General features: G+C 43.1%; 1 protein-coding gene and 1 pseudogene across 1 annotated transcript; one reads left to right on the top strand and one right to left on the bottom strand.

Annotated features, from left to right (window-relative positions):
• Positions 1-28,193: 28,193 nt before the first annotated feature.
• LOC124551224 (CARD- and ANK-domain containing inflammasome adapter protein-like) lies at positions 28,194-94,720 on the bottom strand. Its single transcript, XM_047126216.1, has 5 exons — positions 94,699-94,720; positions 78,517-78,668; positions 61,890-62,466; positions 51,857-51,994; positions 28,194-28,845 (listed from the first exon to the last, which is right to left on the bottom strand). The coding sequence occupies exons 2-5, from the start codon at positions 78,602-78,604 to the stop codon at positions 28,266-28,268; spliced, it is 1,383 nt and encodes a 460-aa protein (XP_046982172.1). The 5' UTR covers positions 78,605-78,668; positions 94,699-94,720; the 3' UTR covers positions 28,194-28,265.
• Positions 94,721-122,509: 27,789 nt separating this feature from the next.
• On the top strand, positions 122,510-122,627 carry LOC124551625 (annotated as a pseudogene).
• The last annotated feature ends 21,552 nt before the right edge of the window (positions 122,628-144,179 follow it).

The raw sequence follows: 144,179 nt of genomic DNA on the forward strand, positions 1-144,179 counted from the left end.
CTATGAGGGTTGATCCTGAAGTAACGTTCCCAAAGATCTCAAGCTGCACTGAAAGGTGCTAGAAAAAACTGTCAACACTGCTGTGTGCAGCTGTATTGGCTCAGGAGCTGTCAGCACAGGAGGTGCCCACCATAGATTCCTGCAAGTGTGATATTCATTCATAACTTGCTTTTGCACATGTAAGGGGCCATGCATGGATATTCATCGTCAGTTGACACAAGTGTATGGTGACAAGTGTATTTCCGTTCAATGCATCTAAAAATAGAGCATAGAGTTTAGTGCCCGTCAGAAGGAGATCCACAATGAAGAACAAAGTGAAAGAGGTTCAGCTACTGAGGCAATTATCAAAATGGTCTATGTAAAAATGCTTCAAAGCAGGTGGTTTGCCATCCGTGAACAATTTGCTCGGATTCCTGGGAGTTCTTACAGTGCAGTTGAAAGAGCTTTGATGGAAAAATTGGGGTATCACAATTGTTGCCCTCAATGGGCACCATGTATTCTGACAGCAGAACTCAAGGATATATGACTTTGCCGTGCTGGCCAGTTTCTTCAACAGTTTCAAGAAGATAAGGACGGATTGTTGGACTCCATAGTCATGGAATACTAAATGTGGGTGCTTATTTCACTCCCAAAGAAAAATATAAACAGTGGTGTAACTCAGGGTCAACAGTCACAAAGAAGTTCAAACAAACCCCTTCTGCTGGCAAATTTATGATGACTCTCTTTTGGGATTGTAAGGGGATACTGGTGATGGATTTCAAGGAACCTGGGACAACAATCACTCATACAGTTACATTGAAACAGTAGGGAAACTCAGGCAAGCTATGCAGAACCACCAGAGAGGACAACTGGCAGAGGGTGTAATGCTGCTTCACGATAATGCCCGACCTCATGTCTCCCACCAAACTCAGGAACTTTCGACAAACTTTGGTTGGACTTTCATGCCCCACCCATTTTACAGTGCAGACCATGTGCCTTGTGATTAACACTTATTCCCCAAGTTAAAGGATCATGAGGATGGCCACTGCTTCTGGAGCGACAATGAAGCAAAAGAAGAGGTGAAATGCCTCAGCGGGTTGGTGGCGGAGTTCTACGGCAAGGGGAATCAGAAATTGCAGCACCATCTACAAAACTGCATGGAAAAAGTGACAATTATGTGGAAAAATAGTGCTAAAAAGTTTCTTCTTTCTAACAGTGTAAATTTCTATGAAAATAATCAGTGTTGTCTGTTTGTAAAAATGAAGGGAACCTTACATCGCGATCAACCCTCATACTTCAAGGGAGTGATTGTTAAGTACATTGCCTCTCTGGCTATCTTGTATTAATGGACTACTTTCTTTGTTATTGAAGTCATCACACTGCTTAACTGATTTCTCCTTCAGCTATAGCTCATATAGATTTAATTTTACTATCTCAGATGTTGATTTCAGTCAGTACACAGAGATTTTTGATCACTTTCTTGAGTACAGTACACTGTTTCTCGCAATACAAAGTCAGTCCTACTTTATCATTTCAAACAGTTTCCTTTTTCTTGCTAATATTTTGATTCTTTTTGTAATCCAGGGCTTTTTTATGTCTTATTTGAACCATACTCTGTCATTTCATTGGGAAAGCAGCTGCTAGAGCTTGATGGAAACCAGCGCATAAATACATTCACCTCACTGGAATTTGTGTCTTTCACATTATATACATCCTTCTAATCAATCTTTTGTAAGGCTGCATTGAAAGTTTGTGTTGTTTGTTCATTTATTCAAATGTTTTGTATGATACAATTTAGTATGGCTAGTTGTGCATGATTTTCGGCTGTTAGCATTTTTCATTATCCTCACAGTCTTTATTTGTTTCCGGAATGTTGTTATGCTATGATGAGAATTTCCCCAGAATATGATGCCATATCACAATAGGGATTGTATGCAAGTGTAATGCACCACTCTAACTGTTTCAGGACTTTTGTTATTCCATATAATCCTCATCGCATAAGTCGTTTTTGATAGTTTAGAATTAAATGATGTGATAAATAGATGCCAAGAAATTTTGTTTCAGTGACACTGCTAATTCTTTTCTTTTCCATGGACATATTTGGTTTTAATGGGTTTTTATTTTGTTGTGTATGGAAGTGTAAGACGACTGTTTTTTGAGGGTTTATCAGTAATTTATTCCTCATAGACCACTCTGTGACATTTTCATTTGTGACGTTAGCATTTAAACTTAGAGCCAATTTGTTTTCACCTTCAATTAATATGCTTGTGTCATCTGTAAATAGCAATGGTTCGTGTGTTGAACATGTAGGGGGAAGTCGTTTATGAAAATTAAAAAAAGAAAGGGACCTAAATTGAGCCTTTTGGTACACTGTGGGCTAATGTGGATGGATTCGGTTGATAAGCTTCGAGTTCATTTTTCCCATGTGTCTTACCTCTATTATCTGAGAACGATTTTCTAGGTAGGATTTCAGCCACTTGTGTGGCATACCTCTTACACCATACCACACTAAGTTTCTTAGGAGAATTTCATGGTCTATGAAATAAAATGCTTTTGTTAAATCCAGGAAAATCCCCGAAACATTTTTGTGATTATCCACTGAATTTAAAATACGATTTATGAGGCTAAAAGTGGCTGTTTCAGTACTACACTGAGGCATGAAGCCATGCTGACATCCTGAGATCATATTTTTTTTTTTTTTTGTTAAATCAGTTAACTGTGGCAGAACTAGTTTTTCAATCATTTTTGAAAAACCTGAGAGGAGTGACACAAGCCTCTAGTTGACCATCTGCTGCTGATCGCCCTTTTTGTATAGGGGTACAACTTTTGCAGTTTTTAACTGTTGTGGGAAAATACCACTTGATAGTGAAAAACTGTATATATCTAAGAGTGGTGCGAGTATCTGTTCAGCTGATATTTTTATAATATAGTCTGGCACATCGTCAACTCCAACTGAATATAAATTTTTTAATGATTTTGTGGTGTTTATCAGTTCTTCCCTACTTATTGGTCGAAGGAACATGGATGTATTGTTACACTATTTCCAGAAATTTCCTGTAATATTTTGTCTGATGTTTTTCCCATTTGTTCCTTCGCTAGCTCACCAGCAATATTGGTGTAGTAAGTATTGAAATGGTTAGCAATTAGTTTTGGATCAGTGATCTTGTTGCCCGCCTGTGACAATACAATATTTTTGTTTGTTTCCACACTTCCAATAAGTCTCTGTACCGTGTTCCACATTGTCTTAGCTTTGTTTGATGATTCCATAATAAGTTTGTCTTTTTCCTTTAATTTTGCTTCCCTTATTACACGACTCAGAGTTAACTTGTATTTTCTGAAGTAGTGAGCAAATTCAGGGCTGCTATCTGTTTTTGATAGTGCAAAAAGTTCTCATTTTCTTCTACATGATACTTTGATCCCTGACGTAATCCAAGTTTTGGGTTTGCTGGGGCCTTTACAAATTATTTTCTTTTTGGGAAATGCAATTTCAAAACAATGCGTGTAAATTTCATGAAATTATCCAGCTTTTCATCTGTGTTGTAACTGTTGTAGATTTTATTCCACGGGTGGGTACTTAGCATATGTTTGAAGTGCTCAATATTTTGCATGCTGATTTTTCTCTTGCAGATACCACTTCCATTCCTAGACAAATCAATGCTTCTGCATATGGCAAGTAGCTGTGCATTGTGGTCACTGTAGCCAGTATTAAAGTTTTCTGAGGTGTTCATGTCTGTGTTTACAAAGATCTGATCAATAAGCGTACCACTAGTTTGTGTTATGAGTGTAGGGGAGTTTATTTTAGTGCACAGGTTACATTCTTGAATAATATTAAGGAATTTTTCTTTTTGGGAGCTGTGTGTTAAAAGCTTAATATTAAAATTGCCAGACAGAACTATAGTTTTGCAAGTATTTTTAAGTTTCCCTAGTGCAAGTTCAAGTTTTTTTAAAGAAAATGTTTACATTGCTGTTGGATGATCTGTAAACACACATTATTATTGCTTTTTCTGATGTTATTTCAATAGCTGAGCCTTCAAAGTGTTTTTCACTTTCTAAGTGATTTACACAGTCTATTATCTTATAGTCTATGTTTTTTTTTACATAAATGTAGCTTCCTCCAAGCTTTGATATTGATCTGCAAAAGTAGTTTGCCATTGTGAAGCCGGTTATGTTTGAATTCTATAAATGGTCTTTGTCTAGCCAGTGCTCACAAAAACATAAAACTGATACCTCCTTCCACTTATTGCTAAGAAGCACATTTATTTCATCAAGTTTGTTTAGTAGGTACTGTACATTTTGGTGAACGACTTTCAAAGTGTATGTATAAGTTTGTTTTGTAACACATTCTGCTGTGGCCCCCTCAACTACTCTAAAAAACATCTACCTGTCCCTTGATGTGTGTTTCTTCCCAGCCATTTATCCAACGTGTTTTGGACCATTTTTGTGTTATTCGTTCTTTCTTTGGGTTTTATCCTTTCTGGTGACTCAATTTGGACCCCTTTAACATGTTCTGCTTTGTTTTTTGGGCTTTCATTGCCTGTTATGAGTCAGTTATCCAATGTACTGGCAAGTTTTCTAGTGTAATGCTTTACAAAATTATATATTTTCTCCATTAGGTATTGTTTACCAGCATAGTTCGATGAAGTCCATGTCTGGTGAGCACAGATTTTTCAAGAGTGCTTACGTCTATTACATTTGCATAATCAAATTTTCCACAAACATCCTTTATGTCAGAGATTATCTTAATCACTAATTTAGTCACACATGACCTGGTAGGTAGGTCATGCCTGTGTGGTTGGTTCATAACTAACACATTCCAAGTGGTAAGCAATATTCTCAAATCATTCCTTTTATCTGAATGAACCAGAAAAGTTGTATTACTGTAATATACAAAGAGTGTCATTACAACACTGTATGAGCCTGAGTTATTTTAATTTTGAGGCCAGTGTCATTATGTTATATTTATGTTGGAATAACATGCCTGATTTCATTTTGGAAAATGTGGTAATGCAATTTCAAGAGTAAGGCTTCTTTTGCTTATATGTCTCTCTTGTGAAGTCTCCCTCTGTGGTTTCTTGAGCATTTCTGTGACACTCAAATGCTGCCCAAGCAAACACGAGACAGTCACAACAACTCTTCTCTGAATTTTTTTGTCTCTACAGTTAATTAACTTAGAAAAGTTCCCATAACAAGAAACAATATTCAAGTGATGGTTGAATGATGGATTTATACATAACATCTTATTCTTCCCTCTGCCATTTTCACGTACATTATCATTGAAATAACAATACCTGTGACATGGTCTCTGTTGTAACATTTAGAGAGAATAACCTGTACAAGACTGTAGAACTCAGGAAAATGTGGCTGGCTGACAGTTAAGAAGAATCCACAAATTACAGGATAAATGTAACCAAACTACTGCAGTTACCACGGGAATACATGTAAATCAACATTGAATACATGAACAAAATTTCCTCCTACTTTAATTCAAGATTGTACATAAATTTGTTCAGATGTGGCAACATGTCTGCCCATTTCAACTTAGCTTTTCCTGGGTGAAAAACCTGTTGTGATTTATGCTTAGCTGCTTAAATCCATGGCTTTCAAGATGTAATGTGAGTAAAGCTTAAGTCAGATTTTGAACAACTGATGATTTCGAAAATGGTGTTAGTTGGCACATAGAAGGCCATTGTACCTCATTATGTTTGTATCCAAAATATATTCCAAGACTGGTATTCACCTTTACTGTTTCATTCCTATGGTAGTTTTGATGTGGTATGTGTGGGATACAGTAACTGTAAAGCTTACAAATTTATTTCAGAGTTAATTACATATATGTGACTAACATTATTTAAAGTTAAGACTAGTTGACGGATTTTTTGTACATTCTGTAAATCAATTGACATCAATTTTCTAGCAGTTTTTTGGGACTTCTGTGAACTCTTTTTGTAGACACACTACACATGAGAATAACTCTACCAGGTATCTCCTGGATGTTTGTATTGCTCTTCGATATGGGGAGATAGATGGAGACTTGCTTTAAATTACCTACTGTATGTTGCAATAAAATGGATGGTAAAGTTTGTAAACTTAGAAAGACTCTGTAAGGTTTAATGCACTCCCTCAAATTATGAATGTTAAATTTGACAAAATAATAGCTGACTTAGGATCTGTGAGCAGTGATTATGGGGATTGCTTGTATTTAAGTCTGAAAAGAGCAATGAAATGTACTTGTTTACATTGATGATCTGCTGGTAGCTTCAACTTCCCAAAGTGGAATAGATGACTTAAAGACGTTAAAAAGTGATAACTTCAAAATTAAGGATTAAGGTCTGATTAAGAACTATCTGGAAATGAAAATTTTTAAGATTTAATGAAGGGTACTGTTACTTATTGTAAAGGTTCCTGTCTTTGAAAAGTATTAAAAGTTTTTGATGTATATTAATGTAATTCTGTTTCAATTCCCATGTAGTAAAGTGTGTTGAAAAGAGATTAATATGAAAATGAAGACACTGAGAACTGATGTAAAAAATTAATGGGATCATTGATGTATGTCACATGAGGTTCCATACCAGATATTCATGTAGCAATAAGTATTGTGACCAGGTACCAAACATAATATAGTCTGTGTTTATGGAATGTTTTAAAATTTGTACTGCAGTAAATTAAGTGAACCATAAAATGAGCTTGTTTTATGCTAAGGAAAAAAACTGTACTGATACCATAATTGGTTATGTTTACTCTGACTGGGCTGGTCACAGAGGACATAGAAGTCCACAAGTGGTTATCTTTTCAAAGTTTTGGGTTGCAGAGTTTCTTGGCCATCTAAGAAACAACCTACAGTGTCCATGTCATCAAGAGAATTAGAATTTTTAGCCTTAAGTATGGCGAATAGTGAAAGCTGTCAGCACAGTAGTAGGTAACATAATGTCTCTGGCAGTCAAAGAGCTGTTGTACTGCATGAAGATAATATGCCCGTAGCAAGCTTTTGCAAGAACCCACAGCTCCATAAAACTTAAGCATATTTATCTCAAAATTTTGCTTGTGAGGGGGGAAAGTTTTTGTGAAGAAGTTGTGTTAATGTATGTTAGCACAAATGAGCAACAAGCTGATGTTCTGACACTGCCAGTAGGTGATAAAAAATTTTAGAACTTTACAGCCTTGCTAGGACTTACAAAAGTCTTATAATTTTTGTAACACCAGTAATTAACATTGAGGGAGGGCATTACCATTACAATGTTGATATTCTTTTAAAAAACTCGGTACAGACATACTCATCAGTGGGCTTTACTGCATCTGATTACAAAAGACCTAGACCTGCTATGATTCACTATTCACTAAAAGTACTGGATACCCAGCATATTCATATCTGAAACAGATCAGTCAGTTTGTCCTATGCATATCATCTTCGAAGGCCTAAGATCAGAGCAGATTTCTCCATTTATGTCCCAACAAATCAAACTACATTTCTTGTGTTTTCAGATTCATTAGATTCATTCCATGTTCACAATCCATTACTGTTTTAACTCTTGTCTGGTACTGCATGTAAAAAACACCACTCTGTGTACAATTACTTAAAAGTGCGGTAAGAAATGTAAAACTAAAAGCATGTTTTTTATTGTGTGGGGTACACGTGCTGATAAAATTTATAATTTATAGATCTGAAACAAAAAACTGGAACATTACACTATAATACTGAATTGCATTTTATTTAGTAGTTTTTGAGGAGCTGGCAATCGAGGAAACTATGTTCGTAAACTTATCATAAGATACTGGCATGTTACATATTTCATTATTCGCATTTTAATTTACGTCGGTATAATGGAAAGCTCTCAAATGTCTGTACAAATCCTTCCTGATTTTAAAACTGAAACCATATTTTCCGCACAGTGCCTTCCACAAATACATATTTCGTCTATAATCTGAAATAAAATGCAGAAGACCAAAATTGTTAAGAGGTCTTGTATATGTGTCAGTTAATTCTTATTAGAAAAACTACACAGTTAACTGTTAATTATATCATAGTTCTTTCCAGAGAACTTATAATCTGCGATTCTCATAGCATTCTCATTTCTTAGCAACGTTTTTGCGAATTTGGCAGTCTAAATAAAGAACTCTCTCCACAGAGCGCAAGGGTCATCACATGACCGATTTCAGATGAACTTACATTTCATGCTATCATATCACACTCATGCCAGATTGTATTTAAGAAATTTGTCAGTGGCCTCTATGGTGCTTCTCTCTCGACTACAGCCGTGTTGGTCGTTGTTGATCTTTCGAGAAAAGAAAATGCACAATTTTCTTTTGTTATATCTGCTGCGACGGGGTATCTAGATGTGTACTATGTGGGTATGCTGTTGTTAATTTTGCGTGTGGAATGTTACTGTGGCCCAATATTACAAATAAAGATAAGAATTCTTTAGAAGCGATCAACATTAATGTGGATTCCATAACTGGCTGTGCGCCATCACACTGTATTATCCATGATAACGATGTCGTTGCAGTGGATTACAATACTCATGGTTGGAGAAACTGTGCCAACTTCCTGCATGTGAATTATGGTGATTTTTCTCTTTGCTGTGCCTTCACACTGACCTAGAAGTATAACAAATAGTCGAAAAAATGTCATCAGGTTGCTGATCGCATAAGTGTGCAGGCACTTCGCTTCCATTCTGGATGGGATGTCCGAATTTCAGAGGGAACACTGAAACCAACCCATGCTGAGCTCAACCCACCCCATCCCAGCTGAGCCGAGGCCAGCCCAGCCCAGCCCAGCCTAGCCCATCCCAACCCAGCCAAGCCGTGCTGAGCCCAGCCCAGCCCGGCTGAGCCCATCCCAGCCCAGCCCAGCCAAGCTGTGCCGAGCTCAGCCCAGCCCAGCCCAGCTCAACCCAGCCGAGTCAAGCTGAACCCAGCCCAGCCAAGCCATGCTGAGCCCAGCCCAGCCCATCCCAGCTGAGCCGATCCGAGCCCAGCCCAGCCCATCCAAGCTGTGCTGAACCCAGCCCAGCCCAGCTGAGCCGAGCCCAGCCCAGCCCAGCCCAGCCAAGCTGTGTCGAGCTCAGCCCAGCCCAGCCCAGCCCAGCCCAACCCAGCCGAGTCAAGCTGAACCCAGCCCAGCCAAGCAATGCTGAGCCCAGCCCAGCCCATCACAGATGAGCCGAGCCCAGCCCAGCCCAGCCCAGCCAAGCCGTGCTGCACCCAGCCCAGCCCAGCTGAGCCAAGCCCAGCCCAGCCCAGTCAAGCTGTGCCGAGCTCAGCCCATCCCAGCCCAGCCCAACCCAGCCGAGTCAAGCTGAACTCAGCCCAGCCAAGCCATGCTGAGCCCAGCCCAGCCCATCCCAGCTGAGCCAAACCAAGCCCAGCCCAGCCCAGCCAAGCCATGCTGAACCCAGCCCAGCCCAGCTGAGCCGAGCTCAGCCAAGCCAAGCTGTGCCAAGCCCAGCCCAGCCGAGCCCAGCCCAGCTGAGGTGAGCCCAGCCCAGCCCAGCCGAGCCAAGGCGTGCTGAGCCCAGCCCAGCACAGCCCAGCCGAGCTGTGCCTAACCGAGCTGATCTGAGCCAAGCTGAGCCGAGCCGAGCTAATCTGAGCCAAGCCAAGCTTAGCTAGCCTCCACCTGGCAGTGATGTGGTCTCTCAGCAGCTGGTGGTGGGAACCAGTTGATGTTTATTTCAGTTTTACTGAGGAGTTTTGAAAAAGCAAAACCACACTGCTGTCTTACCTAATACTCCATACTAAAGGCACTGTATTCTGTTTTGTGTAAAGATTTTAGTATTATGTCATCTCACCTGCAAACAACAACATTTAAAGATGTAAGTTAAAATTGTGCTACATGATGGCAGCACCAGAGTAATTCTGGATGTGGGAGAAAGTTAGGTAGCCTGAGACAATGTAATCCTTTATAGTTCTATATTTCCTGTACAGGGTGACCCACCTAAAACTTGGACCAGAGTTATTACGAAAATGCAAAGTGCTATGGACGTGCAGTTTTCACAGAATGTACTGGTAGTCAGGGGCTCATATTGTTAGCCAGTCAACAGATTGTAATAATACTTACAAGGGCAGGCCCTGACATTGGGATAACAGATCTACTGCAGACTTTGTAAACCTTTAGTAGACTACTAAAACAGCATAATGTACATGTAGTAAGGTGCACTACTCTTGCAGTTCTGTGAAAATCGCAAGAGAAATTTTCGTGTCTGTCACCTAACTGATGTATATGTGCAAAGACAGAGAAAAAATTTGTTTGCAGCTTAATAATAAGCTTAAGATTATTTTGCCAATAGGTATTGCAAATTAATTACTAATTGGCATTTTCAATTATTTGAAAACGAATAGATGAAAATGAAATATAAAAGAATGAAGGAACTTAAAAATAGAAATAATGAATTTCATGGTACTGAATTCATAATGTGAAAATTTTGATAATTAATTAATTTTTTACTTACTTTTTACACTAAACATAATTCATTTGATTTGTTTTCTTAAGTTCACCTTTTATAAAAAAAATATTAAATTTTATTTTCTAACATTCGCCTTTTGTATGAAAAAATAATTATTCTGAAAATTTGTGAACTTGATACGAAAAAATATTCACTTTTATTAATTTTTCTGAGTAATTTAAACGAAATATGTGAGGTAAACCATGAAAAAGTGGATTACAGTTGGATATTTCAGTAGGTTCTAGGTAAATTCTACTGAGCTAGCTCAGGAGGTACGAGTGAGTTAGCTAGAACTGAGCTAGAACCTACTAAAATATCCTACTCACTGCTTTTCACAATCGCCACAATAAAATATTTGACCTAATACAGAAACAGACTACATCCAAAATCATGAAATTATTTACAATACTCTTTGCATCTCTCTCTTTCATACTGATTCTTTCAAAATTTAGTCACATTAAGTCACCATACTACTCAGTTTATTTCAAAAGCCATACTCAGTAATTTTCCATATTACTATGTCACATTTCATTATATATTTTTCATATCAACAACGCATCTTCCTACAATTAGGTACCTTTTTCCTCATTAGTTCCTATACAGCAATTAGCTCCTTTCATTAGTACAAAAAGTTTTACATTATTATTCTTAAATCTTTCAATCAGTTTTCAAGGCAACAACATATGCTTCTGCTACTAATCACCCTATTGAATTAGTAGTTTCCATATACTAGTTATTTTACTAATTGGTCACATAAGGTAATCTTTGCCTCACTACTCCCATTTTTCAACACAACAGTACAGAGTGCTAAACATCAAATCCCTTTATTACCCATTAATTACTTTGTGCATCAATCGCATCCATTACATGTAGTCTCCGAAATCCATTAACTCTTCTCTCGAAATTTCTTCACCCACTCCATGGACAACTTCAACATTTCAAAATCTCTGATACCTCTACATTTCACTCGATAGCTAAGGAGATAAAAGATGACAATTCCTTCAGAATGATAGAAGAGGAATATTGACAATATGAAAGGAAAACTAAACATTATTGCCAGTAACTCAAGTACTTGATGATTGTCAGTAGCCTAGCATTCTAAATAGTGCAATGACTTCTGAGGTCTTTATCCTCAGATCATATCTAGCTCATGTAAAATGTCCACCAATATTTCTATTTCAGTATAAATCCATTCTAATCCCTTAGGATCCAACCCCACTTCATCACCATATTCACTATATTCTCCTAGTTCTTCCTGTTTCCTACAATACCTTACAGGAATTACAGTCCCTTTCCTCAGTTATCAGCTTCTTTTTCCTGTAAAATATATTTGGTGTAAGGAACATAGAGAGATCTGTGTACATAAATTATGCATAACATTTTGACTGTGAAATATTTTTTTTAATATTATGCCAGAGATATGCTTACATACAGAATCATCTTTTACATTCACAAAAATAATTAAATTTGACACCATAATAAATTTTCGTAGAGATCTGTAATTATGATTATAGTGATCAACGATGGTCACTGATCACTGACGGTCACTGATCACAGATGGTCACTGATCAATGGTGGTCAGTAGTTCAGTGATCAATGATGGCCAGTAATTTATAGATATTATGAATTGCGTAAGGCCTTTACCATTTGGCTTTTAGCATACCCTCTTTAGCATTTATTGTTAAGTAATTAGTGTTTAACTTACAGCATTTGCCATTTACTGTTTACCATTTACTGATAACTGTTTAATGTTTACTGTCAATCCTATAGCATTTACTGTTTAGGATTAGGCATTTGTTATTCAGCCCTAACTGTTTAACATTTATCATTCTATGTTTACCTTTCAATGTTTAGTTATTAGCACTTACCATTTAGTGTTTGCCATTTGGCATGTACCATTTACCATCTAACTAAACTAATACTTCATCCAAACAGTCCTCAGAAGGTCCAATGGTTACCAACCACTCACTGTGTCAATCTTAGCTGAGAGGCATCACTGCATGCGAATATGGAGGGGCAAATGGTCAGAGGGGCAAATGGTCAGGACATTGCTCTCCTGGTGGTTGTCAGTTTTCGTTACAGGAGCTGCTACTTAATTGACTCCTCAATTGGCCTCACAATGCTGAGTGCACCCCACTGGTCAGCAGTGCTCAGCAGACCTGAATGATCACCCATGCAAGTACTTTCCAAGCCCATAGTTTGATGTGAGCCCATGTTACCAGTGTGGCTTCTACTGTATAGCATTTAGCATCTACTGTTTGCCATTATCTGTTTAGTGTTAAGTGTTTACCATCCTGTGTTTACTGTTCATCATTTACCATTTAATGTTTACCATTTACCATTAGCATTTAGTAGAATGGGGTGTGTGGGGTACGAAATACAAAGTTAGTTTATTTTCATCATCTTGGTTTTCTAATACTGTGCTGAGTAGATGAGGGGCTGGGATTAAAAAGCACACAGCTGGTCTGTATACAAATACTATGACTCGGAACCATTTTACGCTGGAGAGAATGAATACCTTTGACTTTCAAGGAAATAATAAAAATTGCAGGTAAAATAGTTTTTTTATTTTCAAAAAAATAATGAATGTCTTTGACTTTTAAATGGAGGTTATGTAATTTTTAATAAGTATCTGGCACAGCATTTAAATACTTTGCTCTAATTGGATGGGAAAAGAGGAAATGGAGCGGTCAATTGCTTTGTTTCCATGCAAGGAGGTAAGGGATTTCCATTAACACAGTTGCAATATTTTCACCATCTTGTGTTTGTAATACTGTACTATGATTTTCTGGAGGTAAGTGGGAGGGGGAGGGGGTGTGACTTGGTGTGTCTATGAAAAGTAGTGTAATTCGTCGCCAGTTTTACATACTATCCTGTGATTGGTAGGAAAAAGGTGAGGGGAGCTGGTGTATAAAGTTCACAACTGGTATCCTGTGATTGGTAGGAAAAAGGTGAGGGGAGCTGGTGTATAAAGTTCACAACTGGTCCATGATCCCTTATATGGAGAAGAGAAATTTTTAAATCTTCCATTACCACAGTTGTGATATTTCTACCATCTTTGATTTTTATCATGTAGTATAGCTGGCTGAGAATAAGGTGCAGTGCACTGTGCGATTGTTAGGAAACATGTAGAGAGGAGGGATTTTTAAATTTTTGAATTGGTTGGAGATAAGAATTGTTAATCCAGAGCGTGATTACGTTCAGTTGGCAGGGGGGATAGATTTGCCTTCCTTTCAATTGCGTCACTCCTTAATAGGTCATTTGTTGTTTAGTAAAAATTTATGCTTATTGTGATTTCATTGCATTTTCTATTGTTCTCAGGTGACCGCTGTTTGACATGGTCTTGAAGGGGTGTCCAGGAATTGGTTATCTCAAGAAGGAGTTCTTGCAGTATGAATTGAGGATTCATGAACAACCTTTAATGGGCAGCGTTCCAGAGTTCGCAGCTTGGTTGTGCGGGGTCTCGGATATACGGATATCCTTTACGGCGGGTATGATTGTTGAGGTAGGTGATGCCTTGCAATTTATTTTGAGCGCTGTTGATAAGATAGACTAGAGCCTTGCCTTTTTAGAGGATAGCCAGCCAACACATAGGCAGATATCTTGTATACAGTCCCAGTTAGTTGGCTGGCTCTGAGCACTATGCGACTGGTCATCAGTCGCCTAGAACTTAGAACTAATGAAACCTAACTAACCTAAGGACATCACAAACATCCATGCCCTCCCCCCCCCCCCCCCCACCCCCCAGTTAGTTCATTTGGGGAACCACTTAAGAGATTTTGATTGCATGGAAGTTAAAGACGCCGAGAGGCAGCAAATAAAACAAGTTACGAGTCATGTGCACGGTTTGCAAAGCAGGACCGCAGCCCTTAGTTAAAGACGCCGAGAGGCAGCAAATAAAACAAGTTACGAGTCATGTGCACGGTTTGCAAAGCAGAACCGCAGCCCTAAGTTTAAATATGGAAGGCGCTAGTTCGGAACAAGGGGACGTTGGTAGTCAGGGGCCTAGCGACACTCAGAATTGTGACGTAAAGGTTCGCAGTCAGGTAGCCTTCGACTGGTTTGCTAAGCTGCCCAATCCAATTATGTGTTTATTTACTGGATTATCGGAATTATCTGTCGATAATTTGAGTCAGGTTCAAGAGCTTTTGTGGTTATTAGCCAAGTTGGAGATTCAGGCAGATACCTTCCGTGTCCTGCACAAGGTAATGCTCCCGCTACTGTATCCCTTAACTAAAGGAGTGTTAAATGTATTAGTTTCGGAAGTTTTGGCGAGTCAGCAGTCTATTAAATATCTGAGGACTTTAATTATAGCTAGGTAATTGTCAGCTCGAATGCGAATCGAACTTGAGCGCAAGTTTCTTTGGCAAGTGCAGGGCTCTGCTGAAACATTAGAACAATACGTGGAGAGAGTCCGTAACGCAATGTTGGCTCTGGATATGTCTAAGTCTGAGTCTGATGTCATATCTAACATTCTTGAGGGGATGCGCCCTGATGATTGGTCACGGCTAGATTTTGCTAGCCGGCCGGCTGACCTTTCGGAGCTGGACCAAGTAGTGGAGTAAATTCAGGCCCTCGCGTTCGCTGATTCCCAGCGTAGTACCTATTATGGCGCAGGGACACTATCTTTAGTTCCAGTGAATTGCAGGTTACGCGCTGAGCCTGTTGTGCAGACTAGGAAGCATTGTTTTCACTGTGGCGACACTAATCACTTAATGCGCGATTGCTCTATTCCTAAGGGATCGCAGGCAAAGCTACACGCCCTAGAAAGAGAGGGGGTAGGGATCGTAAGCTACCCTTCTGATGTGCACACATCTGTGCTCCCGGTAGGCCCCCTCTCCCATAAGTTTGTCCTCGCGAGGCAACAGAGCCCCTTCGTGGAGTGCTTGATTCCAGAAGTTCGGTGTCCTTGATCGATTTGGAGTTTCGTCGATTGAATAGGTTATCTGTTGTGAGGTCTACCTGGCAGAATTGTCGATCTGTGACTAGGGAAGAGTTGCCTGTGGTGGGGGATGTGTAGCGTAGCCTATCAATCTGTGATTTTACATTGCCAGTTACCATATTGGTGGTTGAGGGATTAGCCGTACCCTTACTCCTGAGCTGTGATTTCATTCAGCGTACCGGGTTGGTATTAGACTATGCTAGTCGCACATCAAGCCTTAAGTTCAGACCGGAGGAAAAGATAGCGCTGTGTGCATGTGATCATTCTAACTTGGTCAGGATGGTGGCCAGCAAAGCCAACAGGTTTGGGGTTAGTCGCCTTCCTGATGATCTCGTGGCCCAGTTAATAGAATTGTTAGATGGGTTTCCCGACGTCCTTCCTGACAAACTTGGTGTAACTAGCCTGATTGAATATCACATTCATTTGTATGATGGGCTACCGGTTAGGCAGTCGCCGTATAGACTTTCTCCATCCAAAATGAGAATCCTAAAGGAAAAATTGGACACTATGTTGCAGGAGGGCGTTATCAGACCGTCGACCTTGTTTTACGCTTCACCGTCATTTCTTGTTCCTAAAGCCGGTGGTAAGGATTATAGTCCTGTAATTGATTATCGGTTATTGGATAAGAAGGTTATGTTGGAATCCGTTCCCTTACCCGATATTCATAACTGTTTTACGTGGTTTTCAGGGGCGAGATGGTTCACTGTTCTTGATCTTAATCAAGCTTATCACCAGATTCCCCTTAGTGAGGAATCAAAACATGTTACCGCATTCTGCAAAGACTGGAATCTCTTTGAATTTAACAGAGTTCCCTTTGGTTTAGCTACTGGGGCCGCAGTATTGTCACGTTGGATCGTTGTTTGGGAGATTTAAAACTTAAGTGTGTGTGCAACTATCTGGATGATGTTGTGGTGTATAGCCGAACCTTCGAAGAACACCTTTCTCATCTTGAACAGGTGCTGCGTAGATTTCGTTCCGCTGGATTGACCTTTAAGCCGGTCAAGATTACTCCTGCTAGACAGCAAGTTTCATTTTTAGGCCATCTTGTCTCAGGCGACGGAGTTAGAATTTATCAATAACGGACCAGTGGGATTAAGAAATTTCCGACCCCAAGGACAAAGAAGCAGGTCGAGCGTTTTATCGGCATGGCGAATTATTTTCGCAGCTTAGTTCCTAATTTCGCACAGTTGGCTGCCCCTCTCAATGACCTGTGAAAGAAAGGCCAAGAGTTTACCTGGGGAGACAGCCAACAAAATGCTTTCGAGGCGATTAAGACCGCAATTGCGAACCCTCCCGTTTTGGTAGTTCCCGATTTCCAGAAACGTTTTGTAGTCCAAACCGATGCTTCCAAACTCGGGATAGCAGCCGTCTTTCTTCAAGAGGATCAGGGCGTGAAGCGCCCCCTTGCCTTTGCTTCAAGGAAGCTCACCGCTACAGAGTTAAACTACTCTGTTTATGGGTGTGAGGCTCTTGCAGTGCTCTTCGCCTTGGAGACATTTCGATTTTATTTGGAACATAGGGAGTTCTAACTCTAAACCCACAATCAAGCATAGAGTTTGGTGGGTCCTAGCTCGACCTTGAAAAACCGGGAGAATTGCTAGGTGGGCGGTCCGTATTTCCGCCTTTTCTTTTAAGTTGCGTCGTATTAGAGGCTCCGACAATCAGATAGCTGACGCCCTTAGCAGGATGTTTAGTGAAGACCTCGAATCTCAGCTAGGGGGAGAGCATGACTCTGGTAGCCAAGTAGTGAATAGTGTCCTCACAGAGATCCCTCAATTATTCATTGACCTTAAAATCAAGCAGAATGAGGATCTGTATTTGGGTCCGATCAAGCGGAAGGTGACTGCTGGCGAAGGCCTGCCCTGTTACTCTTTAAGGAATGGAATACTCTGTAAAGAGGTTCGTAAGTCTGGAGACGATAGGATTTGCTTACCACTTGATTTAGTTTCACCTCTCTTTCAGTATTTCCATAATTCTGTACTAGGAGGGCACCTTGGCTTCTATAAACCCTTGGCCAAGGTGTGGGCCCATGTGACGAGGCCATCTCTGTACCGCGATGTGCGGCGTCGCGTCAGTCAGTGTGACAACTGTAGAAGGAGCAAGGCCATTTCTCACACCCCTTTGGGTCTACTTCAATCTCAAAGAGAGAAGCGACCGATGGATAATATATTTATCGACTTTGTAGGACCTGTGCCTAGGACTAAGGGAGGGTATCGTTACATCTTCGTCGCCGTAGATGACTTTTCGCGATTTGTATGGTTGCTGCCCAATACCTGGGTCACTACAAGTATAACCGTACGTCATCTGACCCATATTTTTTTATGGTTTGGCCCCCATGAAACAACTTGTTAGCGATAATGCGCCTGCCTTTGAGTCAAGAGAGTTTAAACAGTTTTGCATCCGTAGTGGAATCGGGCATATTACTACTACCCCTTATTATCCCCAAGCATCCTTGGCAGAAAGGGTGAACTGTAACCTAAAGGCAGCGCTTGTAATTTATCACACCAAATCCCCCAGTAGGTGGGATACTACACACCCGTGGTTAAATTCCGGTTTCAACACGGCCCAGCATGAAACTTCTAGGGTAGTTCCAGCTGAGTTAATGTTGGCATATCCACCCAATTCGCCACTATCCAATCTTTAGCAGATCAATAACTTGTTGCCATTTTCCATTACTCTGGATACCCTTAGGTAAAATTGGCAACGTGCTCAAAACAACATGGAGTTAGCCCATCGACGGCAAGCCGAATGTTATAACCAAGGCAGGAGAGTTTTTCAGGATAAGACCGGGGATAAGGTGTTTATAAAGAACGTCGCTGGTCGGAAAGCTCATGGTATGGGAACTCGTAAGTTTGTGCAGCGTTACTTGGGACCGTGCGTTGTCACTAGAGTCGTAGGTCCTGTTAATTTGTTAGTTAAGGAGCTTCAATGGGGAAGAGGTTCAGAGTGCACCTTAGTCAAATCAAGCCTGTTACATAAGTCTCTTTTCCTTCTTTTTGTGGTGGTAAGACAAAGGGGGAGGAGGCTGGTCATGTTTGAGCGGGGGAGGTTGAGCCATGGTGCGCCTTTTCTGGGACACTAGGTCTTTGGCACGACTATCCATTAGGCCGATATTACACTATCAAATTTCTATGTCAAATATCTTTGTCCAATATCTTTGTCAAAGATATTTGATGGTGTGATAGGGAACTTTGTCAAATGTCGTCCTCGCTGTAGATTTGATCAAATAAGTCGCTTGTCTTCTGTTCACTGCAATGTGACATGTTACCACATGGAGCGCTAGCATCGCTGCATTCTGTCATCTGTAGTATTTTTATAAACATTGCAGGTAAATGCAATTGATGTGTGCTGACAACTACAAAATTAATAGAGATGTATGAAGCTGATGAGGCACTTTACAAAGTGAGGCACGCTGAATACAAAAATAGATTACGAAGATTGGAGACCTGATGTAACCTAACCTAACCCTATCCTGTAGCAAGGAATCAGAGTCTTCTGCAGATGTAGCAGTTCTTAAGTGTATATTGTGCTTTGTGATATGAGGATACACTTCATTGAGCACGTACAGAAATGTATGCTCATCCATTCTTGAGTAATTGATGTATGACTTGACGTCCTTCACTATAAGCTCACGTAACAAGTTTTGTTGAATGTTTTTATCACGTCCTCGTAAAACCCACGGCTTCACCCAGGTATGTTTCCTTTTCTTTCCCCTGCTTCTTTTCCGCGTATGCACACAGTGCAATTGCGGTACATGCAACTGCTGCGGTTAATAACAAGTTGTTGTTGTCAGCCATCTTGAACTTCGACGAAAAATATGATGACAGTGTAATACCCCTTCTAGCGCTACGTCAAAGATCTTGGTCAAATATATTTGACGAAATATTTGATCACATCCTTGATCAAATCTTTGACAAAGAAATTTGATAGTGTAATACCGGCCTTACCCGGGTGTACTACGATCTTTGCCGCTGTTGTGATTTGGTGGTGGGTATCTGCGGTCAGAGAGTTGGTCGTCGGACTCGCTATGAGGTGCTAGGACGTGCTTGAGGGGACGAAGGATTAAAACACAGGGGGCCAGCAGCAGTCTACCTTGCAGGACGGTCTGGAATTTGTGGGGCCCTTGCCTGATGTCAACTCCGGGAGTTGCTCGTCGCATTGCATTGGTGCCTGTTTTCTCAGACAGACCCATTCCTCGAGACTATCTCGAACAACGCTTCTCCATTGAAGGTGGAAGTGGTTTTGGTGCCTTTGCATTGTAGCGACTATCACTTGTTGGTTGCTCTAATGTATGTGCTGTTGAAGTAAGAGCAAGGTGTGTGATCGCATGGAGACCAGCTGTCACTACCTCCTTTAAGGAAACCAGCGTCCCCAAAATATGTAGTAACTGTAAGGTATTGAAGATACTAGCTCATAGTCTAGTTCTGATTTTATGCATACGAAGCTTACACAATTGCCAGTTACATTACAGACCTATGCAACCAAATTAAAGTGCACAAACCTAGTTTTGTTGTGCAGTTGTGCATTTGAATAATGTAATATTATCTTTAAATTATTTCCGTGTCCTATTTGTACACATTGTCGGCCTTAATCATATGTGTAAATATTGTTGGGTAAACTATGAGTGTAAAGGTCTCATATTATTTTACAGCATTGCATTTGTGTACAAGTCTTAGTTTAAATGTTTTACAGCATTGATATTGCTGCAAAATTTAAGTAGTTTCTATTGAAAGCACTTACCGGTTTTTTAACTTATATTTTTAGGTTCGCCGATGACATTGTGATTCTGTCAGACAGAGCAAAGGATTTGGAAGAGCAGTTGAACGGAATGGACAGTGTCTTGAAAGGAGAGTATAAGATGAACATCAACAAAAGCAAAACGAGGATCATGAAATGCAGTCGAAATAAGTTAGGTGATACTGAGGGAATTAGAATAGGAAATGAGACACTTAAAGTAATAAAGGAGTTTTGCTATTTGGGGAGAAAAATAACTGATGATGGTCGAAGTAGAGAGGATATAAAATGTAGACTGGCAATGGCAAGGAAAACGTTTCTGAAGAAGAGAAATTTGTGAACATCGAGTATAGATTTAAGTGTCAGGAAGTCGTTTCTGAAAATATTTGTATGGAGTGTAGCCACGTATGGAAGTGAAACATGGACGATAAATAGTTTAGACAAGAAGAGAATATAAGCTTTCGAAATGTGGTGCTACAGAAGAATGCTGAAGATTAGATGGGTAGATCACATAACTAATGAGGAGGTATTGAATAGAATTGGGGAGAAGAGGAGTTTGTGGCACAACTTGACTAGAAGAAGGGGTCGGTTGGTAGGACATGTTCTGAGGCGTGAAGGGATCACCAATTTAGTATTGGAGGGAAGTGTGGAGGGTAAAAATCGTAGACGGAGACCAAGAGATGAATACACTAAGCAGATTCAGAAGGATGTAGGCTGCAGTAGGTACTGGGAGATGAAGAAGCTTGCACAGGATAGAGTAGCATGGAGAGCTGCATCAAACCAGTCTCAGGACTGAAGACCACAACAACAACAACAACATTGTTTATTGATCTCTTAACTTATATTAATTGATGTTTGCTTGGTGTTTGCCGTGTTTTCTGCGAGTTGGGGTGCGTGGGAGCGGCGCCACATTCCGCTTCGGTGCACAGAAGTTGTGACGTGCCGTCTAATGGGCCCCGGCGTTTAGGTGTTGTTTTGGACGGCTGGTATTTTAAGTTAAGTCACCTTTTGCCCAGGGCACCCTCGCGTCACTGCCCATTTGACAAACATTTAACATCTCTCATGTACTTAACAAAATAATTTTAATTTTGTTTACCAATGAATTATATTACGTGTAACTTATTGTGCTGGTTGCGTTATTGCTCAGAGAAAATTTTTGTCTGATCCACCTTTTTAAATTACTTCAGATTTATTGTTCATTAAGTAATTCTAATTTTCTGCTTTCTTGAGAAGGAAACTATTGGTCATTTTGGATATAGTTTTTAAGACAGCCACGTGTTGATTGTATGTTAGCTGTTTTATAAATGTGGTCTTGAATAAATTGTTAATTTATTTATTTATTAGTTGTGTTTAAGGATGAAATTATTGGGGCTTGACATTTCAAAGTCAGAGTGGCGCAGTGGGAGCGTGCTGGGCCCATAACCCAGAGGTGGCTGAGCACCTGAAGGATAATTTGGAAAATATTTCGAGTAGACTTCCCCACCATGTTATAGTTCTGGGTGGACATCTTAATTTGGCAGATATAGACTGGGAGACTCAAACGTTTATAACGGGTGGCAGGGACAAAGAATCCAGTGAATTTTTTTTAAGTGCTTCATCTGAAAACTACCTTGAGCAGTTAAACAGAGAACCGACTCGTGGCGATAACATATTAGACCTTCTGGTGACAAGCAACCCCGACCTATTTGAAACAGTTAACACAGAACAGGGAATCAGCCATTATAAAGCGGTTAATGCATCGATGATTTCAGCCGTAAATAGAAATATTAAAAAAGGTAGGAAGATTCTTCTGTTTAGCAAAAGTGACAAAGAGCAGATTTCAGAGTACCTGACGGCTGAACACAAAAGTTTTATCTCAAGTACAGATAGTGTTGAGGATCAGTGGACAAAGTTCAAAACCATTGTACAATATGCGTTAGATGAGTACGTACCAAGCAAGATCGTAAGAGATGGAAAAGAGCCACTGTGGCACAACAACCGAGTTAGAAAACTGCTGCGGAAGCAAAGGGAACTTCACAGCAAACATAAACATAGCCAAAGCCTTGCAGGCAAACAAAAATTACGCGATGCGAAATGTAGTGTGAGGAGGGCTATGCTAGAGGTGTTCAATGAATTCGAAAGTAAAGTTCTATGTACTGACTTGGCAGAAAATCCTAAGAAATTTTGGTCTTATGTCAAAGCGGTAGGTGGATCGAAAGAAAATGTCCAGACACTCTGTGACCAAAATGGTACTGAGAGAGAGGATGATAGACTAAAGGACGAAATACTAAATGTCTTTTTCCAAAGCTGTTTCACAGAGGAAGACTGCACTGTAGTTCCTTCTTTGGATTGTCACACTGATGATAAAATGGTAGATATCGAAATAGATGACAGAGGAATAGAGAAACAATTAAAATCGCTCCAAAGAGGAAAGGCTGCTGGACCTGATGGGATACCAGTTCGATTTTACACAGAGTACGCGAAGGAACTTGCCCCCCTTCTTGCAGCGGTTTACCGTAGGTCTCTAGAAGAGCGTAGCGTTCCAAAGGATTGGAAAAGAACACAGGTCATAGGTCATCCCCGTTTTCAAGAAGGGACGTCGAACAGATGTGCAGAACTATAGACCTATATCTCTAACGTCGATCAGTTGTAGAATTTTGGAACACGTATTATGTTGGAGTATAATGACTTTGATGGAGACTAGAAATCTACTCTGTAGGAATCAGCATGGGTTTCGAAAAAGACGATCGTGTGAAACCCAGCTCGCGCTATTCGTCCACGAGACTCAGAGGGCCGTAGACGCGGGTTCCCAGGTAGATGCCGTGTTTCTTGACTTCCGCAAGCCGTTCGATACAGTTCCCCACAGTCGTTTAATGAACAAAGTAAGAGCATATGGACTATCAGACCAATTGTGTGATTAGATTGAAGAGTTCCTAGATAACAGAACGCAGAATGTCATTCTCAATGGAGAGAAGTCTTCGAAAGTAAGAGTGATTTCAGGTGTGCTGCAGGGGAGTGTTGTAGGACCGTTGCTGTTCACAATATACATAAATGACCTTGTGGATGACATCGGAAGTTCACTGAGGCTTTTTTCGGATGATGCTGTGGTGTATCGAGAGGTTGTAACAATCTGCAGCGAATTGACGCATAGTGCAGGGAATGGCAATTGAATCTCAATGTAGACAAGTGCAATGTGCTGCGAATACATAGAAAGAAAGATCGCTTATCATTCAGCTACAATATAGCAGGTCAGCAACTAGAAGCAGTTAATTCCATAAATTATCTGGGAGTACGCATTAGGAGGGATTTAAAATGGAATGATCATATAAAGTTGATCGTCGGTAAAGCAGATGCCAGACTGAGATTCATTGGAAGAATCCTAAGGAAATGCAATCCGAAAACCAAGGAAGTAGGTTACAGGACGCTTGTTCGCCCACTGCTTGAATACTGCTCAGCATTGTGGGATCCGTACCAGATAGGGTTGATAGAAGAGATAGAGAAGATCCAACGGCGAGCAGTGCGCTTCGTTACAGGATCATTTGGTAATCGCAAAAGCGTTACGGAGATGATAGTGGAAGACTCTGCAGGAGAGACGCTCAGTAGCTCGGTATGGGCTTTTGTTGAAGTTTTGAGAACATACGTTCACCGAGGAGTCAAGCAGTATATTGCTCCCTCCTACGTATATCTCGCGAAGAGACCATGAGGATAAGATCAGAGAGATTAGAGCCCACACAGAGGCATACCGACAATCCTTCTTTCCACGAACAATACGAGACTGGAATAGAAGTGAGAACCGATAGAGGTACTCAAGGTACCCTCCGCCACACACCGTCAGGTGGCTTGCGGAGTATGGATGTAGATGTCCGTGGATCGATACCATGCTCTGCTACTAATTGTGACTTAGAAAGTCGTAACGAGTCCGACTACCAACTCCCCAACCGCAAATACCCGCCACCAGATCACAAAACAGAGGCAAAGGTCGTAGTACACCCGGGTACTCGATAGTCGTGCCAAAGATCTGGTGTACCAGAAAAGGCGCACCATGGCTGAGGAGGGGGCAGAGGTTGTGGTCTCCCACTGATATGGACGATAATAGATCTTATAACGCCATCCATCTGAGGTCATTAGTAGTAACATGTATGAACTTGAAAAAAGCTCCATGACTGAGTTCAAGATTGTGTCTGTACGGATTCTAGCTGTGCTAGAATGCCCACACCTATACTTCTACAGTAGTCTGACATGGCACCAAACAAGCTATTGGCAACTAGTTTTCAGTAATCAAGTTTTGTACGTAGAAAACCAGTGTTTGTTAGTAATTGAGTACTCACACATTTTTGATGTTTTCAAAACATGAAGCCTGGCTGTTTTTACATTAATTCTTATAAATCCGTGCTTGGTTCTGAAAGGGCCAATGTCAATATTCGTCAAAACTGGTTTTATTGGTGTACGCTATATAGTTTCACATGCCCTTCATATTGTTAAAACGGCCAATGTCTAAACCCCATAGGATGAGAGATACTAGGGGTTTTAAGTTGTAATCCCCAAAGTGTTTTATTAAGTTTCCAATCGGCATAAAAGGGCCAATCTTGCCCTTGGCCTTTTTTGCTGACGGATGGTTTCAACAACTGAAACAGTGCTGTGGCATTGGACTTAAATCTGGCGGGAATACACAATAATAAGAGTTGTTCCTTCAGCAATTCCCCTTACCATTCGGCACATTGTTAGTGAGGAGTCTAGACAGTCATGGTGGACACAGACATGTTTCACAGAGGCGATAAGGAAGAACTTGAGGAACAAACTACATCTGAAACATCACCGCTGATGTCATCACTTTGCCTTGAAGGTAAGTTTACTAAAATAAACTAGTATCAGGAGCATTTATCCCTAATTTTTCCAAAACAAGACCATGAATTGACTGGTATCTCTATTTAATGCCAATCTAAAATATTATCAACCGCCTTTTAAATTTATTTCATTTTTATTTTCTTTAAGGTCATCCCAGTACCAGTACAGAAGGAAATTCATGGTCATCATTATTGGCAGACGTGATTTCAAGTTCTGATGAAGATGTTTTTGAAGATTCTGATGAATATGATCCAAGTGGTGGCGAAAGTAGTGATGAAAGTAATGATTGAGGGAATATAGCCGTACAAAAGACAGTTAAAAAATCTTATCTAATTCAACCGCAGCCTGGCAATGAAATAACAAAATTCAGTGGAAGGGGGAGGAAGAAATGTGATCCAGAGGATCAGGCAGAAAAAGAAAGCGAAACGAAAAATTATGGGAGAAAAATTGGAGTAAAGAATTTTAAACAGCAGGAAATGAATATGTGACGTCGAAATGAAAAGTTATACCTGCTAAAGTTCTGAAACCATCGTGCAAGTACAGGAAAAATTGTGGAGGAAAAGTAAATGACGATGAGAGAGAGAAAATGTTCATAGAATATTACGAATTGTCCTCAGAAGCTCAAAATCATTTCATAGCTAATATGTGTCTGAGGAAAAGAAACATGTGGAGCGTTTAAGGAACAAACCTGAAGGAACTGCAAGCAGGCGAAAATATTCCAGGAAGTACTTTCTTTACAGTCCTTCTTTGCAGACTAAGATAGAAGTATGTCAGGATATGTTCCTTAGTACATTTTCTTTAACACAACAGAAGGTAAGAATAATCGAGGAGAAAAGACGCGGCTCTGGAGGAGGAGTGTGTTCTGAAGATGGACGTGGTAAACATTCTAATCATCCGGAAGTTCCATCTGACGACATTGATTTCATAAAGGAACACATTAACATGTTTCCTTCCTACGAAAGCCATTATTCTCGATCTCATTCTTCTAAAAAGTATTTATCTCCAGACTTGAATATTTCAGCAATGTACCGGCTCTGTCAAGAATTTTTCAAAACAAAAGGTATGAAGCCAAGAAGTGAAGCGTGTTACCGAAGAGTTTTATTGACCTGGTTCAATCTTAGCTTCCACAAACCGAAGACTGACACTTGTGCAAAATGTGACAAACACGTTATGATGCTCAAGAATTGTACTGATGATGCTGAAAGTTGTAAGGTTGAAATGGAACAGCAACGTTTGGATTTATCCTAGGCTGCTTACTATCAGAAAGACAGTAATAAAGAGAAAGCTGAGCAGAATTCTAATATAGTAACCCTGGCCTTTGATTTGCAGAAATGTCTACCCACTCCTATTCTACGTTGTGGAGTGGCATTTTACAAAAGACAACTTTGGACCTTCAGCTTGACCATCTAAGTAAAGAGACATAAAGAATGTTCTCCAGTATGTTACATTTGGAATGAAACAGTGGCAGGAAGAAGTTACCAAGAAATAGCTTCTTGTCTATATGATTATTTGATGAAACTGGCCAACGAAAGGTACACCTGTACAGCGATTCGTGGACCACACAAAACAGTAATATTTTTATTGCCATCATGTTTCTGAGAGTAGTGGAAGAGTTAATGATTCAGGGAAGACGTTTGGAAATCAACCACAAGTTTCTTGAATTTGGACATACTGACTTGGAAGTCGACTCAGTTCAAGCAGCCATTGAGAAGATAAAGAAAACAACAACTGTTGAAGTAGAACTGCCAAGAGACTGGGCCAAATTAATATGCATGGTTCCCCGAAAGCCACCCATAACTGCAATAGACCTGGAACAAAAGGATCTCTACAAATTTAAAGACCTGATGAGAAGTCATTATCTGCAAAAAAATTAACACAGAAGGAATCCTATTGTTTGAAACAAGATAAAATAGATGAACTATCACTCAGGTATGCCAGGAATTGTCTCCTACAAACACAGTTACTCCTCAGAAGAACCATTCAGGATTATAAATCTGAACAGAAAGAAAACTCGATGCTTGTTTATGCCAAAACTTGCACCTATTTCTGAAGACATCATACCCATTTCAAAAAAGAAATTATAGGACTTAAGGAATCTCATTCCGTACATCAATGTAAGCAGTCGTCCATTCTACATGCAGTTCATCAATCAAATGAGAGCCAATACACAGTCAGATGAAAGAGATAAACAGATATCTTACGAGTGATATGATTTTTCTGTCTCCCCTTCTATAGTGTCAACCATAGTGTATCCAAATTATTTGAATGATATTAAGAATTTTGAATAAAGTTTCCCCGCTGCTTACGAGACCGAACAGTGTTTTCATGATGTACGGAGATAAAATGTGACTTTTGGAACATGTAACAGTTGCTATCAGTTATTAAATTGCAGAGGAATGAATAAAATGATTTAATTAATCTTAAAATTACCTGTTTCTGGTTATTCAGTGTACCTGACCCTGATGTCCAAATGGGCAATGTCAAATGATTTAAGAGAGTTCATGATTTTAAAGCAGGCCAATATCCTCGTAAGTCCTTTAATTCTGAAGTTGAATATTCTAGAAATTTATTATTTAAAAATAAGCTTTACTTAAGATGATTTACTATAATGATGGTAAGAAATAGATGGCCGTAGTGGCCGTGCGGTTCTAGGCGCTGCAGTCTGGAGCCGAGCGACCGCTACGGTCGCAGGTTCGAATCCTGCCTCGGGCATGGATGTGTGTGATGTCCTTACGTTAGTTAGGTTTAATTAGTTCTAAGTTCTAGCCGACTGATGACCTCAGAAGTTAAGTCGCAGAGTGCTCAGAGCCATTTGAACCATTTTTGAACCAGCCCCAAATATACTGTTAATAGAATCAGATTTTCACTCTGCAGCGGAGTGTGCGCTGATATGAAACTTCCTGGCAGATTAAACTGTGTGCCCGACCGAGACTCGAACTCGGGACCTTTGCCTTTCGCGGGCAACTGCTCTACCATCTGAGCTACCGAAGCAAGACTCACGCCCGGTCGGTAGCTCAGATGGTGGAGCACTTGCCCGCGAAAGGCAAAGGTACCGAGTTCGAGTCTCGGTTGGGCACACAGTTTTAATCTGCCAGGAAGTTTCATACTGTTAATAGTTGTCTAAAATTGACAGAAAATATTCAGAAACAAACTAAGATTCTTCACATTGGCCCTTTTAGAACCAAGAAATAGAAATCTCCTACGTCCCTTTTGTTGCCATCTTGTTACACACATGTACTATGTAAATGTGGGTGCAAATATTGAGAACAGGTTAATATTTTTGTATAATTTATTTTAAAAAAACGCAGCTGTTTATACACAACAGACATTTTTCTGGAGTGCTGGATTCAGCTAAGCATGTTTATCAGCTGCCGGTCGTTCCATTTCCTGGCCTCATCCTGAGGGGTGCGTCCAAATCTATTCCTGGCCCCCTTGTCGGCGCCTGCCTCCAACAGTGCAGCTGCTGCATCTGCGTGCCCATTGTACGCTGCCCAGTGCAGCGGAGTCGTCGCATTCTCCTCCGTGGCGTTGGGGTCGGCACAGGACGCCACCAGAAAGCGCACGGCAGCCGTGTGTCCAGTCATTGCAGCCAGGAACAGGGGCGTGTTCTGCCAGATGTCCCTCGCCTCCAGGTCAGCCCCTGCGGAAAGCAAAGCCTTCGCCACCTCCACCTGCCCCTGTCGTGCTGCCCAGAACAGGGCGGTCCATTTCCACTGCCCCCTGGCCTCGACGTCTGCCCCTGCAGCCAGTAGACACTTGGCCATCTCCACCTGTCCGTTTCTTGCCACCCAGTGCAGGGCGGTCCAACCGTCGCTGTCCGTCGCCCCCACGTCCGCACCTGCAGCCAGCACGGCTCGCATTTCTGACATTCGTGACTGCTGAGCTGCTTCCAGCAGCCTCCTGCCCTTCTCTCTTCCCGAAAGTCTCCTGCACCAAACAAAGACATTCTCACACGTTGCCATACACACATCTGATCACGGAATCACATCTACACTATTGGCCATTAAAAGTGCTACACCACGAAGATGACGTGCTACAGACGCGAAATTTAACCGACAGGAAGAAGCAGCTGTGATATACAAATGATTAGCTTTTCAGAGCATTTACACAAGGTTGGCACCGGTGGCGACACCTACAACGTGAAGGAAGTTTCCAACCGATTTCTCATACACAAACAACAGTTGACCGCCATTTCCTGGTGACACGTTGTTGTGATGCCTCGTGTAAGGAGGAGAAATGCGTACCATCACGTTTCCGACTTTGATAAAGGTCGGATTGTAGCATATCGCGATTGCGGTTTATCGTATCGCGACATTGCTGCTCGCGTTGGTCCAGATCCAATGTCTGTTAGCAGAATATGGAATCGGTGGGTTCAAGAGGGTAATACGGAATGCCGTGCTGGATCCCAACGGCCTCGTATCACTAGCACTCGAGATGACAGCCATCTTATCCGCATGGCGGTAAAGGATCGTGCAGCCACATCTCGATCCCTGAGTCAACAGATAGGGACGTTTGCAAGACAATAACCATCTGCACGAACAGTTCGACGACGTTTGCAGCAGCACGGACTATCAGCTCGGAGACCGTGGCTGCGGTTACCCTTGACGTTGCATCACAGACAGGAGCGCCTGCGATGGTGTACTCGACGACGAACCTGGATGCGCGAATGGCAAAACGTAATTTTTTCGGATGAATCCAAATTTTGTTTACAGCATCACGATGGTCGCATCCGTGTTTGGCGACATCGCGTTGAACGCTCATTGGAAGCGTGTATTCGTCATAGCTATACTGGCTTATCACCCGGCGTGATGATATGGGGTGCCATTGTTTACACGTCTCGGTCACGTCTTGTTCGCATTAACGGCATTTTGAACAGTGGACGTTACATTTCAGATGTGTTACGACCCGTGGGTCTACCCTTAATTCGATCCCTGCGAAACCCTACATTTCAGCAGGATAATGCACGACCGCATGTTGCAGGTCCTGTACGGGCCTTTCTGGATACAGAAAATGTTCGACTGCTGCCCTGGCCAGCACATTCTCCACATCTCTCACCATCTGAAAACGTCTGGTCAATGTTCGCTTGTCACAATACACCAGTCACTACTCTTGATGAACTGTGGTATCGTGTTGAAGCTGCATGGGCAGCTGTACCTGTACACACCATCCAAGCTCTGTTTGACTCAATGCCCAGGCATATCAAGGCCGTTATTACGGCCAGAGGTGGTTGTTCTGGGTACTGATTTCTCAGGGTCTATGAACGCAAATTTCGTGAAAATGTAATCACATGTCAGTTCTAGTATAATATATTTGTCCAATCAATACCCGTTTATCATCTGCATTTCTTCTTGGTGTAGCAATTATAATGGCCAGTAGTGCAAAAGCTAGGTGTCGCAGAGGTTAGCACGCTTCACTCGCATTTGGGAGGACGGCGGTTCAAACACTGACCCGGCCATTCTGATTTAGGTCTTCCGTGATTTCCCTAAGTAGCTTAAGGAAAATGCACGGACAGTGCCTTCGAAAGGGCATGGCCGACTTCCTACCCCATCCTTCCCTAATCCGTAGAGATTGATGACCTCGCTGTTTAGTACCCTCCCCCGAATCAACCAATCAACCAACACATCTGCAGTGACAAACGTCGAATCTACAATTCTCTCCCTTCAGTGATGCAGAGCACTGGGACTGCCTCTGTATATTAAGGTACAAATGTATCTCCCTCACAAAATCTTCATCCACTCTACGCTGAAAAGTCCTACATTCCATCTAATTCAGTTGTCCCACTTTTGTCATACTGATTGCTGCCACTATGTTCCTTTGCCCTCTGGATGTCACTGTTAAGCAGTCGTTGGCCCCAGTGAAAGAGCACGCAGTCAATACTGCCTGTAGCAATCCTTTCTGACACTTGGAAATGTGACGAAGCTTATCACATTTCCAGGTTTTTACAAAAACTATTCTGTCGTGGTAGAAAAAAATTCAGCTCCTTTATTCGCAAATATCTTAACACACCATCATCAGGGATACAAGAAACCATTTAGCCAAAAGGATTCACATTTAGCAACAATACTAACTCGTCTCTACTATCCCTCCGCAAACACACATGTTGGCGAATGCACGCATGCACTTTGCACAGATAAAAGCGTCTGCACAATAATAGGACACACACACAGACAGACTTGCAGCCTTAATTCTTGTGATGGAAATGCCTCTCAAGGTAACAGCAAAACATGTAGGTCATAAGAGTAAATGCACATTCCATGCATTTGTCTAATTTACGATATGAAAATTTGCTCGAAGTGAATCTGAGCTTCCTGAACACCTCGGAGATCTCTCACGCCGCTGTAGATACTGAGAAAAGATGGACGTCATGTCATCAGTATGTGAAGCCCCCTGTACAACGACCGTAACAGCTGAGTGTTGCTTTTCCTCAGATGTAAAATGTAACAAATTCTTTATAAGTGAATGAAGTTAACAGCAAATTTATTTTGTTACTCTGCCGAGTGAAGTGTTGCACATGAGAAACCCACGCTCTGTCAACCAATCAAATGGTCACTTTTTACTGGTATAAAATATAATGCCCAAATGTAAGTGCTGATGCCGCTGTTTCAAGTGAAAATAGTACACTGCATATACTTAAAATGGATCTTAGTGTTCTCACAGCTGTTCGTTTCTCGATTCTTCATCTTTCCTATTCACAGACGAAGAAAAAAATGTAAATTCAGGATGCCTCTACAGAGGCCAACGACGAAAGGTTGCACAGTGCTTTAAAAGGTAGAGACCATGCACCTCTGCCTGCCGCTGATGTGAATTGCTGTCAACACTGACCCACAGTCTAACACGGAATACTAGTAATGGTGCCCCATAGCTTTAAAACACACAGAGCACTGACAGAGATCAAAGCCAGAACGCCGACATTCCTCCAGACCTGCAAACATTTCCAAAGGAACTTTGCTCGTAATCAGAGTAACACGCGCACTGCAGTATCATATTTATCCGCCGATACCGGGTTAGCGACTTTATTGTACAGCGTGTGGCCCGTGCGGGAATGTAAATAACGGATGTACGAGTACAGGTCGTAGACGCGAGGTTGACGACATATGTGGGTTTGGGGCTGGCCCTGAGTCGTGCCAAATGGTGCAGCGACCGCTCCCGATACAACGGGAAATCCGGGTTTGAGTTCCTGTCCGATGATTCCATTCAGTAACCAGAACAACCCCCTCTGGCCGTAAAAAAAGCCTTGATACGCCTGGGCATTGAGTCAAACACAGCTTGGATGGTGTGTACAGGTACAGCTGCCCATGCAGCTTCAACACGATACCACAGTTCATCAAGAGTAGTGACTGGCTTATTGTGACGAGCCAGTTGCTCGGCCACCATTGACCAGACATTTTCAATTGGTGAGAGATGTGGAGAATGTGCTGGCCAGGGCACCAGTCGAACATTTTCTGTATCCAGAAAGGCCCGTACAGGATCTGCAACATGCGGTCGTGCATCATCCTGCTGAAATGTACCATTTCGCAGGGTAGAGCCACGGGTCGTAACACATCTGAAATGCAACGTCCACTGTTCAAAGTGCCGTCAACAGGGCAGCAGTCGAACATTTTCTGTATCCAGAAAGGCCCGTACAGGACCTGCAACATGCGGTCGTGCATTATCCTGCTGAAATGTAGCATTTCGCAGGGTAAAGCCACGGGTCGTAACACATCTGAAATGCAACGTCCACTGTTCAAACTGCCGTCAATCCGAAGAAGAGGCGACCGAGACGTGTAACCAATGGCACCCCATACCATGACGCCGGGTGATACGCCAGTATGGCGATGACGAATACACGCTTCCAATGTGCGTTCACGGCTATGTCGCCAAAGACGGATGCGACCATCGTGATGCTGTAAACAGAACTTGGATTCGTCTGAAAAAATTACGTTTTGCCATTCGTGCACCCAGATTCGTCGTTGAGTAGACCATCGCAGGCGCTCCTGTCTGTGATGCAGCGTCAAGGGTAACCGCAGCCATGATCTCCGAGCTGATAGTCCATGCTGCTGCAAACGTCGTCGAACTATTCGTGCAGTTGGTTGTTGTCTTGCAAACGTCCCTATCTGTTGACTCAGGGATCGAGACGTGGCTGCACGATCCGTTATAGCCATGCGGATAAGATGCCTGTCGACTGCTAGTGACACGAGGCCGTTGGGACCCAGTACGGCGTTCCGTATCAGCCTCCTGAACCCACCGATTCCATATTCTACTAACAGTCATTGGATCTCGACCAAAGCGAGCAGCAATGTTGCGATACGATAAACAGCAATGGCGATAGGCTACAATCCGACCTTTATCAAAGTCGGAAACGTGATGGTTCGCATTTCTCCTCCTTACACGAGGCGTCACAACAACGTGTCACCAGGCAATGGCGGCCAACTGCTGTTTGTGTATGAGAAATCGGTTGGAAACTTTCCTCATGTCAGCACGTTGTAGGTGTCGCTACTGGCGCCAGCCTTGTGTGAATGCTCTGAAAAGCTAATCATTTGCATATCACAGCATCTTCTTCCTATCGGTGAAATTTCGCGTCTGTAGCACGTCATCTTCGTGGTGTAGCAATTTTAATGGCCAGTAGTGTATGTATCGTATAAAAATGAAAATTCTTAGATTGTAAGGTTACTTAGCACTTTCTGTAAAAATTTTCGCAGATACCACATGGATATCAACTTCATTAGTAACAATGATTCAATCCAAAATATTACATTGTAATGACCAGTATGCTTGTACCCTCGTGCGCAGAAAAGAGAGCAACGGTGACCCAGCCGTTACCGTGTTCATTCGTATCCTTGTTAGCGAGAGTGAAGTTCAAAACTCCACCGCAAAACAGCGATGGACCATGCAGGATGACTTGGGCGCCTACGAAATCCTTGGTAGTAATAGAAATGTTGTCTATTGCTTTAAAAACTGTAAGACGCGAACGCCTGTCACCTCTGGTAATGTACGATTTGTTACACTTTTCCACTGTCGATGCGGAGCCGAGAAGGATGCAGGTCAGTCCTGCAATGCTACACGAACAGAAATTTCCCGCATTGATTAGAGATGTGATATTCATAGGACATGTACACTAGTATGTACTGCCGAAATGATTAGCATTTCAGTCGCCTCAGTTCAGCACATGTCCTGCTGCCTGGTAGCCACAGGGTCCGCCATGGGCCCTGATAACTTGTCCCATGCGTGATGGCATCGAGGCATATAAGGCGCGAATGGCGTCCTGTGGTATAGCCATCCACGCTTCATTCACCTGGTTCCAAAGTTCATCTATGGTGGTCGACACTGGGTGATGGGGCGGTGCGCCCGTCGCTTCACCACATCCCACACGTTTTCGATAGGCGACAAGACTGCTGATATGGCGGGTCAGAGCAAAAGGCTGACATCCTGCGGCACCAAGAAGGCACACGTTCATGCAGCAAAATGTGGTCGTGCGTTATCTCGACGGAAAATGGTGTCTGGGGCAGTGTGTACAAAGAGTACAGCTACGGGTCGCAGAATGTCATTCACGAAGGTCATATAACGGCTCTTCTTCTTGATGATTTGGTTTGATTTGTACTTGAACTCGGCTAAAACTCGGCTACAGTCGGTACAGTTAGGTTAGGTTAGCGGTGTTTAACGTCCCGTCGACAACGAGGTCATTAGAGACGGAGCGCAAGCTCGGGTTAGGGAAGGATGGGGAAGGAAATCGGCCGTGCCCTTTCAAAGGAACCATCCCGGCATTTGCCTGAAACGATTTAGGGAAATCACGGAAAACCTAAATCAGGATGGCTGGAGACGGGATTGAACCGTCGTCCTCCCGAATGTCGGTACAGTGTTGAGATCGTTATCAAGTTACGATGACGACGGTACACAAACGAAATGTCGACGTGCGTGAGATATTTACTTCACCAATAATAGTAATTAATCGTTCGTAATCGATGTTTAACTGATTAATGACGAAATATTAATGATAAAACCAATGCAGTCACATCCACAACAAATTCCCTACAAGCTGGTCGTAATTTCAAGTATCTAAGAAATCGTAACAGTGGGCTTGTTATTTGAGTCAAAGATTCTACACAAGTGCCGAGTGCTACAGTCAAATATTATCGCCGCGCGTAATTATTACTCGGGAGTTTCTTGTCAAGAATTTGATAGAATTTTAAATCACAAATGCACGACTTGGCACGAGAGGATGTTTTATTGCACAATATCAGTCACTTTCTAACCGAGCCTTGAGAAGAAAACTTTCCCAGGTGTTGGGGGGATTTAAATTGTATGCTTCGGACCTATCATTGAAGTTCCATAAACCACTGGCTATTATGAATGAAAATTGTCTATCAGTGTTCGTTACCTAAATCACTGTCTAAGTAATGTTTAGTTCAATTATCTAGTTAAAAGTTCACTTTATTGTAGTGGATAAAAGTCCTCCGTTCGAATTCTAATGTCGTGATATTTGAAGTCAGAAGATCGTATTACTGCGTCATAATAGATCGCAATTATTCAATTTCAAAAACATTCTAAGCGCGCCTACGTGTACGAGCATTCAGATACATGACCTGCTTCGGCTAACAATCGTAACGTACTGACAATGCATTGAATTATACTTAGTCATTACTCACGATTCCCAAAGAGCACTCACACGGAGCATTCTTTGGGATCGTTGGTTCTACTTTGCGAATGTTAATTTATGCTAATTCTGCGATTTATTATGATTTTGATTTTAATTTTACTGAAATTTAATCTTTCTTTCGTAGATTGCTAAATTGTCAAGTCTTTGATTCCTGATTTAATTACTTGTTATTGTCCTAATCATAGTGATAAATGGAACTTCGTTCGCTTATTCACTTTTCTGGGAATTTGGGACTTGGGGGGAAATCTTTGGGGTATTGGGAGCTAATTTTTGATTTTTTATTTCTCGTCCGAGGAAGTGGCATTACAGTCACAGTGTGCTGGACACACACAAACTGTGATTTATGGCTGTACCCAACAGCACCCCCACACCATAAGGCCTCGAGTCGGCCGTGAAAGTCTCGTGCCAATGCAGTCACTGTGATGCCGCTCCCCCTCTCTGGAGCGAACCGAAATGCGGCCATTACTTTCAGACAAACAGAAACTAGATTCGTCAGAAAACACTATCGGATGCCATTCTTGTCGCCAGCGACGTCGGTCCATGCATCATTCACGTCTAGAACCTTTCTGCACATTCGTCAAAGACAGGCAGAAAAGTGGACGACGCGCACGTAACTCATGCTGTAATAAACGGTGACGGTCACCTCTGGTAGTGTACGATTTGTTACACTTTTCCACTGTTGATGTGGAGCCGAGAAGGGTGCAGGTCTGTCGTGCATTGCCACACGAACAGAAATTTCCCGCATTGATGCATCACATTCTCTCACACCAATAATGCGCCCTCTTTCGAACTCACTGATTTGACGGTACGGATCGCTCATACGTCTGCGAGGCGTCCTCCACGTCTGATCATGTTACACTGATCCCTTACGTTTATTTTACAGCGACAACGAGAGCGGCAGGCATACCTTACCGGTAGGTGGTGTTGCGACGCGATATCGATGTTGGCCTTGAACCTGCTGGCCGACATGGTTCAAATGCTAATCGTGTCTGCAGAACATAGTAACGTACATATCCTGTGAATATGAACGTCCTACTTGTAGTCGCTCAAGATGTTCTGTTTTCTCTGAACATGAGTGTACATATTCCAGGTGGCTCTGCTATTTTTCGTTTAATGTATGTAGGAACACTAACACGAGATGGGTGTATCTTAGGATTTAATCAGAAAAAGTACCAAGAACACGACATAAAAAATTGATGATACTCTGGGAACAATTTTTTTTCATTTATAAAGTATGGCTCACTTTTTCCTCTCTACGTTACTGTAGAATATTATACAGTCGTTGCTGTCATAATTATAGGTATCAACATGTATCTAACACTAAGATATCATTCAGTTGTGGTGGGAAGTGCCGAGAAGCGGTACCTTACACAAGCAGTAATGTTACTGAACTGATTTTAATACGTTGAAAACAGACGAATAAGTCTTTCGCGATGAAACCAGTGAAGGTGCACTCAAATTAAATGACGCCAGTGCAAACCGCTCATAAACGTTGCACCTGCAGCTTAATACGTAGGCTGGAACACACTGCCAACACTGCTGTGGATACACTATGCAATGGAATCTACTATTGTCGCTGATAGCACACGTTGTTGACATACCTACCTTACCTCCGAGTAAATGCACTCGCCCGTCCCACGTCACCGACGTGCGCACTGAGTTGGATCAAGATTGAAAGTGCCAGAGTTCGTACAGCACGACAGTGTCATCGAGGTCTTCAAGAGGCGTGCGGGGAATCGGCATTGCGGTACAGAACAGTGGCACGTTGGGTAAAAGCCTTCAACGAAGGCAGACATGCATCTCCCTCCTTTGGTTCCCCCCCTTTCGTTTTTCCGCTCCTCCCTCCTTCCCCCCCTATCTGTCCAGGTAGCCTCCCCCCCCCCCCAATCTGCCCTTGGCTACAGTGTGTCATCTTTGTGTCGACATTTTAGTGCAGTGTTTACAGTGAGTGTTCAGTGTTGTGTGTCTTGTCCGAAGTGTTGCGAACGGACATCATACTGTCGCTGGGTGTGATTTTTATATCTCTTGCGAACAGAAACCAGACTGTCGCCATGTTTTTTTAATTGTCTGTCTACTGTGTTACCTGTCTGCTTACTGTGTATTTTATTAGCTTTGTCAACTCTTTCCTTTATGTTTTAACTTTCCCCAATTTTCCGCCGTTTTACAATTTAAGTCACCGTTTTATCACCTGCTTTTATTGTTTCTTATCTACTTCTTACGTCTTAAAATGTCTGTAGGCTGCTGAGCAACGTAATAACCTGCTGCCAGCCCGCCCCCTTCGGGGGGAATCGAAATTCAATAAAGGAAAAAAAAAGCAGCCGTGAAGACAGTCAGCTCCTGACGATGAAGATGGAAGTAATCGTCGAGAGCTCGAGATTTTATCCAGAACTAACGTGGCAAGAATACCGAGAATGCTTTACATATAAGTCCCGTCGCGAAAAACTTCGTTCCCATATACAACGGTAAATTAAACTTACGTTACGTGAGCTGAATCGCTGTTTGATTCAACAATAAAAAATTAACTTTCATTGTGTCTCTGTGTTGTCGCAGTCAATCTTCCCCAACGCTTTTCTTCAGCAGACACTACACAACGCCACTCTGTCATTGCAATACAAAACCACATAGAGTCTCTATATTGAAGCAGTATGAGTAGTCACATTTTATTTTGATTGCACTGTTACCACTAATTTTCTTGCGCATTTTCGAGAACTCCTTGATGCTTCCCACACGTATGCATTGTTTTCACGTTCCTTTTGCAATCAAAGCTGCGGCATGAGTGCCACCTGATGGTGACACACTCCGCCCTCTTTTCTCGGTGGCACTCTCCTCTTTCAATCCACGGTTCTTTCCATTTCTTGAGGAACATTGGTGCGTCAGTACGAAGTGAAAGAATCTTAGCTCTTTGCACTAGCTGAAGGTTCATGAGGGAAAATCCTTCTCTTCTTTCTTGGATTTACCTCTTTCGCATGAAAAATCATTTGATTATTGATTCCTGCTGTGTCCATTACAGCTGTAACAATGTAACTGAAAACTATCCCTGGTTAATCTGTAGCTTCGTCAAAAGTTTCAGAATCTTGCAAAGCTAATGTTGTGTACATAGTTCCGCGTAGTCAGCACGTACACAACTTCCCCACTAGAGCGCAGCCCGCTAGGCACAACAGCGCAGGCGCAGCGCTCATCCGTCTCCGCACTACGAGATGGCGCTGTCTTAGACACGGACCAAATTCTGCTTCCACCGATCCGCGTATTAATATGTCTCGCAGCCAATGAGATTGCTGCTAACGTAGAACATTTTCTCCTCACGGATCACACTCGTGCAGTGATACCTGAAAGCGCGAGTTATTATAACGAGTGTACAGACCTCCGATTAGTCAGTCTGCATTAGTCTGCATTTGTCTGTAGTCAAGTTTCAGTCTGCGCCTAATAAGATTATCATATTCCTGTACATAGCCATCAAGATAAATGATTAGACACTTTGTCAAGTATCAGAGACATGTGAGAATAAGATTAATGTACCAAGACCAAAGGAACTTCAGATTGTCAATTGTAAATAGCATCCAGAATCAAGTTAAATAAGGTTTATGATAGTTATTATTTTAATAAATGTGTGTGAAAATTAATCAAGTTCTGTTTAAAGTTGGTCACCGTCAATCTGCTACTCTAAGCGTGCAAGTGGCATTTCTATCGTCTGACCTAACGGCAGAAGATAAACATGCCACAATAAGACCACGAGACATATTGCTGACACTCGCCTACTTCGTTAGAGCGACAAGTCAAATAATCTGATGGTGTGTGTACCGAAGGTCTTACAGTACGCACATCACAGCTAAAAACAATAAAACAGCCTTCTTTTTTTCGGTAATCGGGAACTGATATTATATCATTCCGGAAACCAAACAGATGGGAATGAAAATCCCTAGCATTCTTAGGCAAAAATTGTTGTGGCATCTTGCGTTTATTTTTTGTCAGTATACCGATGCATGTTAGCCGCTTTTTCAACCAGGAGATGGCTAAAGGAGCAGCTGATGTACCAGTTTACCATCGTATGCTTTCTTCTGAAGCCCCCAGAGTGAGTAATAAGCCTTCCTACATCAGAGGAAGAAATGGAAGCATCTTTTGGTCATGTAGGTCGTTTCCCACAAGACACTTCAGTATCACTTGTGAGGAATGCTTCAGCATCTGCGGAAACAAAAACTGAGGAGTGGTAAGATTTGCTGTTTTGAAGAGCGCGCCGCAGCGCGTAATGTGACGCAGTCGCCCTCCGTTTCTGACGGTGGAGGCGCTGTGGCAGTCGCAGCTTTGGTGTCTCCTTATGGTGAGAAAGGGGAAAGGTTGCCTATTCACGTGCATTTAAGGGGCGCTATGAGCTCGGCAGTGAGTCAGTCTGTCAGTCTTGGTGAGTCTGGTCAGTTGGTCAGCCGGGTCAGTGTGGGGCAGTCAGTGTCTGTCTGTCGTCCGGAGTGCTAGTATGTGTTAGCCTGCCAGTCTGCTCGAGTTTGTTCAGGCAATGGTCATTGGCGGTTGGATCGATCGGTTGGTCGGTCGCGTACTGAGACACAAGATGACTTGTCCGTCTTGAGCGTCGGCGCATGTGAGGTCGCCACGTCAGTCCGGTGGACCGCGCCGTATAGCGAGGGATAGTGGCTCCGCGGCCGACACGAGAGCAACAGGAGTCAACCCACGACATCGGACTGGCTGGGGCGAGCTGCGACGCCATGAGACGGGAGATCGACGCGCCTTCCTGCGTCCGTTGAAGCGGCTGGTAGCGGACGGTTCGGGAGAACGTTTTGGGGTGCTGCGCCTGGTCTTCGCAGATATCGCAGTTTATTAGAAGTTAAGTGATCCGTGATATGTTGTTTCATTTACTTGTTAAATTCTACTTGTTTTCTTGGTCAGCCTCCCGTTCTTAGCTTGTTCGTCTGTCTCTCGTCCGAATTTGTTAGGCAGTTAGTGTCTGTCTGTCTGTCGGTCGGTCTGCCGTTCGTTAATAGCTGCCTCTCTCATGACTGGCTGTTAACGAATTTATAGAATTAAGGTTTAAAGGCCGAATTCCTGAAATATGATTTTATCTTGCCTATCATCTTGCGAGGCGGCATATGTGTAATGTAGAGCATGTTACACATTTTATGTAAGTCTGAATTTCATGGCTTTTATTTAAATAGTCATTTTTATAAAGTTGCCACCCTTCCACCGTCAGAGTCCTTTTAAAAACAAATTGCACTTGCGGTGGAAAATAATTTATTTGTACCATTTCCATCCCTCTTACGGGGTGCATAGTTAATGTGTTTATGTGAGTTGTTAAAATTTTTAGTTTAAAGTAATCTGGTGTGTTGCAGATTTGCACCAGTGTAGTCTTTCAGAGGTTGTTGTGAGCGGTCGTGACTACGGCCGTGTTGAAAGGGAGCGGTAAGATTCTCAGCCCGAAGGCTCATACTGTCAATATTACTCTTTCTGCCTCTTAATAAAATTGTAACTTGATATTTCGAGGGTCCTTTTCTGCTTATAAATTTTAAATCTGTTTTTGAAAAGGCTTCTCTGAATAAAATTCCCATTTGTTAAAGGTAATTTCATTTTCATCAGTTACTACTTCCACACTCACCTAGTGTGATTAAATGTGTTAATGGTCTTGATGAATCGCTAGTAAATAAAGTAAATTCTTTAAGAAAAGATTTTGAAAGTAAATTCACGGTTCAAAAACCTGTACCCCGTTCCACACTAGATTGCTGGGATGTTGTTGTTGTTGTGGTCTTCAGTCCTGAGACTGGTTTGATGCACCTCTCCACGCTACTCTATCCTGTGCAAGCTTCTTCATCTCCGAGTACCTACTGCAACCTACATCCTTCTGAATCTGCTTAGTGTATTCATCTCTTGGTCTCCCTCTACGATTTTTACCCTCCACGCTGCTCTCCAGTACTAAATTAGTGAACCCTTGATGCCTCAGAACATGTCCTACCAACCGATCCCTTCTTCTAGTCAAGTTGTGCCACAAACTCCTCTTCTCCCCAATTCTATTCACTACCTCCTCATTAGTTATGTGATCTATCCATCTAATCTTCAGCATTCTTCTGTAGCACCACATTTAGAAAGCTTATATTCTCTTCTTGTCTAAACTATTTATCGTCCACGTTTCACTTCCATACATGGCCACACTCCATACAAATACTTTCAGAAACGACTTCCTGACACTTAAATCAATACTCGATGTTAACACATTTATCTACTTCAGAAACGCTTTCCTTGCCATTGCCAGTCTACATTTTATATCCTCTCTACTTCGACCATCATCAGTTATCTTGCTTCCCAAATAGAAAGCTCCTTTACTACTTTAAGTGTCTCATTTCCTAATCTAATTCCCTCAGCATCACCCGACTTAATTCGACTACATTCCCTGATCCTCGTTTTGCTTTTGTTGATGTTCATCTTATAGCCTCCTTTCAAGACACTGTCCATTCCGTTCAACTGGTCTTCCAAGTCCTTTGCTGTCTCTGACAGAATTACAATGTCATTGGCGAACGTCAAAGTTTTTATTTCTTCTCCATGGATTTTAATTCCTACTCCGAATTTTTCTTTTGTTTGCTTTACTGCTTGCTCAATATACAGATTGAATAGCATCGTGGAGATGCCACAACCCTGTCTCACTCCCTTCCCAACCACTGCTTCCCTTTCATGTCCATCGACTCTTATAACTGCCATCAGCTTTCTCTACAAATTGTAAATAGCCTTTCGCTCCCCGTATTTTACCCCTGCCACCTTCAGAGTTTGAAAGAGAGTATTCAAGTCAACATTGTTAATAGCTTTCTCTATGTCTACAAATGCTAGAAACGTAGGTTTGCCCTTCCTTAATCTTTCTTCTAAGATAAGTCGTAGGGTAGTTTTTCCATTGTCTGTAAAGAATTCGCGTTAGCACTTTGCAGCTGTGAGTTATTAAACTGATAGTTCGGTAATTTTCACATGTGTCAACACCTGCTTTCTTTGGGATTCGAATTATTACATTCTTCTTGAAGTCTGAGGGAATTCCGCGAGTCTCATACATCTTGCTCACCAGATGGTAGAGTTTTGTCAGGACTGGCTCTCCTAAGGCTGTCAGTAGTTCTAATGGAATGTTGTCTACTCCCGGGGCCTTGTTTCGACTTACGTCTTTCAGTGCTCTGTCAAACTCTTCACGCAGTATCATATCTCCCATTTCATCTTCATCTACATCCTCTTCCATTTCCATAATATTGTCCTCAGGAACATCGACCCTGTATAGACCCTCTATATACTCCTTCCACCTTTCTGCTTTCCGTTCTTTGCTTAGAAGTGGGTTTCCATCTGAGCTCTTGATATTCATGCAAGTGGTTCTCTTTTCTCCGAAGGTCTCTTTAATTTCCTGTAGGCAGTATCTATGTTACCGCTCGTGAGAAGCATCTACATCCTTACATTTGTCCTCTAGTCATGCCTGCTTAGCCGTTTTGCACCCCGTCGATCTCATTTTTGAGACGTTTGTATTCCTTTTTGCCTGCTTCATTTACTGCATTTTTGTATTTTCTCCTTTCATTAATTAAATTCAGTATCTCTTCTGTTACCGAAGGATTTCTACTAGCCCTCGTCTGTTTACCTACTTGATCCTCTGCTGCCTTCACTATTTCATTCCTCAAAGCTACCCATTCTTCTTCTACTGTATTTCTTTCCCCTATTGCTGTCCGGGATATGCTGAACAAAAGAACAATGACCCCTGAAACCTCGCTTCTTTAGGTATATTAGCCGTGACTTCTCGCGATGCTCTCGGCAGGATAGTTACGTGCTTTGCGGGGTCCTGGTTGGCTATTCGCATCTTGTAGTTCCTTTAGCATCTGTTCCACTCGAATATCGTACACTTTCTTTCTGAAACTGAATATACACTGATGACCCAAAACAAGTTATTTTTCCGTCTTTGGACCGAAGTACTACACTGATTCTGCGTACCAGGGATCCGCCAGTTTGTTCGTAGGTTTTTGGACGTATGTGGCATTAGCTGTCTGCGCGCAGGTCATGAAATTCGCATAGATAACCAGCCGCTGATTTTCGTACGCGGTGATGTCGCCTGATACGATCCAGATTGTTTCCGTGGCATTTACATCAGGCGAATTTGCCCACCGAGGCATCAACGTGGCTTCACTATACTGCTCCTCAAACCACTGCAGCGCTATTCTGGCTCCGAGACACTGAAAGATGACATCGCCGTCGCGGGAGACAGCAAGCACGAAGGAATGCAGGTGGTTCCCAGCTGTCGGCGCACCTTCGATTACTACCACAGGTCCCATGCAAGTTCAGGAGAACGTCTCCCGTAGCATAATACTGCTCCCAACAGCCTGCGCCCGTAGCGCGCTGCACGTTTCGAGCCGCCGTTCACCTCGAAGACGGCGTTAATGGAGACGACCAGGGACCTCGTGTAGGAAAACTGTGATTCACCCGAAGAGCCGACTCGTTGCGATTGATCGACGGACGAATTCCTAAGATTCTGTACCCACTGCTATCGTAATTGACGATGTAGCTGGGTCAAAATTTGAACACGTAGGGGTGGTCTCCTGCAGAGCTCCATGTCCAACAATGTACGATGAAGGGTGTGCTCCGAAGCACTTGAGCATACACCTGCATTGTGATCTTTCGGCACACATGCACCAGATCGCTAACTACGTTACTTTACAGAGCAGACAAGCCTCCGAACCCCACGTTCTGGGGACGGTCGTGGACATCCAACCATTTAGCGCCTAGTGGTACTTTAACCATCCATCTACCTCTTCCCGTAGATGCTCACAATAGTAGAATGTGAACATTCGACCAGCTTCACTGTTTCCGAGATACTCGTTCACAGGCTCTGTGTAATAATACACTACTCGCCATTAAAATATATTATACTAGAACTGACAAGTACATTTTCACGCAATTTGGGAGCGTAGATCCTGAGAAATCAGTACCCAGAACAACCACCTCTGGCAATAATAACGGCCTTCATACGCCTGGGCATTGAGTCAAACAGAGCTTGGATGGCGTGTACAGGCACAGCTGCCCATGCAGCTTCAACCCGATACCACAGTAGTGACTGGCGTATCGTGACGAGCCAGTTGCTCGGCCACCATTGCCCAGACGTTTTCAATTGGTGAGACATCTGGAGAATATGCTGGCCAGGGCAACAGTCGAACATTTTCTATATCCAGAAAGGCCCGTACAGGACCTACAACATGCGGTCGTGCATTATCCTGCTGAAATGTAGGGTTTCGCAGGGATCAAATGAGGAGTAGAGCCACGGGTCGTAACACATCTGAAATGTTACGTCCACTGTTCAAAGTGCCGTCAATACGAACAAGAGGCGACCGAGACGTGTAACCAATGGCACCCCATACCATCACGCCGGATGATACGGCAGTATGGCGACGACGAATACACGCTTCCAATGTGCGTTCACCACAATGTCGCCAAACACGGATGCGACCATCATGATGCTGTAAACAGAACCTGGATTCATCCGAAAAAATAACGTTTTTCCATTCGTGCAGCCAGATTAGTCGTTGAGTACACCATCGCAGGCGCTCCTGTCTGTGATGCAGCGTCAAGGGTAACCGCAGCCATGGTCTCCAAGCTGATAATGCTGCTGCAAACGTCGTCGAACTGTTAGTGCAGATGGTTGTTGTCTTGCAAACGTCCCTATCTGTTGACTCAGGGATCGAGACGTGGCTGCACGATCCGTTACAGCCATGCGGATAAGATGACTGTCATCGCGACTGCTAGTGATACGAGGCCGTTGGTATCGAGCACGGCGTTCCGTATTACCATCCTGAACCCACCGATTTCATATTCTGGTAACAGTCATTGTATCTCGATCAACGCGAGCAGCAATGTCCCGATACGATAAACCGTAATCGCGATAGGCTACAATCCGACGTTTATCAAAGTCGGAAACGTGATGGTATGCATTTCTCTTCCTTACATGTGGCATCACAACAACGTTTCACTAGGCAACGCCGGTCAACTGCTGTTTGTGTATGAGAAATCGTTTGGAAACTTCCCTCATGTCAGCAGGTTGTAGGTGTCGCCACCGGCGCCGGCTTGTGTGAATACTCTGAAAAGGTAATCATTTGCATATCACAGCACCTTCTTCCTGTCGTTAAATTTCGCATCTGTAGCACGTCATCTTCGTGGTGTAGCGATTTTAATGGCCAGTAGTGTAGTCTGCTCTTTGTCAAAGTCGCTTGTCTCAATGGATTTTCCCATTTGCAACTCCTACCGTCGCTAGCGTATTTCCACTTCCGCGTGTGATCTGCTTACATACTTTTGCTACCGCGTCACGAGCCCGCAACCCCACCAGGCGGTATCCAATGTCACGGTGGACCAACAAGAACCTTAGATGTACTTAAGTGGTACTATGATCTTTCGTCGGTGTCTGCAGCTTCTATCGAGAACCGGGCTGTAGAAGGATGCAAGAAAGACTGCGAAATAATACAAACTACGAAAAAATAGGAAATAAGAATACGAATGGGTAAATTGTACCAGTGATAGGATGTTGTGTGAGGTCGCTTCCTGACACTACTGACACTACTTGACCCAAGAAACGGCCAGCGAGACCTGCGTGCCGAGAGAGCACACAGGGACTACAGCCAGTTCTGCCCTGGAACCGAGATGGCGGTAGCCCCAAACGCCACGCATTCCGGACACCGAGTTGTGATGTGGATGTGTGATAAACAACCCAGAGCCTGCACGGCTGGCGCCACTAGGCCAGTCAGATGACTCAACACAAAAAGCAGGTGACGTCTATGTCCGTGGACATCGGGAGAGACTGCTTTCATGCCAAACGCACTGGCGCCATCCAACGTGTCATTTCTGTCCAGCCACTTGTGACTCGTTTCCCACAACAACAAAGACTGAATTTATATATCCTAGAATACAAAAAATTGATTATCCTGCACTAGAAGCAGATATACGAGGTGCATTCAAGTTCTAAGGCCTCCGATTTTTTTTCTAATTAACTACTCACCCAAAATCAATGAAACTGGCGTTACTTCTCGACGTAATCGCCCTGCAGACGTACACATTTTTCACAACGCTGACGCCATGATTCCATGGCAGCGGCGAAGGCTTCTTTAGGAGTCTGTTTTGACCACTGGAAAATCGCTGAGGCAATAGCAGCACGGCTGGTGAATGTGCGGCCACGGAGAGTGTCTTTCATCGTTGGAAAAAGCCAAAAGTCACTAGAAGCCACGTCAGGTGAGTAGGGAGCATGAGGAATCACTTCAAAGTTGTTATCACGAAGAAACTGTTGCGTAACGTTAGCTCGATGTGCGGGTGCGTTGTACTGGTGAAACAGCACACGCGCAGCCCTTCCCGGACGTTTTTGTTGCAGTGCAGGAAGGAATTTGTTCTTCAAAACATTTTCGTAGGATGCACCTGTTACCGTAGTGCCCTTTGGAACGCAATGGGTAAGGATTACGCCCTCGGTGTCCCAGAACATGGACACCATCATTTTTTCAGCACTGGCGGTTACCCGAAATTTTTTTGGTGGCAGTGAATCTGTGTGCTTCCATTGAGCTGACTGACGCTTTGTTTCTGGATTGAAAAATGGCATCCACGTCTCATCCATTGTCACAACCGACGAAAAGAAAGTCCCATTCATGCTGTCGTTGTGTGTCAACATTGTTTGGCAACATGCCACATGGGCAGCCATGTGGTCGTCCGTCAGAATTCGTGGCACCCACCTGGATGACACTTCTCGCATTTTCAGGTCGTCATGCAGGATTGTGTGCACAGAACCCACAGAAATGCCAACTCTGGAGGCGATCTGTTCAACAGTCATTCGGCGATCCCCCAAAACAATTCTCTCCACTTTCTCGATCGTGTCGTCAGACCGGCTTGTGCGAGCCCGAGGTTGTTTCGGTTTGTTGTCACACCATGTTCTGCCTTCATTAAACTGTTGCACCCACGAACGCACTTTCAACACATACATAATTCCATCACCACATGTCTCCTTCAACTGTCGATGAATTTAAATTGGTTTCACACCACGCAAATTCAGAAAACAAATGATTGCATGCTGTTCAAGTAAGGAAAGCGTCGCCATTTTAAGTATTTAAAACAGTTCTCATTCTCGCCGCTGGCGGTAAAATTCCATCTTCCGTACGGTGCTGCCATCTCTGGGACATATTGACAATGAACACGACCTCATTTTAAAACAATGCGCATGTTTCTATCTCTTTCCAGTCCGGAGAAAAAATATCGCAGGCCTTAGAACTTGAATGCACCTCGTGTAACACCAAACAATTATGTTTCAGTGACCTTCCATCCATGGCCAGTTTTTCAACCTCCACGAGTTTCAGCCACTGTGATGCAACGGCTGCCTGCAGCAAGTCTTTTTCCTTTATGTTGGTACTTTAATGACCCATGAGGACAAGGGCCAGGCAACGGATAAACACGGTCTGTCAAGACCTGGTGTTGTTTACAAACGTTGCATACTATAAAACAAAAGAGGGCAGGCAATTTGCCGTGCGGGATTAGCCGAGTGGTCTAGTGCGCTGCAGTCGTGGACTGTGCGGCTGGTCTCGGCAGAGGTTCGAGTCCTCCCTCGGGCATGGGTGTGTGTGCTTGTCCTTAGGATAATTTAGCTTAAGTAGTGTGTAAGCTTAGGGACTGATGACCTTAGCAGTTAAGTCCCATAAGATTTCACACACATTTGAACGTTTTTGGAGGCAATTTACACACACACATTAGGAGGATAATAAACTCTCTCAAGAATGAAAGCTCACATGGCATTGATGGCATTTCCAGCAGGATAATAAAAGCTTGTTCTAAAGAAATAAGTGGGATTCTTAGCGACATATGTAATAGCTCTCTGAAGCAGGGTATTTTCCCAGATAGACTAAGGTATGCCATTGTTAAACCACTGCATAAAAAAGGGATACGTCTGATGTCAACAACTACCGCCCAATCTTTCTCCTGACTGCCTTATCCAAAATTCTTGAAAAAGTAATGTATTGTAGAGTAGCTTCACACCTTTGTAAAAATAGAATTTTAACAACATGTCAGTTTGGTTTCCAGAAGGGTTTTTCAACGGAAAATGCTATAGATACTTTCACTAATGAAATTTTAAATGCTCTGAGTAACCGGAAGTCACCCATTGGGATTTTTTGTGATCTATCAAAGGCTTTTGACTGTGTAAATCATGGAATACTTCTAGATAAGCTCAACTACTGTGATATGAATGGGGCAGTGCTCAAATGGTTTAAATCATACCTAACTGGAAGAGTGCAGAAAGTTGAAATAAACAGTTCACATAATATGCAAAAAACTGGTGAATTCTGAAACTGGGGAAGAATCAAGAATGGGGTACCGCAAGGTTCGGTCTTGGGTCCTCTGCTGTTCTTAATATGTATTAATGACTTGCCATTCTATATTCACGAAGATGCAAAACTGGTACTTTTGCCAATGATACAAGTATAGCTATCACACCTGACAGACAAGAATTAACTGGTGAAATTGTAAATGATGTTTTTGAGAAAATCATTAAGTGGATCTCTGCAAATGGGCTCTCACTAAACTTTGACAAACTATACAGTTCCACGTAGTAAATGGAATGACCCCATTAATAAATATAGACTTCGACCAGAAATCGGCAGCTAAGATAGAATATTCAAAATTTCTAGGTGTTTGCATTGATGAGGGGTTGAATTGGACAAAAACACACAGACGATCTGCTGAAACGTTTGAATTCAGCTACTTAACCTATTAGGGTCATTGCAAATTTTGGCGATATACATCTGAGTAAATTAGCTTACCACGCCTATTTTCATTCTGTGCTTTCGTATGGCATCATATTCTCGGGTAACTTATCATTGAGTAAAAAGTTTTCATTGCACAAAAGCGTGTAATCAGAATAATTGCTGGAGCTCATCCAAGATCATCTTGCAGACACTTATTTAAAGAGCTAGCAATCTTCCCTGTAGCCTCACAATACATATATTCGCGTATGAAATTTGTTATTAACAATCCGAACGAATTCAAAAGTAATAGCAGTGTACATGGCTACAACACTAGGAGAAAGGATGATCTTCACTTTTTTTTTTTTTTTTTTTTTTGGTCATCAGTCTACTGATTAGTGTGACGCGGCCCGCCACGAATTTCTTTCCTGTGCTAACCTCTTCATCTCAGAGTAGCACTTGCAACCTACATCCTCAATTATTTGCTTGACGTATTCCAATCTCTGTCTTCCTCTACAGTTTTTGCCCTCTACAGCTCCCTCTCGTACCGTGGAAGTCTTTCCCTCACGTCTTAGCAGATGTCCTATCATCCTGTCCCTTCTCCTTATCAGTGTTTTCCACATATTCCTTTCCTCTCCAATTCTGCGTAGAACCTCCTCATTCCTTACCTTATCAGTCCACCTAATTTTCAACATTCGTCTTTAGCACCACATCTCAAATGCTTCGATTCTGTTCCGGTTTTCCCACAGTCCATGTTTCACTACCATACAATGCTGTACTCCAAACGTAAATCTTCAGAAATTTCTTCCTCAAATTAAGGCCGGTATTTGATATTAGTAGACTTCTCTTGGCCAGAAATGCCTTTTTTGCCATAGCGAGTCTGCTTTTGATGTCCTCCTTGCTCCGTCCGTCATTGGTTATTTTACTGCCTAGGTAGCAGAATTCCTTAACTTCATTGACTTCGTGACCATCAATCCTCATGTTAAGTTTCTCGCTGTTCTCATTTCTACTACTTCTCATTACCTTCGTCTTTCTCCGATTTACTCTCAAACCATACTGTGTACTCATTAGGCTGTATATTCCGTTCAGCAGATCATTTAATTCTTCTCCACTTTCACTCAGGATAGCAATGTCATCAGCGAATCGTATCACTGATATCCTTTCACCTTGTATTTTAATTCCACTCCTGAACCTTTCTTTTATTTCCATCATTGCTTCCTCGATGTACAGATTGAAGAGTAGGGGTGAAAGGCTACAGCCTTGTCTTACACCCTTCTTAATACGAGCACTTCGTTCTTGATCGTCCACTCTTATTATTACCTCTTGGTTGTTTTACATATTGTATATGACCCGTCTGTCCCTATAGCTTACCCCTACTTTTTTCAGAATCTCGAACAGCTTGCACCATTTTATATTGTCGAACGCTTTTTCCAGGTCGACAAATCCTATGAAAGTGTATTGATTTTTCTTTAGCCTTGCTTCCATTATTAGCCGTAACGTCAGAATTGCCTCTCTCGTCCCTTTACTTTTCCTAAAGCCAAACTAATCGTCACCTAGCGCATTCTCAATTTTCTTTTCCATTCTTCTATATATTATTCTTGTAAGCAGCTTCGATGCATGAGCTGTTAAGCTGATTGTGCGATAATTCTCGCACTTGTCAGCTCTTGCCGTCTTCGGAATTGTGTGGATGATGCTTTTCCGAAAGTCAGATGGTATATCGCCAGACTTATATATTCTACACACCAACGTCAATAGTCGTTTTGTTGCCACTTCCCCCAATGATTTTAGAAATTCTGATGGAATGTTATCTATCCATTCTGCCTTATTTGACCGTAAGTCCTCCAAAGCTCTTTTAAATTCCGATTCTAATACTGGATCCCCTATCTCTTCTATCACATCAGACAAATCTTCACCCTCATAGAGGCTTTCAATGTATTCTTTCCACCTATCTGCTCTCTCCTCTGCATTTAACAGTGGATCTTCACTACACAAGGTTAAATCTAACTTTCGCTCAGAAGGGGGTAAATTATGCTGCCACAAAAGTCTTTGGTCACTTACCTAATAGCATAAAAAGTCTGACAGATAGACATATAGCATTTAAAAGAAAATTGAAAGAATTTCTTAATGGCAACTCCTTCAACTCATTCGATGAATTTTTGGATATAGTAAGTGGATAATTTCCCAAAACCCACAAAAAAATTAGAAATATTGAGTGTCATGTAATATTTTGTCTTATGTAATATCTTGTATAGACACCTTTTATGAACCTGACACGTTCCACATCATTACGAAGTGTCGTATTCATGATCTATGGAACAAGTACTAATGTAATCTAATCTAATCTAAAGGTGAATTGAGAAATATACATGGTTATTCAAAGGTTGACATTTAATCTTCAAGCTGAATGCTACTGACTCTGTGAAGGCAAAGAAGTATGTGGAGATCGACTGAAACAAGTACTTTACTGTTAGGAGTCTCCCCTCTGCCTTCTTGAAAAATGCAATAAAATGGTGTGTGATTTATTGTCTGTAACTACTGGCTGACGCCCCCGTAATTCATACTGTGAACGTGAAAAACGTGGGCACGTTGCGATGGAACTCACCTCATGCGAGAGACTTCAGCATCACCAGGTGGTGGAGTGGGGCAGGCTTCCACTGGTGGCGCGGCTGCCACGGGAGTACAGCTTTGCTCGCTGGAGGTGCCGTCCGCCGTCGCCCTGCTGTCTCCAGTGGCTGGAGTGCTGGACCGAGGGAGACACCGTGTTAGTGAGGAGGCCAGGGGGCACCTCACTACAGGCACTACTGCTAAGGGATTGTCATTCTTAACAATGGAACACACACTGCCGGCGACTGTACTGTGACCACAAAGGTGAATCCCTTACCATCGAGGTAATCAGTTCGCACACCTCTTCTCCTCAGATTCTCACAACAATCCGTTGCATACCAAAAAAACATGTTGTATAAAATAATATGCAAATGAGAGGTACATACAAGTGCCAACAGTTATCGTGGAGCGATATTACAGCACAATTTGAATGCATAAAAACAACAATAAAACAGAAACTAGAACTCGAACAAACTTTAAATAAACTGATTGGGCACTGTAGTCACTGAATGATGTTCCCAGCTCGTGTGTCACGGACGGGCTGTAAAGCCACAGGTGCAAAACGAGGAGAGCAGCTTTTGAACTAGTGGGGAGGACGATCAGAGAAGCAAGGGGTAAAAAATTTGCGATATTATGAAGCCATTCCAGTAAACCATTTAATTGCTGTAAGAATTAATATCACAGAAATTGAAACATTTCCCAGTGCCTGTATTTGATTCATATTAGCCAACGAGTACTCTCAATGAACAGACCAATGTTGAATATCATTTGACTGCAAAGTTTAAGTGTCTGAGTAAGATCAGTAAAGAAAACAGAGACAACGCATATATACAATTACGCTTTGCAATGGGTATAAAGAGTATATATTGTGATCACTGGTACCTTAACATCTACCCACTCCTGTGTGATAGTTATTTTTCCTCTGTGTCTAACAGTATTCCCAAAAATAAGTCACATAATGTACTACCTGATATTTTCGCATGGCCACAACTGCTGCACCATTAAGTGGACTACACTTGCCAGTACAGACTAAACATTTTGCATCCACATGCCCGCACTTCAGCACCTGACTTGCTGCTCTTGACACATCTACTTGGACTTGCTAACCAACCTAAAACCATATTACTCCTAATATTTGTTATTATTAGACTGCAAATGAATTAAATATGGCATAATATTGTGCACTCACTGACTTCAGTCATCAGTATAAATATATGCAGTCGTACATCTACACTCTGTGTTATATACATACAACACTGTCCATTAATATGATCACCTGTCAAAACACTGAATAGGGTAAATAACCGCATGGGCAACTGCGAGACATGCAGGAAGAGAACCAATGACGTTCTGATAGGCTCCAAGAGGCATGTGCTGTCATGCCATGGTCATCTGTGCTGGGTTTCTCATTTGAAAATCCGTGGTACAGACTGTTTGATCAAAGTGGTCCCGTACATTCTCGTTTGGTTTGAAATCCGCTAGTTTCGTGGCGGGGGGATTACAGGCCACTCACCCTGATGCTCTTCACACCATGTACATGTATTGCGAGCTGTGTGACAGGTTGCGTTGTCCTACTGGTAGATGCAATCATGACGAGGAAAAAAAAACTGTTTGTAAGGGTGGACCTGGTCCCCAAGGATAGATGCATACTTGTGCCGATCCTTTGTGCCTTCCAGAATGACGAGTTCATCCAATGAGTGCAACGGAAACATTCTCCGAAATGGCCACCTGTCGCCATTCAGTGTACACCTGGTTCTGGTGCTCCCATGTAACTTCCATCCTTCGTCACTGATGAAAAGCAGGACCATATGTACCAACATTCGCTGAATGGTCGTTAAATAAACACTGTTGATATCCCCTTAGTTCATCTGGGCAGTCAACTGCTCAATGGCTGCATATCTGTCAGCTCATACACGTCTCTGCAGCCATCATTCACCACTCTTATCCATGGCACGCAATGCACAACAGTTGTCTTGGCACCGGTTTTGGGTGGCGCCATTATGCCACGCAGGTTGTGCTTTAACCAGGACGGTGAAATGTTTATTTTCATTTGTAAATAAATTTCAGTCCCAAAACTGAAATAATTTATGTAAACCTACGTCAGAAACGTCGTATTTTTGTGTGAATTTCGCGTATTGTTTCTGAGTTGTCTTATAACGTAAAATTGCAATTAATTCCTAAATGTGAGAGAGCATACAGATGTCAAAACTAGCGAAAGAGAGCAATTGTATTTTTTAATTGATAATAATGCATCAAATGCAGCGCAAGCGGCGTCAAAAACCAAATTTGATGCGATCGGTCGCACCGGAAAGGAGCGCAGTGAAGTCTCTCGAACATTTTCCCCCGCAAGAGACTTCCAGAGCAGTAAGAGACTGAGAAAGAATGACAGTAGATTTGCCTTCAGTTGTCTATTTGTATATAAACACGAGCGGAGTCTGGATCGGTCTCTCTCGATATCTCTCTCTCCTGAGGCCCGCTCTCTTCCGGTGTCTCCGCTCTTGTCGATCGGTCTCTCGAATGATTTTGTGGTAGGCAGTTGAACTTGAAAGATATTTTCAAGGTGTGTAAGGTACTTATCTATGTAAAGGTATCGTCAGTATATGAACCAATGTTTCATTTCAATGACATTAACCTTGCCTGCCAACTTTTCTATATCTCAGTAGTTTCTGTACTGTGGTAGCTGCGACACTGCCGGACTTATCGTTTGCTGTCATATCATTCTGTTTACTTGACTGCTTCTTTTAATTAATGGCACTCCAGTTAATTTCCTCTTTTCAAAATGTATTTTTCCATTACCACTAAAGAGCACCAGTCAAAATAGATAAAACTTTCCTTTTTGGAAATAATAACTCGACAGCACACATACAATTTACAAACTTGGCAGTTTCGAAAATGCTTCTTGGCTGGAAAGCCAATGCTCGTGCATGTTTGGACGTCAGATAAATCGCTCCCTTTCTGTACTGTGGTAGCGACTGTACTGTTTCCTCGTTCATTCAACACGTTTCATTTGCCCTCCACAGCCTACCCCGCCGGCTGGCGTGTACTAGGGGTGTTGCACGTTGACGTCGAAAATAGGCGATTTCCCTTTAGTTGTGTTGTCGCCTCTGTAAGTTGTCTACAGACGTACATTTCTGTAGCTTCGAGTTCCACGTTGAAGGTCAGCATTTCACCCCTGTTGTTTGAATGTGGCTATTGCTAGGGAATATATAAATTAGTTTATGCACATTGTGTTCTCAGTCACGTGACTTCTGCAGGTTTGTCAGTAGACCACATATATAAATTAAACCTACTAATGCGTTGAGGTAAGACGTTACGAAGTATGGGACTGGCAGTTATTCTCTCAGTGCAGTGCAAAAGCTATGCTAAGTAAGCCACTCGACGGAAGTTTGTATGTAATGTTTTGACAAGCAGAAACAACTGTGAGAGGAATGTGGATGATAGTATAATTAAACATATACTTCATGAATGAGTTAATAATGAAGCAGTCATAGTCATGGCAAAAGAAAATAAACAGTTAAAAGTTGTGTGATTCATTCCGTATACTATAGAAGCAATATTTAATGACACTAACCAATAGAGACGTTCGTATATCATATTGAAGGTGTGGTACGTTGCTGTGCTACGAATTTACGATTGACTCAACATGAAGACTATCACATAGATCCTGAAGATGGGAACAGAAGTTGGATGAGAAATTGTTTTTACAATAAGCTGGCCATTCAAAAATTTGTGAAGCCTGAGGCAATGAAGAAGATGACGATCAGGAATTACTGAAGGGACTCTATTTAAGTTAGCTAGTGTATTTTCTCCCCCCATGAACCATGGATGTTGGCGTTGGTGGGGATCCTTGCGTGCCTCAGCAATACAGATAGCCACACCATAGGTGCAACCACAACTGAGCGGTATCTGTTGAGAGGTCAGATAAACGTGTGGCTCCTGAAGAGGGGCAGCAGCCTCTTCAGTAGTTGCAGGGGCAATAATCCGGATTACTGACTGATCTAGCCTTGTTAAAACCACCAATATGGCCTCCCTGTGCTGGTACTGCGAATAGCTGAAAGAAAAGGGAAACTACAGCTGTAATTTTTTCTGAGGGCATGTAGCTCTGCTGAGTGGTTAAATGATGATGGCATCCTCTTAGGTAAAATGTTCCGGAGGTAAAATGAACCCCCATTCGGATCTCTTGTGGGGGGGGGGGGGGGGGCGGGAGGGGCTACCTAGGAGGACGTCGCTATCAGGAGAAACAAAACTGGCGTTCTATTCATCACAGCATGGAATGCCAGATCCCTTAATTGGCCAGGTAGGTTACAAAATTTAAAAAGGGAAATCGATGGGTTAAAGTTAGATATAGTGGGAATTAGTGAAGTTCTGAGGCAGGAATAACAAGACATCTGGTCAGGCGAATACAGTGCTACAAATACAAAATCAAATTGGGGGTAATTCAGGAGTACATTTGATAATGAATAAGGAATGCAGGTAAGCTACTATGAACAGAACGGTGAATGCATTATTGTAGCCAAGATAGACACACAGCCCACACTCACCACAGTAGTACAACTTTATATGACAACTAGCTCCGCAGATGAGGAGGAGATTGAGGAAACGTACGATTAGATAAAAGTAATTATTCAGATAGTTAAGGGAGACGAAAATTTAAGGGTGCTAGGGGACTGGAATTAGTAGTAGGTGAATATGCACTAAGGGAAAGGAATAAATAAGTATATATGTCGTGTGACTAGGGCCTCCTGTCAGGTAGACCGTTCGCCGGGTGCAAGTCTTTTGATTTGACGCCATTTCGGCGACTTGCGCGTTGATGGAGATGAAATGATGATGATTAGTACAACACAACACCCAGTGCCTGAGCGAAGAAAATCTCCGACCCAGCTGGGAATCGGACCCGTGCTCTTAGGATTGACATTCTGTCGCGCTGACCACTCAGCTACAGGGGCCGAACGGAGAGAACAATGAAAGAGAGAGCCAACTGGTAGAATTTGCACAGAGTATATTTTAATCCTAACTTGGTTTAAGAATCATGAAAGAATGTTGTATACGTGGAAGAGACCTGAAGACACCGGAAGGTTTCAGATTCAAAAAAATGGTTCAAATGGCTCTGACCACTATGGGACTCAACTTCTGAGGTCATTAGTCCCCTAGAACTTAGAACTAGTTAAACCTAACTAATCTAAGGACATCACAAACATCCATGCCCGAGGCAGAATTCGAACCTGCGTCCATAGCGGTCTTGCGGTTCCAGACTGCAGCGCCTTTAACCGCACGGCCACTTCGGCCGGATTTCAGATTCATTTTATAATGGTAAGACAGAGATTTTGGAATAGGGTTTCTAATTGTAAGACATTTCCTGGGGAGATATCGACAAGGAAAGCGTTTCTGAAGCAGAGAAATTTGTTAACATCGAGTATAGATTTAAGTGTCAGGAAGTCGTTTCTGAAAGTATTTGCATGGAGTGTAGCCATGTATGGAAGTGAAACATGGACGATAAATAGTTTAGACAAGAAGAGAATAGAAGCTTTCGAAATGTGGTGCTACAGAAGAATGCTGTACATTAGATGGGTAGATCACATAACTAATGAGGAGGTATTGAATAGAATTGGGGAAGAGTTTGTGACACAACTTGACCAGAAGAAGGGATCGGTTGGTAGAACATGTTCTGAGGCATCAAGGTATCACCAATTTACTACTGGAGGGCAGCGTGGAGGGTAAAAATCGTAGAGGGAGACCAAGAGATGAATACACTAATCAGATTTAGAAGGATGTAGGCGGCAGTAAGTACTGGGAGATGAAGAAGCTTGCACAGGATAGAGTAGCATGGAGAGCTGCATCAAACCAGTCTCAGGACTGAAGACAAGAACAACAACAAACAACAACAGCAACTCTGACCACAATTTACTGGTTATGACCTGCAGATTAAAGATTAAAAAGGCAGGATTTTATGGAGATGGGTCCTGAATAAACTGAAAGAACCAGAGGTGGCAAAGAGTTTCAGATGCAGTAGTAGGGAACGATTGACAAGAATAGTGGAAAGGAATACTATAGAAGAAGAATGGGTATCTTTGAGAGACGAAATAGTGAAGGCAGCAGGCCCCCTGGGTAGACAACATTCAATTAGAGCTACTGGTCGCCTTGGGAGAGCCACCATGACAAAACTTTTCCATCCGGTGAGCAAGATGTATGAAACACGTGAGAATATAATAGGCCCAAAGAAAGCAGTTGCTGACAGATGTGAAAATTACCTCACTATCATTGTAATAATTCAAAGTTGCAAAATACTAACACGAATTCTTTACAGAAAAGACTGGTACAAGCTGACCTCAGGGGAAGATCAATTTGGATTCAGGGGAAATGTAGGAACACTCGAGGCAATAGTGACCCCACGCCTTCTCATGGAAGATTGGTTAAGGAAAGGCAAACCTACGTTTATAGCATTTGTAGAATTAGAGAAAGCTTTTGACAATGTTGACTGGAATGCTCTCTTTGAAACTGTAAAGGTGACATGAATAAAATAAAGGGAGCGAAAGGCTAGTTACAATTTGTACAGTAATCAGATAACAGTTATAAGAGTCGAGTGGTACAAAAAGAAAGCAGTGGTGGGGAAGAGAGTGAATCAGAGTTGTCGCCTATCCCTGATGTTACGCAATCTGTATATTGAGGAAGCAGTAAAGGAAACAAAAGAAAAATTTGGAGTAGGAATTAAATTCAAGGGAGAAGAAATAAAAACTTTGAGGTTGGCTGATGACACTGTAATTCTGTCAGAGACACAAAGGAATTGCAGGAGCAGTCGAATGGAATGGACAGTGTCTTGAAAAGAGGATATCAGATGAACATCAGCAAAAGCAAGACGAAGATAATGGGATGTAGTCGAATTAAATCAAGAGATTATGAGCGAATTAGATTAGGAAACGAGACATTTCAAGTAGTAGATGAGTTTTGCTATTTGGAAGTAAAATAACTGATGATGGTTGAGGTAGGGAGGATATAAAATGTAGACTGGCAATGGCAAGAAAAGCGATTTTGAAGAAGACACATTTGTTAACATCGAGTACAGATTTAAGTTTTAGGAAGTCCTTTCTAAAAGTATTCTGTGTGTAGTGTAGTCATGTATGGAGGTGAAACATGGACAATAAACAGTTTAGACAAGAAGAGAATAGAAGCCTTTGAATGCAGTGCTGCAGAAGAATGCTCAAGATAAGATGGTTAGATCTTGTAACTTATGTGTCAGTACTGAACAGAATTGTGGAGAAGAGAAATTTGTGGCACGACCTGACTACAAGAGAGGATCGATTGGTAGGACACATTCTGAGGCATCAAGAGAGCATCAGTGTAGTACTGGACGGAAGGGTGGGGGTAAAAAAGTAAGGGCAGGCCAGGAGATGGAAACAGTAAGCAGATTCAGAAGGATGGAGGTTGTAGTAGTTACTCCGAGATAAAGAGGCTTGCACAGGATAGAGTAGCGTGGAGAGCTGCATCCAACCAGTGTTTGGAGTGAAGACCACGACAACAACAGAGTATTTTCTAGCTATACTCAGGAATGAGGCAGAAGGAATTTCATTTAAAGTTATGGTATTAGTAATAGGATATCTTGAATAGACATCTACTGTGAAATATTATTTCTTTAAAATTATAGTTTTCATATATATTTATGGAAATACAGTTCTACCTTGGAGTAACTAAAAAAGAAATACGTCAGTAGGCAATTATGACAGGCAAACAGATCATTAAATTGCAGTATATATAATGAATCATTCATGAAAAATAAAGGAAGTTTCTGCCAATTAGAAGGCACTAGGCTTGTACAGGGTGTTTTTACTGTGGATACAGAGAGTAACAAATGATAGTTCGATCCGTTGGCTTCATCAACGTCGACACTGTTCGAGATGGACCAGTGACTGCAATAGATGTGAGAGGGTGGGTGCTAGTAGAAGGAGACACCGTGGAACACACAGGACCCTCTTAAGTAACGCAACAGAAAATATCAAATACGACAGCTGGACAGAGTGTAATGTCTGCTGTTCCAAGAAGCAGGAACAGCGTTTCGACCTATAAAACCCTCTCTTTGTGTGTGTTGTAGAAGGTAGTGTACCGATGTATGGCCCATATACAGAGGACCAAATGAACACAAAAGGAGAGAGAAAGAAGGAAAGTAGCTGAGTTTTGTTGTTGTGAGGACTGGTCTGTGTCTTGTGAGGTAGTCACAGAATGTGAGGGGAGTAAACAATTACACCCTCATGCACATGTTCTTGCATCACATTTTTTCGTTGGATGTATTCCTTACATGCTCAGATTAAGAACTACATCCTTCATTCTGTAGTGTGGTGTACTTGTTAGAAGTTATATCTACCTGGAGAGAATAGGCATATTTTCATAAGTAAGTTGTAGGTGTACAGCACACATGTATCTCCAAAGTGAAAGAGAACCACACAAGAAGTTAACTGTAGTACTACAGTGGGAATAGTCTTCACGTAAGTCTCCCAAGGGTCAATATTTATAGGATGACAAAATCAGAAATGGAAAATTTTAAATACATTGCGCCCTCTGTAAACTACTGCAGCGTGCCAAAGCATTTGTCGAGCTGGTATTGGGTGACAGACTTGCTTCTCGTCACCGTCTTTCCTTCAGTCAGCATATCACATCACCATTTAAAGGTATCTCGTTGTCAGCGGAAAGAGAGACAGCTTACAAGAATAAACGTTACTTTATGTAATCAGACGTAGAGTGACCTATGTAGCACACAGAATAAAGACTGCATGATCGCGTGCCCCGACTGTGGACTATACGCATCACTGTGTCTGGTTTTTTTCTATTCTGAGTGGGACATCGTAGTGTCCACAGCTAGAATGGCTGCTGCCATATGTCGATGTACTTTCTCTTCAGATGCTTTATGCCACAAACATAAATAACACCTTGTGGCACATGTACAATTTAAGGCAACTGGTGACTGCAAATAAGATCAAAACAGAATGAGATTTTCACTCTGCAGCGGAATGTGCGCTGATATGAAACTTCCTGGCAGATTGAAACTGCGTGCCGGACCGAGACTCGAACTCGGGAGCTTTGCCTTTCGTGGGCAAGTGCTCTACCAACTGAGCTATCCAGGCACGACTCGCGCCGCGTCCTCACAGCTTTGCTTCTGCCAGTACCTCGTTTCCTACCTTCCAAACGATATAGAAGCTATCCTGCGAACCTTTCAGAACTAAGGCAAATGTCCCGAGTTCGATTCTCGGTCCGGCACACAGTTTTAAGCTGCCAGGAAGTTTCATATCAGCGCACACTCCGCTGCAGAGTGAAAATCTCATTCTAGAAACATCCCCTAGGCTGTGGCTAAGCTATGTCTCCGCAATATCCTTTCTTTCAGGGGTGCTAGTTCTGCAAGTTTCGCAAGAGAGTTTTTGTAAAGTTTGGAAGGTAGGAGACGAGGTACTGGCAGAAGTAAAGCTGTGGGGACGGGGCATGAGTCGTGCTTCGGTAGCTCAGTTGGTAGAGCACTTGTCCGCGAAAGGTAAAGGTCCGAGTTCGAGTCTCGGTCCAGCACACAGTTTTAATCTGCCAGGAAGTTTCAAGATCAAAACAGTTGATAAATTATTTGTTGGCAAACACAGCTCAGTTCAGACATTTGATGAACTTATTACGACATATCAGTGGTGATGTTTGGTTTGTAGGGTCCTCAACTACACATTCCCAATTTTCGCACAGTCCAATTTTTACCCAATCCAATGTAGTTGCTGTCACGAATGATGACAGTGATGATGAAATGATGAGGATAACACAAACACCCAGTCCCCGGGCAGAGAAAATCGGCACTCCGGCCAGGAATCTAACCCGGGACCCTCTGATCCGGAGGCACCGATGCTAGCCACTAGACCACGAACTGTGGACTGAAATGTCGATAAAACTGTAGTGATCTATGGTGGTGTATTTTAGAGCACTGGCTCATCTGGGGAAACTTAGTAGCAAAAACTGTAGGTTTGAAAATGCACACATCTGTAAAACTGCAGAAGAGTGGCTCGTCGGATGCTTACTCGGTCTCGTTTGACGGACGAGACAGCAGCCGAATCACTTCCAGCAAGTCCTCGGGGTGGCTTCGCAGCGCCTCTGCCCAACCCCGGGTGGCCATCACGTGTAGCAGGTGGGCCTTTACGAAGGCCACGACGGCCTGCCTGTGGCTGTCAGTGCCGTGCCTGACTGCGACCACAGCTGCAGCCGCCGCAGTCTCCGCAGACAGCTGCGCGGCCACCTGCTGCTCGCAGGCAGACTTGAGAGCTGGCAAGCCGAACTTGTCAGCGGCGGCCAGCAGCTGGTGGGCCGTGCCGCGCAGCTGGGGGGCCCGGAGGGTGTAGCAGTAGGCCACGAGGTGGCGCAGCGCCGCGCCCTCCACGTCTGCGACGCTGACCTGGCCGCCGCTGGCCTTCGGCGCGTCGTGGGCAAAAATGGCGGCTAACACGGGGCTCCTGGCGGCGAGGACAGCCCTGTGCGCCACCAGGCGCGTCTCGCCCGCCACCAGAGTCACCACAGCGCCGCTACTCGCGTCCAGCAGGTCAGCCAGGTCCGCGGCCGACGTCTCCCCGTCCTCACCGACTGCTGACACGGTGGACGAGTCTGAAACACGGCGTCACTGATCAGCTCTCTTCCCATAAGGTCGGGACACACATGTCCGGACCGTGTCCGTACCGAGACACGTCCGAGTATCGGCCGTCACCCGGACAACGAAATACATCATTAAAACAAATGTAGCGGGCCCCACATGACCGGGCCGTGCACGGGGAACGTCATCGGGCCGGAGCCGGGCCGGGCGGGATTCGCCGTGTTTAACTTTTCAGTGACGGACACGGCCTGATGGTAGAACTGTCTTGTGAGCTGTTCAACTGCGCAAGACTGTTCTGTGTACAATACACGGATGTGGAGCGACTAATAGAAGAAGTTCGTAAGTTTCCTGTTCTTTGTGATCAGGGAAGTGAAGACTACAGGAATATCGAGTACAAAGACAGAGTTTGGAAGACCACTGAAACAGATCTACAAGCCAAAGGTAAGAAAAAAACTATACAAGTTTTAATACCCGAAAGATATTTATTTACTTTTTATTTTACAAACAGATGTTTGGTTTATGTCATCGTTATATCGCCAAGGTGACATGTTCTTCCCATTCCACAGTCCCTTGTGGATAATTCAGGAATTTTTTGAGTTGTTCTCGTACAGAAAATGCAGCGTCTGTTGATCTCCCACGAATTCGAGGTTTCGAAGATTTGATGATCTTCCGGATCCCTAAGCAGTTTCCTTTTGATCCATCATCTGTTCGGGCACCCTATAACCTTCCATTTTTCGAATAAAGTTGTACAGTACACACGCAGCCGTCACAATAATTGTAAGGTTATTAGGATCTCCCTGAAGGAGTCTCCTAAATATTCGAAATTTCTGTTGCAATATACCGAATGCATTTTCGGATATTCTTCTTGCCCAACTCAAACGATAAATGAAAAATAGCCTTGTCATTTGTTAAGTTTATGCCGAGATATGGTCCCATCAAGTATGTTTTGAGAGGAAAAGCTTCATCGCCTACAATTACCATTGGAAGTTCAACATCAGTTACCGGGTAAAGTTTTACTCTTTGGGACACTAAGCGTATTGTTTTCCAATGACTTTCCAAGGTTTGGATTTACTAGACTGCCTCCATCAGAGTTTTTTCCGTACGCTCCCACATCTATTGCAATAAAATTATAACATGGGTCAACCAGAGCAAGAAGCACAATGGAATATGTTTTTTTGTATTTCCAATAGAGACTTCCTGAGTTGTTTGGAGCCTGTATTGTTACGTACTTTCCATCTAGTCCTAATTCACTATTACGAAAATTAGTGAACATGTTTTACAGATTTCACAAACAGAAACCCAGATCACCGCGTCCGAGTCACTACAAGGAACAACAGAGACACGGACGTGCCCCAGTCATGTGTGGCCGCTGCAGGAACGGACCGGTGCACGGCCGTCACTCGTCCGGCGCTCGGCCCTGACACGGCCCCGACGTTTATGTCCCGACCTTTTCACAGTGCCGTCTGCACCTGCTCGAGCCACAGGCAGATCAACATCTAGCAAAAGTTGCTCTGTGCTGTAAGTGTGTGATATCTTTTCTATGTCTTAAACAGGTGGCACAGGCGAACAGCTGCAAAATCTTAAATTAAACCGTTTATTGTATTTACTGCTTGTTTGCTCGAAAAGCTCTATGTTTCCAGACTGAGATTTTCACTCTGCAGCGGAGTGTGCGCTGATATGCAACTTCCTGGCAGATTAAAACTGTGTGCCGGACCGAGACTCGAACTCGGGACCATTGCCTCTGGTGGGTAAGTGCTCAACCAACTGAGCTACCCGAGCACGACTCACGCCCCGTCCTCACAGCCGTACTTCTGCCAGTAGATCGTCTCCTACCTTCCAAACTTTACAGAAGCTCTCATGGTTGAGCGCTTGCCCGTGAAAGGCAAGATTCCATCGCAACGAAAAACGCCTTTGTTTTAATGAGGTCCAGCCCAAATCCTGTATCATTTCAGTGATACTCTCTCCCATATTTCGCAATAATACAAAACGTGCTGCCCTTCTTTTGAACTTTTTCGATGTACTCCATCAACCCTATCTGGTAAGGATCCGACACCACACAGCTGCTTTCTAAAAGAGGAAGTATAAGCGTAGTGTAGGCAGTCTCCTTAGTAAATCTGTTACATTTTCCAAGTGTCCTGCCAATAAAACGCAGTCTTTAGTTAGACTTCCCCACAACATTTTCCATGTGTTCCTTCCAATTTAAGTTGTTCGTAATTGTAATACCTAGGTATTTAGTCGAATCTGCGGCCTTTAGATTTGACTGATTATCATGTAACCAAAGTTTAATGGATTCCTTTTAGCACTCATGTGGTTGTCTTCACCCTTATGTTATTTGGGGTGAAGTGCCAATTTTCGCACCATTCACAGGCATCCCAAGATGCCTTGCCACGGTTCACATGGCACTCCCCATCAGAGGTTCGAGTCCTCCCTCGGGGATGGGTGCGTGTGTTGTCCTTAGTGTAAGTTAAATTAAGAATTGCGTAATGCTAGGGACCAATGATCTCAGCCGGCCGCGGTGGACGAGCGGTTCTAGGCGCTTCAGTTTGAAACCGCGTGACTGCTACGGTCGCAGGTTCGAATCCTGCCTCCGACATGGATGTGTGTGATGTCCTTAGGTTAGTTAGGTTTAAGTAGTTCTAAGTTCTAGGGGACTGATGACCTCAGAATTAAGTCCTATAGTACTCAGAGCCATTTGAACCATTTTTTGAACCAATGATCTCAGCACTTTGGCCCCATAGGAACATGCCACACATTTCCAAAAATTTTTTTAGTTCTCAGTTATATGGTGTAATTCTTGCTCCAGTTCACACTCAACATCTAAAATGTCGCGGCTATTCTTTAAATAAGAGTTTAAATCACTGTTCTCTTGTTGTACTTACTTTATATCAGACTACACCAGTAGTTGGAATATTCATCTCAATAGATTAATCTCAACTAATTCTGTAAAACCTGAGGAACCATAAGAGTCCATCCACAAAAATTCGAACATCTTAAAACGCGAAAATTACAGAACGCTCGGTCTAGTTGTGAATGCATCCTAAAACAATAATTTCGATTGTCCTCAAAAAGTGAAAGCCATCATGCATTCCGAAAATCAGTTTGGCTTCTGGTAAAACAAAGGAACCAGGGGAGGAATACGTTCTTTAACATTAGGAATAGAGAAATGTGAAATCTGGTTTCGCAGGATAGAGCAGATCAGGTTATGGTTGTGCAGCGGGCCGTTATCAGTTTCAAAGATATGTCGCAGCAGTTGAGGTTTCATTACAGGTTAACTGATCGCTCAACTGCAGTGTCCAGGTTGAGTGGGCAACGATCTTTGCAGCTCTCGCAGCTAGCGCCTCACAATCCGACCGCGCGTGCACGCCTCCAGTGGCCCCGCCCTGACCCCGCACCGTGGAGACTTACTTGCTGCTCTGTCCTAACTGACCGACTCAATCCAGCACACAGACAGCATTAAAATAACTGCTCAGGCAAAACCACAGAAGCTACACACAGTTGCGCGAAAACACTTCCACAAACAACTCGAAGAATTAGTACGGTATATTGATAATTTTTACTTATGGACCGTCTGAAAACAAACATGTGAGAAATGGACAAACACACATCAGCACAGGCTCCCTACTACACTTAATAAAGGAAATGATAACATAAAACAAAAAATCTCTTCCCCACACCATCTGGACACAGACACACACACACACACGCACAGACACACACAAACACACACACGCACACACACACACACACACACACACACACACACACACACACACACACACACACAAAATTATATATCACACACACACACACACACACACAAATGCATACACGAACAGACGACAGATACTTTAATAGTTACACTCATAAGTTTGGCAATAACATTCGGTCTTTGGCTAAAACATTTGACAGTCGACAACAGAAACCAAAACATTGCATTAAAACAAGCGTTCAGTGCCTAGTGCTGTGGAATGTGGAAAAAACTGCAAATTGGCGTTCATAAGAAGAAGAACAACACCAAAAATGCAACAGGAGCGTAATATGTAAGAAATTGTCCACGCAGCCTGTAAGTACAGTTCAAAAAATTACTACTTAATAGGAAATACCAGCCACCAGAACTGTTTATAACCTATAGGCACAGTGACAAAAATGTAAATTAAATAGCTAACATATGTACATATTCCAGGCCACTGATGATGCCTTGCAGAAAATAAAGGCGATACGCGTATGGCACTAAAATTGTGTTTTACTCAGTTGCTGTCAGACGGTCCATAAGTAAAAATTATCAATATACCGTAACATTACACGCAACTGAGGAAGACAGGACTACAAAAGTTGAAGAACTCGAAGAATACTAAAACAGTCACTGTGGAACAACAAGGGCGAATCACAAGTCGATACACATAGGGAACCCAGAAGCGGTCGGCGACCAAATACACGTCGTCCGCTCAGACGACCGACCGAACGACCAACCGAGGTCGTCCCCACTCAGGTCACGTGTCAGCAACGGTGGGCAGGACATGGCTGTCCGGACCGCACTGCTGCTCCGTCCCGACGGAACGCGCCAAACACGACAACCCGGAAATACTAGCGGTCGCTCCAAAGACAGTACGACAGTGTCCTTATCGATAAGCGCTAATACTAATGTATAGAAGCCGTAGACATTTCGAACCAGCTGTGGCGATATTTTGTTGGAAGGGTAGCACTTTTTATCAGTCAGAGTTCAACTGGAAACACGCGATCGACGTCTAATCGTTGGCATGGACGAAACGTATTTTTTTGACCGTAACCTATCTCTGTTAATTAGTAACTATTAGTAATAATATCTGGAGATCTTTCAAATACTTTGCCTCAGCGAAGTGAGATTCTTGATTTGTGCTACCATGATCAAAAATACGCGTATAACGTCACACGTACTGTTCCATTTGACTTTATTATATTTGTAAGCTCACCCGGCAAAATATTAGTCACCTCTTTATAGAAAGGGAACACTGTCTACGCTGAAGCGGTCCGCATGCTGCAGAACTGGTAGCACGTGGTTGTAACAGAGGACTGTGTCGTCCTACAGATTCAGACAGCTGAGGTACGATCGCCATCTACTGTGAACCTCAACATCCCAGAGCAGGGCCCAGGACTGCAGGGGAGTAGTGGCGGCAGTAGCTCAGCGGTGCCAGGTTCGTCAAACCCGTACCCAGCCGCCAAAGAGTAACGGCATGCGGATGCAGGAGGCAGTGGTAACCACTGCATTAAAGTCACGTAACGTGTAAGTCACACATATGTCATGGTGATGAACTTTCCATTGGGAAAAGATATCAGATTAGTTCTCCATACCTTTCTCTGGTAGTGGACTGCCAATCACACGGTGACAATGAGAAAAACATCGAGTACCATACTCAACGAAATGGTTATTCGCCGGAGCGTAGAATGTAAGAAATGTTAATGCGGTAGTGAAGCTAGAAAATCTGAAAAGGGAAATGCAAGGGCGCGATCTACAAGGGTCGTTCAATAAATAATGAACCACATTTTTCTGAGAACACATTTATTGGTAAGAGTCAGAATTTGGTGACAATATACACCAATATGTTTCGTCCATTTCCTATTTTTCTACGTAGACTACATCACGTTTTATGGCTGTACGTCAATTTTGTGGAAGAACATGTATTCCCTGGTGGTAAAAGCTCTTGTCCTGTAGGCGTAGCCATGTTTTACTGCGTGACTGACACACTCGAATCTTCAAAGTGTATTCCCCGTACAGAATCTTTAAGCGGCGCGAACATGGAAGTCCAAGGATGGCAGGACTGGACTGCAGCGTGGATGAGGCAGTGATGTCCAACCCAATTTGGCGATGTGTTCCCAGGTTCTCAGACTTGTGTGTGGGAGTGCATTATCGTGTTTGAGCAAGATTTCTGATGGGTTCTTGTCCGATCGAATACGTCCGAAACTGTTCTTGAGTTGATTCAGAGTCCTCACGTATGCCTCTGAATTGATGGTTGACCCTCTTGGCATCACATGCACGAGAATGTCATCACAATGTCACCATGACTTTTTTGGCAGAGGGGGTTGTCTTGAATTTTCTTCTTTTGTGGTGAATGAAGATGATGCCACTCATCAACTACCTTCTTGTTTCTGGTGCAAAGTGGTGCACCCAGCTTTCGTCCCCCGAAACGATCCGTGACAGAAAAGCTTCTCTGTCGGTCTCAAAACGCTCCACCAATGCAGATTAAATGGCCTTTCTGTGAATCTTGTAGTCCGCTGTGAGCATTCGTGGAACCCATCGTGAGCACCTCTTTGAATATCCGAGAGTCTCGATCATTTCAGACGCACTTCCAATGATGGCCGACAACTGTAGAGGAAATTGTCGAGTTGAGATGCGCCGGTTGGCACGAATAATGGCATCCGCACGATTCAGCATGTCTGGAGCAGTAGCTGTGACAGGACGTCCCGAGCGTGGCTGATCTGTTTCTTCATTTCCTGAGACTGTAACTTTCTTTACCTGTCGCCCAACTGTACTCAAGATGTTCAAATGTATGTGAATTCCTGCTGAGCTCATCTATTCCTAGACTTACACACTACTGAAACTAACTTAAACTAATTTATGCTAAGAACAACACATACACCCACTCCCGAGGGCGGACTTGAACCTTCTGCGGGAGGGGCCGCGCAATGCGTGAAACCGCGCAGTATGAATACTGGGCGGCAACTGTACTCCTATCAACTGCAGCATCGTCATATACTGCACACAAATGTTTTTGGATGTTCACTATGGTTTTATTTTCCTATACACAAGAATTCAATAACAGCACGCTGCATGTAAAATGTGTGTGAAATCTTATGGGACTCAACTACTAAGGTCATCAGTCCCTAAGCTTACACACTACTTAACCTAAATTATCCTAAGGACAAACACACACACCCATACCCGAGGGAGGATTCGAACCTCCGCCGGGACCAGCCGTCCATGACTGCAGCGCCTTAGACCACGCTGCATGTAACGTGAGTCGTATGTAGACGCCACTTTGACGCTGTAGTACGGCTCTGCCACCTGCCACAACGGTGCGAAATTTCACCGGCGCACAGAACAAACATCAAATGTGAAGAACCAACAAGGGCGTTGGTCTATGTTTATTAATAGCTTTTTTAAAAAAAATGTGGGGCATTACTTATTGAACAACCTTCGTAGCTATAGCGGGGCTCAGTAAAGGACAATAGAAAAGGAAAGATTTCTGCTCAGATGAATGTAGGATACGTCAACTGCAATAGAAAGTGGTATAGCTGTAGCAGGACTCACTACAAACAAGAAGTTTGGGCAGAGAGTGAGCTCCTGTGAGCAGTTGAGAGACAGGACTTTCATCAGAGTCGACAGTGATCTGGGGACGCTAACAACGATAGTTCAGCTATGCGTGTCGACATCACTGGCAGAAGATGAAGACGTGGAGAGAGTCTAAGAGGATACTGAACGGGTAACTGCGTGTCTGAAGGACCATGCAACATTTGTAACAGAGCGGGATTAGAGCGAAATACTACGAGTATATGAAGGAACGAGAGACAGACTTACACAAGGATACGGGTTTGTTGGCAGAAATGAGAGCAGAGGTATGACCAACTGAGTTCTGCAATAAAATTCAATCAGTAACTGTAAGTACAGATGACAGACATGTATACTGGGGGAGGCCCTGGAGGCACGGGCAGACACCAGCCGGATTACGTCACTGTGGGGCAGTAATTTCGAATCAGTTATTGGCCTGTAAGGCATAGTCAGGAGCAGATGGACTCAGACCACAATTTAGTAATCATGAAGAGTAGGCTGAAGTTTAACAGAAACATCAGCAACAATCAATGCGCGAAGAAGTGATATCCCGACACATCATAATCAGCGTTTGAACCTCGCTGAGACAATAAACGCAGTGTTACTCCTGAGTACCTCTCGGGTTTCGCAAGACGACCACACGAAAAGCACAACACCTATGTGGCCCTCCGATTACCGACTCGTCTCGGTTCTTAATATCTTTTCAAAATTAATCGAATGACTAATTCATACGAGAAGAATGTTTAGTAATAATTAATGAAAAAGACAGTTTGGCTTTCCTAAGGATGTTCGTCTTTACAGCTGTGAATGATACCTCAGAGAGCCTGACCAGAGATTGGTTGGCAGTAGGTACATGGTGTGATTTGACTGGCGCTCTGTGTTGGTCACGAACTGCTACTAGCAAACGCTCAACACTATAGCGTCAGTGGCTCATCAGCTACACTTCTGACATCTCGTCTCGCTGAAACCGACGCTATGTGGCATCAGACAAGGGAGTTATGTATTTTTGTGTTCCGTCGTGTCTTCCCTTTTGTTTCCAATTTCTGATAGCAACCCGCTCACAGCAACGTTATGAAACTGTGAATTCAATTATTTCCTTATAGATGAGACCAATATAGTGATTGAAAATGTGTCAGATGCGTACACCAGTAACTTCCTTTCCCTGTTTTCCATCATGTTAACTGTAAGTTCCCTTTCAACCAACATAAGTCACATCAACGACATTCAGTTTCTCCCTGGCAAGAAAAATCTAGAAGAACTTATGTTGTGGACTGGCAAGACAGCCAATCCACTATGACAGGAAGCCGAAAGGGACGCGTTTAAGCGCATGCAGGCTGGCGTGAGGTCTGGAACAGTTAAAGGAGTTTAGACTTCAGAAAAAAGGAGGAATCTGGTAGAATACTTAACTTTAATCCATAATAGGTGAACATCGCTCTTGACGGTACATGTTTTACAGCATCAATAGTAACTGGTAAATAGCGCCTTGCTAGGTCGTAGCAAATGACGTAGCTGAAGGCTATGCTAACTATCGTCTCGGCAAATGAGAGCGTAATTTGTCAGTGAACCATCGCTAGCAAAGTCGGCTGTACAACTGGGGGCGAGTGCTAGGAAGTCTCTCTACACCTGCCGTGTGGCGGCGCTCGGTCTGCAATCACTGATAGTGGCGACACGCGGGTCCGACGTATACTAACGGACCGCGGCCGATTTAAAGGCTACCACCTAGCAAGTGTGGTGTCTGGCGGTGACACCACAACTTACGTACGGTAAGGTCATCGCAAAAACTTCATCAGGTTAAAAACAAAACAGGAAACAAATCATACTTCACATTCTGAACAAGATAGCTGATGGATTTTGGTTTTTCGTTGATTTTATATCGTTAGTGATCAGGGAGTCATAAAGTGTGCATTCCACTGTGCGGTGTTTAAATAATTTTTAAGGAAAAACTTTTCTTTTTCAAATAATCTTCATTATGTAGGAAATAGTGAGTAGAATAATTTGTAAAATAAGTCCAAGGACCTCTTGTTGCGAATCGTGTAGACAGTTGAGAATTAATAAATGAAAAGCAGCAGTTTGCTTTTGTTCTATAAAAGAACAGATAAACAAAAGCAAAATGGTGCTTTTCATTTATTATAATGTAGTTCTACCAAGAATCGACGAAAGATTCTGTTAACAGTTGAGAATTCTTCACATTGTTTCACAATTTATCAGGATTGTTGTCACGAACTCTGATGTATATGAAATAAAAGTCCACGTGAGCCACAGTAACGGCACATACTACAGACACGAAAATCTGCCGCTGGCGAATGAAGACTTTAGATGTAATGGTACCACAATTCTGTACCGACTGGACTCAAATGTGTCAGAAACAGAGAAGGCATTACCTAAATGCAACTCTTCCTGTATGATAGCTTCTTGTACTCCATTCGTGAATTTGTAAACACGAGTGCAAAATACCCCACCCCCTCCCCCCCATGAACCATAGACCTTGCCGTTGGTGGGGAGGCTTGCGTGCCTCAGCCATACATATAGCCGTACTGCAGTTGCAACCACAGCGGAGGGGTATCTGTTGAGAGGCCAGACAAACGTCTGGTTCCTGAAGCGGGGTAGCGGCCTTTACAGTAGTTGCAATGGCAACAGTCTGGATGATTGACTGATATGATCTTGTAACACTAACCAAAACGGCCTTGTTGTGCTGGTACTGCGAACCCCTGAAAGCAAGGGGAAACTACAGCCGTAATTTTTCCCGAGGGCATCCAGCTTTACTGTATGGTTAAATGATGGTGGCGTCCTCTTGGGTAAAATATTCCGGAGGTAAAATAGTCCCCCATTCGGATATCCGGGCGGGGACTACTCAAGAGGACGTCGTCATCAGGAGAAAGAAAACAGGCATTCTATGGATCTGAGCATGGAATGTCAGATCGCTTAATCGGACAGGTAGGTTAGAAAATTTAAAAAGGGAAATGGATAGGTTAAAGTTAGATATAGTGGGAATTAGCAGAGTTCGGTGGCAGGAGGAACAAGACTTTTGGTCAGGTGAATACAAGGTCATATATGCAAAATCAAATAGGGGTAATGCAGGAGTAGGTTTAATAATGAATAAAAAAAATAGGAGTGCGTGTAAGGTACTACAAACAGCATAATGAACGCATTATTGTGGGCAAGATAAAGCCCACGCCAACTACAGTAGTACAAGTTTATATGCCAACTAGCTCTGCAGATGACAAAGAAATTGATGAAATGTATGAGATAAAAGAAATTATTCAGATAGTGAAGGGAGACGAAAATTTAATAGTCGTGGGTGACTGGAATTCGATAATAGGAAAAGGGAGAGAAGAAAACGTAGTAAGTGAATATGGATTGGAGGTAAGAAATGAAAGAGGAAGCCGCCTGGTAGAATTTTGCACAGAGCATAACTTTTAATCATAGCTAACACTTGGTTCAAGAATCATGAAAGAAGGTTGTATATATGGAAGAAGCCTGGAGATACTAGAAGGTATCAGATAGATTATATAATATTAAGACAGAGATTTAGGAACCAGGTTTTAAATTGTAAGACATTTCCAGGGGCAGATGTGGACTCTGACCACAATGTATTGGTTATGAATTGTAGATTAAAACTGAAGAAACTGCAAATAGGTGTGAATTTGAGGAGATGGGACCTGGATAAACTGAAAGAACCAGGGGTTGTAGAGAGTTTCAGGGAGAGCATAAGGGAACAATTGACAGGAATGGGTGAAAGAAGTACAGTAGAAGGAGTATGGGTAGCTTTGAGGGATGAAGTAGTGAAGGCAAAAGAGGATCAAGTAGGTAAAAAGACGAGGGCTAGTAGAAATCCTTGGGTAACAGAAGATATATTGAATTTAATTGATGAAAGGAGAAAATATAAAAATGCAGTAAATGAAGCAGGAAGTGCAAAATGGCTAAGCAGGGATGGCTAGAGGACAAATGTAAGGATGTAGAGGCTTATCTCACTAGGGGTAAGATAGATATTGCCTACAGAAAAATTAAAGAGACCTTTGGAGAAAAAGAGAACCAATTGCATGAATATCAAGAGCTCAGATGGAAACCCAGTTCTAAGCAAAGAAGGGAAAGCAGAAAGGTGGAAGGAGTATATAGAGTGTCTATACAAGGGCGATGTACTTCAGGGCAATATTATGGAAATGGAAGAGGATGTACATGAAGATGAAATGGGAGATATGATACTGCATGAAGAGTTTGACAGAGCACTGAAAAACCTAAGTCGGAACAAGACCCCGGGAGTAGACAACATTCCATTAGAACTACTGACATTCTTGGGAGAGCCAGTCCTGACAAAACTCTACCATCTGGTGAGCAAAATATATGAGACTGGCGAAATACCCTCAGACTTGAAGAATATAATAATTCCAATCCCAAAGAAAGCAGGTGTTGACAGATGTGAAAATTACCAAACTATCAGTTTAATAAGTCACAGCTGCAAAATACTAATGCGAATTCCTTACAGACGAATGGAAAAACTGGTAGAAGCCGACCTCGGGGAAGATCAGTTTGGATTCCGTAGAAATATTGGAACGCGTGAGGCAATACTGACCCTACGACATATCTTAGAAGAGATTTAAGGAAAGGCAAAACTACGTATCTAGCATTTGTAGACTTAGAGAAAGCTTTTGGCAATGTTGACTGGAATACTCTCTTTCAAATTCTGAAGGTGGCAGGGGTAAAATACCGTGAGCGAAAAGCTATTTACAATTTGTACAGAAACAAGATGGCAGTTATAAGAGTCGAGGGGCATGAGAGGGAAGCAGTGGTTGGGAAGGGAGTGGGACAGGGTTGTAGCCTCTCCCCAATGTTGTTCAATTTGAATATTGAGCAAGCAGTAAAAGAAACAAAAGGAAAATTCGGAGTAGGTATTAAAACCCATGGAGAAGAAATAAAAACTTTGAGGTACGCCGATGACATTGCAATTATGTCAGAGACAGCACTGGACTTGGAAGAGCAGTTGAACGGAATGAACGGTGTCTTGAAAGAAGGATATAAGATGAACATCAACAAAAGCAAAACTAGGATAATGGAATGTAGTCGAATAAGTCGGGTGATGCTGAGGGAATTAGATTAGGAAATGAGACGCTTAAAATAGTAAAGGAGTTCTGCCATTTGGGGAGCAAAATAAATGATGACGGTCGAAGTAGAGAGGATTGACTGGCAATGGCAAGGAAAGCATTTCTGAAGAAGAGAAATTTGTTAACATCGAGTGTAGATTTAAGTGCCAGGAAGTCGCGACTGAAAGTATTTGTATGGAGTGTAGCCATGTATGGAAGTGAAACATGGACGATAAATAGTTTGGACAAGAAGAGAATAGAAGCTTTCGAAATGTGGTGCTACAGCAGAATGTTGAAGATTAGATGGGTAGATCACATAACTAATGAGGAGGTATTGAATAGAATTGGGAAGAAGAGGAGTTTGTGGCACAACTTGACTAAAAGAAGGGCTCGGTTGGTAGGGCAATTTCTGAGGCATCAAGGTATCACCAATTTAGTATTGGAGTGCAGCGTGGAGGGTAAAAATCGTAGAGGGAGACCAAGATATGACTACACTAAGCAGATTCAGAAGGATGTAGGTTGCGGTAGGTACTGAGAGATGAAGAAGCTTGCACAGGATAGAGTAGCATGGAGAGCTGCATCAAACCAGTCTCAGGACTGAAGACCACAACAACAACAACAGTCCAAAATAAATTATTGCCGTTATCAGCTATGTATTTTCAATTTGGCTATGTAATTATTGTGTACTTAAGGTGCTTATTATGGGGTCACTGCATAGGTTATACATGTGCAACCGTAATGTTGGAAGAGTTCGCAATGCATGAATGTTAGCACTGCGTTCGTAAGACAGTAGCGTCTTCAGTGTTATTGTTTGCTGACGTTCTATACTGACATCGGTTGTACACGTAATTCTCAGTGACGAGTTCGCTGTAATGATCTATGGAAATTGTATACAACGAGTAAGTAAATGTCATCCCAGGTAGTGTAGTGTACAGAATCAAAAGCAGTGATATACTGAAAGTGAATGATGTTCTACAGTTCGTTCACATTTAGAATGTGATTAGACTGTAGGCAAAGAAGTCGTTAAATCAAGAGGTAAGACTAACCTAATGAGATAAGTCAGCATCAAATGAATATCTTGAACCATAAAATGTCTCTAAGAAAAATGGAGAGTAAATACTTCTCAGGATTGTCGATTCTTAAACTATTGACTGTGACCGCATGATCTGATCCTAAAAAAGAAATTCACATAAATCTCAATGAGAAAATATTGGACCTGTATTATATCACTTACTGCTGTCGTTGTTGTGGTCTTCAGTCCAAAGACTGGTTTGATGCAGCTCTCCATGATACTCTATCCTGTGCAAGTCTATTCAGCTTCGAGTAACTACTGCAACCTACATCCTTCAGAATATGCTTACTGTAGTAGTCACCTATTGGTCTCCCTCTATGATTTTTACCCGCCTCCCCCCCGGCCCCTTGCTTTCCACTGGTACCAAACTGGTGATGCCTCAGAATGTATCCTTTTAACCGATCCCTTCTTGTAGTCAAGTTGTGCCACAAATTTCTCTTATCCCCAGCTCTATGCAGTACCTCCTCATCAGTTATGTGATCTACCCGTCTAATCTACAGCATTCTTCTGTAGCACCACATTTCAAAAGCTTCGTTCTCTTGTTGTCTAAACCATTTATTGTCCATGTTTCACTTCCATAGATTGCTACACTCCTTTCAAAATACTTTCAGAAAGGACTTCCTGACACTTAAATTTATACTCGATGTTAACAAATGCCTGTTCTTCAGAAACGCTTTTCTTGCCATTGCCAGTCTGCATTTTTTATCCTTCGTAGCTTAATTATCATGAGTTATTTTTCTTCCTACATAGCAAAATCCATCTTCTGCTTGAAGTGTCTCGTTTCCTAATCTAATTCCCTCAGCATCACTTGACTTAATACGACTACATTCCATTATCCTCGTTATGCTTTTGTTGATGTTCATCTTATATCCTTCTCTGAAGGCACTGTACATTCCGTTCATCTGATTACAATGCCATCGGAAAACCTCAAAGTTTTTACTTCTTCTCCATGGATTTTAAGTCCTACTCCAGATTTTTCTTTTGTTTCCTTTACTGCTTGGTCAACATACAGGTTGCATAACATCAGTGATAGGTTACAACCCTGTCTCAGTCGCTTCACCACCACTGCTTCCTTTTCGTGCCTCTCGAATATTATAACTGCTATCTGGTTTCTGTACAAATTTTAAATAGCCTTTCGCAGCCTGTATTTTACCCCTGCCCCCTTTAGAATTTCAAAGAGAGCATTCAGTCAACATTGTCAAAAGCTTCCTCTGACTATACAAATGCTTTAAACATATGTTCGCGTTTCCTTAACGTATCTACTATGAGAAGCTGTAGGGTCAGTATTGCCTCGCGGGTTCCTGCATTTGTCCTGAATCCAAGCTGAGCTTCATTTACTATAAATCTGTTAATCATTATCATACCGGGATATATACTGAAGAGCCAAAGAAACTGCTACTAATATTGTAGATAGCCCCTGTGAGAACGCAGAGTTCTGAAGCAAGAATCTTACGTACGTGTTACTTGTCACAATCGCATCTAGACTCCACTAACGTCGGAAGTAGTGCTGGAGGGAACTGACACTATGAATCCCGCAGGGGTGTCCATAAATCCGTAAGAGTACGAGGGATTGGAGATCTCTTTCGAACAGCGCGTCACAAGGCATCCCACATATGCCCAAAATGTTCATGTATGGGGAGTTTGGAAGCAGCGGAAGTGTTTAAACTCAGAAGTGCGTTTCTGGAGCCACTCTGTAGCAATTCAGGACGTCTAGGGTGCCACATTGTGCTGCTGGAATTGCCCAAATCCATAGGAATGCACAATGGAAATGAATGGATGCAAATGATGAGACAGGATGCTTACGTACGTGTCACTTGTCAGAGTCGCATCTAGACGTATCAGGGGTCCCAATCACTCCAACTGCACACGCTCTACAGCGTTGCAGAGCCTCCAAAAGCTTGAACAGACCCCTGCAGACATGCAGGATCCATGGACTCATAAGGTTGTCTGCATTCCCGTGCACGTCCATCCACTCGATATAATTTGAAACGAGACTTGTCCGACTAGTCAACATGTTTCCAGTCATCAACAGTCCAATGTCGGTGTTGAAGGGCCCAGGCGAGGCGCAAGGCTTTGTGTCGTGCAGTCATCAAGGGTACACGAGTGGGCCTTCGGCTCCGAAAGACCATATCGACGATGTGTAGTTGAATGGTTCGCACGCTGGCACTTGTTGGTGGTGCAGCATTGAAAACTGCAGCAATTTGTGAAAGAGTTGCACTTTTGTCACTTTGAACGGTTTTCTTCAGTCGTCGTTGGTCCCGTTCTTATAGGATCTTTTGCCTGGCGCATCGATGTCGGAGATTTGAAGCTTTACTGCATTCCTGATATTCACTGTACGCTCTCTAAATGGTCGTACGGGAAAATTCCCAAGTCATCACTACCTCGGAGATGCTGTGCCCCATCGCTTATGCGCCGTCTGTAACGTGACGTTCAAACTCACCTAAATCTTGCCATCATAGCAGCAGTAGCCGATCTAACATCTGCACCAGACATTTGCCGGTCGCAGTGCCGTATTCTGTCCGTTTACATATCTGTGTATTTGAATACGCATACGTATAGCAGTTTCTTTGGCGCTTCAGTGTGTATCAATTGAAAAAAGTAAATTTTTTACCTGTCGTGGACTTCAAGCCACTGTAGTCAGCTGCTATGGCTACTACCATAAAGACGCAGATGAGCCAACTAGCGCTTCTGCAAGACATGATGGAGGAGAAAAAGCGTCTTCTCCGTCGAAATGTGTTCGGCACGTGCACGCTGTTGGGTATCCTGTATTTTTATAAACAAATACAATTACATGAGATTTTATTTCAACAAGCTATAAAGGAAAGTGGCTAGTGTAAATTAATCTATCAAGCTATAGTGGATAATATCTGTTTCAAAAATGAATTTTCACTTCGTTCTACCCAATACATAGTTTCTGCCTCAGCTAAGCCGTTTACCTCAAGTATTTCGGAAAGGAAATGACATCGAATGAAATTGTCTTAAATGAAATTACGAGCTGATGAGGGGATGCTGGTGTGCTTTACTTAAAGCAGCAGCGAGCCTTGAGCAGGCAAGAACAGCGCAAAGTGGTGGGGGAAACTACGGCCTGAGGCATATACTGGCAGCTACAGAGAGCTGATTCTAGTACGACTGTTGCCGCCCTCTAAATACACAGAAACAGAAACAAAGACACGACGGAAATTGTGTCGACGATACGAACTTCTTTTGCAATAAATATGAGAAGAGTTACCAATATTTGTGATTATGGATATTGTGACAGGCAATAGAAAATTAATGGCTACTGTTTTAACTGCCATAGAATATGGGCTATCACATGAAAGCTGAGAGTGTCACTAAAAATTATAGAAGTCACATTTCTTTTCTATTAGTTAATCTTAAAGTACAGCCGATTTTATAACAGTATCGTAGGGGAAATGTGTCATTATTCTGAATTTGCCACGGCTGAATGTAATAGAAAGGCAGTATGAGTTATCCAGTTCAGTTACTAGCTATTCCAGATGACGAATATTGAAAGTTTAATTGTATTTAATCATTAGTTCATTGTTTATGCAAATGGGGATTGCTAAAATTGCTAAATAAAAATCAAATGCTACACGCTATGTGAAATCTAAAAGCACAAATGAGTGGAGGGCGGAGGGATGCTCTTTCTAAGCTTGCCACATGTATTCGTATGACTTTATTTGTATATTGTATATTGAGCAAGAAGCAAAGGGAACAAAAGAAAAATTTGGAGTAGGAATTAAATTCCATGGAGAAGAAATAAAAACTTTGAGGTTTGCCGATGACATTTTGATTCTATCAGAGACATAAAAGGACCTGGAAGGGGAAGTTGAACGGAATGGACAGTGTCTTGGAAAGAGGATATAAGATGAACATCGGCAAAAGCAAAACGAGGATAATAGAATGTAGTCGAATTAAATCAGGTGATGCTGAGAGAATTAGATTAGAAAATGAGACACTTGAAGTAGAAGATGAGTTTTGCTACTTGGGGAGCAACAGAACTGATGATCGTCGAAGTAGAGAGGATATAAGTGTAGACTGGCAATGGCAAGGAAAGCCTGTCTGGAGAAGAGAAATTTGCTACTTCGAGTATAGATTTACGGTAAGCGTCAGGAAGTCTTTCCTGAAAGTATTTGTAGGGAGTGTAGCCATGTGTGGAAGTGAAACAGTTTAGACAAGAAGAGAATAGAAGCTTTCGAAATGTGGTGCTACAGAAGAATGCCGAAAATTAGATGGGTAGGTCACGTACCTAATGAGGAGGTATTGAATAGAATTGGGGAGAAGAGGAATTTGCGGCACAACTTGATAGAAGTAGGGATCGGTTGGTAAGACATTTTCTGAGGCATCAAGGGATCACCAATTTAGTACTGGAGGGCAGCGTGGAGGGTAAAAATGGTAGAGGGAAACCAAGATTCAAATGGTTCAAATGGCTCTGATCACTATGGGACTTAACATCTGAGGTCATCAGTTCCCTAGAACTACGTAAACCTAACTAACCTAAGGACATCGCACACATCCATGCCCGAGGCAGGATTCGAACCAGCGACCGTAGCAGTTGCGCGGTTCCAAACTGAAGCGCCTAGAACCGCTTGGCCACACCGGCCGGCCGGGAGACAAAGGGATGAATACACTAAGCAGAATTAGAAACATGCAGGCTGCAGTAGGTACTTGGGGATGAAGAAGTTTACATAGGATAGAGTAGCATGGAGAGCGGCATCAAACCAGTCTCTGGTCTGAAAACCACAACAACAACAACAACAACTTTACTTAGCGTACTTTCTGTGTGCTAAAAACCGAATGTGAGCAAGATTCTCGTTCATACCTTACGTAGTATTGTGTAGTTCACGTCTAGAGAGGCCACAAAATGACAGTGACGAATGTAAAGTTATTGTAATGTGATGCATACTTGAGGAAAGCTCTAATTCTGAGTGTTTCTCTCGGATCAAACTGGGACGCAGCGGTGTGAGACGTGACGGAGGGCAGCGACAGCCGCACACCGTCGTCCTCTCCGCTTTCCGTGTTTCCCGTCGTTCGGGTTTCGGCAGGGGTGTCTCCTGGCGGCGAGTCATTCCGGGGAGCTGAAGCGCGGTAATCCTGCAGACAGTGTCTGGGCCGCGAGTGACAGCAGCGCTTCCCGTGTGCGAAGCGTCGAACTTGGCGTAATTCAACTGAGCTCAGCCTCACATCGTCGCTTTCAGCAGGATTACAAATACTCTCAACGCAGCCTCAGTGAGTGATTTTGAGCAGTTATTTGAAATTTAAATTTGCAATTGTGAGAAGCGAAGCAGCAATGGACGTAGACAGTTTTGCTACAACTGTTTGCCTCAATGAGCGATTTTGAGCAGTTATTTTTTTTTTTTTTTTTTTTTTTTTTTTTTTTTTTGTCATCGGTCTACTGACTGGTTTGATGCGGCCCGCCACGAATTCCTTTCCCGTGCTAAGCTCTTCTTCTCAGAGTAGCACTTGCAACCTACGTCCTCAATTATTTGCTTGACGTATTCCAATCTCTGTCTTCCTCTACAGTTTTTGCCCTCTACAGCTCCCTCTCGTACCGTGGAAGTCATTCCCTCATGTCTTAGCAGATGTCCTATCATCCTGTCCCTTCTCCTTATCAGTGTTTTCCACATATTCCTCTCCGATTCTGCGTAGAACCTCCTCGTTCCTTACCTTATCAGTCCACCTAATTTTCAACATTCGTCTATAGCACCACATCTCAAATGCTTCGATTCTCTTCTGTTCCGGTTTTCCCACAGTCCATGTTTCACTACCATACAATTCTGTACTCCAGACGTACATCCTCAGAAATTTCTTCCTCAAATTAAGGCCGGTATTTGATATTAGTAGACTTCTCTTGGCCAGAAATGCCTTTTTTGCCATAGCGAGTCTACTTTTGATGTCCTCCTTGCTCCGTCCGTCATTGGTTATTTTACTGCCTAGGTAGCAGAATTCCTTAACTTCATTGACTTCGTGACCATCAATCCTCATGTTAAGTTTCTCGCTGTTCTCATTTCTACTACTTCTCATTACCTTCGTCTTTCTCCGATTTACTCTCAAACCATACTGTGTACTCATTACGCTGTACATTCCGTTCAGCAGATCATTTAATTCTTCTCCACTTTCACTCAGGATAGCAATGTCATCAGCGAATCGTATCATTGATATCCTTTCACCTTGTATTTTAATTCCACTCCTGAACCTTTCTTTTATTTCCATCATTGCTTCCTCGATGTACAGATTGAAGAGTAGGGGTGAAAGGCTACAGCCTTGTCTTACACCCTTCTTAATACGAGCACTTCGTTCTTGATCGTCCACTCTTATTATTACCTCTTGGTTGTTTTACATATTGTATATGACCCGTCTGTCCCTATAGCTTACCCCTACTTTTTTCAGAATCTCGAACAGCTTGCACCATTTTATATTGTCGAACGCTTTTTCCAGGTCGATAAATCCTATGAAAGTGTCTTGATTTTTCTTTAGCCGTGCTTCCATTATTAGCCATAACGTCAGAATTGCCTCTCTCGTCCCTTTACTTTTTCTAAAGCCAAACTGATCGTCACCTAGCGCATTCTCAATTTTCTTTACCATTATTCTGTATGTTATTCTTGTAAGCAGCTTCGATGCATGAGCTTTTAAGCTGATTGTGCGATAATTCTCGCACTTGTCAGCTCTTGCCGTCTTCGGAATTGTGTGGATGATGCTTTTCCGAAAGTCAGATGGTATATCGCCAGACTCATATATTCTACACACCAACGTGAATAATCGTTTTGTTGCCACTTCCCCCAATGATTTTAGAAATTCTGATGGAATGTTGTCTATCCCTTCTGCCTTATTTGCCCGTAAGTTCTCCAAAGCTCTTTTAAATTCCGATTCTAATACTGTATCCCCTATCTCTTCTAAATCGACTCCTGTTTCTTCTTCTATCACATCAGACAAATCTACACCCTCATAGAGGCTTTCAGTGTATTCTTTCCACCTATCTGCTCTCTCCTCTGCATTTAACAGTGGAATTCCCGTTGCACTCTTAATGTTACCACCGTTGCTTTTAATGTCACCAAAGGTTGTTTTGACTTTCCTGTATGCTGAGTCTGTCCTTCCGACAATCATATCTTTTTCGATGTCTTCACATTTTTCCTGCAGCCATTTCGTCTTAGCTTCCCTGCACTTCCTACTTATTTCATTCCTCAGCGACTTGTATTTCTGTATTCCTGATTTTCCTGGAACATGTTTGTACTTCCTCCTTTCATCAATCAACTGAAGTATTTCTTCTGTTACCCATGGTTTCTTCGCAGCTACCTTCTTTGTACCTATGTTTTCCTTCCCAACTTATATGAAATTTAAATTTCCAATTGTGAGAAGCGATGCAGCAATGGACGTAGACAGTTTTGCTACAACTGTTTGTCATTGATCGCGCCAAATATCTTCAGCATTTGCACGCTCTTGAGCAACCTGTAATTTTGTGAATAAATACAACTCATTTCCTCTCAACAAGATGTAAAGGAAAGTAGCTAGTGTAAATTATGTCTCAGTCTCCGGCGTCGTGTTAAATGCAGGAACAGTGCTTCTTGACAGAATGAGATTTTCACTCTGCAGCGGAGTGTGCGCTTATATGAAACTTGGTGGCAGATTAAGACTGTGTGCCGGACCGAGACTCGAACTCGTGACCTTTGCCTTTCGCGGGCAAGTGCCCTACCAACTTAGCTACCCAAGCACGACTCCCGCCCGATACTCACAGCTTTACTTCTGCCAGTATCTCGTCTCCTACCTTCCAAACTTAACAGAAGCTCTCCTGCGAACCTTGCAGAACTAGCACTTCTGAAAGAAAGGATATTGCGGAGACATGGCTTAGTCACAGCCCGGGGGATGTTTCCAGAATGAGATTTTCACTCTGCAGCGGAGTGTGCGCTCATATGAAACTTCCTGCCAGATTAAAACTGTTTGCCGGACCGAGACTCGAACTCGGGAGTCTCGGTCTCGGTCTGGCAAACAGTTTTAATATGACAGGAAGTTTCAGTGCTTCTTGAGTCCGGATGTTTTCAAGTGCACTTTCGTAGTGATATTTGCAGATAATCAATAAACATTTACTACATTCGAATTACAATAGTACTGCACTAGTAAACATTGCTATTCCTATTGGATGTATTAACTCAACTAATTTTTTAAATAATTTACTAACCAGCCTATAAATTGCTAGGGTGAATGATCATTTCGTATATGTAAACAAGTGCTTCATCAAAAATCAACGAAATACGTAGTTTTCCTCTCTGACAACATGAAGAAAATGTACGTTTCAGTAATTGAACAAATTCGAAAGAAAAAGGTCTCCCTACGATAATGACGGAAGCTGAAGAAAGGAACTGAAATTCTTGCCACGGCCGGCACGCGAACCCAAATCTCCTTGTTTACTAAGGCAGAGATGCTAACCATTACCCCACCACAGCGCTATGGCCAGCAGTTCTACACGAACTAGTCAAGTCGACTGCCCTCTCCAACACAAACTTCAGTTCATACTTCATCTTAATTTCCCCGTACAGGGCTCTCCATAATTGGAATAGCACCCCGACATTGGACGTAATGGGAAAATCGTATACCGTAGCTGATCTTACAGCGATTTTCCCCGAGACATTTAAGTCTCATCTTTATCTACGATAATGATGGACTTCTGTCGTTCGTCAGCAACACTGACTGTAGTGCTGCGGTGGTGTAATGTTTGGCATTTCTGTCTAATAAGCACAGTTTCGCTTCGAGTGCCGGGCACGAAGGTTCTTGTTTATTTCACTTGCCGCAGCGTCGCTTGTGTGAAGTTTTTCTCGTTAGTGTTGTTCTGTCTGCCGAGTGAGTCCTAGCGCCTCCAATCCGCCACACTGTCTCTTTGAGTATATATAAAAAAAAAAGTGTGAAATCTTATGGGACTTAACTGCTAAGGTCATCAGTCCCTAAGCTTGCACACTACTTAACCTAAATTAACCTAAGGACAAACACACACACCCATGCCTGAGGGAGGACTCGAACCTCCGCCGGGACCAGCCGGACAGTCCACGACTGTAGCGCCTTAAACCGCTCGGCTAATCCTGCACGGCAAACTGCTTTATTATACGCTGCCACGGCGTCAGCTTTTCTCAGTTCGTCTTTGATGGATTTTGTGATGTCGGGACGTAGTACCACTGGCTGTACCCCCCCCCCCCCCCTCCCCTACCCCCAACAATATGGCTGCTCTACCACAGCACGAACAGCTGTATCTTTGCCAGATCAGTTCTCTGTAGTACGCGCTCTTTGCTTGACGCATTGCGCATACGCTGTGAGAATAAAAGTATTCATAGTAAGTGGCAGAAGTGCGAGTGATGGTTTATCGTCGTAGTTACCACGCCCGGCCCCACTACCTACAGTGATATCTAAATACACGCTAGGTATGAAAAATTGCAAATTTCCTTGTACTGTTTCTACAAATAGTGAATTTTCGCGGACAAGTGGCTGACCATTACGAAATCTACGCTTTTGTTGTTTGTTGGTTGTCAGTAGTGCTGCCCTTTTCGTGGTGTCAGCTGCGCCTCACAAGTGGAACACGTCGCGCAGAGTACCGCGACCGGCAGATGTGCAGTGGGCAGGGCACGCGTGGGGCTGCGGCAGCCGCCGCAGGGGAAGTGCCGCTCTAAACTCTACCCTGGGCTCACATTTTCTGTGAATGTTAAGGCGGATGCAGATGATAAACGAGTATTCATTGGACAAATATATTATACTGGACCTGACATGTGGTTACATTTTCACGCAATTTGGGTGCATAGATCCTGAGAAATCAGTACCCAGAACAACCACCTCTGGCCGTAATAACGGCCTTCATACGCCTGGGCATTGAGTCAAACAAAGCTTGGATGGCGTGTACAGGTACAGCTGCCCATGCAGTGTCAACACAATAAAACAGTTCATCAAGAGTAGTGACTGCCGTATTGTGACGGGTCAGTTGCTCGGCCACCATTGACATTTTCAATTGGTGAGAGATCTGGAGAACGTTCTGGCCAGGGCAGCAGTCGAACATTTTCTGCATCCAGAAAGGCCCGTTAGGACCTGCAACATGCGGTCGTGCATTATCCTGCTGAAATGTAGGGTTTCGCAGGGATCGAATGAAGCGTAGAGCCACGGGTCGTAGCACATCCGAAATGTAACGTCCACTGTACAAAGTGCCGTCAATGCGAACAAGAGACGACCGAGACGTGTAACCAATGGCACCCCATACCATGACGCCGGGTGATACGCCATTATGGCGATGACGAATACACGCTTCCAATGTGCGTTCACGGCGATGTCGGATGCGACCCTCGTGATGCTGTAAACAGAACCTGGATTCATCCGAAAAAATTACGTTTTGTCATTCATGCACCAAGGTTCGTCGGTGAGTACACCATCGCAGGCGCTCCTGTCTGTGATGCAGCGTCAAGGGTAACCGCAGCCATGGTCTCCGAGCTGATGGTCCATGCTGCTGCAAACGTCCCCATTTGTTCACTCAGGGATCGAGACGTGGCTGCACGATCCGTTACAGCCATGCGGATAAGATGCCTGTCATCTAGACTGCTAGTGATACGAGGCCGTTGGGATCCAGCACAGCGTTCCTTATTACCCTCCTGAACCCACCGATTCTATATTCTGCTAACAGTCATTGGATGTCGACCAATGCGAGCAGCAATGTCGCGATACGATAAACCGCAATCACGGTAGGCTACAATCCGACCTTTATCAAAGTCGGAAACGTGATGGTACGCATTTCTCCTCCTTACACGAGGCATCACAACAACGGTTCTCCAGGAAACGCCCGGTCAACTGCTGTTTGTGTATGAGAAATCAGTTGGAAACTTCCCTCATGTCAGCACGTTGTAGGTGTCGCCACCGGCGCCAGCCTTGCGTGAATGCTCTGAAAAGCTAATGATTTGCATATCACAGTATCTTCTTCCTGTCTATTAAATTTCGCGTCTGTAGCACGTCATCATCGTAGTGTAGCAATTTTAATGGCCAGTAGTGCATTAAGTCTGCTTCTAAAAAGAATTCCCCTGAAAACACAGCGATTTATTTTCACTTGGCTTGTTAATCATTTGTACCTTTCACAGAAGCGAATTTTGAGTAAAACTTAACACGTTTCTCTGGTTGCCATGTTAAAATTTGCTTATTTTGCCACAACACAGCGTAGTATACACAGTGTCATCTCTCCAACATGTACAGAGGCAACTGCGAGAGAATTCTAAAACAGTGACTTATTAAGTTTAAGTGTGGAACTGAGGAAAAGTAATGTCAATATTTTATCGAAAAAGCACGTTCTCGAAAAAAATATACGTATAGAGACTTATGTTGCTCCAAAGCCCATAGCATTTCTCGTTTCAACAGCTATTGATGGCCCCTAAACATTACATTCTTTCATCGAGTAAGTCTGTAGTTGGTGGAATAACATGGCAGAGAATGAACTTTTGCACAATAACCGAATGGAAAAAATACCTTCCTCTTTCTGTGCTATCATTTGCCAAAATCTCATTTCGATATCTCAAACCGTTTATGTCCGGGCCATGTGGCCAAGCGGTTCTAGGCGCCTCAGTCCGGAACCGCGCTGCTGTTACGGTCGCAGGTTCGAATCCTGCCTCGGGCATGGAGGTTAGTTAGGTTTAAGTAGTTTTAAGTCTATGGGACTGATGACCACAGATGTTAAGTCCCACAGAGCTTAGAGCCGTTTGGAGCATTTGAAACTGTTTATGAAATATGAAGAATGTTGTGGATATTTCATTCTGGATTCATCGCAGACGCGGTGCGATCGCAAATGACTGTGTTACATTAGATCAACTTTCTAGAGGTTCGTGACAGATAGAGACCTCCACCCAAGTCTTAAGAAGAATTCGATATGTTAGCGAAATTTCATACGCAGCAATATATTATGTAATTTTTACAAGACGCAAAACCATAGCGACCCCCATTTTTCATTGCAAACTTTTTCGAATTGCGCGCAGTGTGTTACTTCCATGTATCACAATAACTATGACCGTTAACGAAATGATGGGCGCATCATCATAATGATCCTTGCATATAAAGCTATGAGTGAAACAAAAACTTTTTTTTTATAGTTTCTGTAAAATCGTTTGAGAAATACTGCAGTGCGTGCGTCTCGATTCTGTGATCGACGACCAGCAAAAAGGTGGCAAATATTTTATTTATAAATGAAAAAATCTGCTATATTGGTGTCGCGACTCTTGACGCTGGAACAAAAACGCTTGAGAATGGACACATCGGAACAATTTTTGGCCCGTTTTAGGAGAAACGAACAAAATTTTTTACACCGGTTTGTGACCACAGATGAAACCCCAGAGACAAAATAACAGTCAAAGCAGTGGAAACATGTTGATTCTCCGCCACCAAAGAAAGCATAGGCAATTCCTTCGGCGGGAAAGGTCGTGGCATCATTGTTCTGGAATGCGAAGGGGGTTCTGTTTCTAAATTATCTCCCCACTGGCCAAACAGTTACTGGAGAATACTATGCTAACTCCTGGACAAATTGCAACAAAAGATACGGGAAAAAAAGCCACGTTTAGCAAGGCAATGGCAAAATTACACGAACTAAGGTATGAATTGTTGCCACACCTACCTTATTCACCTTATATGGTTCCGTCCGACTTTCATCTCTTCCTAAAACTGAAATTTTTCTTGGTGACCGAAGACTCACTTCAGACGAAGAACTGATAGCCGGAGTTGACAACTATGTTGCAGGCCTGGAGGAAACACATTTTCGAGATGGGATCAAGGCACTCGAACATCGTTGGACCAAGTGCATTTATCTACAAGCACACTACATTAAAAAACAGAAGAAGTTCCAGTGATCTAAGTACTTTCTTTCTATTCTGTTCCGAGAACTTTTGAAACTACTCTCGTACGCGAGCATAAAACACGTTACAAATTCTACAGCTGACCGACGTCACAGATATAGGCCTACAGTTTTGTGTGTCTTCTTGACGACACTTCCTGAAAATGGGAGTCACCTATCCTTTTTTTCCAATCGTCAGAACCACTTCGCTGCTCCAAAGACCTACGGCAGAGTGCTGCTAGAAGAGGGATGGATTCATTCGCATACTCTACGTAGATACGTATTGGTATCCCGCCAATGCAGTGGCCTTCCCTCTGTTGAGCGATTTCCGTTACTTTATCTATACAACGGTAACTTGTGAACCACTATTTGAAAGACTTTTGCAACTACAGACACACACAAGTGTTTACGCTAGTCAAAGATCCCTCAAATGTAGTGTTAAGGAAAACAGTCCCCGTCAACAGCTAACATACAGACAGTAGCTTGGCATCGTACAATGTAAGCACTAGGGCAGTATACAAACATTATGATATAGATTTAGCAACGACTAATACATAGAGATATCATATGACATGATTACAGATATAAATGTGCGTAGGAACAGCGCTTTATAAAACTGCAAGTAAGGAAAATATCTTTAATTGCAGACTTATTTAACTCCTCCTATGAGAAAGTAGCTGTGACAGAATACTAACTCATTTAAATGACCAAAACTTCTTAAATGCCTCACAGTTTGGCTTTCGTGAACATTTCTCTACAGAGAAATCAGTACAGCACTTCACAAATTAAGCGGCTGCAGAGCCAAGCAAGATAAATTACACTATTCGTATATTATGTGACCTTTCCAGAGTCTTTGATTGGGTGGATCACATTATTCCACTTGGCAAACTAATGAGTTCTGGCATTAATGCACCCCCTTCTCCACAGATGGAGCCTCAACTTCATAACAGAAATCACAGGATGTTACAGGCACGAAACTAACATCAGTATGGCTTGAAACTAACGTATGAGGCCCCACAACGATATGTACTGGGCACTGATTCACATTACGTGATTTCAAACACGCAAAGAAAAGTGTGCAGGCGCTCCACCAAGTCGCCATTATGAAAACTTCCTGGAACGTCAAAATTGTTCAGTAAGCAATACATTATCTTTTCTGAGCTTGAGGAGCGCATATGGTGATTGTCTATGTGGCTCCTGACTATCGAAAGCTTTCCCTGTGACAGGATTGCTTCAAATACCTTAAATTCCTACCCCCCAAGCTTGTCTTTTAAGACCTGTATCAACTTTGTGCGCAATCTTGAGTGTCACCATGTACACTGTAATACTATCAATGTCAAACTTTCTTCCACATTTTTACTTATTTAGCAAAAACAATGATGAACGCTTTGTACGAGGTGTTCTGCCAACTGGCAAATACAGCTCATTTACGTGGTTTCTTTACGAAGCGGTCCCGACTGTTTCTACTGTTACAGTAAGAGACACATTCGTTCAGGAACCTGTTTCAAAAACGCGCAAGATGTAACAATAGTAAGTATGTAGGAGCAGTAATATTACTTTAATTAAGCTGTCAGACGCAGTAGGCTGGCACAGGCCACACCAGACCTCACCCAGGACGATACAGGGATGCCTCGGAGGAGCTGCTGCTCCACAAGTCACGGACAATACACTGACGGTGGAAAAAATCGCAGCACCAAGAAGGAGACTCACAATAAAAAAGAAACTAGGTAGGCGTGTTTCTACAGGGTGGCGCACGAAATGTGTTACCATTTTATTCGTGAATATAAACTTTATTGTCAGTACAATCTGAAAGGAACATATACTACAATGAAGAGCCGTCCATGGAGATTTGTTCTAACTCAGCACATGCTCAATATGTCCACCATTTCGTTTCCTAACTTCCTTTAAACGAACACTGAAGTTAGTGATTTCCCTACGGCACATATCTTCCGTAATTTCACTGCAAGCTTGAAGAATAAGTCTTCTGAGCTCCATTAAATCACATGGACGTTTCGGGAAAACTTTTTCCTCTAGGTACCCCCAAAGACAAAAGTCACATGGATTGAGGTCTGGACTATTGGGGGGGGGGGGGGGGGCAATTTTGTCCGTCATTGAAGCGACCTGGAAACCTGAGTGAAATGATTCGCAGGTCGAAATGCTCGTGTAAAAACTCCAACACAGTGTTTGCAGTATGTGGCCTTGCAACATCTTGCATGAACCACTGCGTGTGGAAGGGCAATGCAGTAGCAAGAAGCTGTGGAATGAAGTTATTGCGAAGCGTGCTCAAATAACGCTCGCTGTTCACAGTTTCTTCAAAGAAAAAGGGTCCAATAAGTCCGTAACTGGAAATTGCTGCCCACGCTGTAATCCTCGGAGCGTAATGTTATCGTTCATGAAGTACTTGTGGGTTTTCAGCAGCCCAAAAGCGTACATTTTGTTTGTTAACCGTCTAAATGAATATGCGCCTCGTCTGAAAACCAAACGTTGTTGAGAGTTTCTTCCCTATCCTCCGCCCACTGAGCAAACAGTAGTTCAAAAAAATGGTTCAAATGGCTCTGAGCACTATGGGACTTAACATCTGTGGTCATCAGTCCCCTAGAACTTAGAACTACTTAAACCTAACTAACCTAAGGACATCACACACATCCATGCCCGAGGCAGGATTCGAACCTGCGACGTCGCAGTCGCGCGGTTCCGGACTGAGCGCCTAGAACCGCTAGACCAGCGCGGCCGGCGCAAACAGTAGTCTCTGCTGCTTGTGTTCTTCAGTGAGCTTCTGTGCACAAGTCATCTTGTATGGGTACATATGGAGGTCACTTTTAAGAATGCGTTGATTGGAGCGTCTGGATATTCCCAGTTACACTGCTGCCTTTCTACACGATTTCCCGGGACTTCTCTGTACAGCAACTCGTACCGCTTCAATATTCTCAGGCGAACAAACAGGCTTAAGCCGAGGTCGCTGCGCTTTCAATACTGTTCCTTCCTGTACAAATTTATCGTACAACCTGTGGATGGTCTTCTTGCGAGGGACCCATCGTGTGTTAAACTATTGTCGAAAACTCCTCTGAGTCGCAACAAGGCTTTTAGTTTCATGAAAAAGTAACACAATTGCCGATAGTTCCTGTGTCGTCAGTCTTCCATTGTCAGCCATTGCTGATTACTAGTCTCCTAGCGGCAGTATCGTGAATTAAACGTCATTTCGTAACTCATTTGATTTTCCAAGCTCTGCTAATGTTTATCGTAAATTCTGAAAGAAACAATTGGTAACACATTTCGTGCGCCACCCTGTACATCTGGTAGATGACGTCCGTTCATATTTCGTGCCATTCACGTAACAGTGGCGCTGGAAGCGTCGCTATGATGATGCAAATAACGTCTGCTTTAAATACACGCCTTGACTGTCATGAGCTTTTGTCACCTTACAGACTGGACGTGGTGAAATGATATTAGTCAAGAATGCCTGTAAGGTGACAAAGATAACATCATCAACGCCTCACTGACTTTGTACGACGTCTTGTAATTGGACTACGAGAAGCCGGACCTTCGTCCTGTGATATTGTAGAAAGACGTGGCGGAATGTAGCCACTGCACATCATTCGCTGGCAGAGATGCTAATGGGAATGTACGCTAAGGGGCAAGATCAGTTTGGATTCCGTAGAAATGTTGGAACACGTAAGGCAACACTGACCCTACGACTTATCTTAGAAGAAAGATTAAGGAAAGGCAAACCTACGTTTCTTGCATTTGTAGACTTAGAGAATACTTTTGACAATGTTGACTGGAATACTCTCTTTGAAATTCTGAAGGTGGCAGGGGTAAAATACAGGGAGCGAAAGGCTAATTACAATTTGTACAGAAACCAGATGGCAGTTATAAGAGTCGAGGGACATGAAAGGGAAGCAGTGGTTGGGAAGGGAGTGGGACAGGGTTTTAGCCTCTCCCCGATGCTATTCAATCTGTATATCGAGCAAGCAGTAAAGGAAACAAAAAAAAATTCGGAGTAGGAATTAAAATCCATGGAGAAGAAATAAAAACTTAGAAGTTCGTCGATGACATTGTAATTCTGTCAGAGACAGCAAAGGACTTGGAAGAGCAGTTTAACGGAATGGTCAGTGTCTTGAAAGGAGGGTATAAGATGAATATCAACAAAAGCAAAACTAGGATAATGGAATGTAGTCGAATTGAATCGGGTGATGCTGAGAGAAATAGATTAGGAAATGAGACGATTAAAGTAGTAAAGGAGTTTTGCTATTTGGGGAGCAAAATAATTGATGATGGTCGAAGTAAAGAGGGTATAAAATGTAGACTGGCATTGGCAAGGAAAGCGTTTCTGAAGGAGAGAAATTTGTTAACATCGAGCATTGATTTAAGTGTCAGGAAGTCGTTTCTGAAAGTATTTGTATGGAGTGTAGCCATGTATGGAAGTGAAACATGGACGATAAATAGTTTAGACAAGAAGAGAATAGAAGCTTTCGAAATGTGAAGCTACAGAAGAATGTTGAAGATTAAATGGGTAGATCACATAACTGATGTGGAGCTATTGAACAGAATTGGGGAGAAGAGGAGTTTGTGTCACAACTTGACTAGAAGAAGGGATCGGTTGGTAGGACATGTTCTGAGGCATCAAGGGATCAGAAATTTAGTACTGGAGGGCAGCTTGGATAGTAAAAATCGTAGAGGGAGACCAAGAGATGAACACACTATGCAGATTCAGAAGGATGTAGGTTGCAGTAGGTACTGGGAGATGAAGAAGCTTGCATAGGATACAGTAGCATGGAGAGCGGCATCAAACCAGTCTCAGAACTGAAGACCACAACAACAACAACACGGTAAGACGAAAACTGCCCTCCGGCCGTCCACATGGCAGTGCAGAGACGGAAGACGGTCGTGTTCGGCGTATGGCCCTCGTCGAGTCGTGATGCATCTGCAGCAGCAATTTGTGCACCAGAGTGACACAAGGAACTGTTATATTTCACTTCAAGGACAGCTCCGAACCAGTGTGCATTCCACTGACCCCGAACCACCACCTTTTGCGACTGCAGTGGTGTCAAGCGACAGCTCGTTGGAGTGCAGGGTGGAGGTCTGTTGTGTTCTCTGATGAAAACTGGTTGTGCCTCGGTGTGAGTGCTGGCCGTGTGCTGAGAGCCTGCAACCAACCTGTCTACGTGCTACAGACACTGCACCTACACCTGGAGTTACACCGAGCGAGGTGTCGCAGTGGTCAGCACAATGGACTCGCTTTTGGGAGGACGGCGGTTCAAACCCGTGTCCGGCCATCCTGATTCACGTTTTCCGTGATTTCCCTAAATCGCTTCAGGAAAATGCCGGGATAGTTTCTCTGAAAGGGCACGGTCGACTTCCTTCTCATCCTTCCATAATCCGATGAGACCGGTGACTTCGATGTTTGGTCCCTTCTCCCAAATCAATCAACCAGCCTGGAGCTATGGTCTGGGAAGCGATTTCGTATGACAGCACGAGCACTATCGGGGTTATCCCACTCACACTGACTGCAAATTCGTACGTCAGACTGTCGATTCGACGAGTTGTGCCTCCATTCACGAACAGCTTTCTGCAGAGTGTTGTCCAACGGGCTAACGATCGCCCACATAGCACTGTTGTAACCCAATATTCTGTACAGCGTTGACATGCTGCCTCGGCCTACACCGTCACCAGACCTGTCTCCAGTCGACCACATGTGAGACACCATCAAACGAAACTCCAGCGTTAACCAAAACCAGCGTTAACCGTTCCCTTATCGATCGATCGAGTGCAAGAGACCCGGATGAAACTAACATCCAGCACTGGTACGACAAAATGGACGCATATTAATCTGCGTTAATTATTTTTCGGTGTTGCGATCTTTCTTTAAAGACAAAGAGAGAGGAATAAAACTTGGTCCTTTGCATCCACCGCTGTCAAGATACGGTAACAGTGACAAGGGGAAGGTCACGCAGAGACTCCACTCACCAAACACTTCCCTCGCCGCGGCTGCCCGTGCACTGCTGGTGCTTGAGCTGGCGCTGGTGCCTATGAGCCCCGAGTACCGCCCCCCACGTGCTCCACCCCTCCGCCCCTCGGTCCCCACCGCCACCGCCGCCGCCTCTCCACGCGGCTGACGTGCCAACTACTCCTGCTCGACGCCTCACAAGGCAGACGCCGGGGTCACGTGACCGTGACAGCGCTTAATGAGTTCGCCGATAAAATTTGGCCGAGAGTCCTAACAAGTTTGGTCCTAAATACACTCCTGGTCATTAAAATTGCTACACCACGAAGATGACGTGCTACAGACGTGAAATTTAACCGACAGGAAGAAGACGCTGTGATGCGCAAATGATTAGTTATTCAGAGCATTCACACAAGGTTCGCGCCGGTGGCGACACCTACAACGTGCTGACATGAGGAAAGTATACAACCAACTTCTCATACAAAAACAGCAGTTGACCGGCGCTGCCTGGTGAAATGTTATTGTGATACCTCGTGTAAGGAGGTTTATCGTATCGCGACATTGCTGCTCGCGTTGGTCGAGATCCAATGACTGTTAGCAGAATATGGAATCGGTGGGTTCAGGAGAGTAATAAGGAACGCCATGCTGGATCCCAACGGCCTCGTATCACGAGCAGTAGAGATGACTGGCATCTTATCCACATGGTTGTAACGGATCGTGCAGCCACGTCTCGATCCCTGAGTCAGCGGATGTGGACGTTTGCAAGACAACAACGACGACGTTTGCAGCAGCATGGACTATCAGCTCGCAGACCGTGGCTGCGGTTACCCTTGACGTTGCATCACAGACAGGAGCGTCTGCGATGGTGTACTCAACGACGAACCTGGGTGCACGAATGGCTAAACGTCATTTTTTCGGATGAATCCAGTTTCTGTTTACAGCATCATGATGGTCGCATCCGTGTTTGGCGACATCGCGGTGAACGCACATTGGAAGCGTGTATTCGTCATCGCCATACTGGCGTATCACCCGGCGTGATGGTATGGGGTGCCATTGGTTACACGTCTCGGTCACAGTGGACGATACATTCTGGATGTGTTACGACCCGTGGTTCTACCCTTCATTCGATCCCTGCGAAACCCTACATTTCAGCAGGATAATGCACGACCGCATGTTGCAGGTCCTGTATGGGCCTTTCTGGATACAGAAAATGTTCGACTGCTGCCCTGGCCAGCACATTCTCCGGATCTCTCACCAATTGAAAACGTCTGGTCAGTTGTGGCCGAGCAACTGGCTCGTCACAATACGCCAGTCACTACTCTTGATGAACTGTGGTATGGTGTAGAAGCTGCATGGGCTGCTGTACCTGTACACGCCATCCAAGCTTTGTTTGACTCAATGCCCAGGCGTATGAAGGCCGTTATTACGGCCAGAGGTGGTTGATCTGGGTACTGATTTCTCAGGATCTATGCACCCAAACTGCGGGAAAATTTAATCACATGTCAGTTCTAGTATAATACATTTGTCCAATGAATACCCGTTTATCATCTGCATGTCTTCTTGGTTTAGCTATTTTAATGGCCAGTAGTGTAAAATCAGTAAGGGGGCTGAACAGTCTAGTCAGTCGCCTAGTCACGTAGTCACCGTGCTGAAGATTGCCCATGCAAGTCCGAAATACTGAATTCGGTCTTCCAGAATTGTTCCACCACGGAAGACGGTAAAACAGTTCCTTCTTTCAATCACTACATCAACGAGGAAGTGGCAGATATTGTGATAAGTGATCGTGGAACAGAAGAACAGCTACAATCGATAGGTGGTCGAAATGCATCTGTCCGACACGACACCTATGAGTTCTACAGAGATTACGTGAAAGAACTTCTTCCCCTTCTATCTGCAGCGTATCGCGGGACGCTGGAGCACTGAAGGGCACACGGTGACTGGAAGAAATCGCAGGGCATTCCGCTATACGAGAAGGGTCGTAGGACCGATGCACGTAATTATAGGCCTATATAGCTGACGCAGATCTCTTGTAGCACAAGCTGCGACGTAGTCGCGAATTGAACAGCGACCCGAAATTAGAATAAATTTCCATGCATTCACGTCTACGGTCATAAATTTTTTGTCACCAGACTGTCGGTTTCGTTGTATAATGACCATCTTCAGATTTGTTTTATGGAAACATTTCCTAATACCCTAGAGCCATAGCAGCATAGTCAAATGCTAAACAAAAAATCAGTGCATCATCAAATGTGTATATATAATGGTATATACAAGAGCCATCTCGTCAGCAGCACTATTGTTCAAAGCGAACTGCCCAGATTGCTTTGAACAGAAGTGCTTTTGATTACTCTTGTATATACTGTTATTTATATACCTTTGGGCAGTTTGGTTTGAAACAGTAGGGCTGCTGACGAGATGGTTCTTGTATATACCATTATTTATACGCATTTGACGATGCTGCCGCTGCTTTTGTGTTTAGCATTTGACGATGTATATTAGGACGTGTTTTTATAAAATAGACCTGAAGATGGTCATTACAGACCGAAACCGATAGTGTGATGACAAAAAATTTGCGACCAGAGACGTGAATAAATTTAGATCTCTTGTAGAATTATGGAACGTGTTCCAGGCTCAAATATTACGTCGTTTTCGAAGAACATATATTTCCTCTATAAAAGTCAACGCCGTCTTGCGAAATTCAGTTCGCTGTGTTCCTCTGTGAGAGCCACACGGCTGTACACACCAGCGTTCAAGTTGACGCCGTCCCACACTGCCCTTTAGCGGGATAAGAGTTCACCGAATATCTGACCAGGTTTCCAGATTTGTGACTGGATTCAATACTTCCTCGCAAACAGAACTCAGTGTGTCGCCCTCGACGGAATAAAATCGAAAGATGTAAAGGTAAATTCCAGAATTGCCCAAGAAAGTGTAATAGGACCGTTACTGTTTTGATTGTATGTAAATGATCTAGTAAAAAACATCAGAAGCTCTATAAGACTGTTCGCACACGATCCGGTTATCTATAAGAAAGCAGCAGCGCAAAAACACAATATCACTTTCCGGAATGGCCTACACAACATTCATGAATGGTGCAGGCTCTGGCAGTGACCTTGAACGTATATAAGTGTACCGTACTACGTATACACAGGGAAAGAAATCCATGACTGTACGACAACACTGATGACAAGTTGTTGGAAACAGTGTCAACCGTAAGATATCTAGGAGTAACAGAGCCACCTTAAGTGAAATGATCGCGTAAAACAAATAGTACGAAAAGCAGATGGCAGACTGAGATTCACAGCGTGAATCTTAAGGAAATGTAACTCGTTCACGCTTTTTTGTACGCTGCTTGTCAATGTGCGACTCTTACGCGGTAGGAATGGTAGAAGAGTTGGAGAAGATCCAACGGAGAGCGGCGCGTTTCGCCACGGTATCTTCTGGTCGGCGCGGGGCGCTCACCGAACTCCGCTGGCAGATGCTGCAAGAGAGGCGTTGTGCATCACGGATATACTGTGTTACTGCGGTCGAAATTCCGAGAGAGTGCGTACCAGGAAGTCTAGGAGACCATGTTACGTCCTCCCAAAAGCATCTTGCGAAATGACCACCGCGAGAAAACCCGGGGAATTAGAGCTAGTACGCAATTTTACCGACATTCAGTCTTCTAAAGCGCCGTTCGCAAATGTAAAATGCAAAGAAGAATGTCCTGATAAATTAATGATGAGTGACAGGGGATGGGGAGCATTCCACGATAACGACTTTTCTTTTCCTCTCAGCTGAGGTACATTAGCAATAAACCATTTTTAAATACTGATAGTTTATACGGAATAATATTCATATAAATAAGATTCTCTCAAATATTAAACATTTTAAAATTTGTGATTCAGATAAAACGTAATGCCCTGAGAATTACATGCTTTCCAGAACAATCGCACCCCGCAGAAGTACCCTCCGCTGGACAAAAAAAATGGCTCTGAGCACTATCGGACTCAACTGCTGAGGTCATTAGTCCCCTAGAACTTAGAACTAGTTAAACCTAACTAACCTAAGGACATCACAAACATCCATGCCCGAGGCAGGATTCGAACCTGCGACCGTAGCGGTCTTGCGGTTCCAGACTGCAGCGCCTTTAACCGCACGGCCACTTCGGCCGGCTCCGCTGGACACTGTCAGGTTACTTGCAGAGTGGAGACGTACATGTGGATGTAGAGGTAGATAGCACTACGAGAAACACTTACTAGTCGAGCGTAAGGCGCGTAAAAAGCGTCCCACAGTTTCCCGCTGGAGAGGCAGGAGGTGACCCTGAGTGTATTTGGCAGCGTCGACCCCGAGATAACCTCTTGCTTGAACAGTGTTTTCCTCGAAGCAATTGTGCGTCGTATTGGCTGAACGACTGCTTCCCGTTTTCTATCCTGCTTGCGCCACGGTAATTTAGATTTCCTGCTACTTGTGATTCCTACTGTCGATGACATTGGTAATCACAATTTTGTGACACGTTCCCAGGTACACACGCAAAATAATGAAAGATCAGTATCATAATAATTCCGATTTGAATCTGTACTGATGAAAAATTTCTCCCAGACGACGAATTAAATATATCTCAAACATCTCCAATCTATCCGACACTACAAGGCTTGCGGTTGAGCCGTCACAGAGAAACAAAATTTAGAGTCAATTACGTTCGCATAACAACTGTATCGTAGAACCACTAGAACCCGCAGAAACGAGATTTATTCGCAGACAACTAATTCGGTGAAGCGAATCTGATAGATTTTGAAAAAAGAACGTACTTCGTAGCACATGAAGAAAGGAAATGAAGAGCTTACAAAAACTTTAAGACAGCCAGAGAGCCACTTACTGTGAACAGTGGAGTGATATGGTCATTCTGAACAAAATCGGCAGCAAAACAACTCTAACGACAATATTTCAGATACATATGGCAACGTCGCAAGTAAAAGATGAAGAGATGGAGAAAGTATATGAGGATGTTGCACAGGTAATACAGCACGTAAAGGTGATGATCATCAAATAAATATTTAGTTTTGGAATAGAATAGTATGGGAAGAAGCAGAAGACGGAGACGCAGGAGATTATGGGTTTGCTAGGAGGAATGAGAAACGAGAAAGGCTAAATGAGTTCTACAATAAATTTCGTATTTTCAAGATAAGAGGAATATGTTTTCTTTGTAAAGACCCAGAGACAAGGCAAGATTCCAGCTGGATTGTAACAGGGCCAGATGGAAATCCCGAAATCAGATATTGGAACTTAACGCTTTCTGATCTGATATAGACTCGGAATGCAGCTTAGTGATAGTTGTCTGAATTTAAGACAATCATCTAGAAGAATCACTGTGCAAGGAATTCTGGAGCACTGAGATATAATGATATATGATTAAAGCTCTGTAAGACGTTAGAAATTGCCATACTGACTACCAAAGTAGTCAGTTAAGTCGAAGACGAATGTATATCACTAAAAACAGCAATCACGGAAGTTGAACAGAGAAACATAGTCACAAAGAAGGTAATTGCGAAGAAACCTTGGGTTACGGAAGAATTACTTCAGTTGACTGAAGAAGGAAGGAATTACAAAAATGTTCAGGAAAAGTTGGGAGTACAGCAATATAAATCGGTTTGGAATGAAATAACTAGGGATAGCAGGGAAGCCAAGGTGAAATGGATGCAAGAAAATGGAAGAAATCGAAAAAGGAACGGTCGTCAGAAACACTAAATCAGCACGCAGATAATAATCCTCTGTCAGATTAAAAGCAAGGACATCAATACTAAGAGCGCAATTGGAATAGCAGTGTTAAACTACGAGGATAGAGCAGGTAGGTGGAGAGTATATTGAGCATAACATTTGAGAGTGAAACGAAGAAAGACGAGGGTTATAGGGAATAACAGGAGGGAGAGTGGCGATGAACTTAACATATAAATAGGAGTCCAAGAAAAATACGAACTGAAGGAATTGCGCTACCTTGCAAGCAAAATATCAGATGACCCACGGTGCAAGGAGGACATAACAAGCTAAATAGCACAGGCGAAGAAGACTAAATGAAGTCTACTAGTATAAAAATTCGGTTTTCTTCGAGGGAGAAATTTCTGACAATTTATATTTGGAGCACAGCATGGCGTTGAGGTCAATCATCGAATGATGGAAATGAGGAAAAGAGGTGAATCGAAGTGTTTGGGATGTGGTTCTATAGGAGGATGCTTAAAATTACATGGAATTGTAACATACGTGATATGGAGAAACTCCGTCGAACTGGTGAAGTGAAAATCACTGACAGGAAGAAGAGCCGTGACGGTGGGCTGTGTGTTAAAAAGCTTACTAGAGGGAGCTGTAGAGAATAAAACTGTAGAGGAAGACAGAGAGTGGAGTACATCCAGCAAGTACTTCAGGACGTAGGTTGCAACGGTACATTGAGATGATGGGGTTAGTACAGGAAACGAATTCGTCGTGGACCGCATAAAACCATTCAGAAGATTGATGAAAAAATGACTTATTAATTGAACACTACTGAAATATTTTGTGCGGTAATGTACCGTTATGTGTCTAGTAGTACTGCGTGCAAATTAATAACTTTAGGCACATGTGAACAGCTCTATCTATTTTGAAACTAGGAACTATAATCCCAGTGTCCCATGGGTCACGTGAGCGAAGTCTGAGTAGTGTGATTATTTATACCAGACAGATATATCTACTTAGTTTTAGAGCTATATCGTCATTTGTTGATACCAAACAACGTCTTTTTCGTTTACTTTTTCTTTTAAATTATTCTTTTTTATGTATGGCCGAGAACATTAAATGTATAGCTGCCGAATTCTGGTAAAACTGTCAAGTATGTTGCTAAAAAACAAGAAAATAGTATTGTGGTGGCAGAAACTGCCCCAGTCCATTCCTTGAAACTACCAAAATACAGGAGCTAGAATTCACCTGTACACTGCCGAAAAAATGCGAGGCACTCGAAGAGTGTGTTGAGCGGTAGCAGGTTGTTATATGTGCATACGGAGGGTTTTTAACGTTAGTGATTCATTTGGGACGTCCATCGGCGACCAGGTGGAGCTCAGGAGGGCTCTCCTCTGTTTCGACACTCGATGAACTAACTGTGCTGTGTTTAGAAGTGAACGGTGTACAACCCTGCCTCTACGACGAGTACAGACTTCCGCTGAACAGCTTCAGACATTTGAATCTGACGGCATTGTGGACCTGTGGGAAGCTGGATGGATACACTACTGGCCATTAAAATTGCTACACCAAGAAGAAATGCAGATGATAAACGGGTATTCATTGGAAAAATGTATTATACTAGAACTGACATGGGATTACATTTTCACGCAGTTTGGGTGCATAGATCCTGAGAAATCAGTACCCAGAACAACCACCTCTGGCCGTAATAACGGCCTTGATACGCCTGAGCATTGAGTCAAACAGAGCTTGGATGGCGTGTACAGGTACAGCTGTCCATGCAGCTTCAACACCAACACTCATCAAGAGTAGTGATTGGCGTATTGTGATGAGCCAGTTGCACGGCCACCATTGACCAGACGTTTTCAGTTGGTGAGAGATCTGGAGAATGTGCTAGCCAGGACAGCAGTCGAACATTTTCTTTATCCAGAAAGGCCCGTACAGGACCTGCAAAATGCGGTCGTGCATTATCCTGCTGAAATGTAGGGTTTCGGAGGGATCGAATGAAGGGTAGAGCCACGGGTCGTAACACATCTGAAATGTAACGTCCATTGTTAAGTGCCGTAAATGCAAACAAGTGGTGACCGAGATGTGTAACCAGTGGCAACCCATACCATCACGCCGGGTGATACGCCAGTATGGCGATGACGAATACACGCTTCCAATCTGCGTTCACCGCGATGTCGCCAAACACGGATGCGACCATCATGAAGCTGTAAACAGAAACTGGATTCATCCGAAAAAATGACGTTTTGCCATTCGTGCTCCCAGGTTCGTCGTTGACTACACCGTCGCAGGCTCTGCTGTCTGTGATGCAGCGTCAAGAGTAACCGCAGTCATGGTCTCCGAGCTGATAGTCCATGCTGCTGCAAACGTCGTTGAACTGTTCGTGCAGATGGTTGTTGTCTTGCAAACGTCCCAATCTGTTGACTCAGGGATCGAGACGTGGCTGCACGATCCGTTACAGCCACGCGGATAAGGTGCCTGTCATCTCGGCTGCTAGTGATACGAGGGCGTTGGGATCCAGCACGGCGTTCCGTATTACCCTCCTGAACCCACCGATTCCATATTCTGCTAACAGTCATCGGATCCCGACCAACGCGAGCAGCAATGTCGCGATACGATAAACAGCAATCGCGATAGGCTACAATCCGACGTTTATCAAAGTCGGAAACGTGATGGTACGCATTTCTCCTCCTTACACGAGGCATCACAATAACATTTCACCAGGAAACGCTGGTCAACTGCTGTTTGTGTATGAGATATTGGTTGGAAACGTTTCTCATTCAGCACGTTGTAGGGGTCGCCTTCGGCGCCAACCTTGTGCGAATGCTCTGGAAAGCTAATCATTTTCATATTACAGCATCTTCTTCCTGTCGGTTAAATTTCGCGTCTGTAGTACGTCATCTTCGTGGTGTAGCGATTTTAATGGCCAGTAGTTTATATGGATGGAGTGCTGCCTATATGGAACACGGCGTATCGGCGCTGCTCTGTGGAACACTCCCACAGCTGTGCACTGCGTTCTGACGCGTCTCGAGATCGACCCACTATGTGAACAGCGTAGCCAACCTTACATCAGGGACAAAACCTGGGCACGTGTTCCACCTGCTGCCTCATCAGCGACCTCTCGGAACCGTCTGCTTGCATCAGGACATGTGTCAATCTGGCCAGGCTACCACTGACTAGACGAATAGTCACGGCTCCTGTGATGTCGTGAGAGAGATGACTGGAGAGTGTAACGGCGCTCTGCTGTCTCCAGTGATGAGGGTAGGTTCTGTCTGTACGCATGTGAGGGACGAGCACTGTATGGTGTAGAGCTGTGAGCAGCCTGTTCAGAGCATTGGCCCACAACACAGAGGTCGGACCCCAGGCTACACGGTGTAGAGGCCAGTCAGTTCCACCTCGCGGTCATATTCCTATTCCTACAGAGTAGCCACTGTACTGAGCAGAAAGTAGTCCCCGTGATACTGCCATTTATTCGACAGGAAACTGAAGTGCATTTCTGCGTGACAATTCAGTTCCATATAAGTCACAGCTGCAAAATACTGACGCGAATTCCTTACAGACGGATGGAAAAACTGGTAGAAGCCGACCTCGGGGAAGATCAGTTTGGATTCCGTAGAAATGGTGCAACACGTGAGGCAATACTGACCCTACGACTTATCTTAGAAATAAGATTAAGGAAAGGCAAACCTACGTTTCTGGCATTTGTAGACTTAGAGAAGCTTTTGGCCATGTTGACTGGAATACTCTCTTTAAAATTCTGAAGGTGGCAGGGGTAAAATACAGGGAGCGAAACTCTATTTACAATTTGTACAGAAACCAGATGGGAGTTGTAAGAATCGAGAGACATGAAAGGGAAGCAGTGGTTCTGAAGTGAGTGAGACACGGTTGTAACCTCTCCCAGATGCTATTCTATCTATATATCGAGCAAGCAGTAAAGGAAACAAAAGAAAAGTTGGGAGTAGGCATTAAAATCCATGGAGAAGAAATAAAAACTTTGAGGTTTGCCGATGACGTTGTAATTCTGTCAGATACAGCAAAGGACTTGGAAGACCAGTTTAACGGAATGGGCAGTGTCTTGAAAGGAGGGTATAAGATGAATATCAACAAAAGCAAAACGAGGATAATGGAATGTAGTCGAATTAAGTCGGGTGATGCTGAGGGAATTAGATTAGGAAATGAGACACTTAAAGTAGTAAAGGAGTTTTGCTCTTTGGGGAGCAAAATAACTGGTGGTGGTAGAAGCAGAGAGGATATAAAATGTAGACTGGCAATGGCAAGGAAAGCGTTTCTGAAGAAGAGAAATTTGTTAACATCGAGTATAGATTTAAGCGTCAAGAAGTCGTTTCTGAAAGTATTTGTATGGAGTGTGGCCATGTATGGAAGCGAAACATCGACGATAAATAGTTTAGACAAGAAGAGAATAGAAGCTTTCGAAATGTGGTGCTACAGAAGAATGCTGAAGATTAGATGGGTAGATCAAATAGCTGATGAGGAGGTACTGAATAGAATTGGGAAGAAGAGGAGTTTGTGGCACAACTTGACTATAAGAAGGGATCGGTTGGTAGGATATGTTCTGAGGCATCAAGGGATTACCAATTTAGCATTGGAGGGCAGCGTGGAGGGTAAAAATCGTAGAGGGAGACCAAGAGATGAATACACTAAACAGATTCAGAAGGATGTAGGCTGCAGTAGGTACTGCGGGATGAAGAAGCTTGCACAGGATAGAGAAGTATGGAGAACTGCATCAAACCAGTCTCAGGACTGAAGACCACAACAACAACAACATATAGCTGTAGCAAAGAAACGTGTTCTTCGGCTGGCCTAGCCAGCAAGATCACCAGGTGTTTGCAACTGAACGTATACGGGACACGATGCAGCGGGAAATGAAGTCGCTCTCCAGGGCGTGCAAGAAGAACTGCTGAAGCGCAAGATGCTTGGGTCAGTCTGTCACAGGACGTCACTCGGCACCTTTGTGATCGTCTGTATGCTGAAATGCATGCCTGAGTTGCCAACACTGATGGGGGACGGGGGTACGGTGTGAAAAGGAGAGGCTGCTTGGACAGCCTTTTGCGTGACACGTGTGTTTCATTTGGTCCGGATTTGATATCACGTACTCCTACAGTGATGAACAACCTGTCATCTCACTTGTTAATAGAATGAACTTATCCTTGAGGGTGTTTGTTTTCCGGTATTTTATTTATTATAATTTGCTTCTTATCTCGTTCATTGGAATGTAACATGTTATAATTGTCTTCTCCCTCGAAAAATAGCCACTTTTTTTTTGTAAGTTCTGCAAGTCCTTTTGCGGAAAAGGGTGACTAAACCGGACCTCTTAGCATGAAATGAATACTCACTGGCCGTGCGAATCAGATTTTCGGATGAAAAGAAAGCACAGAAAATGAGTGCACTAACTACTAAAGCAAATCAGGACCGTTACACGACTAATTTCGTTTATTTTATAGGGTACGCAGGCAGACCGATTAAAGAACAAAAATTTCTAAGCTGATGCCCAGTGTAACATGGTTTACATATTCTCTAATCTTTAACAGCCGCAACCTACACTTTCTTCTTTTAGTAGCAAGTAACCTACTCGCGTTTTTCTTGGCATATATCCTCATATACATAGCTACATCTACACTATGTGATCAAAATTATCCGGACACGCCCAAAAACAAACGTTTTTCATATTAGGTGCATTGTGTTGCCAGGTACTCCACGTCAGCGACCTCAGTAGTCATTAAACAACCTGAAAGAGCAGAATGGGGCGCTCCGTGGAACTCACGGACTTCGAATGTGGTCAGGTGATTGGGTGTCGCTTGTGTCATACGTCTGTACGTGAGATTTCCTGTGCGGATAGTCCCGGCGGAGGTTCGAGTCCTCCCTCGGGCATGGGTGTGTGTGTTTGTCCTTAGGATAATTTAGGCTAAGTAGTGTGTAAGCTTAGGGACTGATGACTTTGCAGTTAAGTCCCATAAGATTTCACACACATTTGAACATATATATATATATATATATATATATATATATATATATATATATATATATAGAGAGAGAGAGAGAGAGAGAGAGAGAGAGATTTCCACGCTCCTAAACATCCCTGGGTCCACTGTTTCCGATGTGATAGCGAAATGGAAACGTCAAGGGACACGTACAGTGCAAAAGCGTACAGGCCGACCTCGCCTGTTGACTGACAGAGACTGCCGACAGTTAAAGGCGGTCGTTATGTGTAATAGGCAGACATCTATCCAGACCATACAGCAATTCCAAACTGCATCACGATCCACTGCAAGTACTATGACCGGCGGGAGGTGAGAAAACTTGGATTTCATGGTCGAGCGGTTGCTCATAAGCCACACATCACTCCGGTAAATGCAAAATTACGCCTCGCTTGGTGTAACGAGCGTAAACATTGGACGATTGAACAGTGGAAAAACGTTGTGTGGAGTGACGAATCGCCGTACACAATGTGGCAATCCGATGTCAGGGTGTGGGTGTGGAGAACGCCTGGTGAACGTCATCTACCAGTGTGTGTAGTGCCGACAGTAAAATTAGGACACGGTTATGTTATGGTGTGGTCGTGTTTCTCATGGAGGAGGATTGCATCCCTTGTTGTTTTTCGTGGCACTACCACAGCACAGATCTATATTGATGTTTTAAGCACCTTCTTGCTTCCCACTGTTGAAGAGCAATTCGGGAATGGCGACTTCACCTTTCAACACGATCGGGCAGCACTTCATAATGCACGACAATAACATCCCTGTGATGGAATGGCCTGCACAGAGTCCTGACTTGAATCCTATAGAACACCTTTGGGATGTTTTGGAACGCCGACTTTTTGCCAGGCCTCACCGACCGACATCGATACCTCTCCTCAGTTTAACACTCCGTGAAGAATGGGCTGCCATTCCCCAAGAAACCTTCCAGCACCTGACTGAACGTATGTCTGCGAGAGTGGAAGCTGTCATCAAGGCTAAGGGTGGGCCAACACCATATTGAATTCCCGCATTGCCGATGGAGGGCGTCACGTACTTGTAAGTCATTTTGAGCCAGGTGTACATCTAGATCTGTAATCTGCATTTCAATTTCCGGTGCATTGCGGAGGGTATTTCTGGTACCAATATCAGGTCCCCTTACCCTGTTCCATTCGCGAATGGCGCGTGGGAAAAATGATTATCGGCAAATCTGACTTCTAATGTCCCATATTTTCTCAAAAAATTGTTCAAATGTGTGTGAAATCTTATGGGACTATGTGCTACACAACCGAGCTGTGACTCACAGAGATGCACAGTGCTCCTTCACACTGAGAGCATTCCCAGTTGCCCTATGAGTTAAAACACCAAGAATCGCTTCTCACTTTTTGGCAACATGAGTGTGTATTTCGTTTTTTTGTTGGGGGGGGGGGGAGGGGGATCATCAACAAGTCTTAGTAATAATAACATATTTTGCAATGATAAGGGATGACTTACCATGATTACTCCTCGCTGTGGAGGTTTTGAGAGTATGTATGCCTTGTTGGTGATTTGACTGTATATTATCATAAATGAAGAACTCTGATCCCCCACGCAAAAGAAACTACACATCGGTCTTGCCAAAAGCCGAGAAGTCTGTTGGTGTTGTAGCTCTCAGGAGCACCCACGAATGCTCTCTGTGTGAGGCGACCTGCGCATCTCTCTAAGTCGCAGCTCAATTGTGTATCGCAACTCAGAGCGGTAAGTTTCCTGTGGTGTGCGACTTAGAATTTTTATTACTGGGTTCAAGGAAAAATAAAGTGAAGGTGAAAAGCTTTTGTTCCCGACTGTCCTTGCGTTCTTGTAGTCGGTATTTTGAATTTTGCACTTTTTAATAATGATAAACTTAGCCATGATAATGGGTGACTCGCCATGATTATTACTTGCTGTGGAGGTACTGAGAGTATTGGTGGTGTGGGACAGGATTTTTCCTGCCGCAGCAGGCCTAGCTTTGCTGCCTATCGGCGGTGATTTGAGGCTGAAGCCGGATGTGAAATCAGCAAATAAGGGGTCAGTTTTCAGGCCACTCATTTTGAATAAAACACTTCAGCTTTCTACAGCTATCTCAACCATTGTTGTCATGGGCAAGAAACCACAGATAACCAAGGCTGGGCCGGCCGGGGCGGCCGTGCGGTTCTAGGCGCTACAGTATGGAACCGCGTGATCGCTACGGTCGCAGGTTCGAATCCTGTCTCGGGCATGGATGTGTGTGATGTCCTTAGGTTAGTTAGGTTTAAGTATTTCTAAGTACTAGGGGACTGATGACCTCAGAAGTTAAGTCCCATAGTGCTCAGAGCCATTTGAACCAGTGCTGGCACTGTTTTCCACTTACATTGGCAGTACTGCAGCATCTGGCACCAATCTGAGAGGCACAAAATAATGCCCGCATGTAAGGCGAGCAGTGCAGCACGCAGCAGTTACAGTCCCCTGTGGAACCAGTAGTGTCACGTGGTGCCAGGGGCTGGCGCCATTTTTGTAACTGCTGCTGTCACTGCCCTACAAGCGTTAAAAAATCTGTCTTTTTATATCCAGAGTGGCAGATGCTGCAGTTGCGTTTGTGTAAGGGGAAAAGTGCCACTGAAGATTTTATCCAGGCACACTGCCATTAAAGACTCCAAGGACAAAGAAATTAATGTGTTTTGTTAGCTATTTTGGAAACAGACGTGCTTTGTGGTGTAAAAGAAAGAACGCAGTCTTGTGTGGGATACAAAGTACTGGTAATGAAAGAGGTTTGAGCGAGAGTATTTTATGTACAAGAAATTTATTGGATCAACTATTTCAGTTTTTATTACAAACACTCCTCAATCATAAGTGTCAGAATTTGCAAAATAAAAATTTAATTAGAGTACTCTTAATGAATGTAGAGTTTATCATGATGACTTAAAATTCAGTTAACTACTTAAACTGAAATTTATGAAGCTTAAGAAGAGGTTGTTTAAATGTTGCTAAACTAATAAGTAAGAAAATTGTTAAGCACATATTTTATTCATATTGTTAGACTCAGTAAAGAATAATTTCTCATGAGTAATTGTTCATTCATGTATAAAGTTTTCACGAAGTATTCAGGACAAAACATTGCACGTCACAGATTTTTATGTAATATATTTTGGATAATTTCTGTATTTAATTTTTTTCGTGACTTTATACGGGTACTGAAGTTCTACATTTACAAAATTGACAAAGCCAATACAAAAAGTTTTAGCATCTTTCGAGAAATTTTTGTACATCAGCTACCATAAGCTAGTACTTTCTCATGTCTTTTTTCGTGAGTGCAGAAAATTCATGGCACAACAGGGGTTGGGGGGTTGAGTGTAATACTAGTGGCTTCACACATGAATCATAGTTTTGCTTTGTTGCCTTTTCAAGCTGTGCACTTGTGATACCTTACGAGTCTGGTGCTATGTGTTGTGTTACTCTAGTAACCAACACATAACATAGAAAATACTAGAGACATTTTTGTACATCAGCTACCATAAGCTATTACTTTCTCATGCCTTTTTCCTTGACCGCAGAAAATTCATGACACAACAGAGGGTGGGGGTTGAACGTAATACCAGTGGCTTCACACATGAACCATAGTTTTGCTTTGTTACCTTTTCGAACTGTGCACTTGTGATACCTTACGAGTCTGGTGCTATGTGTTGTGTTACTCTAGTACCCAACACATAACATAGAAAATACTAGAGTAACATACAATAATGCAACTGCAAATTACCACAGTAAAAATTTTATTTGATGTCTCTATAAATAAACTTTCTTTGTCAGGAGAATGTATAAACAAGCTGTAAACGTTTTGTGTAAAAATCTTTTAGAATAGCACCTGTTTGGGTAAGTGGTCAATCAGGCATTGTTGTACTTTCAAATTACTTTTTGATCCAGTGTGAGGCAAGGACAGGCACACCACGGCACAAGGCCATTCCCCACTACCCTGAGTTGAGAGGGAATATGTCATTGAGCACTGGACATTCATTAAAGAATAATATAAAATGATAAATTTGTACCTGGAAGATGCTCATATCAATAACGTAAAATGTTCACACATTTTGTATTTATATTTTGCAGAATATAACTTTATATAGTTTCAGTTTCTTGTTTTATAATGCATAATAATGACAGTACACGCAACAACCATTCAAGTTAACAGTTAATTGCAAATAATAGTTAACATATCAAATGAATACAGAATAAGAAGTGAGTTGCTGTGCTGCTGTACATTAGAATTTTGATAAACATGTGGTACCAACAGCTTGTGATATTCATTCTATTTAAAGCAAATAGACTGGACACTTATGACTCAGTTGCTCTGCATCTGAAATCCAAAAATCAGATACTTTAGTATAACATTTATTTTCCTTATGTGAGATGCAAGTAAGAGCTATTCTCGCAAAAAAACTTTACAAAAAAGTTACATAGTACTTCAAGACGTGAAATGAGCTCTTCCACCTCTCTAGATGTGAGATTCCATGGGAGTCTTAATACAATGTTTGGTCTTTAACCTGTTATGACATATGTCACCGCCAAAAGGGCATTATCTCAAGTGTGGGAGCAAGTGTCGCATCAGGCTTGTATCTTTCTTGAGTATGTATTGCGGCAGACACCATATCCAGAGGCCGCGTCTGTTTTTGAATCTCTTCTGACTCATCACAACTGTACAGGCGTTCGCCAGTGGTGTGACTTGCCAAGAGTTGCCTGAGGCAGTCACTTCTCGTAAATCTTGTCTCACACAAATCACAACTACATGGGCGTTCCCCTGTGTGAACACGATAATGACTCTTCACACCGCTTTTGCTTGAAAATTTTTCATGACTAAGTCTGTAAATGTAGGGTTCTTCCCCTGTGTGCATTCTCAAGTGAGCCTTAAGGGCAGAACTTCGTGTGTATGTCTTGTGGCAGGTTCACAGACATATGGGCTTTCACCAGTGTGCACACGGAAATGGATCTTCAAACTAGAGCTATACCAGAACTGCTAGTGACACTGGTGCAAGAAAAGGGCATTTTCCCTGTGTGCTGTTGTAAATGAGCATTGAGATGGCTTCTCTGTGTGAATGTCTCGGGACACACACAAAAAGCGTATGGCGTATATGAGCCTGTGGGCACTTGTACGCGAATCTCCAGCACATTAAGGCTCATGAACACCTTGTGACACAGTCCACATCTGTAGGAATGTTTATCTGTGTGCACATATGTAGGCTTCTTCAAGTCAACACTACTTGTGAATGTTGTGTGACACACACTGCATGAATGCAGAAAATCATAAACCTCCACATGTTTGCGTTCCTTCAACTCTTGCAAATGTATTTTTGCAGTTATTGCACTTGTACTCAAAATATTGTGAACTGCTGTTGATCTCGCAAGATGCTTCCTGCTTGATGGTGCCTTGTATGGTGTTGCCCATTTATGCAGGGAGACTGACTCTGGTAACCAGACTGCCACTGCCTCCAGTTTTATCGTCGTCCTCTGTGCCATTGGGGATAATACTGTAGAACTACAGAAAAACTGCATCATAAAGCTTTGTCACAACAGTGCAATATCACACGATAGGAAATATACAGCGTGATTCAGGTAAGCTGTTCATGTCAAATATTTCTGAACCTGTTTTAAGATATTGTGCTTCAGTTTTCATCCAAATGAACTGTGTAAAAGTCCTCACTAAACTAAAGAGATCCTTAAGTCAATTTCAGCTTTTCAACTGTAACTACATTACAATAATTTCTGCTAGTAATATTGTGGTTCTAATGGAAATGAATTCAATTCCATTTATATCTTTGAAACACACATAGCAGTTTAAGAGAAATTGGAATATTTGAAACTTACAAATCATCTGTTTTGAGCATTTAAGCAACTGCTGTCTTTCACAGAGATTCATGATTCATGTCATCATAAGGAACTGTCAACTCAAGCTGACTGGGTGCTACAGATTTATTCATCTGACCAGATATTATTGGACAATCCGCCAAGAATGGCAGAAGTATAGACCAACAGCCACCCGGCGGTAGACAGGATGGAACAAAGGGAATTACCAGAGACATTATCCCTGTGTGGAAATAGACAGCAGTTCTAAACACCCACGAATTCGTGCATACGTGCTAAACACTGATAACGTGTGCAAGTGCAGAAGGGTGAACACTGAATGTGCTCTGTGATTGTCACTGTTTATGGTCTTCTGTTATTGATGACATCTGTGTCATGCACAAACTACAGATTTTATGACGTCTGTTCAAAAAATTCTGTAATTTTGGCCACAAAATTTTTCTAGGCTTACCTTTCACTTATTGTGCATGGTCTCCTTGGAAATACTCTCCTCCTCAATCACCGCTCCCAGTACTGTTCCCACTTCTGGTAGCAGTCTCGGTACGCCTCTTGCTGGATCACGTGAAGCATCGTCTGCAAATTTTCTTTTATCTTGTCTATCGCAAATCTCCATTCATTTAGCGAGGTTTTCAACTTTGGAAATAAAAAAAGTCCACAGGAGCCAGATTTGGAGAGTACAGAGGATAAGGCAGCACAGTGATTTCGATTTCTGTGAAATAGTCAAGCACCAACAGGGATGAATGTAAGGGTGCATTATTGTGATGCAAGAGGCATGAATTGTCTCGCCACATTTCAGGCCATTTCCTTCTCACATTTTTTTCAGGTGCCACTCAAATCCCGATAGTCAAAGAAAACTATCAGCACATATTTGACATTTGACCTCACATGATGAACTTTTTGTGGTCTGACAGAACATTTCCCAACCTATTGTTGGCCAACGTCTCATCACTAGTTGCAATTCTCTTAAGGAACATCTTGTGCTCATTTGGACAATCCAAAAGCTCTTCACTGATTGACTCATTAGCCGAGGGATGGCCTTGGTACCAACATGATGCATTCCAAAATGCTGTGTCAGGAGTTCGTGACGTAATCCAACTCAAATACCAGATTCTTCTGCAATCCCTCAGTCAGTCAGTCTTGGGCATGCAAAACTTCTTTGACATTTATGACATGAGTGTAGTCAGTAAATGTCGAAGGACATGCTGAATGAGTGTCATCTTTTACCTCTATCTGGCCATTTTTAAACCATGTGAAGCATTCACAGGACCGAGTACTGCTTGACTACTCACCGCTGTAGGCTTACTGTGTTATTTGGTATGCCTATGTAAAGGTTTTCTTGAGTTTCACGCAACATTTAATGCAGATGTGTTGCTCCTCTAACTCTGCTATCTCAAAATTCGCAAACTGTGTCACACAACGTTCTACTCAATACAGCAGCGAACAATAAGTAACAGACAAAAACAATGAAGCTTCCAGCAGTGACACATTAAACAGACACGTGCACGGATGTCAACCACTTTTCTTTCCAGCACAACACTGGCGCAAAATTACGAATGTTCCAGAATTTTTTGAACAGACCTCGAATATTGAATATTTCATGCAATCTTCCCTGGGTAAATTTTCATACATGCAGTAATCAAAGAAAATAAATATTTTTTGCCAGCATATGTCTTGTACACAAGCTGTTTTCAAAAAGCATTTTTTGTACCGACTGCTACGTATTCTAGAAATGGAATGCACTACACAAGCATCAAGCATCCTAATACAGGTGTCTAGTGAGGAAAGGCACCTCTATAACCCTCATTACCTGCTCTGTCGGGAGTCATTTACTTCTGAGTAAACATACATGAACCATGCACGGCACGTATGTATTCCATTTATTGTTTCTCATCTTCTATTACGGTACTGCCGCATCGTTTTCTTATTCCATTTACTGGCGTTACTGACTCCCTGCCCTACTTGCCCGTGAGTGACAGCAACAGTGCATATCGGTAAGTGCACTGTCATATCATCTCTGGAGCGACCGATAGTATGTCTGGGTCGTCGTGTGTCTGGCACTCAGTTGGAGACGGACCAGCAGTGCAGCCGGGATGCAGCAGCAGAGAAGTCGGGGGACACAGCACCGGTGAGGCGCCGACATCAAATGCTCGCTGACCGCTGGTGACACACATGAACTGTCCGACGGAGGAAGATTGGAGCAGGAAGACCGTTGGTTGGTCGTTCGGTTGGTCGTCTCATCGGCCGACGTGTACTTGGTCCTTTCACCATTTCCGGGCCTGGGCAGTTGGTCAGTTGGCGTGGAACAGCGAGGAGTTCTCCATGGGATGTAGTTTGGCTGGGGCCGCTGGCATTCTCTACATGGTGTCGGAGTGCGTGGGGCTGTTCCAATTCTTACGAGGTTCGTGGGTCACCGACCTTGGACACGAAAGTTGAGTTTGATTTAATCTACTGGCAAGTCAAGACTGTTCACATTATGTCGTTTGGAGTTCGTTGTCGGCTGTTGGGATATTCCCGGGAGCAACAACATGGTTTTCAAGTTGGAAAATTCTAGCCCCCCCCCCCGGAAGAGTTTTACTGTATTTGGTTATTTGAAGTGCACCAGCGCAATCTTCTGCCTTGTGCCCGTTAACGTTCCGGTTACAAACCCTCGCCGATGACGTAAATTTCAGGCAGTGTAGTTTCCTCATCGTGTTGTTGCTGTCCAGCACGGTGTATAGTTTGACAGTTCCATGTATTATTGGCTGTGGGCGCCAATATCTTCTACGTTGTTCCGCTGAACTCCCTGTTGTGCCCTGGTCGGGTGAAGTGGAAGTTATCTTGTCGGTGGGTCCGTTGACTGTTGGTCGGTTGGGTTGTCGTCGGATCGTGAGTGGTTGGCCCGACTGCCTGTCTCACCAAAGCAAGTGATAGTGTTTTGACTTCCAGGCCGACCCTCGAACATCTAAGCGCCCTTGGGTGTACTACCTTTTTTTAAATTTATTCTTGTTGTTTGTACTTGTATGTCTTCTAGCCGATTTTTTTAAATTAAGTTTGTTGTGCCCTTAAGGTATAAGATTCTTTTGGCCTTCAGCCTAATTTAAATAACTGTTTCACGTAAGACCTTTGGCATTTTAGAGATTTTAAAGTTGTTGAATTTTAAGTGTTGGGCCTTCAGCCGATTTTGAGTTTGAGTTATTTTGCTCTTTAGGCCTTCAGCCTCATTTAAAGAACTGCCTCACGTAAGGCCTTTGGCATTTTAAAAATTTTAATGTTGTTGAATTTTAGGTGTCAGGCCTTCAGCCGATTTGAATTTAACTTCTTTGCTTTTGAAGTGTCTGATTCTTTGGGCCTTCAGCCTAACTAAAGAACTGTCTTAAGATAAGGCTTTGCCTTTTAAATTCCTGTTTTGGTTGTGTTCTCCCTAATTAAGAACTGTTTTATGTAAGGCCTTTTTTTAAAAAAAAATAATGTTGTTTAGCCTTGAGTGTTGGGCTTTCAGCCGATTTTGAATTCAAATTGTTTGGTCTGAAAAGCTCAGATTCTTCAGGCCTTCAGCCTAAATAAAGAACTGTTTTAAGATAAGGCTTGCCTTTTAAATTTGTGATTATGCTTGCGTTTTAAGTTATTGGCCTTCAGCCGTTTTTAATTTAAAGTGGCTTTCAGCTGGTAATTAAGTCCCAAAGATTAAATCTGTGTGTTAAAAAAATTTTTTTGGGCTTTTGTAATGTTTGATCAAATAATAAAATTGTATGTTCGAGTGTAACTGACAACCCCTTATTTTGGCCCCTTCCTGCAGGTTTAGCAGGGCGTCTCAATACATGTAACTTTTCATATGCGATTTTCGATTTGTACGTGTAAAGTCTCAATTAACGAATGTTCATGTTTGATATTACTACATCTTTTGCTTTATTTCAACATAGCAAGAACGAGAAACTGGCAATAAATCAGTGAAACAGTCAGTTCACAAAATGAATAACCAAATGGTGTAATTTTTATTTCCAATTCGGTAAAATTCTCTCCTACAATCGTGGCTACATATCAAGTGAATTCCTTCCTCCCAGTTTGTCAAAACAAGTTACGAAGAGCTGCAAGTCCCACAGATGTCTTCAACCTTTCTTCCCAGCCAGGCTCGAACTCAGGATTGGCTTTCCATTGTTCTGCTCTCCTAATCCTAAGGCTAGACGCTGTCAGGACAATAGCTCCAAAAATAACTGCATCATCTATACATGTAAGTTTGGATGAACATATGCTATTGTAAACATAATATAACATAAACAAATGAGCCTTTAGTTCAGAACAGTAACAACATAATTCTGTGATAGCCACATAAGAGAGCAACAGTTACTTAATAAAAAAAATGATAATAATAATACCAATAAATGAAATAATTAATTAATAAATAGGAACCTTGAGCTATTAGAAATTTTTAATTTGAATCAATACCTTTACAAGAAATAAGTCACTTTCCTCCAAGTTTTGTGCATTATTGACACACAGTGTACACGTGCAGATTTTTGTGAGAAATATCACATGTGTATCTTGTAAATCACATGAGATGAGCCAGTCTGCAGCTCTAACCATGAACACTTGGGCTGCTACTGCATAAATAATTCATGTAGCACAGGCTTAAGTGAGTGTAGCTATAAGTGCGCATTAGTGTAAAAAGGTTTAATTTGAAACTGCTGCTAATCACAACTGACTAACGGTGCCTGTACCGACACAACTACTGGAAACCAAAGCACAAGGTAGCTGAGGATGGTTCACCGTTCAATAAAATTTGCAGAACAGGATAACATCATTAAATTGATCAGTCACCCTGCCATGAGGTACCAAAAAAACACACACAAAACTTCTGAAATGCTCAAAATTACCTCCACAGAAGTTCAAGATGGCGCAAAAAGATTCCCAAAGCACCCCACCTAAATAATTTACCATAAATACAGAAAAACAACTGTTTAAGTAGGCTGTTAATTAACTGAAAATGCACTATCTTACCACCTAGCCACACATACTCACACACACACACACACACACACACACACACACACACACACACACACACACACACACACACACACACACACATACTACTACTACATAAATTGTACACGTACATTAACAACTGGAGCCTACAAAACACGAACTAGCTGATAGAAATTCCACAGACAATACAGTCAGCCACTGGCACACATACACTCAAATTTCAGATTCATGCCGCACAGTCTTAACAGAACTCCACTGGACAAACTCAGCTATGCACGGAAAATATACATAATATAATAGACGGCAAGAGAGAAAGAGCAGAAAACACAAATAAACAAACTGTACAACAAAATAAAAAGAAGCAAATTGAAAAAGAACAAACAAATATATATTAACAGTCATAAGAAAGGACTAGCAACACTAACACATGACACACACAGAGATCACAGGGAACTAAGAACACCTTACCAAGAACACAATATGTCATATAGTAACATACAGCAGTGAAAACGTTAGACGTGGGGAATTTTTTTTAGATTAACAAATTATTATACTGTGGTCACAAATTAAATGTTAACTGTGTTTGCTCTGCTGACTTTAATTGTCCAGGTAACTCGTTCTCTTGACTTGCACAAAATTGACATTAAATACAATTCTGGTGTCAGGATAAAACCTTGTCCAGATGTACGATTTTCGCTTTATTTATTTAATATTTATTTGTGCTTCTCAATCAATTTGTTGATTTTTTAGGTCGTTTAAAATTATTTAAAGGAATATTTACTGGCACATGCACCACTGCACAATCAGACACCTATGTTGGCTGAGAACATACTAAATTTACTATACAGATGTGTGCTTGCCCAACGGTTTGTAGTCAGCAGAAAACATTCGCCTGACGATTAACTTCACTTTATTTCATTGCTACAAACCGAATGGTACATTGAAATTGGTTAGCTTTCATCAGAAAATAAAGCACCAATAGTATACGTGATGAAATTGGATTGGCTTATCCAGGATAGTACTGTAATTTGCATTCCATTCCATGATTTATTTAGAGGTCTCTTGTTCCAGTAAATGTTAATGGCTTTGAACAGTTAATGTGGAGGCTCAGAGCCGCAGGCATTGCAAGAGCAGGAGGAGCGTTAGTAGCAGTGCAATCGTCACGTATGGGAGCACATGTAGTGTAGCAGTAGGCTACGGCACACTCGAAATCGAAGTGCATTTTGTACCACTGCACTCTGCCACAGTCTCTGCACAGAGTTTCTCGCCACCACACATTTACGCAAGTGTTCACTGGGTCGCGAGGATAGTGTTGCTGCCATCCGAACTGCTGCGCGCGACTGCTCCAGATTTTCATCGGATCGCCACATTCACACGGCACTGACAGCCCGGGCCACATCCCAACCGTGTGGCAGCTGTCGCACCTGCCCGCACTGACACCGCACTGTCTGCACCTTGGCCGGTCGCAGCCACCGTGACTCGACCTGGCTGCTGCCACTGTTGCAATGTCTAAGCGCAGATGCCACAGCACCTCCACACCGTCACACAATTGCCACAGCGTCTCTTCGGGACAGCCTTCCGAGCCGGCGCCACCTCTGTCTGCAGCGATGTGCACACTTGCCGCTGTAGCCACCACCGTCTGTGCTGCCATCATCACATCATCATATGGTCTCTGCAGTGTTTCCGTCGTGTCTCTTCACCGCAGACAATATTCGCAGGTGTCACCTTCTGCAATGTGTATATCTGTAGGTGTTCAAGAGACTGTGACAGCAGTTGCCCATTTCTCGTTTGTATTTTCGTATGTCAGTCGTAGCTCATGTAACAGACTGTGGGTCAGAGGGCGTTGGGACATAAGTATTCCTACCATCCGAACAAGAGAAACAGACGTGTTGCCAAGAATTGGACTTAGCTGGAAATGATAATTTGTTAGGGGATCCTATGGGGGTAATGATTTCTTACCAGAGCTTTTAATGGAGGGGACAGATATCATACAAAGAATTTCGTGGCTGTATGCAAGGACACTTTTGTAGGTGGCATTATAGATGTTGCTAAAGTTAAATTTGTAAGGAGGCAGTTAAAAAGGGGCAGTTCAAACTTGAACTAGTAAAAATGATGAACTGTTTTGTAAATTAGGACACTGGAGAGGCACAAAGCAGTTAAGATTAGAAAATGAAACGATGGAAACTCCAGGTACGAATATCAACAATGTAGGAAAAGACAGAGCCCTACTTACTGCAAAGAAGATGCATTATGTTGCAGGTAGGTACAACTAAAAGACACTTACATAAAGCTTTTGGCCACAGCCTTCATGACTAAAAAAGAGACACACACCATTCAAACACACAAGCAAGCACACATCATGCACACATGGCCACCAACTGCAGCATCGCGGGCTGGAATGCAACAGTCACGTCCGATGCAAGCAACAGCAATGTGGAGGGGGCGGGGAAGGGGAGAGAGACGAACGCTGTCTGGTGAAGTGTGCAGGGACTAGAAAGCAAACCGGGGCAGCGTTAGGATTTTGTGGAGCAGGGAGGTGGGGGAAAAAGGAGAGGAGCTGGGAAAGACAGGTGGATGCATTGACAGAATATGGCAAATAAACAGCATTGGAGATGAGAATGAGGAGGGGGTGGAAACTGTTGGGTGGATGGTGTGGGGACAGTGTTGAGCCGTGGTAAACCTTGCTGTTTTGAAGAGCGCGCCACAGTGCGCAGTGTGAAGCAGTCGCCCTCCGTTTCTGGCGGTGGCGCCGCTGTGGCAGTCGCAGCTTTGGTGTCTCCCTCTGGTGGGAAAGGAGAAAGGTTGCCTGTTCACGTGCATTTAAGGGGCGCTATGAGCCCGCCAGTCGGTCAGTCTGGTTCAGTCTCTTGTCCCCAGCTTGCTAGTCAGTCTCTCGTCCGCATTTGTTAGGCAGTTAGTGTCTGTCTATCGTTCGGAGTGCTAGTATGTCGGTCGTTCGGATCAACCTTTAAAGCCGACAAAATGAGAGTCTTTCCACTCCGCCAGGAAGAGAACTCAGCGAGTGATCGCCTGGTCGGGGCTTAGTTCCTGCATCTGAGTCTGCGCGTTAGGCCGCCAGTCTGCTCGAGTTTGCTCAGGCAATGGTCATTGCCAGTTGGATCGATCGGTTGGTCGGTCGCGCACTGAGACACAAGATGACTTGTCCGTCTTGAACGTCGGCGCATGTGAGGTCGCCACCTGAGTCCAATGGGCCGCGGCGTACAGCGAGGGGTAGTGAGTGACTTCGCGGTCGACTCGAGAGCAACAGGAGTCAACCCTCGACATCAGTCTGGCCGGTGCGAGCTGCGACGCCGTGAGACGGGAGATCTGTGCGCCTTCCTGCGTCCGTTGAAGCGGCTAGCAGCGGACGGCTCGGGAGAGCGTTTTGGGGGTGCTGCGCCAGGTCTTCTCAAAAAATCGCAGTTTATTAGAAGTGATTGGTGAGATCTTGTTTGATTTACTCTTGTTAAATTCTACTTGTTTTCTTGGTGAGGTCACCAGCCGTTTTGCTTTGGGGTCGTCCCACCATTCTTCTCCGTTTGCCCACCGCGGGATGGTGGTTGTTTATAAATTGGGTGGTCCGTTTTTCCCTTCTGGAGCAGGGGCGGGTTAGAGCAACCTGCGGTTCGGGTTGTTCGGTAATCTCCCTATCAATCTACCGTACGTTAGTAGCTGCCTCTGTCATGTTTGTCGGATTTGGACTGTTAACGAATTTATTGCTTGGAACGTAACGGCCTACTACCTGAAATATGTTTTGATCTTTGGAAACTTTGATATTATTGCCTATGACCTTGAGAGGCGGTATCTGTGTCCTGTAGAGCATCTTAACTATTGTTTGGCCAACCTTGTAGAATTTTATATAAAATTGCATTTCATGGGCTTTTATTTAAATGATCCTTTTAGTATATAAAGTTGCCACAATTTCACTGTAAGACTTTTCTTAGAAGGTAAAATCAAGTTGCACCTTCGGTGGCAAGTTTAATATTTTAATGGTTAGTGTTTTGGGGACGAGAGACTGACCCAGACTGCAAATAGGTTGACGCTGGGATACTTACAGCTGTTGAGAATGTGTTGTAACGACAACTCCCATCTGCATAGTTCAGGAAGGCTGGTGGTGGAGGGATGGATCCAGATGGGTTGGGTAGTGAAGCAGCCATTGAAATCATGTCTGTTATGTTCAGCTGTATGCTGTGCTACAGGATAGAATTTTTTGCTCTTTTTCGGCGGTGGCCATTCACTTTGGTGGACAGCTGGTTGGTAGTCATACCGTGTCGTTGCTTTGATAACACTTCTCAGTATGATTACATGCATTAAGTTAGTAGACGTTTAATAAAGATGCATGTCTTTGTTGCTTATTACTTTATGTCTGTGTTGTGTTTGTGAGCAGGAAATTTGATATTTTTTTCCTTTTTTCTTGATAGCTGTACCGCTCTCCCCCACCCTGGCACCCCTGCTCCGTTCTCCGCTGAACTGAACGACAGAATTTGAAACGTTTAGTATAGCTTATAACTAACTGCAGTCAAAATATGCAGTGTATTATTTTGGGGGCAGGATTACTCATTAAGACATTAGGCAGTGAAAAGATAACTTTTTGTTAGAGAGTAAAATCAAGCGCTGGCATCCCAGTTGGGAACTTTAGAGAAGACATGGATGTGAGAAGAGTTCAGTCAATCACACGCTGAGCAGACCTCCCTCCAGGACGACAACGCTACAGCAGCGGACCCTATGTGAAGCGCCTCGATCGACTGGTGGCGGCCAGTTGAACAGTAGCTTCGTTATAGCCAGTTCTACAGCAGCGTCAACGCTCGTTACTTCGCTTGGACACTCTATGTAGCACAGACTTGGAATTGTCTATACTGAAGAAGCTTGATTACTCTGTATGTCGCCCTTTGCTTGCGACACATCTGTGTAATTGCAAACTTAAGTATTGTCAGTTACTTTTTGCTATGAACTTATTAATACGATTTGTTTGATTTGTGTATCTAGCGAAACGAGTACGCAGGCTTCCTAGACACCACAATTTTTATTTCTTTCTCTGTCGCTCTGCAGAGGGCCAACCGCTAATCAGTCCTCTGCTGGTGTCATGTGTATAGCTGCTTTTTTGTTTCAGACGAGAGTGGAATGGTACACTCTCGCTCAGAAAAAGTGGAACATGAAGTATGAGCTGGTCACACAACGAAAATATCAAAACTAAATTTCAGTCACAGACAAACACAGGAAAACAACTGGGCTCTTTTACAATCTAATAACTGACATGCAGTGCCTCATGTGAACAGATGGAGCATAAAATTATGGAAACTAGAGTAAATTCATTTGCTTTTCTTCGCGACAGAATTGTTATTAGCTGTTTTTACTTTTACATTCGGCCAATGGCCTTGCCCCAGTGGTAACACCAGTTCCCGTCAGATCACCGAAGTTAAGCGTTGTCGGTCTGGGCCAGAACATGGATGGGTGACCATCCGTTGTGCCGAGCGTTGTTGGCAAGTGGGATGCACTCAGCATACAGAGGAGCTACTAGATTGAGAAGTAGCGGCTCCAGACTCGGAAACTTACGGCCGGGAGAGCGGTGTGCTGACCACATGCCCCTCCGTGTCCGCATCTGGTGACGCCTGTGGGCTGAGGATGACACGGCAGCCGATGTGTACCGCTGGGTCCGCCAGGGCCTGTCGATGGAAATTAAGTTTTTACTTTTTCAGTCGATGACATTTTTGTGTGACACAAAATTGGTCTTTAACGATACCTACGACGTGCAATGATTGCTCGAATACTATGACACTTTCCGGCGTGCTGTAATTATTCATTGCATTGTTGTGCTGTAATAGTTCCGACAGTGCATCGAACGCGAACGTGGCTGTAAGTGAAGTGAATTGTCGGCTGGCGGTCGAGCTCTGGCGGCTGGCCCTGCTGTACATTGACTGAATGCGCAACGGAATTAATGCGAAGACGTCGACACAGTGATACTGGAACGATGTTTCTTTGTATTTTTGCCAAACATTTCCCAGTGGAATGTTCTTTCTATTACAAGGACTGCAAGGAAACTGCAAGGAAATGGCGTACCATGAGTGGGGTTGAGAGAAAAATTGACTTGTGTTCTACAAAATGGACTTTCATTCAAAGGAAAACTCTTCAGTCTCACTGGACACATCGTGCATCAAGAAAAACAGTCAACGCGGTCCCTTAAGCTGTGTAAGTCATTAATACCGACAATATTTATACAGTACAAAACATCGTCAGGTGAAACGAACAAGTAGAAATAGAGAGTATGTCAGTAGTAGGACGCCACTCTGCATTGTTGCCAATTTTATTCAAGATGACGGCGATGACGTCATCCAAGATGGTGGCGTGTAGACTTGGCAACAGCGGATGGCGTCATCCAAGATGGTGGATTTTGGTGGGAAGATAGCCAATTGGGCTACCTCCACTAACCTAACCCTCCAGAAAAAAAATTTGCTCCAAATTCAAATTCCAACATGATAATGCCTTCAAAAACCGTACTCATCTTTATTATTATTCATTTATTATCATTTATTATTATTATTTTTATTATTGGCCTACCTCCACTAGAAAATTTTCCCAAATTCAAATTCCAACACGATAATGTACCGAAAACTGTACTTCTATTTATTAGTATTATCATTTATTATTTATTCAAGATGTCTGATTTCGGTGGGAAGAATGCCATTTGGAAGACATCCATAGTAAAAAATCTGTCACAAGTTCAAATTCCAACACCGTAATCGATCACACGTACGGAATAGTCCACGTCCTACGAACTTTGACTGTCGCTTATCTTTTTTCACTGCTAACCTATCAAAATCGCGTCAAATAATAAACCGCACTTGTACTAACTTAATTCAGACCCTCTGATTTTGCAAGGAAAGAGGACTGAAGTAGTTATTTCAAGCAGTACAGTCATCACTTGTTCTCCAACAGACTTAATACACATCTGAGAGATCGCAGTCCAGTCGACACGAGGTCCCCAGTCCAACTGAATTATTTCATATGGTCGCTGCCGACCTACGCCGGCCTGTGCGCCACCAGCAAGTGATCACTCGCTCACATCGCAGCCTACTGGCACCAACTCGCTTCGCAGGCCCGCGCTGGTCCGGCGATGTAAACATGTTGTCGTGGACAGTGGAGTCTGACCCCACCAACCAGCTGGCGCCAAAGCTGTTTGCTGGACACGTTCAAACCTTTCGATGCTGACCATTCGCCATCCACCACATGTCTTTGTGCGACCGAGAATGCCGTGCTACACTCTTACCGTCAAAGTTTGCTCGAGAGTGGAATCCGTCATGACTGTACAACAGCACGTTTGGTCGCCACGAGACCCCTCACTAAGTTAATTGACTCTCTCTCATGCATGCGTGTGTTATAACTGGACACGTGCCATGCCGCTGAACCATGGATGTGACATGGTCTTCTGTAAATATGATAACACCCACGTCGCGCATCTAACCTATCAATTACCCAAGTAATTAATTCCATTTCAATTTTAATCACATTAAATAATTTAATTTACAATTTCATATACATATGCAAAGGTGTTCAACTACCCACTTTCAATTACTTTTAGAGGACCAGACCCCCACCTCTTCCTAGGAACCCTCACCGAGTTTGAATTGTGTCAGTAAAGAAAGGTCACTTGTGCTTTCGCTACCAACCCAAGAAAATTGCACGTAAAGAAAGGACACTTGTACTAACCTCATCCACCCAACCACCACTTCATCCCAGGATCAGACGCCAAGTGTGAAATCTGCCAGTAAACAAAGCTCACTTGCGCATTCACTACCAACGTAAGAAAGTTGCTAAAAATGAAGCTTACCCCCACCACCACTGCCTTGGGGGTGGGTGGTAAAAGGACTCACCCTGCACTAGTCTGATTTAGGGGGGAAGGAGTGTACCTTATTTAGGGATGGAGTATATGTATCACAGAACACACGCACCGACATGTCCCACACCATACACATCTGCAAACCACTCCTACATAACTCATTTATAATGCTCTAGACACACGCTTGCTAATTGTAAACAGTTAAATATAACCCATAGTACAGCCTACAGCCATTCGAACTGCTCGTAAATAATGCAAAACATTTACGTCCAAATAGCCAAACAACTCCTAATTTTCGGAAATAATTTCAGTGCAGACCTGCAAAATGGTCCTAAATAATACAGAACAATGATGTGTAGACACGCTAAGTACTCGTAAACTATTCAAATAGCGCATATGAAGGCCTACCGACCTGATACCGAAATAATGCAATCAACGCGCGCAAGCACAGTCCATTGAGAACACAGGAGGCAGCAATAAGTGACGTATACCTCAGATGTCGAACCGCGCACAGCCCCTGCTCGGCTTCCGCAAACATGAGGTGGCGGCACCTCCCTCATAAGTAACACCTGTGAAATTCCTATCCAAATACGTGCTCGCCTACACACACGTGCTGATGTGAGCGGGCGGGAGTGCAACCCCGAGCTTCAGCCGAATGCAGGCCAATGTTGGATGTTGGATGACCAAGCATTTATTTACACACACAAAGCGCACTCCAAGCAGAGCTGCGCGCGTTCGGCCTTCCTCAATCTAACTGCGAAGACGCTTCAGAATTCCATTCCACAATAGCAGAGCCTGCTATCCCCTCTTAGTGATTCTAACGGACCATAAGTGAAGATTGACTGATGCTTCACCGCGCGCGCCACAACCCCCACGAAGTGTGGCAGCCACAGCTTGCACCGGCCAGTCGCTGCCACCGAACACCGGTGAAAGTTGCATTCCAAGCAGCGCTCACACCAGTCTCATATTCGAGGCATCTCCAGGTGCCGCTCGTCTGTGCTGTTGAATGCAAGGCGTGTTGACACAAACACACACACACACACACAGTCATCCTCTCTACTCATCCTATAACATAAGCAATAGTAACTTTACAATCCAATATATTACAATATATTACTGTATCCCGCTACTGCAGAATGATACTTCAACAATAAAACATAAATGAGAGAAAAAAGCGAAAATAACTTAAATTGCGAAGGAAATGAACCATATACACTCCTGGAAATTGAAATAAGAACACCGTGAATTCATTGTCCCAGGAAGGGGAAACTTTATTGACACATTCCTGGGGTCAGATACATCACATGATCACACTGACAGAACCACAGGCACATAGACACAGGCAACAGGGCATGCACAATGTCGGCACTAGTACAGTGTATATCCACCTTTCGCAGCAATGCAGGCTGCTATTCTCCCATGGAGACGATCGTAGAGATGCTGGATGTAGTCCTGTGGAACGGCTTGCCATGCCATTTCCACCTGGCGCCTCAGTTGGACCAGCGTTCGTGCTGGACGTGCAGACCGCGTGAGACGAAGCTTCATCCAGTCCCAAACATGCTCAATGGGGGACAGATCCGGAGATCTTGCTGGCCAGGGTAGTTGACTTACAACTTCTAGAGCACGTTGGGTGGCACGGGATACATGCGGACGTGCATTGTCCTGTTGGAACAGCAAGTTCCCTTGCCGGTCTAGGAATGGTAGAACGATGGGTTCGATGACGGTTTGGATGTACTGTGCACTATTCAGTGTCCCCTCGACGATCACCAGTGGTGTACGGCCAGTGTAGGAGATCGCTCCCCACACCATGATGCCGGGTGTTGGCCCTGTGTGCCTCGGTCGTATGCAGTCCTGATTGTGGCGCTCACCTGCACGGCGCCAAACACGCATACGGCCATCATTGGCACCAAGGCAGAAGCGACTCTCATCGCTGAAGACGACACGTCTCCATTCGTCCCTCCATTCACGCCTGTCGCGACACCACTGGAGGCGGGCTGCACAATGTTGGGGCGTGAGCGGAAGACGGCCTAACGGTGTGCGGGACCGTAGCCCAGCTTCATGGAGACGGTTGCGAATGGTCCTCGCCGATACCCCAGGAGCAACAGTGTCCCTAATTTGCTGGGAAGTGGCGGTGCGGTCCCCTACGGCACTGCGTAGGATCCTACGGTCTTGGCGTGCATCCGTGCGTCGCTGCGGTCCGGTCCCAGGTCGACGGGCACGTGCACCTTCCGCCGACCACTGGCGACAACATCGATGTACTGTGGAGACCTCACGCCCCACGTGTTGAGCAATTCGACGGTACGTCCACCCGGCCTCCCGCATGCCCACTATACGCCCTCGCTCAAAGTCCGTCAACTGCACATACGGTTCACGTCCACGCTGTCGCGGCATGCTACCAGTGTTAAAGACTGCGATGGAGCTCCGTATGCCACGGCAAACTGGCTGACACTGACGGCGGCGGTGCACAAATGCTGCGCAGCTAGCGCCATTCGACGGCCAACACCGCGGTTCCTGGTGTGTCCGCTGTGCCGTGCGTGTGATCATTGCTTGTACAGTCCTCTCGCAGTGTCCGGAGCAAGTATGGTGGGTCTGACACACCGGTGTCAATGTGTTCTTTTTTCCATTTCCAGGAGTGTACAACAACAACACACAGTGCTCATGCAAGTGTCTGCCAACAGCGAAATATGTCAAAGGCTTTAGGAAGACTATACAATGATTCATAACAAAAAGTTGCTTCCAATGAGCGTGAAGTCACAACTGTTTACATTAGATTCGTTTTAGCAGTTACGAGCGGGCTAATGTGCGTGCGCAGGTGAGTCGCGTTTGAGTAGTAGATTCTCCCGCTTCTGGCTACAGGAATGTGGCTGTTTGTGGCTGTTGGCTGTGTAAGCAGCTTCAGCAAGCAGCTAGATGCTACCGGGAAAAGGGGGCGCCAAATTCAAATTCTTGAGGAAAAAAACTTGTCTCACAAAGCGCCTAGCATCCAGCGCACGCTGGTCTATCGATTATTCGTATGATTTTGAAACGCATCCATGTTAGTTTTTGAACATTTTTGAATACATTTTAAGTTGATTTCAGAATGAATCATAAGTTGATTTTTGAATGCGTGCATAGTGTACGTGATTTATCTGTCAGGAGTATCCTCGTCACATCTAGAAATAAACTTTCCGCAGACAAAAGAGGATGGGACTATACGAGCTGAGCGTAGTAAAGCTGAACGGATGAATGCCAATCACTGTTTGATTTTGACAATGGCAGGAACAGCTACAGAATTGGTGATTACAAGATTGTTTGATAGAACGAGGAAGGAGAATAAACGGAGACATCACACAAATTATGGAAGAATAAGACGATTCCAAATTTATATAAAAATTTTGTAATACCAGTTTTCGATCTCATGTTTGAGGAACTGGTGTGTATGAATGAAATGTGAAACTATTTCCTAACATAAAGCTTTTTGCTTGTAGTAAGCCTAATATGCATTTGATATTGGTACTTTGTGAATTATATTCTGTCGTGTTATAAAAATGACCGTTTGTGCTAAAACAGTCTTGTTTATTTGGTCTGTGTTACAAAATTGCTGCAATAAAAGAAAAGCCTATTTTGTTTTATCTAGCAGTCAGTGACAAAATAGATATAATCAGATCGAGAAACCACACCAGTCTTGGGTATTATTTGTATTAACAGCTTTTTCAATTTTAGATAACATTTCGATTTTTCATGTAGCACAACGTTCCATGTACTTTGAAGAGGTAACAGAATCTTGCGCAGAAAGGAAAGCATGCCATATAAAGCTGTAGCAAGATTAGAGAGAAAAAAATGCTAGGAGCTAAGGTTTGAAGAAATGTCTATTTCCTTGCTTCTCTCTTGTCTATATTGGTTTTATGTATCCTATATTTAATTTTATGTCACACAAAACCATTACAAAATATTACATGGTTGAGTACCACAGAACAAAATACAGTGACGTGAGATAGAAGGATGCTGTATGAAGAGGTGTGGCACTGCACTTTGGCACACTTAAGACCAAATAACATGTCTTACTTTTCTATAACACATAAGTATTATGTTTCAGTCTTTTCAGATGGATGTTCACTACAAGATGAACATATTTTTGAAAATACGATTTTTTTTAGTATTGACCCAGTTAGCAAATATCGTAGATCCAGGGCTGATGTGCAGAGAACTCTGAGGTATAGTGGGTAGTCCCCATGCGACCCGTGTTTACATTTAGTGATTTTGCTGTTTCCCCTTAGTTTACTCTCATGTCAAATGAAAACAAAAGAGATATCTGTGGCCAGGAGCTATCAAGTGAATTAAAATATAGTCATATAATTACGGAAGGCTAAAATATGTTATTAGGTTCAAATTTTACTTTATTTCCATCTTTCTGACAGTCAAGCATTAATCGCCTTGCAGAACAATGAAGTTATTTTTTGTCTGTTTGTTAAAGAAATTTGACTTTTATTGATCTTTTCCTCAGAGGCAGTCGTTTAATTCCGCAGTACTGGCTAGTTTCAACTGTGTTCGCTGCGTTGCAAGTGCACGTTTCATCTTCTAGCACATATGTAATTATGCCATAATAAAGAACCAAACATGATGTAACACAGAACTGGTGCTCCAAGAAAATTTACATCACGAGAACCACACTGAAAAGCATAATATCAGGTCGAGGTCTACTTCATTGTGAATCTGGACATACGAATGTGCAATTTAAGTATGCACTTTATATGTGCACATTTTAGTATGGTTCATGAAATTCCGATGCTCTTGGAGTATCCTCTAATGTCTTGTTTATTTTATGACATAATGTATGATCTTTCAGTGATTTACACGTATGTACGTACGGGCTTTCTACGTCACGGCCGGCAACTGTGACCGAGCGGTTCTATGCGCTTCAGTCCGGAACCACGCGGCTGCTACGGTCGCAGGTTCGAATCCTGCCTTGGGCATGGATGTGTGTGATGTCTTTAGGTTAGTTAGGTTTAAGTAGTTCTAAGTTCTAGGGGACTGATGACCACAGCAGTTAAGTCCCATAGTGCTCAGAGCCATTTGAACCATTAGTTGAGAATGCTTAGCTTCTCTTGCAGCTTATTAACCTTAGAGACCAATATTATATGTGAAAGCTTTGCAGGCTGCTGCACGTAGGAGGCTACGGGTTGGAGTCCCGGCGCTGTCGGCATGAGAAGCGTTCTCGTAGTGCGGAGTGTACTCTATCCCACCCTGTCTTCCCTGCTCCTCCTGGTGGCTCGTCCACGGTGGACAGGCGGAACTCTAACTGCGGGTGCCTTGTTGCTATCAAAGCTGGCGTATTTAAAGGAAGCACAAGCGATGTCCTGACGTCATGCTTGTTTGTAATGAACGCATTCGTTCCACTTATACTGCTGATTTATCTGTCGTACTCGCCCCTTAGGTGTTCTTGTGACAGAGTCACATGTTGTTACGGCAGACTTACGCGAAGTTATGAAATGCAGTACAGCTGACGCTATACCTCTGTCTTACACTCTACGAAAGTCTCCGTCTAACACAAACCCGCGTGATAAGCAATTCTCTCTCACCTGTTGTGTGTAACCAGGCCACTGCACCTGCATGACGATACATTCCGATACATGTGCAATCCTCTTACCTCTGGCTCTCGGCAGAGGCGACAAAACTTTGACAATATTCCACGTTTCTAACTCTTTACTATTCCACGACACTACAGAGCATCGCAATATCGATTTCAATGATTCGGAAAGTAACATGCGGTGTTTGGTGGAATTCCAGTGTATACTTTCGCAATAGGAAAATGCGCAGTGTGCATGTTGCTGCACATCAAATATATTTCCAAAACGTACCATTTCCCTCAGTTTCGTTTTCTAAAGTGCCAGGAAATTCTATGCCCGTGTATAAAACCATAACCATTCAAAGGATTGATAAGTTTTGCAGTTCGGAGGGATAATAGACTTTCAATTAACATGGAAAAAGTGTGTTTTGACCCGGGAGGAAATGTATTTTTGAGCGGGAAATCTGGGAAAAATACGGGAATTTTTTTTCCTTGTCCCCGTATACACCTTGTACACTCCATGTAGTGGAGATGCTGAATTGCAGATAGGCATAGCAAAGAGAATGTCACAAATATAGCTTTCAGCCAGTAAGGCCTTGTCGAAATTAGACAACAAACACACACACACACACACACACACACACACACACACACAAAAGACTGCAATCTCAGGCAACTGAGGCTACACTCAGTTGGCCCCAGCACGATGGGAGTGGTTGTCTACTCGATGGCTCCTTCCTGCACTATCCGCTCCAAAGTTGAGGCAGTGGCTGGCTCCACTTCTGCCTCTGCTGCCGGTCAATTCGTGAGAGCAGCGTGCAACTGACACAGTTTGCGGCACGCCTCCTCGGTCTCCACTGTGAGGACGGCCACGAAAGCAACCCTCTCTGCCACTGTGGCGGCCTCGAAGGCTACAGTCACCTGCTCGGTAGCAGGCAGCATCCGTTGCTCCTCTGCTAGTGGCCGGGCCTCTGGTGGGATGTTCCGGCTTATCGTGGTCGGCAGTTGGCTGCTCGCCTCTCAGTCGTGTTGTCGCCGTCTACCAGCATCTTTCCTTCAGTGGGATTTCTTCTTTGTTAGGGTCTCCCTTTGTCCGTTGCTCGGCTGTGACCAGAGAAGGCCGGGCAGCCACTTGGTGACATGTGAGTCAGCGTAGCGAGCACTAGTCTGAGTGTCTTCTCTTCATCTGTCACAGGTGCTCTTGTGCCCACGAGAGCATTTGATGCGTCTCGGGGTGTGGCGGTAAAATTTAGCCCCGTTATCGTCATACTGGCACCTGAAGCACTGGGGCTTAGTGTCCAAAACTGGAGGGGGCCTCCTATCTGAATCGGCAAGCCTAGGAGCTTGCTTCTTCAGCATGAAGACGTCGCCTGCTGTTTGCACAGCTATGACCGTCAGTGGCAGCTACTTAATGTTTGTCTGGGTTTGCTGCTTGACTGCCACATCTGTGAAACCAGCATGCAAAGGCCCTTCCTCAGTGTCGCAAAGCAGCTTCAGTCACTTAATGAAGGCGAGGCTTCCAGTCCAGATTGTATGCGAGTCAGGTTCCTCTCAGAGTATGCTGATACAATAGTTCCATATTTAGTGATCATATACAACCGCTCGCTCACAGAAAGATCTGTACCTAAAGACTGGAAAATTGCCCAAGTCACACCAATACCCAAAAAGGGAAGTAGGAGTAATCCGTTGAATTACAGGCACAAATCACTAACATCGATTTGCAGTAGGGTTTTGGAACATATACTGTATTCGAACATTATGAAGTACCTCGAAGAAAACGATTTATTGACACATAGCCAACTCGGATTCAGAAAATATCGTTATTGCGAAACACAACTAGCTCTTTATAAACGTGAAGTAATGAGTCCTATCGACAGGGGATGTCAAATTTATTATATATTTTGAAATTTCCAGAAGGCTTTCGACACCGTTTCTCACAAGCATCTTCTAACCAAACTGTGTGCGAATGTAATATTGCCTCAGTTCTGCAACTGGATTAGTGATTTCCTGTCAGAAAAATCATAGTTCATAGTAATAGACGGAAAGTCATTGAGTAAAACAGAAGTAATATACCGCGTTCTCCAAGGAAGTGTTTTAGACCCTCTGTTCTTCCTGAACTGTATTAACGACTTATTAGACAATTTCAGTAGCCTTCTTAGATTGTTTGCAGATGATGCTGTCATTTACCGTCTTGCAAAGCCATCACATGACCAAAACGAGTTGCAGAGTGATTCAGATAAGATATCTGTATGGTACGAAAAGTGTCTCTTGACCCTGAAGGAGGAAAAGTGTGAAGTTATTCACATGAGTACTACCACAAATCCACTAAATTTCGATTACGCGGTAAGTCACACAAATCTAAAGACTGTAAATTCAACTAAATACTTAGGGATTACAATTACAAACACCCTAAATTGATCACACAGATAATGTTGTGGGTAGTGCAAACCAAAGACTGCGATTCATTGGCAGAACACTTAGAAGGTTGAACAGGTCTATGAAAGAGACTGCTTACACCACGCTTGTCCGCCGTATCCTGGAGTATTCCTGTGTAGTGTGGAATCCGCATCAGGTGAGACTGATGGATGACAACGAAAAAGTTCAAAGGAGGGCAGCTCGTTTTGTATTATCGTGAAATAGGGGAGATAGTGCCACATACACGATACGTGAATTGGAGTGGCAATCATTAAAACAAATGCGTTATTCGCTGTGATGGAATCTCGTGAAATTTCAATCATCAGTTTTTCCTCCGATTGCGAAAACATTCAGTTGGCACTCACCTACATAGGGAGAAATGAGCATCACGATAAAATAAGAGAAATTAGGGCTTGCACAGAAAAATTTAAGTGCCCGTTTTTCCCGCGCGCCGTTCGAGAGTGGAACGGTGGAGAGACTGTTGAAGGTGGTTCATTGAACCATCTCGAAGGTGGTTCATTGAACCCTCTGCCAGACACTTTATTGTGAATAGCAGAGTAATCACATAGATGTAAATGTTCTTTGAGTGTCTCTTCCCTACAGGTGCACAGCAGGCCACAGAGCAGTGCCCCAGTCGACTTACTGCGCTGTCATTGGCATCTTCTTCCTCTCAGGTGTCTCGAAGATGTGGGCGATCACATTGTTCAGGGCCCTCAAGTTTGCAGCTCACTGTTTGCAGCTCAATCGTAGCATAGTATTTGACAGACGCGATACCGATCTTATGCTTGCAGCAGCTGGCTCTATCGTCGTACGTCTCTGTCCGACCTGTACCTCTGCAGCTGGTGTACAGATGAGCGACAGGTGTACAGTCGTCTCCGGTATTCTGCCAATTGGCATGCTCGCAGAGTTGCATGACAGAAGGCCTCTTTGTAGCCTCAGCTCTCTCTGCTTCTTTCTGCGTGGTTCTTTTGCCCATGCTGCAGCTCAAAACGTGACAATCTGCTTGTGAACAAACGCCACAGCAGGAACACATCACCTCAGCTCTCCTTCAGACCCAGTAGCACAGCTAACGTCAGCAGCCATGCGCATACCTGTCTCGCTCAGCGTGAACTCGTGATTTTTTATATGTTTGTCTCTATGCTGTGCGGTAATTTGATCTTTGTGGTCTGATGACCAAATGTTGCTGTCTTTCTGTAAGGGAAACATACTTTGTGCAACCCTAACAACGTCAATCAAACCTGTACTGTTTATCATGGACAGGAATGAGTACAGATCCTCAACAGGCATGTAAACTGACTAATTTGCTTTCAGAACACCATCTTTCATGATGGCCTTAGTAGTAAGGTATCATGGTTTCTGAGCAACTCTCTTTGTCAGTGTTGCATCCATTCGGGAGGAAGTATACATTCATTGACTAACCTATTGTTCTGTTAATAGGTTTATGGCTCCAGATGGTCGATTTATGACCCCATCGGAATAATCCCACCTCTAGAGAACCCCGACCCCCAAGCCACACCCTCTGGGAAATCACCATCCCCTCCCTATGCTCCTCACCAATAGAAGCGCCATTTTAATATGAAATTAATTAATTAATTAATTAAATTCACCAATTAATTAACCCCTCCCCCTCTCGGAAATTCCCAAGCCCTCCCCACCCACACTTTCCACTAAGGCTCCTCTTTCTGAAAATTGGCAGGAAAAGGGCTCAGTCTGTGCTGGAGACGAAGGAGCTCATGGCATAAAGTTCATTACAGTGACAACAATAATGATATATTGATGTTTATTCTTAATTTAATCTGTTTATGGGAGCCAGAGTTCCCCGACATGGGTAGAGCTCACATAAAAAATGAGCCAGATATGGTGGATAACCTTGTTAACATGGGGTCTGCGTGAGGACACTATAGAGAGATCCATTATGTGTTACTCATGTATCTCAATGAATTCCTCTTCACTCACATCACACATTCAATTATGACAACTGTGAGCAATGAGCGCAGCATACTGTGCACAAGACACAATCAATTTGCTAAGGGAGAAGAGATGATGTAATTGAGCTCACTATCATGTAATGCTTCTCACTATGATGTGACAAGTGATATACTCTAACTCTTGAGCAAGTGAAGGGACACTATTATCTGCTTAAGGTTCCTTAAATTTAATAATATTATTGAAAGACTGTACATTTATTAGCTAACAATCTCGTATACAGTTAGAACAAACAAGAACAGTAGTGACCAAATATTAGACTAGAACAATTTTAATATAGAGAAGGGTGTGGTCATAAACAATATGAACACCTAAGAGAGTTAATGTACACTGATGCATGACAAGAAGAAGACAGGAGAAACTTTGTGCTGAGATGAAACTCATAAGTTTGACCAACAATTATGGAAAATCAATTCTACATTGCAAACGAAAATAGCTTCATACCAGTGAACTGTGAGTCCTTAATATTAGTTGTTATCTCACGTGATGAGCACATTGAAATAACTCAAATTGGTAATAAATTTGTGTGTTATATTTTTCTTACAGGGGCTGAGTAATGAACTTCATATGTGCTGCATGTTTTGGTTCACAGGTACTGGACTGAAGGTGTTAATAATGAACCAAAAGTATGAACCCGATACAAAGGAACTATCAGTCTTATGACGAATTAATAGTCAGTGCAATAATCATTGCATATTTGTGATAAAATCTAACATGAATCAATAATATCATTAAATCTTGAGAACCACGTGGAAGAATTAAACATTGCACAATAATTTGGCATAATGCTCTTATTATACATAGAAATTATCCAAAAGTGTAAATGATAGTGAATATTTAATTGTATAAAGTATGAGTTTCAGTGATTTTAAGCATTTTGTGTACAATAAGGAATATGTCCATAGTAGTTCATAAGCAATTAGTGAGCGAGTGCTAATATTGAGGCATTGCAATTTTTATAAAGCAAATGAGTGTGAATGGGGAATTTAAGTGGACAATAATTGTAAAATTGATATAAAACGATGAATGAAAATGTGTGAGAGGGGGGCAGGGTTCAGCTATCATTAGAGGAGGCTGCAGTCCTCTAAAAACGAAGACACCACCACTGTCACATGGGGATGAGGAGACAGGAACAAATATGGAACCAGTACATGACACGAGTGCCAAGCTTCACTGGCGAGTTGCCACCTACTTTGTATCCTAAATGACAGTACAGTTATACACTGTTTTCAATGTGGGAAGTCTGGCGGTGCCAAGGAGACGCACGGCGAGCACACAATGATAGGCAGCACAGTACTGAAGTGCCCTCCACTAAGCACAAAATGGGAAATGCCGGGCGTGGAGCAGTGCAAAGATAAGATCTCTGTCGTGAAGCAAGAGGAGAGGTCACCTGAATCTTCTGCATTTGAGAACACGGCACCGACAGCTGTCAGACTGGTGCTAAGTTAACTGCCTTGTTGCTGAGAAACTGTAAGAGCAGCTACCACTGGGTAACGTTGAGATGAAGACTATGGCAGATGTTGGGGATCAGAAGCTGCACGTTCGGAACTCTAGCAAAAAACCCACTGGTTAATTGTAATTACACTCAGTACGGAAGCACGATCGTTGCATTATTAGAATGGACCTTACTTGTCAGTAATGGGAAGAAAGGCTGTCATTTGTACTCAAAATTATGCACGATGGTCACACACAAAAATGTTTCTTTTTGCTGGGAGAGCAACATGGAACTTGTTCCATTCCACATTCACCAGGGGATACTTCTGCTGAGAGAGAGGCTTCAATTCTGGGCCCTGAGGGAGAGCAGCCATCAGTCAAGCCAGATCACTTTCAATTGTCTGCCACCACTCGTAGAGAATGGCAATGCTAAGTACGGTGAGCAACTGCAGAGTTCACAAATTGACTGATGGGATGAACACCAAGTTTTCAGATAGACATTACCACTTTAACATTTCTAATTTAATTACATTTATTACCAGCCTCAAACTCAAAATGTGCTCCATGCAGATATGGGTGCATACACGATTCTTTCTATAGTTCTTCCTGTTCTCCCTGATTAATGTTAGAAAATCACTATGACATTTTTGTGAATTAAACTGTCACCCTAATGTATTCAAATCACGTATTAATGTTTTCAAATCAAGTTCAACCTAATTTTTGATTTAGGTTTAATAAATGTAACGATTTCATGTCTTTGTGTACTTATGTTTAAACTGAAGTCTACAATAAATTGGAAGAAGTGGGGTCTACTATTGACCATTGTTTCATTCAGTAGTTTCATGAAACTTCCCATTTTTATCATTTTATGAGTTACAACATTCATCTTTAATGTGGACTAAAGCTACCACAGTTTAAGAAATAAAATTCAGTAAGATAATCCATTGCACGACATGTGTAATTAAATTCAGTGGGGAGCAGACTCATTAGCAGTTAGGTCACCAGGTATAAATAAGTTTGATATCCACAGAGGCTTATCAGTGGCTCAGCCATTGCCTCACACATGCTCATTTTGTGGAGACACTGAGGAGTTTCAAATCTTGAGCAGGCAAAGAATTCATGGAACTGCCTCATCACTAAGACATGAAATCCTGCAAGTTGAAAGACAATGTCTGAGTCCAGATCGAATATACTCAACATCTCAACCTCAAATAAAAGATGAAGTAAGAGTCCTGAATCATTACATGACCTTTAACTAAATTAAAATTACAAGTGTGAGTAAAGAAACTGGTGCAGAGTTACTATATCTTGCCACTTGCACCCGTGTTGTGGCTCTAAAAACGCCTGGTCAGTGGCGAAGGGGCATCACGTTTTATTTAAATATGGAACTATGGTGCAATGTTACATTTTTGTTGCAGGAGGCAAATAGGACCTGTTTGTGCCAATGAATAGCCACTGCTGAGGAAGGGATCGAACCCAGATACTACGTATACAAACCTACCGTCGACACATCGGACCACCAAACGCCACATGCTGTCAAGAAACAAAGTTTTCATAATGGAATTACACCACACTGGATGAGAATTCTGACTCCCTGACTCCTTTCAGTGGATTAGCACCTGTTCAATACATTCATTACCTTATTTGACCAAATCACAATTACCCAGCTGTCATAGCTACCCAATGTGTAAACCTGACTTGATTTTGTCATTACCGAAATAAAATCACATAATGGTCAGCTAGGTGACACAGTAGGATGAGGAAGTTTTCACAGATTCTATTGCCTTCCACTCGAGCCACTCTGCCGAACTATCTGCTCGTGGTAAATGTCGCACACTACAAAAGGCAAGCTGTGTTACTAACCCATTTTTTCTCTAATTTAGTAAACAAAACCTTGTCTGTCAGCAAACAGTATCAATCCGTAGGAAGATCAGATACAATTTACTTAATTTTCTAACCTGCCGGTAACAGTAAAACTTTGGAAAAGAGAAACAGCTCGTTGCTGCCTGCCCTGATCAGAACAGTTTCTGCTCAACTGGTCTTCAACTGCCGGACACTAATATATATTTCTACATAACTGCGTGTCACTTCAAAGTGTACCTACTCCCACAGTGTTGTCACGCACATTCTGCAATGTTTCCAAGTCCCAATGCTTCCAAACTAACAGAAGCCTTAAATATGACAGGTGTAAGGAAATGTGTATAAGCCTCACTAAAACAAATTAAAAGCAGGGAAAATTAATTGGATGCTCCTCCTCATCATAGCAGCGATTGTTTCATTTTTGTTTTAGTTTCTACATTATCAGCATATTCATATGAGAATTATCAAGAAGTAATTGCTACAACAGACTGATAAGTTAGGCATAAACAAGAAAGTAACTAATCATACTGATGCAAGGCTCAGTGACGGCAAGTCCTTATATAAAAAGGGTTTCGACCCCTCAACATGAAACCCCAAGTTACCTCATTTCTATTATTCTAACAGAAAGTTAAAATGCTGAGTATACTCGGGCAACTTAAGAACAGACCTCAGAAAAACTAAAACCCCACTTACATCCATTTCAGCACTGATAGTTACGAGTTTGGTCACTAGCGACCAGTTGGTCCTACATTTTTCGCCTGACTGTGGTGTTTCGGTTCAGGTGGTTGCCACTAGATATTTTCTTTTATGTGCACAGCTTTGTATACTGGACAACAAAAAGTCCGCTTTCAGTCTCTCCCTCCTGTATTGTCGTTTAGGCAATACTTTCAAAAAACTTTGTATTAATTTTAATAATCAACAGCCTCAGTTGCACCGTTTACCTAGAATTTTTGTAGGTTTCAGTAGGGATAATCCAACCTTCTTCAAAATAACAGTAACTACCGTTTGTCCATAGTGGACTTCGCCAAGCTAAAACTACAAATCTATAAATTATCGTCAGATTATAAAACTTATGTGGAACTGCCTCGTCCCCACTTTGCGACCACGATTCTGCAGCCACGAGTGCTGTACAGTTCCAGTTCCAGAACAGAACAGCGGAACTAAGTCAGCCACTGAGGCATCATCTCCTAATACCAGGGGTAGCAAGTCGGGCAGATTGAGTGTCTGCCACAGCGTCTCTAGGTTGGGACAATTGAGCAAAATGTGGACTACTGGCAAATGGGAACCACAACAAGGTGGTGGGTCCTGGTGATGGAGTAGATGACCACGACTCAGCCGAGAATGGCCAATGCAGAGGTGGTAGAGGACAGTAGCATCCTTATGAGAGGTGGCACGAAGGTCCTCCACGGATTCGTAGTCTCCGTTATCGACCGTGTATAGTTTGGTGAAGTCAGATTGAGCCGTTCTGTACACCAGATCCCTAAAATGTGACAGTGTATTACCAATCGAAGATCCGACTTGGCTTACTGGTAGCCAGTTTGGCTAAGCTATCAGCAAGTTCATTCCTCAGAATCCCAACACAGCCCAGTGTTTAGACAAAGGTCAATGAGTGTCCACAGTATTCGAGGGCATACGAGGAATCCCAGCTAGCCATTAACAATCGATGGCGAGAGTAACACTGGTCGAGAGTTTGCCGACTGGTTACAGAGTCACTGCAGATGATAAAGCACCCCACCAGTGCAGGAACGGATATGCTCGAGAGCACGAAAGACAGCTACCGACGCCACTGTGAAAACACTACAGTCGTCCAGTAGGGAGCAAAATTCGGTATGTCCCACACGAGTATAAGCAAAGCCTACATGACCAGTAACCACCAGACCGTCAGTATAGATAACTGCTGAACCCTGGTATGCGCCAAGAATGGAGAAAAGTGGGTGGCAGAGGGCCTCGGGCTGAAAAGAGACTTTTTGAACTCGTGATAGGTCGAGATGAACGGTGGCCGAGGGGTGCAGCATGGAGTTGAACGTGAGTGGGCCTGGAGGAGAGGTGGTAGGAGGAAATGACTGGAGCTCGAGAGATGAGGGACCAGATGCAGGTGGCTATTATAATCCTTGATCTAGACTGTCACTGTTTGGAAAAAGGAGATAATAGTTTGGATGCTAAGGAAAGCTGCAGAAGTGTGTAGCATACTCGACGAGTTGTTCTCGGCACCCGATTCGCAATGAAGGGACCCCAACCTCCAAAAGTAACCTTCTCAAAGGGCTCGACTGGAGACATCTGACAGGCAACATTCCTCGGCGTTTCTTCTCTAGCCTTATCGCTACGCCATTTTCAAATGACAATCAAATATAAAATGACCAATTTTATCTAACGCTCAATTTACAGTAAGGAAACGGCTACATTTTACTGTGATGTCAACCACAACATATTTTGGCCTGTTAAAGTTGTGGCGCACGAAGGGCTGAACTACGGCACTGCCGACACAAGTAGGGGCAGCTGTACCGTTACGCCGAATTTCGGCAACGGTGCGCCGCACACCGGACCGCACGGGAACAAAGCAGGCGGACACTGCGAGCTAGTCGACGCGACGCGACTCGCGTCTCTCAGTTCTCCCGCCGCGGACCACGTGCGTCGAGTCAACGTGACTCCGCCGTAAATGCGTACGCGCGGTCGTAAACGCAGTCACCGTTCCGCGGTGTGCACCGTACTGTTAAAGTGTCTTTCGCTCCTTCGCGGACGTTACGGCGCCTCCGGTCGCGCCAGGAGCAGAAAATTCAGTGACGCGGCCTTTTGTCTCGCTCGGTCCACGCGGTCGCGCCACGGCTAATCACTGGAGTGTACACCCTCCGGGATCGGTGATCGAGCCGTGCCGCCAGTGCAACGCACCTGTACGGGCGGACATTAGCGACGAATGGTATTTGTCATTTATTGTAACGCTAGGAAGAATAAATGTGTCCTGACCCGAAACTGCTTTAGTCGCTTTTTGTCACCAAGCCTCTCCCTTGAGCGTAGTGCGTGGGCGCGGCGATAAAGCCGGTTCACTGCACGTGAGTGACTGTAAGCGGAGATACCACACGTTCCCGCTTCAAAGTTTTTGGTTTTGTAACTACTAAGTTTCTGAAGTATTTTATACCTATATTTTCTTTCAGCATATTCTTTTACTGCACGTATATTGGGGGTGGGGTGGGTGTTTTGGAGGAAGAGACTAAACATCTAGGTCATCAGTCTCATCGGATTAGGGAAGGACGAGGAAGGAAGTCGGCCGTGCCCTTTCAGGGGAACCATCCCGGCATTTACCTGGATCGATTTAGGGAAATCACGGAAAACCTAAATCAGGATGGCCGAACGCGGGATTGAACCGTCGTCCTCCCGAATGCGAGTCCAGTGTGCTAACCACTGCGCCACCTCGCTCGGTACGTATATTGTCTGTAATGTATGTGAACATATATAATTATTCCTTTTTATTTTTTTGTGTCATTTCAATGCAGTGGAAATGGGAGGATGTACCCCCTGACAAGAATAACTTAGAGACTTGCGCCAAATTTAGTCGGAATTGGAAATGGAACCATATTGCAACTTGACCGTATGTCAAGTGAAATTGGTGAGTATGTCTCAGGTTATATAACTTACTGTGAAGAAATTATAAGTTTCTGAGAAAAGAGTATGAGAAATTTTCTGGTATTTCTGGTTTTGGCACAATAGACAAGGAGTAAAGATGACCACTAATTGAAATGAAAGTTAGTTGTTTTTTTTTTTTTTTTTTTTGCTAATGCTTACTCTTAATAAACTTCTTACATCCGTGCATCTGTGGAAGATTTGCACAATTTACAGAGAGGAAACTGGGAGATACACAATGAACTGACACAAACACACACACATATATCCTACCCTACTATTCCGTCACGTCCGTAGCGTCCTGCGAACAGATCGGGATTAGAGCTGACCGGTGCTAAATCCCAGTCGCAATCTCGCCCGACTCGCAGTCCAGGTGTGTGAAATTACGAGCTGGGATATTTTCAGTCTAGGGAACTTGGTTAAAAAGGATGAAGAAGCTCTGGAACATAACTGAGACCGTGCAAATATATAGGTAGTCTGTGTGTGAGTGCGTTGTGGTATTTGACAGCATTTTAGTATCCTAAGTTGTACAATCCTAGATCTGCCCTGTGCAGCAAAGTGCCAGCCTGGGGGCAGAGTAATGCGGACGCGGTGACCTGCCACCTGAATCCCCCACAGCATCAGTCGTGCTGCTTGTGTAGGCTGTGCAACGAGACACCTACAGAACGAGCGTCAGCCTTGTCACCTAATCCTTCTATCCCAGATTTTTTGTTTATCACCATATAGTCTTGCTACCACAGCTTAATCGCACCGTCCATGACTTCTCGGGGTCCCAGTTGCTATTACGTTTCACTTCCACGTGCACCTGTTCTCAATATTTTAATTCTGTAAAACCGATAGTTATCTCTAGACTCGTCGGGGCCTGCAATACGGCAAATGATTAGCGTGGACTCGAATATTCTTATTCTCTTACAATGAAAGATTGCAGTTGTCATGTCATCTGTTGACCACTTCGCCAGCTGTTCTCCCTTAATATTTTTCTGATCTCTTACATAGTATATGAATATTTTTATGTTGGTACTTTTTGTGCCGAATTACTAAACTTTCTGTAGAACTAATGTTAATTATGACATTTGTCCTCATAATTAATTTTGTGAACCTGTGCATGCTGCTATTTGTGTTTGTGTAGTTATTATTCCAATACTTCATTTTTAATAATACCTTTCTGCATATCTCCCTTTATCACAGAATTATAATCTCACTACTTTTATCATTTGAACACCTCGATAATGCGAATTTGTTTCATTGCTCTTTTCTCCCTTTTACAAAGAGTTAACAGCAATTTTTTTGTTTATCGGAAATAAATTCTTTTACATGAGAGATTGTGGAAGCTTCAGCTACCTGTGTCCTACTGCTACCTTTAAAAAAAGTCCACTAACAGCAGTTTTCCTCTTCTGACGTTAGGTTTAGTAATTTATATAATAGAATTTATACTTTCAGTTATGGATATGACATTCATTTGGAACTGCTGTAAAACTAAGTTATTGATATGTTTTTGATCATTACTTTTGTCCATATAATGCAGTAACAAATTGCACTAGTGCCCTGGCCACTTCATTTTGTGAAAGTATCACTTTTTAAGAATGAAAAGCTCACAACACCAGAAAATGTGCACTCAGGTGTAAATTAGTTGACAATGAACTTGTGATCAACTTTGTCTTGATTTTGTTTTTTGCTCCTTCTATCTCATTTAAAGTGCTAAGTATCACCTCACTTTATATTTTAGTATTGGAAAAGACACTTGTTCATTCATAGCAAAATTATTACTACCAAGAAACAGCCTGATAGCAACATAAATTCCCATTTTGGCGGATTTTTTGGGAAAAATTACTAGTTTCTTCCCCAAAATGAGGTTCCTGAGTCTCACCAGAACAACCAAGTCACTGTAAACCCTTTTGTGCAGCCTTTCGGACCAGTCCAGTTCATGGCTATGATGACATATCAACGAAGTTAATTAAAGAATGTGATTCTGAGTTAAGTAACATATTAAGCTCTCTGTGTAACCAGTCGTTTATCAGTGGAATATTTCCTGAATGGTTGAAATATCCTGAAGTTAAGCCATTGTTTAAGAAGGGAGATAAAGAAATAGCATCAAATTACCATCCAATTTCACTTTTGCCAGCATTCTCAAAAATTTTAGAAAAGGTAATACACAATTGGATTTATAACCATCTTATCACAAATAACATACTGTCAAAGTCGCAGTGTGGATTTCTAAAGGGTTCTGATACTGAGAAGGCTATCTACACTTACAGTGAAAATGTAGTTAATACATTAGACAAAAGAACTGCATGCATCTGGTGTATTTTGTGATCTGTCAAAGGCATTTGACTGTGTAAAGCACAA

This window comes from Schistocerca americana, chromosome 9 (assembly GCF_021461395.2).
Source record: "Schistocerca americana isolate TAMUIC-IGC-003095 chromosome 9, iqSchAmer2.1, whole genome shotgun sequence".
Classification (NCBI taxonomy): domain Eukaryota; kingdom Metazoa; phylum Arthropoda; class Insecta; order Orthoptera; family Acrididae; genus Schistocerca; species Schistocerca americana.

Bases quoted from the DNA above. Each gene is read 5' to 3' on its own strand.
- LOC124551224 (XM_047126216.1), bottom strand. From the start codon at position 78,604: ATGTCTTGCAGAAGCGCTAGTTGGCTCATCTGCGTCTTTATGGTAGTA. The intron at 62,467-78,516 runs GTAAAAAATTTA...GCCGTGTTTCAG, and splicing joins TGGCTTGAAGTCCACGACAG to ACTCGTCCACCGTGTCAGCA. The intron at 28,846-51,856 runs GTGAGTTCCATC...TGTTTGGTGCAG, and splicing joins GCTGAAGTCTCTCGCATGAG to GAGACTTTCGGGAAGAGAGA.